Source organism: Mustela putorius, unplaced genomic scaffold (assembly GCF_011764305.1).
Source record: "Mustela putorius furo isolate JIRA1106 unplaced genomic scaffold, ASM1176430v1.1 tig00003932_pilon_pilon_pilon:0A:0A, whole genome shotgun sequence".
NCBI lineage: Eukaryota > Metazoa > Chordata > Mammalia > Carnivora > Mustelidae > Mustela > Mustela putorius.
In genome coordinates this window covers 10,886,174-10,995,000 of record NW_025422077.1, presented here as the reverse complement: position 1 = coordinate 10,995,000, position 108,827 = coordinate 10,886,174, and the positions used below count along the sequence as shown (strand labels likewise).

Genomic DNA, 108,827 nt, shown 5'->3' with positions numbered 1-108,827 from the left:
TTTTCCCGTAGTTGGCTCCCCAAATACAGGAAGTCAGGATTGGACTTCTGCTTAAAAGTTCATACTCTGTGGGATATGACCAGCTCAAGAGAGGGAGGAAGAAACAAAGGGTACGAAAATCAGGAATCTCCTCAGAGAAAACAGTGCAGCAAAATGACCCTACAAAGAAGACCACCCGTGAGCACAGAGCTGTAGCAATCAGCTGTTTCATACCTCATGCATAAACATGAGTAGAAAGTCGAGGATCACCAGACATTTGAGGAAATCATATAAAATAAAATACAAAGACTTAAACAACCTGTATTTTAAAAGAACTTGGAGGAAACAAAGATTATATAGGGGTAAGAAAAAAGTGTTTAATTAAATCAATATTCTTGGAGAGATAAGATACATTTGGATCCATAAAGCAAGAATAGATGATATAGAAAGTGAAAATTTGGGATACATAAATTGCATTTTATTCATACAATAGAGTTACCTAAGGCAATGAGACTGAATAATTATTGCCGTGTGTCATGATGAATCTCACAAACATGATACAGAAATTTAAAAAGCCAGACACACACACAAAAGTATATATTCTGTGATTCCACCTATATGACGTTACCACAAAAGGCCACAATGTTGAGATTTAGCATGATGGTTACTCTGGAGAGGGTGTGGAGAAAATCTTTTCAGTTTCCCATACAAAAATAAAAATAAAACAAGTGTTATACAAAGATCGGGAGTTGGAGTAATACTGAATTTCTCAACAGCAACTAGAAACTATAAGATAATAAAGCAATTCCTTCAAATTTCTGAAGGAAAGTGATGTCCATATCCTGGAAATCATCAATTACTTGTGAAGTTCCACTGATGATATTTCCAAACACCCAAGGTCTTTCAAGATTTACCTTCCTTTTACCTTTGTTCAGGCAAGCAACTGGAAGCTCTCAGGAGCTAGATACACCAGAAATATACCCACGGAAAGAGACAGAAGGGATCCAGGAAATAGATGCACCAGTGGAAGAAAGAAGCAATGAGAAGTCCCAAGATGATGGCCAAGGGGGAGTGAGCCCAAGGTGAAAGGTAAACAGCAAGCCTAGAGAGCCACAGTACAGTTATGTCCTTGAGATTCATTGACCCACCACACAGAAGAGACTTACACAATTAGGGAAAGTTTAAGATTAAACATATGTATATTAGATACACGTACTACTGTAAGTATGTATAATTAAATTGCATACGTGTAGTATTGTGACGAATATATTCATCACATTATGAAGCAAAATGTAAATAAGAAAGGATGAAATAAAAAATACAAATAAGAATCCTGTCATGTTCTCCCCTTACCCTGGTTAATATCAGACACCCCTCTTGCTTGTACCCCACAGTGCACCCCTCATATAAGTGATAACTTCCTTGTGGTAGGTGATCAGATTAGCCAGGGAAGATGGTGCCTTGAGGAAATGGGTCACAGAGAAGGTAAATGTGGACACCTGGGAAAGAAGACCAAACACTGGCAAGCCAGCCTCGGCTCACTCCAACATGAGGCCCTAGCACCTCAAAAGACCTGGATCAGAGAATCATAAACTCCCAGAGAAAGCAAATACTTTTAAGACCATCTCAGTTACAGTGCTCAGTTTACCAAGGAGAACAATATAATACTTCAGAATCTTGCCTAAATCTAGTTCTAAATCCATTTAACATATCTACAGTTTATGGATGCCCAAATGAATGTATGAAAAATAAGTAGAAAGAAAAAATATATATTTTTTAATTTTCAAGTAATCTCTACACCCAACATAGGGCTTGAACTTATGATCCTGAGATCAAGAGTCATGTGCTCTACCTACTAGGCCAGCCAGGCACCCTGCAAACCTAAAGAAATCTTAACGTGTGTTTAATTTCTTGTCCTCATTGTCTTCCACTGCCTAACTGGGCTGCCAACTCTCTTGTTTGCCAGGATCCAGAATATGTGCTTTCTGGATCAATGCCTCTGCAGTTCCTGTGTAGGCTCTAAGCTGGAGCTGGGCAGTTTCTTCAGAAAATACCCTCAGGGTTCCTGGATGGCTCAGTCAGTTAAGTGGCTGCCTTCTGCTTGGGTCATGATACCAGGGTCCTGGGATCGAGCCCCGCATCAGGCTCCTTTCTCTTTGGAGAGCCTGCTTCTCCCTCTCCCCTGCCTGCTGCTCTGCCTACATGACCTCTCTCCCTCTATCTCTCTGTCAAATAAATAAGTAAAATCTTTAAAAAAAGACAGAACATCCCCTGAAATATTTTGAAGAGCTTCACAGAGCCCTTGTTATCTAATAAATAGACCAAAAATCTGACTGCAGGCATGTTTTCTTTCTCTGTTCCATCAAAGGAAAGTAAAGATGAAAAGACTTTTTCTAAGTGCTTATGTCTTATTAGGACATTTTTAAAGTAAATAGCTTTAGTCATAAATGTTAGAGGCAATCTGCCTAAAACAGAAGTATATTTAATCGGCTAGATTTAATAAATTCCAATTTACAAATTGAACTCATTGGCCATAATTGCTTGCAACAGTTGGCTGTAAACAGAGAGATTAGCATAATTGTGATTGCCACTCCTATTAGCATTTATAAATATAATTAGAGCCAAGTATTGGGCTGTGCTGGAAAGATGCCACTGAAATTTCTCTTGTGAGGATGTGAGAAACCCATGTTCCTCCACCAGGAGGCAACATCTGATTAAGGGATGGATTGGTTCTTTGACCTTTCACCTCTCAGTGTCTCATTTTCCATCCGCAAAACACTGTGTTTAAATATGCATTGACTATGCATGAAAAGGGGACTGGTTGAGGAATTCCACTCAAGATGGAATAAAAAGGAGAGATTTTGCCTGCTGCCTGAGAGAAACAGACACACACACACAAAAAACAAATTTGGAGAGCTCTACTATTGCCCCAGCTTACTACCTCCAGAGAGTTTCTAAGCTGTGACATAGGAAGTGGGGCCCAGGCAGAGCCTGGTGGACTCCCCAAGGTGAGGAGATTCAGGAGGGAGGCCAGGGAGACTAGGCGACTGGAGTGCACAGATAGAGCACCAGGCCAGAGATAGTGACACCAAGAGAGCATGCTGGTGATCTGGAGGGGGTCCTCTTGAGCTTTCAGCAGAGTTCTCATCCTTACACACATGTGAACCTATTACCTAATGCCCAAGGAAGAAACAATTTGATAGGATCAGGTAAAAGCACCCAGCACTCTCACAGGGCCAAGAACATAGCCCATTCTTACAGTCAGCCTGGAAAAAATTCAGATTTAGCAGGACACTGGACAGAATACTCATGAAGGTTGTGCCTCAGCAGTGGCAAATATTTATACACAAACCAAACACTGACCCAGATCCACCTCATAAATCAGAAAATAGATCTGAAGAGCTCAAACTATTTCCAAGTAATTTAATGGCATCCCAAAGCAAAGCTCAAGAATGGCTATAGAAAAACAAAATATCTTATATCCAACAAGGTAATAACACAATGACTGGCATCCAATCAAGGATTGCCAGACATTCAAAGTATAAGGAATATGTAACCCATAGCGAGGAGAACAATTGGTCAATCAAAACTGACTCAGAACTGAAATAGATATTAGGATATTAGCTATTAGACAAGAATATTAAACTGTTGTTATAACCGTATTTCAGATATTAAGAAGGTTAACTATAAACATAAGAAGGTTTCCAGATAAGCATACCCAAATTGAACTTCTAAAGATGAAGACTGAAACATCTGAAATGAAAAATAAACAGAAGAGATCAATAGTGGATTAGACTTCGCATAAGAAGACATTCATAAATTTGAGGGGCACCTGAGTGGCTCAGTCAGGTAAACATCCAACTCTGGATCTCAACTCAGGTCTTGATCACATGGTTGTGAATTCAAGCCCTGCACTGAAAAAAGAAAGAAGGAAGAAGAGAAGGAAGGAGGGAAGGGACGTAAGGAAGGAAAGAGGCAAGGGATGGATGGAGGGAGGAAAGAAAGAAATGAAAGAAAGAAAGAAAGAATGGGGATGTCAGTAAACTTGAAAATGTGACAATAGAAACTATGCAAAATAAAACCCAAAGAGAAAAAAAAAAAATCTGGAAAAAATGGAGAGTATCACGTGGCCTAATGTATGAGTAAGTGGAGTTGCCAAAAGAGAGATGATGAAACAAATATTTGAAGAAAAATAAGCCCAAAAATATTCCTAATTTAATTAAAATTATAAACTCACAGATCCCACTTCAACCAATCCCCAAGCAAAATAAGCATGAAGAAAATTACATCAAGATCTGCCATAATCAAATTGCTGAAAAACCAATGATAAATGGAAAATTTAAAGGCATCTAGAGAAAGGGATAAGATTATTACACAAAGAGACACAAAGATAAGGGTGGGAGCCAAGTTTTATCAGAAACAATGTAGACGAGAAGATATCTTTAAAATATTGAAAGACAAAACTGCCAAAAAAAAGTTTATGCCCAGGGACACCTGGGTGGCTCAGTCAGTTAAGCGTCTGCCTTTGGCCCAGGTCATGATCCTGGGGTCCTGGGATTGAGTCCCACATTGGGCTCCCTGCTTGGTGAGGAGCCTGCTTCTCCCTCTACCTGCTGTTCCCTTTGCTTGTGCTCTCTCGCTCTCATTCTCTCTCTCTGACAAATAAATAAATAAAATGTATATTTTTTAAAGTTTATGCCCAGCAAGAGCATCTCTCAAAAATGAAGGTAAAATAAAGATGTTTTTAGACAGACAAAAACTGAAAGAATTTACCAGCAAACCCACACTACAGGAAATTGTAAAGAAAAGTCTTTTGGGCAGAAGCAAAAGAAGACCAGATGAAATCAGTACAGATCTACATAAATGAACAAAAAGCTCCAGAGATGATTAATATTTTTTTCTGATTAAATCTTTTTATATGATTATTATTTGTTTAAACAAAAATTCAAACAATGTATTATGGGGTTTATAATATATGTATAGGTAAAATATGTGAGAGCAATAGCATAATAACCAGGAGAGGGAGGTGGAAATTTTCTATTCTAAGGTTTTTACATGCATGAAGTGGTAGATAATCATTTAAAGAAAGACAGTGATAAGTCAGAGCTGTGTACTATCTTATACACTGTATACACCATATTTTAGCAGCCATTAAAATAACAAAGCAAATACTTATAGTTAAGAAGCCAACAAAGGAGGGTAGATGGAAGCACAAAGAAATCAGTTAATCCAAAAGATGGCCAAAAATAGGACAAAGTGGATGAAGAAGACATGGAACATATAAAAACAAATAAGATAATAAACTAAACTTAACTATATCAATAATCACATTAAATGTAAATTATCTAAACAACTCTAATTAAAAGACAGAGATTGATACATTGAATGAAAAAAACCAAGTTGCAAATGAATGTTATCCATAAGAAGTGTGCTTTAAGTATGAAGTATTAAGTGTGAAGACACAGGTCAAAAATGAAAGGATATGAGATGATACGCTATGCTAATACAAGTCAAATGAGATCTGGAGTGGCGCTATAAATAACAGAAGCACATAATAATAGAACTACAACTACACGAAACAAAAACTGACAGAAGTACAAAGAGAAATAAACCCAAAATTATAGTCATAAATTTCAATAATTATCTCTCAATAATTGATAGCACAAGTAAAAAGAAAACCAGTAAGCATATCGAAGACTTAAAAGTCCTTCTTAACTAATTTGATATTATTGACATTTATAAAACACTCCACCTAAGAATAGCAAGATCCACATTATTTTTAATTACCAGATCATTTACCAAAATAGACCATATTCTGAACTATAAAACAAATTACAATACATTTTTAAATGTTCAAGTTATATAAAATATATAAATGTTCCAGCTATATAAAGAATATAAAGTATTCTCCAGTCACAGTGGAATTAAATTAAAAATACCCTGTGGAAATAATTTCTGGAAAATCACAAATTTTTGCCTAATGGAAATGAAATAGTACACTAATGAATACTAAATGAATTAAAGAAGAAATAAAAAAAGATATTAGAAAATATTTTCAGTGAAATGAAATAAAAAATTTGTGAAATGCTCTTAAAGCAGTTCTTGAGGGAAACTGATGGTACTAAATGCTATATAGTTAAATCAATTACCTCAACTGCTACCTTAAAAAAACTAGAAAAAAGAAGACCAAATTAAATGCAAATTTATATGAGTCTTTGAGTTTGCTTAACACTTAAGGATTTTTTATGATAGCTTCTTTAAAGTCTTTTTCAGAAAATTCCAATATTATATCATCTTATCATTGGTGTCTGTTGATTGTCTTTTCCCAAGAGTGGAGGTTTCTGTAGTTCTTTATATGACAAGTAATTTGGGTTCATGTCCTGGACATTTTGACTATTATGCTATAAGACGATCTTATTTATATCTGCTAGTTTCATAGTACTTAGAATTCTGGGTTCCTCCCCAATCTGCCTGCTGATTCATTTTTCAGAGCTCTCAAAGCGCTGTTCTTGCATTCCGTCCAAGTTTTATAATTGAGCTCAATAGGAAATAGATGTGTGTTAATTTCACATGATCCACAGACTTCTAAGATTAGTCCCAAGATCCTTGCCCCTCGTGTAGATGCCCTTCATAATGCCTCCCATCCCCTTCAGTGTGAGCAGAATTCATAAATATGATGGAATATCACTCCCATGGTTATGTGACTTTTTTTTTTTTTTAATTTTTTTGGTATAGTCCTATAGTTCTTTGAATTTTTTTAAGTAAGCTCTAGGCCCAGCTTGGGGCTTGACCTCACAACCCCAAGATCAAGAGTTTCATGCTCTACCAACTGAACTAGGCAAGCTCCCAGATTATGTTATTTTGTATAGCACTAGGGATCTTACAAATGTAATTAAGGTCCCTAATCAGTTGACTTTGAATTAATCAAAAGAGGTGATTAGATCAAGATGTTCCTGATCTGATTCAATGAGCCCTTAAAAGCTGTCGAAGAGGTTCAAAGCCAGAAAGGCTCTCTGGCTAACCTTGAAGATGCAGCTAGAATGCAGCTGAATTTGGCAAAGCTGCAAGGAAATGAATCCTGCCGGCAGCATCTGAGCTGAAAAGAAGCCCTCAAGCCTCAGATGAGACCACAACCCCCACTGTCACTTTTTTTTTTTTTTAAGATTTTTAGTTATTTATTTGATAGACAGAGATCACAAGTAGGCAGAGAGGCAGGCTTGGCTCGGGGGGTGGGGGGTGGAATGCTCCCCACTAAGCAGAGAGCCTGATGTGGGGCTCGATCCCAGGACCCTCAGATCATGACCTGAGCAGAGGCTTAACCCACCGAGCCACCCAGGCACCCCCAGGTGTCATTTTAATTGCAGACTTGTAAGATCCTGTGAGCAGAGGGCTCAGATGAGCCCTGCCTGGGCTTCTGACTTAGAAAAAACTGGGAAATTAACCCAGTCAGCTGTGTTGCTTTGAGTCTCTGTGTCGGTGATAATCTGTTCCACTACAAGAATCTAACGTACTTTTTCCTACCTGCAGCAGTGTTGGAAACAACGTGCCTGTTCTCTATGAGCAAATGTTATTCCAAAAGCGTTGATTATTTCTCAATATGTTTTTAGCTAAGTTCTTTGTTGGGTTTTCTTCCTCTGAATTCCCAGGATAGTATTAGAGAACTATCTCAATATTTCAGATCTGCTCCTTATCAACTTTCTGGCAGAGTTCATTGTAGCAATTGATCTGTGTGTGACCGTAATCTGCTTTGTTCCTTTCCTTCCTTTTGCTCCTCTTGGCTCATCAAGCTCAATGAGTTTTAGGGAAGAAAAGCTAATCTTACTAGATTATTGTATTAATTATTATGACATGAATCACCCAATAAGGACTAATAGCAAGGTTGGTATAATTAATAAACTAGAAGTAGCCATTTCCAGTCACCCATCAGCCGAGTTATCATGCCAAGTTAAGATCACCATGAACTGACAGGTTTATTTCCCCCTAAATTTAACAGTTGTCAAAAAAAAAAAAAAAAAAAAAAAAAAAAAAAAAGCATGATCTCCTGGTGATAGACGAGAGAGGAGTCATACCCACCTAATCCACATATGGGGGGACACGAGACACATAGAAACAAGACAGCATTATCTTTTGGGACATTCCTTGAGAAAAAAATCTCTAATCAAATATTTGGGAAATACTAAATACAAACAGGCACCTCTTCTAGATCCACAACACTTAGTAAAGACAATCCAAGACCTGATTAACTTGGTTGATGCCAGCATTTCCCAAATTTATGAATAATGTATTCTGTCCAGGTTTTATAGTTGAGTTCAGTGGGAGGCAAACAGAGGTGCGCGTTTAATTCACATGCTAGGTAGGATCATTTCTTTGGCGCACCGATTATTCCCTAGAAACTCAAATGTTTTTGCATGGAAAATATTTTGGGAAATGTGGACCTACAAATTTTAATTGATTGTGTTCTTTTATCCTGTCCCCTCTTTCTGATGATATTCCTCTCTAGGTCAAGTGTTGATATGTGAATTGGTGGAAAAAATTCCTAGTGTAACTATTCTCAAATGGAAATAGCTCTCCCAACCTCACTTCAAGCTGCGGTAAAGCACTGATGCTCCAGACATAAAATGCATCCTCACAGGATGCCTGGGTGGCTCGGTCGTTAAGTGTCTGTCTTCAGCTCAGGTTATGATCCCAGGGCCCTAGGTTGAGCCCCACTTCGGGCTCCCTGCTCAGCGGGGAGCCTGCTTCTTCCTCTGCCTCTCCCCCTGCTTGTGTTCATGATCGCTCGCTCTCTCTCTGACAAATAAATAAATAAAATCTTAAATTTAAAAAAAAAAAAAGTCAGTTAAAATGCATTCTGTGAAACTCAAAACTGTCCCACCAAAGCATTCACCAGACATTTGCTAGGAACAGACTTTGTGCTCGGCTCAGTGCATTCCTAGCACGCCAGCAGGAGCCAGGTTCACAGAGGTGTGGCCCCAACTCCCAGAATCCCCAGAGGCTCGGGGTTGGGGGCGTAGGGTAGATGATGAGCAGCCCAGCTGGAAAGTGACATTCAGCTCCAGTACGGAGACCCTCACAGGAGGTGGTGGGGGTGAGAGCTTCCCTGACTCTTGGATGGGACTTGGATGGGACTGGGTTGGGTAGAGAACCAACCCCCAAAAAAGCAAAGCCAATTTACAGCACACATGAGGTTAAATCAACCCCTGAAGGAAATTTCTTCAAATTAAAAGATGCACACACACACACACACACACACACACAACTAGGAAAGAGAGGAATGTCAGGGGAAGAAGGAGTTCCTTTGCATTTTGCATTGATTCTAAGATGTGTGTGTTTGTTTCTTTGTTAACAACTCTAAACTCTGAAATCGGAATATGTCTTCTGACGCAGAGCATCTTACAATCGCGTGTCCTTGCCCGCGTGTGCCAGGTCGTTCACCACTGATGTTGTTGTCATCACTTCAGCGGGATGCGGGGTCTTGTTGGTCCTACACGTGCAGGGTTTAACTGCCATATCAATTGTCTTTAGAAAGATGGACTGGAAGGAGAACTTAGGTGTATTCAAGAAAGCAGGGAGCCGCACATCTGATATTTGTGACGTGAACCTTCATTAGAGGAGACAGGCTTGCGATTCCATTGTTTCCTGCGAAACAAACCAAGTGCTTTCCCTGAGCTGCTCAAGTTGTGGTCCCCAGCCTGGGGACTGGGGTGCTGCTGAGCGTGAGCCCTGCACGCTGCCATGGCTGTGGGTTCCAGGCTGTGGACCATCCTCCCACTAATCACAAAAATGGCATTTGACTCCTTATCCTTTCAAGTGATGTTTACATCCATTATTTTGTTTTTTTTTTTTCTTTGACAACTCTTATTGTGTCTTAAACCTTATCATCTCCTTGAGTCTGACAGCCATCCCTGGCGCGTGGCAGCGTGAGCCGGGAGTGGGAACTTTGGGTGATATTTGTCCTTTCCAGGGTAGAGGTGAAGAAAATGGGTCCAGGATGGCTCTGTTGGTGAATAGCGGAATTGCGATTAGAGCCTCAGGCTTCTGAAAGTTGTAACTGGAAAGCAGGTGTTGTTGGCATTCTGTGCAAGACAGATCGGCTCGGGAAGTTCAAGTGAGTCGCCCACGCATGAAACTGTCACCGTTGGCTATCCGGGCAGTTTCTTCTATTCCCGACTCCTTGGCATAATCTGCTTAGTTGTTCATGATTTGAAGAGCGTCCTGTTATGGCTATAAATCAAAGAGCTGAATGGTCATGTTAACTTCACCGAAGAGCATGGGTATTATTTGAAAATACTGAAATTAGTCACCAGGGAGCTGTAGCCCTTACATGTACCTTTGAGAGCACTTCAGGCAAGGAGTGTCACTGGGGCACAGCCCACACCCGCCACACCTTTGATCCACAGCTTTGATGCCAAAACCCCATCTCCTCCCGTCTGATCCCAGAGTACAGCCGAGCAAGGCAGGGTCCCTGAGCCAGGGCGTCCCCTGCCCAATGTAGGAATCCTTTGATGGTCAGGCTTTGTGCTGGGACTCCCCAACAGCCTGGCCAACACTATCTCAGGGAGGCGATGTGGACTGAGTGTCCCACCTCCTCCTCTCCTCATTTCAGAATAATTTTTGTTATCTACCAAAGTTTCACCTTACTAGGACTTTGTTAGAAATGGTGTTGAACTTGTAAATCAGTTTGAAGATAGTCACATCTTTCCCATATTTGTTCTTCCAATCTATGAATCCAGTATATCTCTCCTTTAATTTATACCTTCTTTGCTTTTTTTTTTTTAATTAGTTTGCACCCCCAGTGTGGTGCCCAACACGGGGCTTGAACTCCTGACCATGAGATCAAGAGTTGCCTGCTCAACCAGTTGAACCATCCAGGCACCCCTACTTTCTTTGCTTTTTTATTAGCACTTGTTGTTTTTAGCATACAAGTCTTGTACACGTTTTGCTAGATTTCCACCTATTTTTCTGTCTCTTCTTTTTTAGCAAACGATAAATAACATTGTGTTCTTAATATCAGTGTTCACCTGTTCATGTTTAGTACACAGTAATACTTTTATATTGTGATCTTCTATCTTGCAACCTTGCCAAATGCACTCATTAGCTGTAGGAGTATTTTGTAGATATGGGGAGATATTCTGTGCTAGGCTTTCTAGCAGTCTGTTGAATCAGGGTCATGAAAACCAACATTCTTGTTTTGTTGTCTGTTTCTTCCTGGTTTTCCAAATTTTATCATTTTACAATTTCTTTTATGTCTGGAGAACTTCTTTTAGCCATTCTTTGAGGGGAAGTCTGAATTTATTTTACAAAAATCAGAGCAGAGCGTTGGCCATTTCTTCATCGGTTGTCGGTAGCTCCCTCCCTCCTGGAACAGCAGGGCTGACTAGTTGGAGGCAATGTTCCAATCCATGAGTCTCCCCAAACTGCAGACATTTTGAAGTCCTTGATGTAAGGCTTTCTAATTCTTCACAGAAATCTTCCCTACCCCTAACACTTCTGCCCTTCCTGCAACTGCCAAGCCAGAAAATTTCTTGCAACTCCCTGAACACCTATGGTGGAATGGAGGAGAGAGAGATTACTGCAGAATCTCAGCTCAGATTACCCCACTGCGGGCGTCCTGGGTGCCAAGCCCAGCGGCAGACGGCCCCTCTCGAATCCCCTCTGAAAGCTGGTTGTTGCCCAAAGACGTCAGATCCTAATCTCTGGAGCCCACAGAATTCCCTTATATGGCAAGGCTTTGTAGATGCAGTTAAGGATCTTGAGATGGAGAGATGACCTCGGATTATCTGGGTGGGTCTTACATACAAACACACGTTTCCTTATTAGAGGCGGAGGCAGATTCCGCATGCAGAGGAGGAAAAGATAATGTGACCATGAGGCAGAGACTATAGCAATGTGGCCACAGGCCACAGAACACCCCAGAATGGAGGACAATCCTGCCAGACTTCCAGCTGTCTGAACGCAAGAGAATCAGCCTCTGTGGGAGCTTGTTGGGGGAGCTACAGGGAACTAATAAACCCTTCCTTTACTTACTGTGCCGAGGCTAGACGTCAAGTTTTTGTTTTGTTTTGTTAAGAATTTTATCTATTTATTTGAGAGAGAGAGCAGGGGGAGGGGCAGAGAGGGAGAAGCAGACTCTGTGCCCTAGCCTAGATCCCCATGCAGGGCTTGATCCCTCAACCCCGAGATCAGGACCTGAGCTGAAATCAAGAGTCAGACACCAACTGAGCCACCCAGGTGCCCCTAGAAGTCAAGTTGTGAATATAAACGGAGCTATTGTCAGCTGAAGAAGGAATGATGAGGGGAGGCATTTGGTGATGTCTCTCACCAAATTTCCCCCTAAATACTCTTAAGGTGCACTATAGCAGTAGAGAAGAAGAGAAAGCTAAGGCATTCTGGGGCACCTTATCCTGAAAAGTAAGTAGGGTTTTGTTCTCATCTTAACAGAGGAGTTAGTGGTGGCTCAGAGAGTTTAAGTCATGTAAGCACCAAGAGTTGACAAAGCCGGTGAAAGATTGGTCCTGATATTTACATTCCGCGCTCGCCCCCAGCCATTTCTCAAGGATGATACTCTGTCTCTTTTAAGGAAGCCACAGCAAACTGATAGGGACCCTACTGGTAAGTCTCTACCCATTTGCTTCATCCCTCTCTCCCTGCCCCTAATTTGGGGACAAAAGACTGCATCTCGAGTGGGTGTATTTTACTCCGTGATATTTGCTGCCACCTGCTGACCAAAAGAAGAATGGCACAGAGTAAAGAAGTTTTTGTGAAAAAGACCCCTGCGCAGCCCTGCCAAGGCACTCTGTGGCCCGGGGTGGTGGTCGGACGCCAAGTCTCAGAGTGTCTGGGCCCTGCGCAGCGTGTAATTAATACTTGCAAGGCAAGTACTGAACTCACGGAATCACCGTGGACAGATCCCCGCAATTCCTTGCCTCTGCTTTCCTGCGACAACCATATGAGACACACTCGAGTTATCCTAACTAAACTCTTACTGACAACAGGTATGTTCAGATAAATAACCACCATAAAGACGAACACACAAAGCCATCCCATTTACAACTGGGTCTAGAAACAAAGACCAGGGCTGGGCTTTTGAGAGAATAAAATACCACTAGGGGGAGCCAGAAGACCAGACGAAGCTTTTCCTGGGCCTTGACAAGTATTTCCCCAAGCCTGGGCAGTTTAATTTTGGTGGGATCTGTGAACAAGGTTCTAGGGACCCATGTCCATGCTCATTCGCATGTTCCCCGCATCAGCATCGTTTTATGCACAACTTACTCTTCCACCAAAGCCACCCCGCTGCGTGTGGATGGGACCTCCGAGTACCAGGCCTTGCCTCCCTCCTGGTCACCCTCACCTTGTACATCTCTCTCTAATTCAGACCTAAAATCAGCAGATCATGCTATCAAAACACCAGAATGGTCTACCTCACAGACGCAACTTCTTCCTCAACTCTACTGACCATAACAAACAGACAAACAAAAGCAAGGAAAGAAACTAATTTTTATTGAGGACCTGTTGTATTTCTGGCATTTCCACGTGCCGTCCACAGACGAATGGCTAAACTAAATGAGCTGTATACATACAAGAATACTATTCACAAAAAGGAATTAAATTTTAGGGGCACACCTGGGTGGCTCAGTAGGTGAAGCGTCGAACTTCAGCTCAGGTCATGATCTCAGGGTGCTGGGATCAAGTCCTGTGTCGGGCTCCCTTGTTCACAGAGGGGCCTGCTTCTCCTCTCCCTCTGCCTGCTGGTCTGTCTACTTGTGCTCTCTCTCTCTCTTCTTGAGATGACAGACTGAGTCATTGGCATATGCGTGAGATGGCCTGATGGCCTGGGCAGGGAGGGGAGAAGAGAAGTTTGTCCCTGAGCAGGGTCCTGGAGCACCCTCACACTTAGAAACCCACAAAGAGAAGGAAACTAGAAAAAAGGACTGTGCCGCGAGAGGAATTCCAGACAGCTGGAAGTCTTGGCAGCCTGGAGAAACGTGTTGTCAGAAGGACAGAGGGCTCAGCTCTGAAATGCTGCTCTGAGGATAGAAGACTGAACTGGAGATAGCAGATGGAAGTCACTAGTGAACTTCGCAGAAGCCATTCTTGTAGAATTCCAGGGACAGAGGACTGACTGGAGTGGGGTGGGGAGGACAGGGATGAGAGAGCAGGCGCAGCAGCAACTCCTTTGAGACTTACCCTGGTGGGAAGCCAAGCCCTGGGCCAGTCTCTGAAAGGACATGTAGGAATCAGAGATGAAAGACAGGGTGGTAATTGCACTACTGGGTATTTACCCCAAAGATACAGATGTAGTGAAAAGAAGGGCCATCTGTACCCCAGTGTTTATAGCAGCAATAGCCACAGTCACCAAACTGTGGAAAGAACCAAGATGCCCTTCAATGGATGAATGGATAAAGAAGATACAGTCCATATACACTACGGAGTATGATGCCTCCATCAGAAAGGACGAATACCCAACTTTTGTAGCAACATGGACGGGACTGGAAGAGATGATGCTGAGTGAAATAAGTCAAGCAGAGAGAGTCAATGATCATATGGTTTCACTTACTTGTGGAGCATAAGGAATAGCTTGGAGGACAAGGGGAGATGGAGGGAGAAGTGAGGTGGGGGAAATCAGAGGGGGAGATGAAACATGAGAGACAAACTGAGGGTTTTGGAGGGTAGGGGATGGGGGACAGGTGAGCCTGGTGGTGGGTATTGTGGAGGGCACGTACGTATTGCATGGAACACTGGGTGTGGTGCATAAACAATGAATTTTGAAACACTGAAAAGAAATTTTTAAAAATGAAAAAAAAAAAGGAAAAGAAAAGAAAGACTGCATGGTGCACTCTACTATCTCCATTCTTCTCATCAAGTTATACTACAGATATTACTGTCTTCATTTCAGGCATGAGAAAGCTGAAAGAAAAGTCCATTTCCCACCCGCCAAAATTTTAAAACTAACACACAGCAAATGCCACTGTTATAAAAGACCCGAATTATTTCCACGAACCCCTGTCACATCCCATCAAAACAGAAATAAGCAAAGGTTAAGAACCTCTGTTTTCCTGCCAAACACAAGGACCCAGTTGAATGCCAGGGAGCACAAATGGCTATATTTTTTTTAATCTTCCTGTTATTTGTTGACTTGAAATCATTCATTAAATACAGAAAGGTTTTGTCACATTTTAATCACTCTCCGGTGTTTGCCTTGATCAAGCCTGAATTTGGTTTGCAAGCTGGCAATCCTCCTCCTCACTTCACATTTCCAATCCGGTTCTGCCGAATACACGGAGGGTTCAGAAATGTCACAGTTAACGTCGTCTACAAAAGCGTAAAATGAGTTGGTGTGAGCTCAGGGTTTTGCCCCGTGCACCACAGGCCGCCAGAAAATGCAAGCCACTCTTGTTTCATCATGAAAGATACATGATCTTCATTTTATACTCAGCAGAAGAGTTGCTGAACTTGGCCAACATCTTGAAGTGTACCCATAATGCAGAATTCCACTTCCAGAATTATAAAGCTTTCATGTATCCCACCGTTTCAAGGCTCAATGAATGGGAAAGGACATGCTAGCATTCTGAGCTTCCCGATGCTTCAAGGAGACATTCAGAGAAGGACAGAGTTGATTTCTTCTCTTCGCACCGCAACCCTGCAGAGCACAGAGAGACGACCCAGTGTCTATGACTTCCCTCTATATGGGAAGATGGGAACAGAATATTGAGAAAGTGGATAAGTACGAACTATGGGTATAAAGATAAAAACAGAATGTGGAAGATAAAACTGACAGCTCTATACTCTTCAAAAAAAAAATATATATATATATAGTGATGTTAGTAACTTTTATTTTCAAATGGGTTGACTTATGTTCTATTCAATTACATGCTAAATATTAGAACAGACCATTTCAGCCTTAAAAAATGCTTAATTTTTATACAGAAAGCAACACTAAAAATCTAGGGGACTAGAAGTTGACAGCAAAAATCACCCAAACAGGGGAAAAGAGTCTGAAAATGTTGGCATACCCAAGGAGACATTGAGCTAGCTTAAACAAAAGGCATCACATTTCCCCATGGATCCCCCTGATCCCCATCAGATCTCTGAGTCATCTATGGAATCTTTTTTTTTATTCCTTTTTATTCATTTTTTACTTTTTAAATTTTAATTCTAATACAGTTAACATACAGTGTTATTAGTTTCAAGTGTACACAATAGTGATCCAACAACGCTCTACGTTACTCAGTGCTCGTCATGATAAGTGTGCTCTTAATCTCCTTCCCTTATTTAATCCACCCCCCTCACCCACGTCCCCTCTGGTAACCAGCAGTTTGCTTTCTATAGTTAAGAGTCTGTTTCTTGGTTTGTCTCTTTTTTTCTTTGTTTGGTTTCTTAAATTCCACGTATGAGGGAGAGCGTATGGTATTTGTCTTTCTCTGACTGAATTATTTCCCTTAGTATTATACTCTCTGGATCCACCCATGTCCCTGCAAATGGCACAGTTTTATTCTTTTTTATGGCTGAATAATATTCCATTGTGTATGTATCTCTTCTTCTGTAGGTGCTACATATTCACCTACCAATGGCCATGAGTTTGCATCTCCATCAAGAGTGCAAGAGGCTTCTTTTGTCTCCACATCCTCACCAACACTTGTGGTTTCTTGGTTTGGTGGGGGGGGGGTGGTTGGTTTTTTATTTTAGCCATTTTGACAAGCGTGAGGTGATAGCTCATTGTGGTTTTGGTTTGCATTTCCCTGAGATGAGAGATGTTAAGCATATAGAACCTATTTTTTTTAATTCCAAAGTATCCAAAGGCAAATTCACCCACTCACATCCACAAGCCCTAGCCCTCTTCTTTCCCCAACACCTAAGAGTTAGGAGCCCCCACCTTAACTCCTGGTTGTGGTTTTCACCATTCATCCAGACACCAGGCTAAACACCACCCCCACCCTTCCCTCCCCATGTTAATTTTGCCTTTCTCTTCTCCAGTAGGATCGCTTCTGTCCAAGTCTGCCATCTGTCACCTGACAGTCTCCCTGACTCCTACTTTTCTCTGTTCTGCTGGAGAGGTGACCCCGCAGAGCAGGGCACTGCCTTGCTTTACAACTGGGGCACTTCCTTCGTCTGCAGGTTGAGGGCGCTCCTGAGCACGGCAGGTTCTTTCAGAGCGCGCCTTAGCGGTCTCCTGGTGCTGCCGGGGCTGCTGCTGCCCATGACATCGCCCACGCACACATTTACACTAACACACATTTGCGGATTCTCAAGAACCCCTCCGTGGTTTTGCTCCTACCGGTTCCCCTGCCTGACCCCGTTTCCCCTTTATCAGCCTGGTGAAGTCGCATCTTCAAAGGACCAGTTCACCCTGCGTCCTCTAGCTGGCTTTCCTCAAACCAGCCCCTGCCCCATCCCATCCAGGCAGGGGGCTCGCCGCCCTATCTGAGAGCCGGGCATTGTTCCTCCTGAGGACTCCGCAGAATCAATGCGGGCACCTAGGTTGGTGGGGGCGGGGCGGGGGTGAAGGCACTCCAGAAAATCAAAGCAACAAGGGGACATCAGTTCTAAATAACAAATATGCAGGCACACTAAACGAAAAGGAAAGGGTCGCTGAAATGAGAAGAATGAAGGAGTGACAATGTGTCCATACTTTTAACTCACAAAATGAGACAAGATGATTTCAGGTCCTTCTTTATTTTCAAGTGGCTCAATGTGACATTTTGTCCAAGGTGTACTTTAAGCACTGGAATAGTCCAATGCGGCCTCTTAAAAAAAAAAAAAAAAAAAAAAAAAAAAAGGCCATTTATTTCCCCATTCACCAGCAAGTAATTTGTCAGGTGCTCAGAAAAGAATCTGATTTCCTTAACAGTGTCAACAGTGCAACTTGTGAATGAGGATGAGAGTAAGGCAAGATAAAAACAATGCTTGAGGGTGCCTGGGTGGCTCAGTGGGTTAAGCCGCTGCCTTCGGCTCAGGTCATGATCTCAGAGTCCTGGGATCGAGTCCTGCATCGGGCTCTCTGTTCAGCAGGGGCCTGCTTCCTTCCCTTCCCCTCTCTCTGCCTGCTGTGATCTCCCTCTGTCAAATAAATAAATAAAATCTTTAAAAAAAAAAAAAAAACAATGCTTGAAATATCTTTTCCCTTTTATCTACAGGGATAAACAGATTAGCTAGACAACAGACTAGAATTTTAAAACTCCCAGGAAACGCATTTCCTTAGTTACATAATGAGACAATGAGAAACACTTGAGTCTGGGCCACATTCCAAAAAATGATCCTCCGATACACCGCATCAGGAAGTTCAAGGGCATGGTCTGATGACAGAGGGGAGTGTGCTGAAGCAGATCGGGGTGAATTCATAAGGTCTCCTCTTCCGTCTTCTGCCCAGAAGGAAACCAACCATTCTTGTCAGAAATGCAGATTATCTCCAAAAGCCAAGAGTCACGTTGGGGATTATGTTCACCTGTCCTTGGGAATTATGTTCACCTGTCCGTTGGGATAAAACTAAGCAGTAGGGCGCCTGGGTGGCTCAGTGGTTAAGCCGCTGCCTTCGGCTCAGGTCATGATCTCAGGGTCCTGGGATCGAGTCCCGCATCGGGCTCTCTGCTCAGCAGGGAGCCTGCTTCCTCCTCTCTCTCTCTGCCTACTTGTGATCTCTCTCTGTCAAATAAATAAATAAATAATCTTAAAAAAAAAAAAAAAAAAACTAAGCAGCAGTATCATATTGAAAAGAAAACAGCAGAAAGGAGAGAAAGTGTCAATCCTGAATCCCCTCGTAAAATATTACAAGAGTTGTCCTTTTAACCTAACAGACTTTAGCTGGAGCTTCTTGTCCAAAGGATGGTGAGGAGTTAGATTGGGGGAAAGTCAGTCCGAAATGGATTGGAAGATGGGGCGCCTGGGTGGCTCCGTCGGGAAAGTGTCTGAATCTTGATCTCAGCTCAGGTCTTGATCTCAAGGTTATAAGTTCAGGCCCTGGGTTGGGCTCCATGGGGAGCCTACTTAAAATAAATGAATCAAGTAAATAAAAACAAAACAAAATGGATCAGAAGAAAGGGGTCTACCATAGGCAAAAGTCAAACCAAATCTAGTCTTACTACCTGGCTGAAGAGTGTTCACCATTTCTGAAAACAGGCTTGCGCTTAGACATTTCTGGGCTTTGGTCCCTCTGTCTCTGCCTGGAATGTTCTTTTCCAGCCTTCTCTGGCTCATCCGTCTTATTAACCCTTTATGACCCGGAGCAGAGGCACTCCTATGACCCTTCCATGCTTGCTCCGTGTCCCCAGAAATGGCACTCTTTGCAGACCTTTCTTATAGTGTTTCTCTTTCTGTCTCCATAACTGTTTGTGGGTCTCTCTGTCCCTCTAAACTGAGCCATTGTGGTCCGTTACCAGGAACGGAGGCTCCATAAGCTCAGTGTGCACTCACAAATGTGTGGTGGAAGAGAGAATAAATTAACGCACTAACAGAAACTAAATTTCTGGCCCCAAGCCTGCTGACGTCACCCCTCATTTGCCTCCCTAATCCTAGCTTCCAGGACCCCTCTGTCATAAGGAGATACAATGAAATGATTTCTAACGTGACTACCACTCTCGGATTCTATGCGCATGTCCTTTGATATCCGTGAATGATTGCTGCGTAATAAACCACCCCAAGCATGCATGATTTACCCTTTATTCTTTCTCTGCAGTTGCATTGGCTGCGCTCTCTCACGCCAGGGCATTCAGCAGGCTGGATGGAAGCATGAAGCGGGACTCACATGTCCAGGGTCCTGGTGCAAGCTGGGGGCGTTGGTTCCCTCCCAAGCCTCTCAGCCGCCATCCACTTACTTGAACCCGCTCCTCTGAACACGCGCTGATCAAGCCTCTCTTATGCCCTCCATGCGGGTGTCCATGGGCCTGGGCAAGTCACATGACCAAGCAAGTCACATGACATGAACGGGCACTTGCTCTTCCCCGTTTGTGGACAAAGTGGCAAAACTTTGTAGTCACCTTTTTTGGTTGTTTTTTTTTAGAGGCTTTATTTTTAAGTAATCTCTACACCCAATGTGGGGCTGGAATTTACAACCTGGAGATCAAGAGTCACAGGCTCCACCCACTGAGCCAGCCAGGCACCCCTGTATATTATTTTTAACCCACTACAACATCACAGAAATACTCGTAAGTTAATTTTGTTGTCCCCACTGTTGTAAATGGAGAATAGGACCTTTTTTCTTTGCTTTCCTTTCTTTTCTTTTTTTGCGGGGGGAGGTGGGTTGGGACAGCAAAGCAAGTTTTATTGAGCGATAGCAAAGTGATAGTACAAAGCTCCCAAGGACAGAGGGGACCCAAGAGGTTTGCCCCCGCAGTTTCTAAGTGTAAGGGTTTTATGGGTTTGTTGGTGGGCTGTCTTCATCGGATCAACCCTCCTCCCTGTGCCTGTCACCTAGTCAGGTTTTTGTCACCAACCTATTCTGTGGGATAGGGAGGATGGCTCCTTCCAGGGTGGTGTAAAATCTTGAGATTTTTAAAAGCTTTTTGTGACTCTGGATCCCACATTACTAGATAGGCACTGGCTGTCAGGGTGTCCTTGATCAACCGATAGAGGGTCCTTGCTCTTTCTCCAAATCCCAGGATCCACGAGCGATGGGGTCCTATTAAAACCAAAAAAACCTTTCCGACAAGGGGAAGTTGTGGGGTCCTTAAGGAGTATGGGAACAGGCACTGACCCACTTCGGCCTGATCTGCCCAGACCTGGGATTGAGTATCAGCCTCTATTAAGGGGAAGCCCTTGCTAGTCTGCCCAGGGACTACCAATAAGAGAGTGAAGAGCTCTACCCCGGAGAGGGGTGGGGTTCTCAGCATTAGGAAAGGGTAAGAGATAATTGGATCTCCCCAGGTGCATCCCAAAAGGCAAGAAGAAAAATGTGACTATTGGGTCCCCCACTGACACCCTTAAAGACAACGCTGCAGATGGACAGCTGGCCCAGGGTAGAGCAGAACAGAAAATGTGGTTCTAGTATCAAGAAGGAAATGGACCGGTTTTCCTTCAATGTCCAGAATTACCTGCCACCCCCAGTTCCCTGGGGTGAGCTGTTTCAAAGAGGCCATCACATAGAGCCCCGGACCCCATCAGTCCCAATCGGGGGCGCTGGCCACCTGAACCTTCACAGCTTGAGGTCCCCGAGGGCATTCAGATTTCCAGTGTCCCCCTCCTCAAGCGGGGCAAGGGTTACCGGGCCTTGGCTTTTGCCGTTGGGGGCATTCTCATTTTGGGTGTCCTGGGTGGCCACAGAGATGCATTTAGTGGCCAAGCCTGGGGAGGCAGAGCTGATGACGGTTTGCAAGACCACAAGTAAGCCTCAGCTTCTAGTCCTCACTCTCCTCTTGGTCCCAACTGCAGAAAACCCGCTGGCAGCTCATTAGAGCTCTTCTAGGGTCCCCTTGGGGCAAAACAGCCAACTTTTGCAGTTTTCTTCCAAATACCTGGGGCCCATTGGGTGTTAGAGAATGATCTTGACCTTGGAAGAACCGGGGAGGTAGCTGTGGGTTAATGAGAGCCTCTCTCAATCTTTCTAAGAAAACTGTTGACTTGTCTTCCTGAATTTGTGTGGACAGTTAGCATCTTTACCAACAGACCCAATATCCTTTAACAGCACAAACCAGGGGCGCCTGGGTGGCTCAGTGGGTTAAAGCCTCTGCCTTCGGCTCAGGTCATGTCCAGGGTCCTGGGATTGAGTCCCACATCGGGCTCTCTGCTCAGTGGGGAGCCTGCTTCCTCCTCTCTCTCTCTCTCTCTCCCTGCTCCTCCCCCTACTTGAGATCTCTGTCTGTCAAATAAATAAATAAGATCTTTTTAAAAATAAAAAATAAATAAATAAAAGCACAAACCTCTGTCTTGTTATCAGTGCTTTTCCCACTTATTCCTGTTTGGAAAAGACCTGAATGTAATCCCATTGACAACCAAGCAAAAGTTTCTTAACAACTACCCAAGAAAACATGGAGCTAGCCAAGATTAACTGCCATTTTTTAAAAAGATTTTATTTATTTGACACAGAGAAAGCACAAGCAGGCGGAGGGACAGGGAGAAGCAGGCTCTCCGCTGAGCAAGGAGCCCAATGCAGGGCTGGACGCCATGACCCCAGGATCATGACCTGAGCTGAAGGCCGAGGATTAACGACTGAGCCACCCAGACACCCCAGTTAACTGCCATTTTAGCTCGAGTTTATTTGACCTTCAGCTAACCTAGGTAGAATCATTCCTGGTTCGAACCCTAAACAGCTTGGACAGATGAACGGACACTTCGGTTTTTTCCACCAAAGTGTAACTATGCAGTCCGTGTTGGGCTGGAGAAGACAGGGAACTTCCCCAAAACAAAGGGAGTTTCAGGAGTTTTGTGGGGTTTTTTTGTTTTTGTTTTTGTTCTTTTTTGTTTGTTTTTGCTTTCTTCTTCCAACACATCTACCCTCAGATTTAGGTTCTTATCTCATTTCATGGCTTAACCAACATGGAAAATCAACTCTGAATTTATTGGGAATTTACCACTTTTCTGCTGGCTCCTGACTTAAGTACATATTCTTTACCACTGAGGGAAATCTCTCTTTTTTATTTCACTAAGGGTGTTTGTTGGTATTTGTTTTAGTTATCGTAATACATACTGAATGTGAACAACAAGAGTGTCTTTTAGGATGATTATTTCTTTGGGTTCATTAATACGATGGATTGTATTAGTAGATTTCTTGCTGTTGAGCGCTCATTCCTTTTTTTTTTTTCTGAAGGCCAAGCAAAGCTTTATTTCGCGCCAAGCATCAAGAATCAGACGGACCGGGACGCCTGGGTGGCTCAGTTGGTTAAGCAGCTGCCTTCGGCTCAGGTCATGATCCCAGCATCCTGGGATCGAGTCCCACATCGGGATCCTTGCTCCGCAGGGAGCCTGCTTCTCCCTCTGACTCTGCCTTCCACTGTCTGCCTGTGCTCGCTCTCGCTCACTCTCTCTCTGACAAATAAATAAATAAAATCTAAAAAAAAAAAAAAAAAAGAATCAGACGGACCATCATTCCTTTTCTTATATGGGGCCTCCCTCCGGGCCCCTCGCCCTTGACCTCCAGGGATGTGGGCAGGGCTGGGAGGGGCAACTGTTCTGCCTCTGGAGGGACTGTGGGGTAAACTCAACCTTCCTCAGCTGTTAACGGCCACATCTGTGCTGCCCCAAAGCACAGGGTACGTTCTGTGCTGCCTTGAGCCTTAACTGTAAAGCACATTAGATTTTGAATGCTTAGCACAAAACAAAGTAGACCCTCATTAATAATGTTATATTGGTAACATTATAATGTTATCATATGATCTCCCTAATATGAAGAAAGGCAAAGCGGGGTGTTTGGGGGGTAGGGAAGGAAAAAATCAAACAAGATGGGATGGGGAGGGAGACAAACCATAAGAGACTCTTAGTCTTACAAAACAAACGGAGGGTTTGGGGGGTGAGGGGGGAGGTGTAGGGAGAGGGTAGTTGGGTTATGGACATTGGGGAGGGTATGTGCTATGGTGAGTGCTGTGAAGTGTGTAAACCTGGCGATTCACAGACCTGTACCCCTGGGGCTAATAATACATTATATGCTAATAAAAAATTAAAAATTAAAAAAATAATGTTATATTGAGTACATGTTGAAATGATACTATTTTGAATATATTGGGTTAAATAAAACATGGTATTAAGATTAATTTCACTTGTTTCTGTTTACTTGTTTTTAATGTGGCTGCTAGAACATTTAAAATTACTTTAACATATTTAGATACCTTTATACATGTATAATCACATATACCTCTCTTATACCACACCAATCCAGATGAAGGCTACTCTTCGGTTACAAATATTTCTAAAAGATTTCGATAGTCTTATTCAAAGATAATTGGACATACCTGTGATAAATGGTTGCAGGAGTGGCCCCAATTTGTTCTCCTCTCCACGCCCTCGATAATCTCTTCCCACGCTCACTCTGGCCTTGGCAGTGTGACTTGGCAAGAGTGAGTAGAGCTTTGCCGAGAGCTGGTGCGTTACGGGCCACCCTCTCTTGCTGCTGGAACTCTGGAGCCGGACATGGCGTATCTCTGGGAGCCTCCCAGGGACCCAAAGACCCTAAGAAGAGGCCATGCTGGGTGGGCATCCCAGCTGTGACCGCAGAGCCTAGACCCCAGCCCCAACGTTTGCAGCAAGATGGGCAAAAGGACCACCCAGCCAAGCCACAGAATCAAAAGAAATCGTAAACTGTTGTTTCACGCACTAGAATTTTGGATATAAGTTTTATGCAGCAAAGGCCAACCGATTCAATACTTTCAGTCTTGAAGATGGAACTCATGCTGTAGGTATCAGTGTAATTATATGTAAGTGGAAACCACATTATCAGATTCTCAGAAGTATCTTATGATGGGTTTTAAAGTAGCCAAATCGGTCACCATGATGTCATCTCTTACCAGTGTCCTCCCTTATTTTTACCTGCCTTATCATGCGGTTCAAAATTCACATACTTTATGATCTCTCTCTCAAGAAACTTCCTCTTCTTCTAACCATTTATAGATAAGCACCCTTGCCTCCAGGAGGTGACTTTTATTGCCCCTGCAATAAGCGACTTTTTACAGGTGATGTGACTAACAAGTAGCCCAGCCAGGATTTCTGAATTCTAGGTCATTCCTTCTCTTGGGAGACTTCCCGCTGACTCACCCTCAGAAGCCAGACTCCTCCCACCAGGATCAGCAGGTGTTCCCCCAGCAAAAGAGAGAGTGCATTTCCCTTTAATTAAATCTGTTATTTACGGCAGAGCCAGCGCCCAAGCAACCTCAGGACTAGAATTGTTTGTGAATGGCGCTCTAGTAAAATCAATTGCCCAAGAAATTTAAAACATATTTATTAGATTTTTTAAAATACCTTACTTATTTAATTATTTATGAGAAAGACAACACAAGCCGGGGTAAGGGGCAAAGGGAAAGGGAGAAGCTCGTTCCCTACGGAACAGGGAGCCCGACATGGGGCTGGATCCCAGGACCCTAGGATTATACCTGAGCTGAAGGCAGATGCTAAACCGACTGAGCCACCCAGGCTCAGCCCCTTAAAATATATTTAGATCAAAACCACGAATAGCATGTGGCTGGGGTCTGATAATAGCATAGGGTACCCGCTGGCTATCCTTCTAGGTGTCAAGCAGAACGTTTCCAGTTCTGATGTGGTCACTTTCTTTTGATCCACTGTCTTCCTCATTATACCGATGATATTTTGTATATCCTCAGCAAAGTGTTATTCCAATCCAGAACTTACATTTGTAGAAAAAAAAAAAGAATTTACATTTGTATTGTCCAATTATACATAAGCATTCTACTTTCAGACATGTTCTGCTACATTTTCAGTGACTGAGAGAAAATATTTTTAATCCGCTTTAGAGTTTTGTATCAACACTGGCCCGAGCCAACTTCTAAGATTTTTATGCTTCTCCTTCTGCGAAACGAACTAAACTTTTAAAGTCTGTGGGTTTTCGACACTTGAATTTGCTTTACAGAATGACTGACTAAAAACTAAAGATCAATGAAGCAGGAGTTAAGGGTGATCGCTAATGGTGCCTGGGTTTGGAGATCGGATGCACTGGTTTAATGGCCTTGGTCACGTGCTGGCTCTTGATTTTACGGAACCCTGGATCTACCTAAACGTTGCCTTTTATTTCAAGTCCCACCAAAAAGTCAACCTGAGCACCTGCTCTCTGCTATGCCCTTGAGACTTATAGCTTCCCATCTTTATTATATTTTGGAAACCCTGCAAAGGCTAATTCGTTCATCTCTACATCTGGTTGAGTAGAAACTAACTGCTCTGCTTTGTAAGTTAAGATTCTGGGAACTGAACCCGCCCAGAGGCAAACAAAGCAGCAGTGTTAGTCTTACACTCACATCAATCAGTCAAAGCAGGACCCAAGTACCTTCCCTCCACAGGTCGGAAAGTCACTTCCCTCCACACCTCTGAATCCACGTGAGGACGATGAGGAGGCTGGAGCACCTTCTCACGGTCCTGCCTGCCCCCGCGTGTGTTTCCGTGCACACACCCTGCGGGGCTGGCCTGTTTCTCTGTGGCTGGTTTTTGTCTGGGTCTTTCTGGTGTGGAGCAGGGTCAGGAGCCGGAGGGCGCCTGGCCAGTCGTCAACATCATGTGCGGATATTGATCCAGTGGAACCGAAAACCTGATAAAATGCCTGACGGATGGCATCAAGCTTCGCAAACAACTGACGAGTTCTACAAGTTGAACAGGTTCCTCCTGGAATTGCTTCTACATCACGGAGGTGGAGAAGAAGGCTGGGCTGGGGAGAAAGGGGTCTTTCTCAAAAGCTTCTGCTGAGAAACGGTGCTATGGTAGGGCATTCGTCTGCTAGCTAGCAGACTAACCAAATCCCGCACCAGCCGGGCCGGAGAAATAAGACCTGTCTGCAGGTTTCCCGGTGATGTGCTTGAGAAATCACTCTCCTGTGGCAGGAAAATAAAACCCCTCTGTTTCTCATCCTCAGGTTGTTTCCGTGAAATTCCCCCCAACCTCCATCTGTTGATGGGAAACGGAACTGTGAACAGAACAAGACAGGGCAGAGAACTTTCCAGCACCGTCTACACTGCTTTCTCCTCTTAGCGATGAGGGGCAAGGGTGGAAAATCTACAACCATCCAGACAAGGGGGGTTATCCTTGCTCTGGAAATATGGAGGACAGTGTGTTTTCTTATACTCCTTTTTCATTACCACGTCCAAAGGATCCATGAGACAAAACAACTGCTTGCTACATTTATTACCCTTTAGTTTGCCCTGATAAATCCTATGGATTTAGTTCCCTTTAGTTCCCTTTAGAGGCACAATACTTTTTATCTTTAGACTAAAATTTCCCCTTTAATCTCACTTAAACTCCCTAATTGAAGCCTACGGACTCACAGCATAGCCTTTTTGCCCGTTACTGGGTTCAGTGCATTTCCCACACGTATTCGGACGTAGCACAATATGGTAAACACAACATTGGGTCATTCAGAGAATTGTATTACCTGCTTAGCAACCGCAAGAAAGTGTATTCAGAGTTCCAGGAAGAAAAAGAGAAGAAAAAAGAGAAAATGTTTCTTAATATTCATGAGTTTAAGCATTCACCACAATTATGAACATGGTATGATTTTTTTTTTTTTTAAGATTGTATTTATTTATTTGACAGACAGAGATCACAAGTTGGCCGAGAGGCAGAGAGAGAGAGGAGGAAGCAGGCTCCCCGCTGAGCAGAGAGCCCGATGTGGGGCTCCATCCCAGGACCCCGAGATCATGACCTGAGGCGAAGGCAGACGCTTTACCCACTGAGCCACCCAGGCACCCCAAGAATACTATTCTCAAGCTGAAAACTATCTCAATGACCTAGAGAAACCCACCCATGGCTGGGCAGCAGTTTTTGCTCTGCGGTAGGCAGGAATAGATGGGGCTGGAGAGAAGTGGGCTATGATGGAAGGCAGCCGGAGACTCCTCTCCCCGCCCACACTGTGCAGCCCAATGATTGCACAGCAGCAGCCTGAGGCTAAGGCAAGAAGGGTTTAAGATTTTATTTGAGAGAGAGAGAGAGAGAGAGAGAGAATGAGCCAGGGGGAGGGGCAGAAGCAGACTTCGCACTGAGCCTGACTCGGGACTCCATTTCAGGACCCTGGGATCATGACCTGAACTGAAGGCAAACGCTTAACCAACTGAGCCTCCCAGGTGCCCAGGTTTAAAGCCTTTAGAAGATAAAAGCTAAGCAAGTTTTTGGGTTTTTGTTGTTGTTGTTGTTGTCTTTGTTTGTTTGTTTATTTTAATGGCATGATCCCTTCTGATACGTCTGAGAGGGATGGCAAATAGGATCTTGTTTTGGATAGGCAACCACCATACAGAACGAGATGGAATAAATTAGAAGCCATATGCCATCGTATGCACAAAAGCCAAAAAGGTGGAAACAAACCAAGTGGCCCCTGAAAGATGACCAGATAAGCAAAATGAGGTAACACATACGATGAAATCTTTTTCAGCTTTAAAAAAAGAAAAAATTCTGACAGGTGCTACCACATAGACGAACCTGGAGGATATTACGGTAGGAGAAGTCAGCCATGAAAAGACAAATAGTGTATAATTCCACTTACATAAGTTGCACAGAGTAGTCAAATTCAGATTTTTTTTTTTTTAAGATGTATGGTGTGGGATGCCTGGGTGGCTCAGTCAGTTAAGTGTCTCACACTTGATTTCGGCTGAGGTTATGAACTCTGGGTGGTGTCAGGCTCTTCACTCTGTGAGGAGTCTCTTTCTGTCCCTCTGTCCCTCCCCACCTATAAAATAAATAAACAAATCTTTTTTTTTTTTTTAAAGATTTTATGTATCTATTTGAGAGTGAGAGAGAGTAAGCACGTGCAGGGTGAGAGGGAGCAGCAGACCCCCCACTGAGGAGGGAGCCTGATGCAGGACTTGATCCTGCTTAACTGACTGAGCCACCCAGGTGCCCCATAAATGAATCTTTTAAAAAATAAAGTGATGTATGCTGTAACTTCATTATGTGTTATTGTGTGGAAATTTTACAAAACTTCTTTAATCAACTTAGTACATATTTACATACTGCAATGATTGAGTAACTACTATGAGCTAGGAATAGTCTAGGTGCCAAAATACAGCCACAAACAGGACCAGCAAAGTCCCTAGTGCTTGGAATTTAACAATGCAGTGGGAGAAATGGACTATAAATAGGTCAATACATAATTAATAAAAAATAATTTTTGGTAGCAATAAGTTTCATAAAGGAAATAAATTAGGGGATGTGATACTGAGCTGACTGAGTGTTCCTTTAAATTAGATATCAAAAGTTTTTTTTATAATAATAAAAAAAGTTATTTTTTTAAATAATATAAAGGCTAGCAAAAGGGCTGTCAGGCTATTTGCCAATGAGGAAAGCTAATGCTATATTGAAGGGACTTAGTTCTAGCTGTTTTAATGCTATTTTAAAATAGAGAAGGAGGGCCGCCTGGGTGGCTCAGTGGGTTAAGCCTCTGCCTTTGGCTCAGGTCATGACCCCAGGGTCCTGGGATTGAGCCCCTAATCGGGCTCTCTGCTCAGCGGGGAGCCTGCCCCCCCCAACCCCCAACTGCCTGCCTCTCTGCTTACTTGTGATCTCTGTCAAATAAATAAATAAGATCTTTAAAAATAAAATAGAGAAGGAAACAAAGAATGGTCATAGTTTAATTTTTTATAATTTATTTTTTATTCCATAACCTACTGAATTTGCCATTGAAAGCCTAGCGACAGTGTTTAGGGCCTTCTCTGTGGGAAGTAAAATGTGAGGACCTTGAGGAAGGACACGGAGGTCACCTCACAAGAGCACACTGATGGGGTGGGTCCCTATGCCCCCCCCTGGAAGTTTGTCACGTGACTTCCAGGATGACATCACTGCAGAAGATTGGAACTATGTGCTCAGTGTTATCCGTGACCAGCCTGTGAGGGCTAACAGGGGACCCAGACTTCGTCCCTTTAGAATTAGTGGCTGGGAGCTCACGCTTCATCTGGAAACCCAGGGCACAGTGAATAGATTCTGGTCTTACCATAGGGCCTATCTTCAGAAAAGAAAGCTAGTCTAGGGCCCTGGGATCAGCTTTCACGGACAGGTACAATCTCAGCAACAATTCCTTCCTGCTGCACTGGGATTTGTGCTGTTTCTCACTGAACCTTACAATGAACTTGGAAGTCCGTGGAACAGGGACAGGGTGATGCAGGTCTGCGGTCAGATGCTACAGAGTGCAATCTTCTCTTTCTCTTACCACTGAGAAAGTGACATCCCCCCTCCCCAGGGCTACCCTGCTCTGTCAGAAACACCCGGAGCTGGCCTGTATTTCACTGGTTTCCATGATGAGAAAAGCAAGCGCTCCTATAACCACCAAACAAACCCGTTCACGGAGATGCCGTAACCACCTGGTTTGGCCAGGCGGTCATCTGGGAGACAAGCCAGTGTGCAAGAATGCGGGGCAGAGGAGACAGTCGGGTTGCTAAGTGGCTACTGTGGTCAGGCCCTAAGATGGATTTCGGGCCAGAGCAGAACAAGACAAACATCACCCCTGCCCTCAAAGGCTTTACAACCTCGCCGGACAAACCAGGTGGTTCAAGTAATGAGGAACTGCGGCGGCCGGTGCTGCAATGGAAGAGAGTGCGCGGCAGGACCCAGGGGGAAACAGGAGCTCAGTCCCTGAGACCGAGAAGCCTCCCAGAGTAAAGAGTATTTAAAGCAAAGATCTGAAGGGTGCCTTGGGGTCCAGAAAAGGAAGGCAGGATTCCGGAAAAAGAAACAGCATCTCAAAGATCTAGGGATGAAAGGAGGGGAAAAAAATGAGAAAAAAAATCCAGTTTTGGGGGTAATGGTGTGAAAAAGAGGCGGTGGAGGGGAGGTGGGCAGGAGTGGGTCGCTGGGGCTGGGCTGTAGGCAGCCTGAAAAGAGAGGAGTCTAAGAGCGCCTGGGTGGCTTGGTTCAGTGTCTGACTCTTGATTTCAGCTCAGGTCATGATCTCAGGGTCTTGAGATGGAGTCCCAAGTCAGGATGCACACTGGGCGTGGAGCCCGTCTCCTCTCTCTCCACCCTGCCCCCTGCACGTGCTCTCTTTCTAAAATAAATAAATAAATAAATAAATAAATAAATATATATTTTTTTTTTTTTTAAATTTTAAGGCAGAGGTTAATGTAAGCACAAGATTCAGTTGCAGTTTTACAACGTCAGTTCTGAGGGCCTGGGTGGCTAAGAGAAAGGGACAGAGAAAGTGTGGGTGTAGGAAGTCACTTCGAAACCAGTCCAGGGGGAAGATGAGAGGATGTCTTGGGTTGAGGGAGAGGCGAAAGGGAAGAAGGAGACAGTGCAAAGGCAGGAGACAGATTGAGGAGACAGAACAGAGAGGGTTCCTGTCCTCCGTCCAGGTCACACGGCCTGGGCTTCCTTCATTCCACACAGGAATCCACGTGGGGAGAGGACTCAGATCCTGTGAAGTCTTCCCCAAGTCTCCCTGGGTTCTAAACCACAGTAAATTAGAGATAATCTGTGAAACGCTGTTCGCTGTTCGAAAGCAAAAATGTCCTCTTAGAGCTGAGGGGGGTTTCAGTTGTTTTTGGCTACGCTGGCTTTGTGTCCCAGACTTCCCTAAACCTAAGAATCCCCCGAGGGCTTGCAAACCCACAGATTCCATCTCACTACCCTGGGGAATCCCGTTCAGTGGGAATCTGTGTTTTCCCTAAGTGTTGGTCCCAGGTGATCTTGAGTTCAGACAAATGAGGGGGCTGCTGGTCCCGGGGAAAGCCTGCTGATGGTCTCTTGGTGATTTATATTGTGTGATTGATTGCACTCCTACAAAGTTCTAGAAAATGCAAACCAATCTATACTGACAGAAAGCAGATCAGTGATTGCCTGGGGATGGGGGGACGGTGGCAGGGGGAGAAGAGAGTGAGCATTACCCAGGGTAGAAAGAAACTTCTGTAGGTGATGGGTGTGGTTACCATCCTGACTGTGGTGATCACTTCGCAGGTGTTATGTATATATCAAAACTTAGAATACGTGATGTGTGCACTGCGTTGTATGTCATTTATACCTCATTAAAAATGTAAAGGTAACTTCCAATATGCAGTCTTAGAGTGTCTTAGATCAAATTTCAGAACACATTCATCAACAACATATTAGCAAGCAGGGGCAAAAACAGTCTTTTGATCGGTTTCATTAGTTTGATGAAGTCTCTGTTCTCTCTGTCCATTGAGGGGCTCCAAGAGCATCTGTCAGGAAAGTTCCCTGAAGGCAATATTCTAGAGCAGGATTAGCTAACCCTCTGGCTGGGGTCAAGAGAGATGGGCTTCTCTGAGGCTGCCGCTACACACAGGGTCATTTATAAATCACGGCTGGGGCTGTATTCTTGTGGGTATCGGGTATCTGGATTCTAACACTCTGTTCCTGGAAGGCCCAGAATGCCTTGCTCCTATTTCTAGCCAATTCACAAATCTCAGACAGGAATGAAAAGCATTAGTAACCAGTACTTGTTATGCCCGAGTTTTTGCAACCAAGAGACCACCAAGGAGCCAAGCACCGATGCAATCACATGAGGGTTTATTTGACAAGCTTAAGCCTGGGCCCAAGTATACCTGACACAGCGGAGTAGGGACTTGGACCCCAAGCCAGATTATAGTCAGAGTTTTTATTTTATTTTTTTAAAGATTTTATTTATTTATTTGACAGGCAGAGATTACAAGTAGGCTGAGAGGCAGGCAGAGAGAGAGAAGGAGGAAGCAGGCTCCCTGCTGAGCAGAAGCCCTATGCGGGGCTCAATCCTAGGACCCTGGGATCATGACCTGAGCCGAAGGCAGAGGCTTTAACCCACTGAGCCACCCAGGTGCCCCTATAGTCAGAGTTTTTAAAGGCAGAGTAGGGATGGACTCTGGGTGAGGATGAAGGGGGTGTTCAGAAGGGCTATCAGGGTAAAGAAGACTGTCAGGATATTGAAGTCCTGTTTACTATCAAGTTAAGGCCGTTTTTCCCTTTAGTAAGGCACTAGCATGAAGACAATTGGGAGTTTCCTGGTAGAATGGCACATTCTTGTTATCAAGCTTCCTTGTTAGTGAGATTTGGGTTTAGAAGAAATTTAACTTTATTTAAGGCTTGAGGAACTGAGTTATTTGCCTCTGGAAATTGTGCTATTGTTAGATAGCTTCTTTGTTTGTAGATCTTTGGGTCATTTGTAAACCAAGGGAGACTCCTGCTTTGCAGGATTGTGATCTCTGCAAGTTAACTATTTGTTTTCCTTTTAGGGCAGTTAGAGGTGGCTGAGGAATGTCACACGTACTGCCGAGGGGAGGGGAGCGGGTGGAGAGGGGGTGCAAGGTGCCAGCTTTTGCTTTGCCAAGATGGCTGTACTTATGTCAGGGCTAGACTCGAGGTGGGTACAGCTCTGTTTTTCTTGGCCTCCGCATACTGTGTTCATTATCAAAGTCACTGGTACTGATTGAAGACAAAGATGGCTGAAATTTGTAGATTCTGCTGAGGGAGTGAGACTTTTTTTTTTTTTTTAAGATTTTATTTATTTATTTGACACAGAGAGAGAGATCACAAGCAGGCAGAGAGAGGAAGAAGCAGGCTCCCCACTGAGCAGAGACCCCCGACTCAGGGCTCAATCCCAAGACCTGAGACCAGGACCTGAGCCGCTGAGCCATCCAGGTGCCCCAAGGAGCATGACTTTTTGACTCAGGCTCTGACATGTCATCTACTTACGCATTCAGTAACTCAAAAGGGGGAGCAATCAAAGGGTGCATCAAAGGATGAATGGATAAACAAAGCAAGGACATTCTGATACATAGTAGAACACAGAGGAACCTTGGTAATATTATCTAAGTGAAATAAGCCTCATAAATACTATATGATTTCACTTAGATGAAGTATCTCAAGGACCCAAATTCACAGAGACAGAAAGGGGGATGGTGGTCGCCAGGGGCTGGAAGCATGAGGAGTGGTGGCAGAATGGGGAGTTATTGGTCAATGGGTTGAGTTTCAGTTTACGAAGATACAAAACTTTGAGAGCTGGACATTGGTGATGGTAGCACAACAGCATGAATGTGCTAAATGCCAATGGGCTGTATACTTAAAAGTGGCTGAGATGGTAAATTCCATGTGATGTGTATTTTACAATAATTTAAGAAAAAAGTTTTTAATGACAAAGGTATTCCTTTGATTCCTATACCTGGTTATTATTCACTCTAGAATGTTTAAAATTATTTCAAATCAACACTTAACTTTGGTTTTAGAAATATTTTTTCATTTTAACCAATTATAAAGATAATACACCTCCACTGTAAGAACTATGGAAAATGAGAAAAATATCTTTAAGAATGATTTTTAGAAAAATGTAAAATCATGACTCTCACACAAGTATAAAATGAACACATGCCAAAGATTTTATTTAACTCGTTATCAACAAGGGAAGGAATATGATGTTAGGACCAGTTCAAAGAAGAATGCACATTTACAGGTATACAGCTGAGAAATTACAAATCAATGTCGAATTGGTCAGTATCCATTGGGCAATCATCATTTCCGTTCTACTGACACAAGCTCATTTGCATTTCTTTTTTTCTTTTTAAGATTTATTTATTTCTTTTAGAGAGAAAGGGAGGAGAATGTAAGGGGTAAGGGCAGAGGAGGAGAGAGAGAGAGAGACAGACAGACCCAAGCGGACACCCCGCCGAGCGCAGAGCCCCAGGTTGGGCTTGATCCCGCAACAGGACATCAGACCCCAGCGGGACTCGTGAGTCAGAGGTCCAACCCACTAAGCCACCCAGGCGCCCCCTCATCTGTATCTTTATGAACAAAAGTCACCGGCAGTACTATAGGCTTTCAACAACTGACAGAGGTATAAAGCAGCTCAAGGACGAGAAACGGACACAGGACCCTATATGGTTAGACACAACTGAAAAGTGTGCCGCACAGGACGCCCAGTAACACTCCTCCTTTTTTTTTGGCCTCTTCAAACTTTTCCATGGGAATAATAATAATAATAATAATTAGAATCCTCTGAAACCCTTCATCCCAGAAAAATACTACCTTTGATTCTTTTGAGCGGGACTGAAACTGCAGGGTGGGGCTTTTACTCAGCACGCTGAACACGGTTTCTTAGGCCACCGAAGCGCCGCATCCCGGGACGCGCCGCCGGACGGGGACCCTCGGCGCACACCTGCCCGACGCATCCCCGGCGCCGCCCGCTCGGCCGCGGGTGGCCGAAAGTCAACAGCCCAGAACTGCGAGCGGACGTCGGACCCGCCGGGAGCGGAGCGGGGAGAGGCGGGCCCCGCCGGGCGGACGGGCGGGGGCCGCAGCGACCGCGGCGAACCCGGGTCCGCGGCGCGGGAGGGCGGTGGCGCGGCCCCCGAGCCAGGTGCGGCCGTGCGGGCGGCGCCGCCCCCTCCCTCCTCCCCCCGCCCAGGGCCGGCCGGGCCGCGGGGCCTCGCGACGAGCAGGGGCGGGGCGACCTTTGCTCGGTCCCGGAGAGCCCGGCGGCGCGGCGGGGTGTGGACGCGGCCCGGAGCCCGCCGCGCGCGAGCTGCCCCCTCCGCCTTCGGCTCGCACCCCCCTCCCCTCCCACCCGGGCGGGCTGAGCCCCGCCGGCCGCCCCCGGGCGCCCGCACCTCGGGCCGCCGTCTCGGCCAGACGCGCCAGCGAACCGGTTTCGATTGGGGCCGGCGGCCTCGCGGGCGGCGGGAGCGGCGGGGACGCGCGGAGGGCCCGCGGAGGGAGCGGCCGAGAGGGGACGGTTCGGTCGACTCGGGCGCAGGCGGCAGGTGCGCGGCCGCCGGGATGCGGACGCCGGCGGTGATGACGCTGGGCATGGTGCTGGCGCCCTGCGGGCTGCTGCTCAACCTGACGGCCACGCTGGCGCCCGGCTGGCGGCTGGTGAAGGGCTTCCTCAACCAGCCGGTGGACGTGGAGCTGTACCAGGGCCTGTGGGACATGTGCCGCGAGCAGAGCAGCCGCGAGCGCCAGTGCGGCCAGCCGGACCCGAGGGGCTACTTCAACTCCGAGCCGGTGCGCGTGGCGCGGGCCCTCATGGTCACGTCGCTGGCCACCACGGCCCTGGGGCTGCTGCTGGCGTCGCTGGGCGTGCGCTGCTGGCAGGAGGAGCCGCGCTTCGCGCTGGCCGGCCTCTCGGGCGCGGTGCTCTTCGCCGCCGGCCTGCTCAGCCTCATCCCGGTCTCCTGGTACAACCACTTCTTGGCGGACCGCAGCGCCCTGCCCGCCGACGCCAGCCCGGTCACGCTGCACGTCAGCTACAGCCTGGTGCTGGGCTACCTGGGCAGCTGCCTGCTGCTGCTGGGCGGCTTCTCGCTGGCGCTCAGCTTCGCGCCCTGGTGCGAGGAGCGCTGCCGCCGCCGCCGCAAGGAGCCCGCGGGCGGCCCGCGCCGGCCCAGCATCAGCACGGTGCACGTCGACTGGCCCGAGCCCGCGCTGCCGCCCGCCATCAAGTACTACAGCGACGGCCAGCACCGGCCGCGGCCGGCCAACCCCGGCGCCGCCCGCCAGCCCAAGGCCGGCTTCCCCATGCCGCGGCCGCAGCCCGGCGCCTACACCAACCAGATAGACGTGCTCCGCGGGGAGGACGCCCGCTCCCCCCGCGACTCCTGGGGCAGCACCGGGTTCCTGCCACGCCTCGCTGCCCTGCGACTCCGACCTGTAGACGGCGCCCCCCTCCTCTCCCAGGCCTGCTCTCGGCCGGTGCTGCGGGGACGAAGGACTCGCCCCCACCATGTCCAGCCTTGAACTTGCCCGGTACCTTAAGGCTGGAAACACCTGACTCGGCGTCCGAAACCCCGGACAGGTTCCTGGAACTGGTTTGGAAGGTGATCTTCCTTTCTTGTGACTCAAGCGATTAGGTCAGCTTGGCTTTGCTTTTCTTTCTGTAAAATTTAGTTTTCCTCCCCATTGGGATGAGGATCTTCTTACGGAGTGACGGGATTTTCATACTTGAAGCTGAAGGAGATCTGGAAAGGGCGCCTTTGCATCGTGTTGACACAGGACCATGACAAAAAGCCAAAATCAGCAAAGAGAGGCTCAAAAGCCATGTTAACACCTTGAAACAGTATCCGGAAATGCCAGTGAACCTTACATCAATATAATTTTTTTTCCCCCGTTGTATAACTTATTCTCCTGCAGACTCTCAAGAGACCAATATACTGGCTATGTTTGATTGAAGCTCTTAAAATAAACTTGGAGCCATGCAAGCACCAGGGGCTCTTGTGGCTTTTATGGAATAACTTGATTAACTCTTATTTACATTTCTTCAGGTGTACATAGCATTTGTCTTTATTACTTATTTTTGGTGTGAAAGTTGAGGTCACTGCAGTTTCTCTCCTAGAAGCCAGGTGGGATTGAACGGGACTTACTGCTCCATTCCTGGGCTACCTCACACTGGACATAGGGGACCATAAATTACATACAGAATGGAACCTGTTTTAATCACAGTAGGTAAAGAACATGGGCATATATCTCTTATTTATAAATAAAAGCTGAACACAAGCATTTCAGTAGACACACAAAAGCTTTTTTGTCTCCAATACAAACTTGTGGAGTTTGCTCATCATTACTAACGATTTCCTGGCTGCTTGGGCACTGTTTCTGAAATCTAGCATTCAGATCTTTGCCCCTCTTGGCATAAGATTACTAAAAGGAGCCAACGGGCCCCACTTAAATCCCTGATCGCTTTATTTTCAAGTTGGTGCTGTTTTCTGAGCAAAGACACTTCTATTGTTTGAAAAAACTAGAAGCACCAGTTTCCAACATGAAGGGAGACTAGAAATCCTTTCCTCTTGTAAACAGTGGTGCCTAAAATCACAGGTAGGCAGCTCTGCATTCCACGAAAGGGACTAAATCTCAGACAGGACCCACTCTAATTTCAAGTAGTTGATTTTAAGGGCGCCTTTCACTGAGTTGAATTTCATCTTTAAAACCAGACCGGTGGGGGGAACCTGGGTGGCTCAGTTGGTTAAGCCTCTGTCTTCAGCTCTGGATCATGATCCCAGGGTCCTGGGATAGAGCCCCACATCAGGCTCTCTGCTAAGCGGGGAGCCTGCTCCCCCCCCCCCCCCCGCCTGCCTCTCTGCCTACTTGTGCTCTCTCTCTGTCAAAATAAACAAATTTTAAAAATCTTAAAAAAAAAAAAGCCGGTGGCAGCCCATTCAGTTGTAGGAACGTTCAGTTCAGCAAGCACTGATAACAGCGAGCTAAAGCAGAACGAAACAGCACATTCTACTCATTAGCAGTGGAAGGGATAGTACAGATACACTTATATTTTGCATCTTTTGGGGACCAAACCTTAAAGTGCAGGCTATCTCTTTCAAATGCAAATTCTCATTGAGTAGGTGGAGCAGAGGTCAGAAAGGGACTTTTCCTACCAGCTCCCAGGAGGAAGCCACACCTGGGATGCCTGCGGTCCCCCCACTTGGGGTTGCGAGGCTTTCCTGCGAGGGTGCTTCACCCAAAATTGCAACCCCAACTGGCGGCAGAGAATCAGACCTCTGAGAGCTCGCTGCTCCAGGGACAGAGCCGGAGGGAGAAGAGGCAAGCTGCTTTCTCAGGGAACACCTCCAAAGGCAGGCATGAGGGCTCTGGGAAGTCAGGACCCAGGCGGTTAAGAACAAAGATACAGAGTTCCTACCAAGTGCCGAATCTACTCATCTTGCCTGCATAATAATTCCAGATATTTCTCAGGGAGGCCTGCGTAAAAACAAAACTAGGGCTTTGTAGTTTTCACTTTTCCTCCCCGCCCAGCTATTCTGCAGCTTATATCCAGGACACACCCCCTCTGCTGATTGAGGATTTGTTGTCAGGAATGAGGGCTCTGTTTTGGCCCTAGCAACAGAAATGAAACCGAAACTCCCTTTTTAAAAAAAAAAAAATGCAAACTGCTTTTTGCTGTGAAAAAAGTCAAGACAGCATGGAAAGGCACTCCTGAGTCAGGCTGGGATCTGTTGTGGGCACACGGGTCATTCTGTGCCACAGCAGCACCCAGAGACAATGGCTCTGACACTCAAGACCCTGGACCAGGCAGGAGCCTCCGGAGCTGCTGCTGTGGGCGTGAACTTGGCCTAAACTGAAAACCCATGAGCCAGGCAACCTCCCCACAGGGAAGACACTGCTGGGGAACAGCACTGCCCCCTTACCTCATACCCACCCCCGCCACCCCCCTTGCGCCATCACGACCTGTTCTTCATGAACCTGATCACATACGAAGTATGTGTCCCCAATTAATGGGCGAAGTCTTCTCGAGATTACTCAGCTTGTGCCTGCCTGCAGGGACCGAGGAATGTGTGAACGTAGAGCAGACACTGTTCACAAGGCTCCTGCTCTGCCTGTTGGCCAGGCTGGCTCTGACCTAGCAGCATGCCTTCTGTGAGGAGGGGTGAAGATCTCAGCACAGAAGCTGTTCAACATTTGCAGATGCTGTAGGAGGCGCTGTCAAGATGCTTCTAGACCATGCATAGACCATCCAACCAGTAGGTGCGGGGGCACCTGTCGTTTCGTCGGCACATCTGTGGGCACCTTGGAAGACCACTCCAGGCTCTGCCTTTGGGGAACTTACACAATCTAGCAAAGCCTGAGAGACACGCACTAGGAAAATGAGGAGAAACAGACCAGCCACAAGGGCTTGAGGAGAGGGTGGTATTTTAGGGAAGGTGGTCAGGAAGGAGGTGATGCTTGAGCAGAGAACGGAAAGAAGAGAGAACCGTGATGGCGCAGTGGGCGTGGCACCAGTGTGTTTTGCTTCCATTTGGCTCTAGAACTGGCTGCTAAGGACAGGAAGAAGCTGGTGGTGTCTTTGAGGGAGGCTGGGAAAATCTTGCCCTCTGCCCTTTGTCAGGCTAAGAGCTTGAGGAGGGAATGAATACAGTCTGGTCTGGCACAAACTCAGTCAATCATGTCTTTAAAAGCCCTGGGATCTTCCTTAGGTGTTATCCTTTCTCGGCTTCAACTCCATTCATGGCTTGGCCAGGGCCTATGTTATCACCAGCCCCCCACACACCCTAAATGGCAACTTTCCCACAACAGCTTCGAGGCGTCCTGTTGGACATATCACTCACATGTTCAAGCATGTCTTTTTCTTGATGTACTTTCCTGTTTTACCTCTAAATTGAAAGTAAGGGTATGATGGTTTCTATGTATATTTGTAGTCCCAGAACTGGTGTTAACACTTGTTTGGGAACTGTTAGAAATTTAATAAGTTACCTCTAAAATCTGTTTCTGTACCCTAAGTGCCTCTTTGCCTTATACACAACTTGTCTTGTACAGTCATTTGTGACCCGAGGCCACAGGCCCACAGGGTGTGGAGGGGCACGGACGCTGGCGGGGAATGGGTCACGGGACCAACTTTGCGAACTGGGTTACCATCGGCTTGCAAGGACCAGGCCAACACAACCGGTGCCTCCTCTGGTCCCAACATGTCATGGATGAGATTTTCTCAATGTGAGGGGAACAAAATAAGGGACAACATCACAACTTCAAATACAAACTTGTGTGAGGGGCCAGGGAGGGGAAAAAACCACAAACGTGTGTGCAATTCTCATCCAACCTTCCCCGTGACCCCCGCGTACATTCCCCTGTCTCTTCACTGCCCGCAGTTCAATGGCCCCTCCAGCAAATCTCCCTTACGGAGGACCGAACACTGGAAAACAAGGGCCTTTGTCGAAATCAAGGAAAACACGAGACGAGGCGTGGGGGACACAATGCTGACCAGAGGGCTTGCTTCTCCAGGGTTCCCATGTGGGGAGCAGGGCTTGAAACAAACAGTCAAGACAACTGGACCACCCTCCCTCAGGTCCCGCGGGGCTGTGGAGCACGTCCTCCCCCCCCCTCCCACACAGGCAGGTGGGCGGAGCCGTGCTCACAAACCAGCCCGAGGTCCGCACAGCCTTTCCAAATGCGCTGTCTTGAGAGTGAAGCTTAAGAATTGGGTGAGGCTGAGAGGAGAGAAGTAAATGTGAACGGTGAAGGCCGAGGAAGCAGACTGATCTGTACATCTGGTAAGTGATGGCGACCAACTCCATGTTCTAGTTCCTGGTTTCTCTGGATTTCAAAAGCCTTCCAGCGGTTAAAAGAGTAGGAACCCGCTGCATCGCTTCCAACATCAATGATCTCTCCCCCATTGGTTTCCTAAAACAAGTAAGTAGCAAGAGTTTAACTGAATTGCTAGCTAGAGACCTAAAAGGTCAAGTTTTCCACAGGGCTCTCTGAACCTATCGCATGAAACTATGAGCTTTTCTAAAGCTCCTTGTCCCTCTCCAGAAGGAAACCCAAAGCTACCACCAGGTTACAGATGTTGAGTTTCTACAAAGAAATTTAAATTTGGGGGCACCTGGGTGTCTCAGTGGGTTAAGCCTCTGCCTTCAGCTCAAGTCATGGTCCCAGGGTCCTGGGATCAAGCCCTGCATCAGGCTCTCTGCTCAGCGGGGAGCCTGCTTCCTCCTCTCTCTCTCTGCCTGCCTCTCTGCCTACTTGTGATCTCTGTCAAATAAATGAAATCTTAAAAAAAAAAAAAAAAGGAAATTTAAATTTCACATCTGCTATGGAGTTTACTACTTCATCTATTTAGGTGGAGAGAAATTAAGAAATTAACACCTAATACTGAGATCATCACAAAAGAAGTTCTTACAGTTAATATGCCTTTGCTCCAAACAGCTAAGTTTAGGTAACTGACATATGAAAGCCAGTGTCGGGCATAGCAGTGGTTAGGGATTGTTAATCCTATGAATGGGTACTTAACATTTATACTTAGTCTGTCAGTGACAAGGAGTTCAGAGGTGTCCTGTAAATTCTTGAATTGGGGATGCATAACGATGCATTAAACTGCATTCAAGCGGGATAATACTTAGGCACAGTTCATAGGAGACCAGATAGGAGGAGACATGACTAAGCCCGGGCAGGAGGTAGAGGTAAGGGATACCTGCGTGACACACACACTGGGCTGCTGTCAGCCACCCTTTCACCTGGAAAAGGAAATGGTGGAGCGGTTGGGGTCTAGACAGGAGGCGGAGCTTGTGGAATAGAAGGCGGGGCCTGTGGAGTTGAAGGCACAGCCTGCGGAAGTCCAAGGTCAAGGGAGCTGGCTAGAACTCTAGTCTTGGAAGTCTGCTGGACACTTAGGGTCTGCAGGAGGTGAGGGTGACAGCTAAAGTGTGTCCAGACAAAGTGATAATGCCGCTGCATGTCATTCATGCACGTTTTCCAGCGTTTTTTACTCACTTTTCCACAGATGGAGGCAGAGCCTTGCCAAGGGCCAACTTGGCAGGGAGACGGTTCTTGGAAGCGGTGGCAAGAGAAACCGAAGAATCACTCTGTGGCGAGGGGTCTCGTGCGCTTCAGTGCGGAAATGGTTTCTCTCAAATACAGCTAAGCACCCCCAGGAAACTGAATGCTGCTGCGGGTGTCTCCCAGCCTCAGGAAGGGTGGAACCCCCAGCTTTTGTTTTTCCTGTCAAGTTGATCTGTACTTGGAAATTTTTATACTTGACTGCAAAGCACAGTCAATTTTATATTCCATACCCACAGCTATAAGCTTAGGACCGCTCTTACGCCTTGAAGCCTACACAAACGCATGCTACAAGAAACGAACTTTATAAATAGCCTAGACAAACAGCCAAGCAAGGAAAGACTTCCAAGACAAGTCATGACTATCATTTGGACTTGGGTTCTCAGCCTCTGGTACTACGCACTAAGCAGTGCACATATTTTTATATCTTCATGTGATGATTCATTGGCTGATGTAGGTTCTCTTGTTATCATTGGAGAAACAGTTTCATGATTAAGTGATCAGCCCAAGGTTGCTACTGAATGTTGACAATGCTCCTGTTATCCATCTCCCGTCACAGATTCAGTGCCCGTGATTCCTTACATAAGAGTGTAAAGGAAGATACCATCTGGAGGGCCAAAGGGAGTCCGGGATCTAAGTAGCATCTGTGAGTTTCCCAGCAGGCTAGAGCTCATCAAGATGAGTCCCAGTCCACACCAGTAACGCTATGTTGAGGCCCCCAGTGTCTACCTACTTTACTTCAAGCCTTAGACAAATCACTGTCTGAGTTTCTACATCAGTAGAGTAAATCCACCTGCACAGCTGATCCTGGAACAGACAGGGGTTGGGACACCCACCCACTGCGGTAGAAAATCCACACACGCCTTGACTCCCCCAAAACTTAACAGCCTACTGTTGATGAGAAGCCTTACCCATAACAGTCACTTAACACATATTTTGTATATTATATGTATTATATGCTGTATTCTGACAATAAAGCTAGAGAAAAGAAAATATTACTAAGAAAATCATGAGAAAATGCATTCACAGTATACGTACTGATGGAAACCACCTGCACGTAAGTGGGCCGGTGCAGTTCAAACCTGTGTTGCTCAAGGGTCCACTGTACTTAGTTTTAGAATCAAATGAGAGCATTAAACAACATCTTCTATAAATTTTCAACAAAAGCGCGTACTAACTTTGTAGTAAAACATCTGAGAGGGACTGATAAAGAACTAATACTTGAACACTTGCTACACTGCAGAAACTTGACCTTTACCTGGGAGGTAAAGATTTAAGAGATCCTTCCCTTCTGTAAGCTGAAAAAGCCATTAAGTACCCATCAAAGTTAGTGACGGGACTAGGATTCAAATCCAGAACCTCTGACCAGCACTGGGCCACTCCCGCTGGGGATCAGACAGTCTCTGCAGACGAGCCCTCACCTAAACCACATGGAGCTTGTGCAGAAATCCGACCTGGCCTGTGACTCTGCAGTCCCCCAACCTCCGCCAACAAAACCAATCCTCCAATTTAAAAAGCAGTTATGTTAATAAGTTACCATCTTCGCACCTAGTTACAGTTCGTTACTTATAGACGTTAAAACAGTACACAGTGCAGTGTCTAAACAATTTTTACGGAGATGTTTCAGCTCCTTTTTCAGCAGGTTAGTCACTTTGTAAAGTTAACAGTTCCTGTAGGAAAAGAGACCTGAAGTTAGAGAATATACACTATGATAGTTTTTTCTTGGTTTGTTTTGTTTTTAAAGATTTTATTTTTAAGTAATCTCTACACCCAACTTGAGGCTCAAACTCACAAACTCTAGATCAAAGTCCCATGCTCCACTGACTGAGCCAGCCAGGTGACCCTTAATATATATACACATATGTATTTATTTTTTAAATTTTTATTTATTGTTTTTTTTTTTTTCTTTAAAGTAAGCTCTATGCCCAATGTGGGCCTTGAACTTATGACTCCGAGATCAGGAGTTGCACGCTTCACTGACTGATGTAGGCACCCATGAATACACACTACGTTAAAACAAAGCAAAACACAGAGGTGGCTGAGTGACTGAGAGATCGCAGAGGGACATAATTTTAGGAGTAACTCCAACTAGCACTCATAACATCCCACCCCACCATAGGACTGAGCCCCTGGTGGAAGTTCACCTAAAGCTGAATGTCTTGATTACTATTTCATGCACATTTCACTTTGGTCTGAACTAGAGACTGAACAGAGACTACAGATAAACAAGTTACTGAACACTCGTTGGAGACACATAATAGCATCATTCACAAACCACGAAAAGCGCTGGAAGTTAACACTGCCTACTCTCACCCAGCTCGGACTTTTCAGGAGGGGCATTCTTCAGCTGTATCTCACAATCTGTTCTCCGCAAAGACACTTCCCAGGCATACCTGCTCATCGTAGGCCTCGTTGACAAAAGTCTCACTGTTCATTAGATTCTCCTCTTCTTGGGCATTGTCTTTATGGCGTGTCGAATTTCTTGATGCTGCTGCACTATTTCTAAGAATCAAAAAAAAAAACAGAGTCAAAAGAGTGGTTCCTTGAGGTTGAAGCTGGGATGAGTCAATAGCTGGAAAGGGCTGGCTCATCCCCTATCAAAGGCTATCGTTATGGGGACTATGTTGTTTTGTCTTTAGAACCAATCAAATGACCCAGAATGGGTGATACTTGAGTCAATTATGATTTGTTAATAGGCATTCACTTAACTTCCAAAAGAATACAGCTTCTCAATTGGGGGACTCTACTAATTGGGGTCAAGCAGAACAGAATCCAAGGACAAGTTAGTGGTTAGTGGATATTGGAGGCAGGTACGCTAAGAAAGCAGATTCATGTGGTTAAAAAGACCTGTGGTGACCATCAAAACCCCATGGGTAGCATTTCAGTCAGTCTTAACATTAGTAATCTGTTAACCAGGGTTCCCTTGGGCAAAGATACACCATTTCTCTCTCCTGGCCTTTTCTTTAGTCTGTGAGTGCTGGACAGAGACATAACTTCCTTATCTCTGTATTTCTTGATAGATAGGCTGCTTAATGTCCCTTCCCAGCATATAAGTGGACCCTAACAAGCACATGTGACCTAATCAGTGTCTTCAGTCTGTGGTATTTGTTATAGCAGCCCCAGCAAACTAACCCATCCCTGCTTTTTTTTTTTTTTTTTTAAGTGAACCAACTGGGAGCCATGTTGAAATCTGAATTCCTGACTCATTCAGTATGTCTGGGTTTTCTTCTTCTTCTTCTTTTTTAAGATTTTATTTATTTATCTGATAGACAGAGATCACAAGTAGGCAGAGAAGCACGCAGAGAGAGAGAGAGGAAGGGAAGCAGACTCCCATCTGAGTAGAGAGCGCGATGCGGGGCTCGATCCCAGGACCCTGGGATCATGACCTCAGCTGAAGGCAGAGGCTTTAACCCGCTGAGCCACCCAGGTGCCCCCATCCCTGCCTTTTTTCTCCAGCCATTGGCATGAACTCGGCCTTGTTGGCAAAGAACCTCATCACTTCATCCCTGAGATTGTGCCTCTGGGGCTGAGGCAGATTCTAGCTGCATGAATGCCTCCCCCCCCTTACAATATCATTTGCCTCAGGTCCCAAAGAGGTGACCTCTGTTGTCTCTCCAGGTCATCTAACAAGTGAGGGCTGCCTCATCCCCCGAGATCCTTCCTCAGAAGATAAATTCTTAGGGAAGGAGCCATACCTCTAACCCCATGAGTCCTATAAGCCTTCTTTGGAATGAACTCTCCCATGAGGACATTTGAGAGCTGCTCACCTTTTGAATTTGTGTTCTCTTCTGAGACAGACAAGTGCTCCCAGAGCAACTAGTGCAACTGCTAAGACAATGGTTAAGCTGAGGGTGATGTAGCCAGGGGCAGGTCCACGTGCTGGCTCTTCACAGAACTCTCCGCCATATTCCACCGGACAGCGGCACTTTCTCAGCGGGCCTACCATTGTACAGATTCCCCTTCCGCTACAGAAATCTGTGCTACAGGGCAAATGTTTTGCTCTCTGTAAGTTCTTGGGCTGGACAAGTTCGCCTTTTTCCTTGGTTTCTGAGTTCTTGCTTTCTCTAGCAGAAACTGGAGGGATTAGTGTTTTTCTGACAGGGTAATTCATCCCCTCTGGACCCGGATATCTAGCCTTGGTGGACTTGGGAGCTTGGAAAGGTAGGGAAGCTTCTGGAGTCAACCTTTTTCCAGCCTCTGCATTTTTAGATGTTGGTGTTGAATGGGTTTTATCTGGATACGTACCTACAAAAACAGGTGTGAGTGTGGGTATATACACATATTTGTCAGAAAGGATTTCAGAAGAAGAATTCTAGAACACTTAACCAGATAAGTTTGAATCTGTGAAGTCATCAAATCATTACCATTACCTTTTGGCCAACCAAAAAACAATTAAAAACATATAAAAAACTGCATATCCTAAGGCACTTAAACTGTTTAGTTCCAGGACCAGTATATCATACCAATCTATTTTTAAAGGATGGTATGCCCAGTTTTAGTCAAGGCAGATTTCCGCAATTACAAAAAGGTTTTATTCTATAAAGAATAGTATGGTAGATCTAAGTGGTAAATATCTAGAAAGATTTTTAAGATATATGTTTATCTGTAAATACAATTTTTTTTTTTTTTGGTCCAAGTGAACTGTTGGTTTTGCAAGATCTGCAAGCTGCAAAACTTGGACCAGATTTGGTGGCAGTAGTGAGCAGGAGGGAGTAGGCAACAGGGTATTTCTAACACCAATCTGAAAGTCAGGTTTGCCTGTAAGGCATTTCACCTTATCCTCCATCATTGTTGGCACAAACATCGTTCCGTGTACAAATCAGCATGAGGTACTTGTTGAGGAGTGGAGCCAATTCCTGGTCGTCAGGTTGAGAGCAAGTGAAGGAACGTTAGGCTTCTGGTATAGTTCACAAACCAGATGGGGAAGACAATCCATTTCTTGCTCACTGACCTGCCTCCTAGAGTCGCTGTAACGTGAGGTTTTTGAGAAAACCGCCCTCATTCGTGAGACCATAGAATCAACTCTGGGAATCAAAATCTATTAACTTTTCTATTTAAGATTGAAATTGCAAGGTCAGTAAGAACTCTTCACTCTAAGATTCCTTTTCCAGTTTGTTCTCATACTAGCTAGGACAAGTTTCAGTGCTGAGCCCACTGTTGCTTCAGCTCTACAGCTGCCATGACTTGGCTACCACTGGAGTGCTGTAGAATTTGAGCATAGCAGCCACCACAGAATTAGCTACCATAGTTGCTCAGCCCACTGGACATGACAACACCTTTCCATGAAGGCCGTATTTGGCAGTAAGATTTCTGTAACAACCATCTACTAGCTAGAGTTTAAGAAGTAACCTGACAATGGTATGTACTCACATGGTAGCTTTAGTCACACACTCTTGTATTCCGTAACACTTTGAGGCAGAAAGTGCTACTTCCACATTAAAAGGGAGTACCCGAACTAAGGTTAAATCATTTACCTCACCTCCTCCTGGACCAGCTCGCAATGTGATCCATTTAAATGGACAGAATCAGATGTAGTTAAATAGTGTTCTTTCAGACAGCATACAAACTGTTGAGCCCTATGGAGCCCATCACCCATACTAAAACTTTCCAGAAGGCGTCCAACTGCCCATAGTTAGAAGTTTTACATTGTTCAGTTTAAAAGCGCCAGTGATAAAAGGCAGTGATTGAGAAGATAAAACCTTCAGGGATACTATAGAATTAGATATTAAGAATTAGGTTGAGATATTAAGGATTATTTTATTAAATATCCAAAGTATGTCACATATGGTGATGAACAGTGGGGTCCTAGATAGGAATTACTCACAGCGCATCTCATCAGATCCATCCAGACAGTCAGCACGACCATCACAAACTTGCTCCGGGGAAATGCACTCCTGACCATCCTCACAGGCCTGGGACAGCTCAGAGCACGGGACAGCTTCAACACATTTGCTTTCGTTAGCCAAGAAGTACCCACTGGGGCATTTACAAGTCGCTCCTTCAGGGTTTGGTAGACACATATGGCTGCACCCTCCGTTGTCTTTGGAGCAGCTGTTACTACCTGTGGACCCCCCCCCCCATAAACCACTTTGATTTAGATGGTTTCATAAGGGTCTTCTGCCAACATTCTACAAATACACTATCAGATGTTATAGGACCCAGATGTTTTTTCCAGAGTGGACAGCTTTTCAGTTTAACTCTGCTTGGCCAACCAGGTGCCAAGTGATCAGTGATTCTTCACCATGAATCACACTGGAGAATTCTAAGAAGGTTCTCTCTGCAAAGCCAAGACTTCAGAAGTTTAAGCTTGACTAACATTAGTTTATAGAGTTTAGCTTTCCAGAACAAAGCAATGGAGTAGCGTTCGCTTAAGACCAATGTAGTCAACATCCCTGGTAGTGGTAGGTGTGGTAAACCATTTGAGCTCACATTGTTGGTGTTCCTCTCGCCTAGGAAAAGACTGTATCTATGACTAATTTAACTAAGCCCTTCATCGCTCCACTCAAACACTGGAGAAAATCAACTGAGCACCCCCAAGTTGGACTTTCAAGGATGAGTCAACATCACAAGCAGATACACATGACAATAAGTAGAACAAAGATGAGTTCTAGTGCAGAGTTAAAGATAATTTCAATTATACCACAGTTGTAATTCCACCTACAAGAGAACATAAAATCATACTAAACCAGAGCCCAATATATATACTACTATTTTGTCTCCTAGAAAAGTAACGGGACTAGTTTTATACCAGAACTATACTATATATAACTGCATGAAGACAAGAGAGCTATGCAGATCTATGAGAACTTGCCAGAGAAGTAACTTAGTGGGAAACACAAAGCCATTTCAAGGAGATACTGCAGGGCAGAGGATCCCCTTCAAAGGGAAATTCAACAGGCTTCTGTGTTCTCATTGCTGCAAAGTTGCTTACCCTGTTGACTAAGTTTACTGTAAACTTTTAAATCCACAATCTTCTGGTCTATTTGGAACCACTGGTCTTCTGAAAGCTCTGCCTTGCCGTACCAAACTTTAGTGATTTGTGCTGAAACAAAAGCCAGTGAACAATCATTAAGAAAGGCAAATTTTAAATTCTTGCGAGAGAAGCAAATTTTAATTTTAAGACAACTTCTTGTGCAAAGATAATTGCTCACTGTGAAAACCGTCACCCATCTGCATAAACTCTAGTTGAATAACAAGAGTTTTACAGAAGAGACATGTGTTTTTCTAAATTTTTTTTTTTCTGGAAAGAAATTTCAAGACAGATAAAAATAGTTCTATGCTTTCCTCCAGAATAAACTCAAGTGTAAGTTATGTTGAGCATTCATATACGTCCAGAAATACAAAGATAGATAATTAGGATATGAGACACTTAAATGTAGTCCATGCAAATGATGGGTAATGATTTTAAACATTGTTCTAGAACATATCTGAAAATGGCTTTCTGCAATAAGTGTCACCAGTGGATCTCAAAGGAAATCCTTTGAGATCAAGAGAGCAAAGGTCTCATCACATAGCTAATAAATTAGCACCTCTGGAGGGAAAGATCTACCCAACCTGTTTTTGCGATTGTAACATGACCAGCCCAACTGGTTAATGGACCAGCATTTGGAAACACTAAAGAGATAGATTTTAAATAGAGTTTTCCAGTTTAACCAAATCTAGACTCTAGCCAGAAACAACATACTAGAACACTGTTGTTTAGGAAAAACTGCTTTAAATACCAGTAATACCCTGCAAGGACAGAATATTCTGTAGTTCACCTCGTGCTTTCCTGCGTATGAGTCAAGTGAGACACGTACTCATTTTATAGGCAAGGTATTCTAGCTACTAACTGACTGAGCAGTCATCTGATTCCAATTCCTGGCCCAGTTCTCTCTGTACTATATCAGAAGGCCCTCAAAAGTGAAGAGCCTCAGATCAAAGCCAGCAATGTCAGGCAGAACAGAATTAAGCATCTTCACATATAAAGAATGACCGAGTAAGTCAAAGCTTCCCCAAGTCATAGAATCCCTGTTACACATACATGTTCAATTAGGGAAGTTGCTAAATTAATCCTTCCAGAAGAAAGACTTTGCCAAAGATCAGTGCGAGACATTGGCAGATTTGCTTTAGAGACCCAGGAATAGATTCAGATCACAAAGACAATCAGACATTGAATAAGACATACCATCATCAGTTGTCACCCAGAACATCACGCCTTGGCCAATGGTAAAGAGGGTGAGGCCCTCAATGCCTCTGCGGTCTACTCTGTACCCAGAGCCATCTTGTTGAATACTCTCTATGAGGCCTCGCCCTGCAGAGAAAGACTCGGTTAATCTCACGTAGCCCGCCCAGCTCCACTCCATCCTGCAGCTCTTTGCGTCTTGTCTTGCCTCCCACCAGGAGGGCACTGTCCACCCTGCATTTTCTGAAGGACAGTTCTTCAATTACTCTACTCTAACAGTGATACACCAAAGATTGGCTCACGCACATTGGTTAAGTTCTCGATTTTATGCCTTCACAAAGGGACAACCGCGTGACTCTGTGGGCTTACGTCCTACTCAGAATGGGTTTGTCTGGAGGATGGTGCAGAATATGTAAACTCAGGCCTAAAACTGTTTGGAGTCATGGCTGAAGAGCAGAAAGCAGAACATCACTCTTTCTCTCTGGCTGAAGTCCTTCAGGCAGGGTGTTAGGGTGTGTTATAATTGCTTACCAGTATCAGCCCAGTAAACTCGGGTTCCCGAATCCAAGAAGGTCAGGCCCGCAGGGACCTGGGATTTCTGCCACAGCACCTTCCTCTTGCGGCCGTCCATGGAGGCACATTCAATGCTGGACCCGCGCCTGCCGTCGTCCTGGGCACCCAGGTCCACAAAGCACATGACTGCAGAGGGCGGGTGGAGCACAACCGAGGCTGGCTGGTAGAGATTTTCACGGACCAGCACAGTGGGATACTGGCCTTTTGAGGAAGCCACGTTGATGTGAGGATTCTCACTGTCAATCCAATATATGTTTCCACTCAACCAGTCCACAGCAAGGTCAGTCACTGTTCCCTCCACAGTTAGGATTTTCCTCCAAGAGAGTTTTCCAGATTCTTTGAGCCTCAGTAGCCTGATATCACCATTATCCAACTCTGAAAGGTAGAGAGCCTTTTCCTGGACTATGTAATCCAGGGATGCAAGCTGGTTCGCATTGGTAAAGGGAAGTATCCTATGTTCTGGTAAAGCTGGTTGTCCTAGTAAAGCTTCTAGATTTTTCAGATAAATCTATGGGAAAAAAATTAGGGTGGATGGTACCAGCTGAATCTAGTGTAATTCTCCGTCTTGATTTGCAATAATGTCACAATATTGAGAATCTAGGGAAATCTGAACTTATCATCTAAAAACAGATAGTCATTATTTCTCTCCCTTCCTGGAGCTTTAAGCATTTAAATGTCCTTGAATCCACGTGCTTCAAAAAGCGACCCTTTTGTTAAATGTCCTCCCCTTTATTTGGTAAATGTTTGAGCTATAATTGACATACAACATTTGTCTAAGTTTACCAGGTTTGTCTAGTTTACTAAGTTTTTCTAAGGTGTACAATGTGTTGCTTGGATACATTTGTATATGAAAGGCCCTCCCCTTTAAATGAGTCTCTGCTATTGATATCTTACTGAAACTGAAGTCAACCCTCCGTCCCAACATTTGTCCTTTTAAAGTGCTCAAGTTGTAAATGTGGTAGAAGTTATTAGAAATAACTTATTTGTTGGTGTCTCCTAGGACTTAAGAAAAGTTCCCCTGTAACTTGTACTTCCCCCTCACCAGGCTAAAACCCAGCTGAGCTGCTGGGACTAGAATTACTCTATATCATCAGCAAGATGCCCGGACAACTACGCCAGACACACCACACTCTCAGAGCCCTACCCCGTGTGCTGGTGTACTAGTTCTCAAGGAGTGTCCGCATTTCATAGCCACTTCATTTTTGGTCGTGATAGCTCCCAGGACACAGTGAATACTAAAATTTAAGTTGTATGTGCAGAATATTCCAAGGGAAAGTGGGGCTGGCTGGTTTGGTCAGTAGAATATAAAACTCTTGATCTTAGGGTCGTGAGTTTGAACCCTAAATTGGTTGTAGAGATTACTTAAAAAATAAAAATAATTTACAAAAGAGAATTCCAAGGACCAGGACCCCTACTATTACAACTGTTGCCTGGAGAATTCGAATTAGTCAGTCTGAAACAGACCACGACCCAGGCACAGACATGTGAGTGAGGCTGCAGACCAGTACCTGCATGATAGCTGTGGGCAATGCGAGGAACAGAAATGCAGAATCCTCGAGCGGAATGCAGGTGGTGCCATCGTCCGCAAGCAGGAGGCCAACTGGACAACGACAGCTTGCCTTGGATCGCGGGCTCAGAAGGCACAAGTGAGAACAGCGGGCGTCCAGACAGGGATTAGGAGCCTTGGGCTGGAGTACTTCGTGCATTATCTGTAAGAGAGTAGCTGGATGTCACCGGGCCTTGTTGAATCCTCACAAACAGCAAGTGAATAACCCTTGCTTTTTAATCACGATAGAAGGAGGTCACTACAGTCTGTACTTGGGAAGGTCATATAGGTAGCCTTTTCGGGGAGAATTGGGGGATTTTTTTTTTTAAATATTTTATTTATGTATTTGACAGAGAAAGACACAGCGAGAGAGGGAAACACAAGCAGGGGGAGTGGGAGAGGGAGAAGCAGGCTTCCCGCTGAGCAGGGAGCCCAATGTGGGGCTCGATCCCAACACCCTGGGATGCTTAAGGGCTGACACTTAAGGGTGCCCCTAGGGGAATATATCTGAAGAGTACACTGGAGACCTTGAGTCCATGAGGCTGCTGGGAACGTTTGATGAGAACAGCCCTGCTCTTGCCTGTTGTCTTCTTCACGCGCTGTACTGTTCTCGTCTTCATGTCAGACCAGAAGACTTCATCTTCAAACACAGCGACCGAAAAGGGGCTCCTGATTTGTGTTAGCTGCAACATCTAAAATGGGGGTGATGAGGTTTCTGGGAGGAGTTTTATACAAAGCATGAGACATCTCACACAGCCTGATACCAAGGAATACTTACGCTAACACCAGTACCATCCAGATTAGCAGAGCCAATACAGTGAAACTGGTCATCAGACCAGAATATCTTCCAGCTCAACCGGTCGAGAGCTATGCTGGTTGGCCAGCCGAGACCTTGACTGATGAGGACTTTCCTGCCGCTACCGTCCATCCCTGCTTGTTCTATTTGAGGTTCTCCTCCGATTTCAGACCAGTACATTAACCTGTGTGGACAAAAGTCAGCTGTAAAGTGTTACTTCACAGACAATATCAATACATTCCTTGAAACGCTGATTTCTAGCCCAATTATTTTTTCCTCAAAATTGGTCTATGCCATAAGTGAAACTGTGAAGTAAAAGAGAGTTTCCCTGGAAATCTTAGGGTGCACATTCATCATCACGTGGGGATAAAATATCATGATGGTTATAAGCAGCCAAGGAACATAGTAGCTCCTGGACCTGGAAAATAGGGAACCTGTCTTTTTCTCCTGGGCTGACTCTATGGGAAAGGTGTACCTCGGACTTCACTGGTCACAGTCAAGGCCAATAGACGCCTCAGTAACTATTGCCAGTTTCCTGAGGACCATGGTAACAGATTCCTGGTAGAAGGTATTGAAAAGGGGAGAAAGCAGATAGAGGGTACCCAGTCCGGATCACCTCTCAGTCCTAAGTTTTGCTCCATCTTGCTCTTACATTTAGGACACGCATGGCCACCGCAATGACGGCTGGGCTCTGACAGTTAGGAAATGTTGTTTCCAAGTTTCTGGACTTCTCCAGAGAGAAAGGACTCTGGATGGAAGAACCTTGATTCACCCTCACACGCAATTATTTTCCCCACTACTACCAAGCCCATTCATGTAAATTAAACACTTCTCTTGAGTGCCTGGGTGGCTCATTCAGTTAGGCATCTGACTTTTGATTTCAGCTCAGGTCATGATCCCCAGGTCCCGGGATCGAGCCCCATGTCGGGCTCTGCACTCTGTGGGGAGCCTGCTTGAGAATTCTCTCTGCCCTTCTCCCGCTTGCCCTTTCTCTCTCTCTCCCTCTCGCAAATAAATAAATAAATCTTAAAAAAAAAAATAAATAAACACCATCCCTAATTCCATTCTTTTTCCTCCTGCCATTTAAAGCCATAAAAAAAATATACCTCTGAAGGGAGAATTATGTTCACAGAAGAAAGTTTAGGTGAGCCACCAAGTGCAAACACCTATACCAAACTTCACTGAAATAAAGAACTTTTATCAGAAGCTTTTAAGATTATTATATGTATGGTTGACCCACATCACCATAAGATTTAAAGTCAAGTCAGGTATGTTTTTTAGTCCTTCTGTGTTGAGTGAACAGCTCCAAAGTAGAACTAAAGAGGAATGATGCACTTGAGCAACTTGACTGGCGTTCTGAACCCTGGACTCACCCATTTAGCGGATCTAAAGCCAAAGACCGTGGCTGAGCCAAGTCATCGCCCAGGACAATCGTGTGCTCGCATCTTCCTCTCCACACAGCCGTCAGCTGAATGGCCAAAATCTGGCCTGCCGCCCCATCCACCCAGTAGAGGTTCCTCCCAATCCAGTCGACCGCTACACATTCTGACTTCATCCCTGAAGAGAGAGTGGAAACCATGCTGCACGTGAATCCAGGCTGAGTCACGGCTCTTGCTAGGTTTCAGATTGTAGGCATCAGACTCGAAAACCATGTTAAGTCATCCTACAACTGGTGCACGCGTCTCCATCAGAGCAATTTCTATTTGCAGAGGAGGATGACCATTAGAAATAGAGGCCACTGGCTGACTCGCATGGTCTACTGAGGTGACAAAGCAGCTTTCCATCTCTAGCCCACTAGCAGGCCTCGGTCCCTTTTAGTGGAGAAGATTTCACTGAATCAACGTTTAGACTGTTAACGACCATTTCATTCTGCGTGCTATATGTAGTTCGTAAGGGCAGGATGAAGCCCGCATGGGACATACCCTTCACCACGGTCCCTTTCCTCTTTGTGTCCATACTAATCCACTTAATGCTTTCTGCACCAGGATCTATCCAGAAGACCTTCTGCCCCACTAAGTCATAGTCAATGGAGAAGATCATCACATTCTTGTCCACAGTTGTCAGAATGTCCTCCTTCAAGCTCCTCAAGCCGTAGAGGAGAAGGTTGAACTGAATCGCCACCAGCAGGATGGGTTCGGTACCTGCCAGATAAGAACTGCGTTCAGCGTGTGGCCTTATGGAGCCTGAACGCTGAGCTCAGCACTGGCTAAGGAACCAGAAAGCAAAGTAGCCTTTGCCTTCTCGCTGCCAGGGCTGGGGGTAGCCCGGTAGTTCACCCCTCGATGTGCTGCTTCTGCTAATACCCACCATTTAAAGATACTTAGAATAAAGTCATGATTAGCATAAGCTAGGAAAAAAGACATTTCTAACTAAGTATTTAGGCTCAGGTGAGCAGGAAAGAAGGGCTTGTCAAGACTTTTGACACTTATCCTAACTTGAGGTAAGGCTGACCTGTGGCTAGAGGGACCCGAGCCGTCATCACGACAGCTTATCTGTAGACACCTTCCTAGATCTAATTCCATCTGAAATACTGCATTTAAAAAGGGGATCTGGAAAATGTTCTAGGCTTGCTCGGCAGGCACAAGCAGGCAGGAGCGTTTAAGACTTGAGAAAGAAGGTCTGCCTTTGTATTCCTGGAGAGTCAGGACTTGGAAGTTCCTGACCCAGGGCTCAGGAGACATCAGGGTTCCGGCTTACCTGCTGCTTTACAGGTGTGGCCATCGGGCTCCAGTGAGTAGCCAGGGTGACAGGTGCAGCGGTAGGAGCCCTGGGTGTTGACACAGGTCTGACTGCAAGGCTGACCAGCTGGCTTCCGGCACTCGTCCACATCCTTGCAGACCTGGCCACTGCTCCCCAGCTCGAAGCCTTGCTCACAAGCACATACCTGAAGGGATTTCAAGAACACTGAGACTTCCTAAAGACACTGACACATAACCCTGATGAAAACACCTGACTTTGCTATTTAAAGCACATGGTGATGTACTTGATTTCAGCAGCTCGAAATGAAAAGTTCTGAAAACCAACTTTGCTTTAAGTTGTCATTCTTTCAGTCTTATCAGTGCCACTGCACACCTCACACCCTTGCTACCACAGTGGGTCCTGAGTTAACGTAGGGGTCCGAGTTCAGCCCAGGACACCGAGAATCCCAGCAGAACCAGTAAGAGGCATGGAGACTGAACTGAATGGGCTGCCTGCCAAGGGAGAGGTTACCATGATCAGACATCAGAACACTATATTCTTCTACTTGCCCATCAGAGTCAAGGTCACGATGTTCAGTCAGCTGATAATGTTAGACCAGAACATGGGCAGTCCTCGATTTAAGGGCAGATCACATTCCAAATACACATATGGAAGACAAGTCCATAAAAACATCAGGCTTAGTCCCAAATGTCACCCCAAGCTCAGAGCTACAGAGTTACACCCACAGCAGAGTTTCTGGAGACTGGGTGGTCAAGTTCTAGGAGACACGACCCAGGGGAGGAACCTGACAGGACTCCACAGGAGCCAGGAGGGGCTCAGCGGACACGAGAGGACAGGTCAGGACAGCTCAGCCACGGAAGACGGAGGGTTTCACGAGCAGTAAGGACCGACCGACGAGTTCCCCCCGTCCCTAGACTCAGTTTACAGCCACCGGCAAGCAGTAGTGGCGTGAACTCACAGGCCCGTGCGGGGACCGGTAGCAGGCGTGGGAACACCGCGCCCCGCTGCATGCTGACGACAGGCACATTCCACCTTCATCGGAGCCGTCTGCACAGTCCTCCTTCCCGTCACACAGCAGGCGGAGGTCGAGGCAGCCGAGGGAGCGGCACTGGAACTCAGAGCTCGGGCACTTCTCGGGGCGGCCTCGAGAGGATGATTATCTACTGTTATAGCATCTGCTCCCTGCCGCCCCGAACACCCCTTCCACGGCAAGGATGTGCAATCAAGACACCCCGTCCTGTCAGGGCCAGTGGCACCTGCCGGCTGAGCTGGCTTCTCGTGCCAAGAGGAAGCAAGCAGTCGGTGCCCCTGGAAGCCCCCGCCCTCAGGGGGAGCCCGCACACTTACACCCAGCCTCGTCGCTGCCGTCCTCACAATCTCTCTGCCCGTCACAGCGCCACACGTCAGGCACGCATTGGTCTCCGCCGGCACAGGACCACTGCCTGGAGCCACAGCGAAGCTTCTCGGGTTCACAGTCCTGAGCGGACAGTAACTCAGTCAGCGAAACCAGCACTCAGAGCCCAGGATGGGGTTCTTGGAGGGAGAAAGAGCCTGGCTTACAAGATAATGCTCGAGTCCCTTTTGCAAGGGGGCCAGAGAAGCCCCAAGACTCAGAAAAACATTTTCAGCAGGTATTTAAGGGAAGAGGTGTAGGTAAAGCGAACTTGGCCATGAAGAGAAAAGAAAGGTCTTATTTTGTCCAATCGGGGCATCTTCATATAAGAAATCTAAGAATAAGGGCGCCTGGGTGGCTCAGTGGGTTAAGCCTCTACCTTCAGCTCAGGTCATGATGTCAGGGTCCTGGGATCGAGCCCCGCATCGGGTTCTCTGCTCAGCAGGGAGCCTGCTTCCCCCTCTCCCTCTGCCTGCCTCTCTGCCTACTTGTGATCTCTCTTGCTCTCTGCCAAATAAATAAACAAAATCTTTAAAAAAAAAAAAGAAGAAGAAGAAGAAGAAGAAAGAAAGAAAGAAAAGAAATCTAGGAATAAGAATGATAAGAATGTGCTCTAGAAACTTTTCTTTAGAATTCCTTTGCCATTTGGGGTCACCTGGGTGGCTCAGCTGGTGAAGCGTCTCCCTTCAGCTCAGATCCTGATCTCAGGGTCCTGGGACCAAGGCCCGCTTCATGCTCCCTGCTCAGTGGCGAGTCTGCTTCTCCCTCTGCCTCTCCCTTTTCCCCTGCTCTCGCTCTCAAATAAATAAATAAAATCTTTAAGAAAAAAAAAAAGAAGAATTATTCCTTTGCCATTTCCAAAACCACCCCTAGCCCATTGACATTCTGGCCTCCCTTGCACCTCCCCTGACGTGGACACTGTGCTTGGGGGCAGCACATGCTAGAGAAGGGGAGGGGACACCTGTCCCCCTGCTAACAGCCCTGAACCTTCACAGGCATTCTCACCCCCTCAGGCGCCATGAGGCCTATCTCCTACCCATGTGACAGACGAGAAAGTAGAACATGAGGGAGTAAGTGTTTTCTTCGGGTCAAACGCAAGCAGCAGGATTCAAGCCAGACTGCACCTCCCACAACGTGGCAGGGTCGTGGCTGCTCAGTGACAGGGAGGCAGAGCTTTGGAGCAGGTCTCTGGGGGGACATTTATACCAGAGCCATGAAGACCCAACACTTGCAAACCTACAATAAAAAGTCACTTAAACATTTGCCTTTTGACAAGAGATCTTCTCACTCCAGACACCCTGATGTCATGATGAGTGGCTCTCTGGGCAGGAGGGATGAGAAGCCTTCCTTCTCTGTTCTTGGGTTTTCTCACACTTTCCACGGGAAGACACATGATCCGGCTGTGAGGGGAAATCGGTTTTTCTGGAGAAGGGTGCCCTCCCTACCTTCTCATCCATCCCGTCTTCACAGTCAAAGTCACGGTCACAGAGCCACGCCACGGGCACACACTCTCCGCTGCCCCGGCACTTCACCTCCCCCGACGGACACCGCAGCGGCCAGGCCACAGAGCAGCCGTCCTCATCCGAGTGGTCCAGGCAGTCTCGGTTCCCGTCGCAGCGCAGAAAGTGCGAGATGCATTGGCCGTTCTCGCACTGAAATTCAAAGGCGCTGCACTTCACCTGAACTAGAAAACAAGGCTTTGGGTAAGAAGTCAGCCAGATGTGGAAGCCATTTGAGGGCACGTGGAGGATTTGAAGACTTTCCAGTTTTCTGCTGTCACCTGGGGAACTAACCCGCAGCCCTCGAGGTGGTTAAATAGTCTTAGGATAGATAAGTCCTACTAAATAGCCCAGAAGAACCCTGTCTCGGAGAATGAGGGCTGGGGGACAGGCAGGGGGCACACATGGAAGGACACTGGGAGAGGCTGAGGAGTAGGACTCCTCTCTGGGACCTTACTGTCATCCATGAGGAGAGAAAGTCTCTCATGACATCCAACATACCCTACATGTTATGTTCTTGGGCTCAGTTCCTACAGATAGAAGTTGCTTGACTTGGCTCAAGAAAAAAGCTTAGGTCCTATGCAAAACCATAAATATGCATTGAAAAGGAAATTATACCCAGTGTTCCTTCCTGCCTCTCCTGATGTTCTTCTCGTAAACCCAAGTGCACGGATACTGTCCAGCTACTCCATGGCCTCTGCATTCAAATCTGTCATGATACCTCACCCAGCTTCCTCTTCTTCCCATTTCAATTCTCCAAATTCTCTCTCCTACCCTATTCCCACAATGTGATTAAGGGCCTTGAAACAGGCCACCGGGAAGACTAAAAAGAAAGATGGCGTATCCTAACGAAAAGAGGGGAAAGCAATCACACCTAAAGATAAGGATGGCCGACCACACGAGAAGACCTAGGATCAAAATTAAAATCTTCAAGATGGTCGATTCTTGCTCAAGCAACATTGCGAAGAGTAGACTAGTTTTCCACTAATGGGAATCTTGTCACAAAGAGAGAAGTGTTGTACCACGATCTCCAACATCCAACTCAGACCCTTTCATCCAATCTGCTAACTTTGTGGTAAGTCCTGTCCGTCTTCGCTATTTGCAGATTCTTTATTTACACATTCACCTACTTGCCAAAATTCATACCCCCACCCTCAAATCCATGCTCCCACGCTTTCACGGTCATCTGAAGATACGCCTACACAAAGCAGAAAAACACTTGTGTCCCCGAGCACGCGTTTCCAGCTGAGGTGGAACAAGGCGACGCTCTGCCTTCTAGTTTCCATCCTCACACTGGAAACAAGTGTCCTTTCCAAAGTCTCTTTAGAGCCATAGTTCCCACATGTTTGTACTCTGGGGGAATTCTGCTGTTGAAAAGCTCCCCCCAAGGGCAGAGCGGAAATGTGGTCTGGCGTTCCTAGTGCGAGACATCGAGAGCCGCCTCGCGGAGCAAACGCTGTGTCAAGCTTTGTTGGGGCAGGTGTTATCGTGCTGGGGTCGCGGCTTCAGTGTCAATGAGCTGACAATGTGCATATCAAGTAGTCTCTAAACAGCCTGCACTAAAGTAAGGTTTTATGTTGGTCAGTCGACACAAGTACTGTCACGAGAGAGTCTCAGAAATGTTGCCCTGTGTCTCTTCTATGGGCAGTGATATGAGGTCTGTGCATTCGGGATCGGTGGCAACCTCGTAGAACACAAGGCCGCCGACGTGAGCCGCACGGCACTTACCGCATCCTTGTTCATCGCTCCTGTCAGAACAGTCGGGGTGGCCATCACACAGCCAGCTCTTGGGGACACAGCGAGTCTCGTTGTCACAACGCAGAGAACAATCTTCAGCGGGCTTCCAGCAGCCCAGCTCGTCAGACCCATCGGAGCACTGCTGAGCCCCATCACAGCGGAAGGTCTCCTCAATGCACTGGTTTCCGTTCAGACACCGGAAGAGCCCTACGACGGGAAGGACCGGGGGTTTGCACCGTCTGCTCAGTCCTACTGAAGGCTGAAAGTTAGATGAACGCCCCCTCACTCTGGGGCTTAAGGGGTAGACTACATCCTATCTGATCAAGCTCTATAGCTTATCTAATCCCTAAGCAAGCTTTAATAAAGTGCTCAGGTCAGTTAAATTAACCAGCTGAACGAGGCTGTTTCAGTAATAAGGACTCCTATTGGTTTGGGTACTTGAACAACTTACAGAAAATCACTGCCAAATCTGTTCTAAGTGGTCCATTCTGGTCGGCTTATGGCTCAGCCTTTATAAAGGCAAACCCTGGAACACTTAAGCAAATTTAAGGAGGCAAGGAAGCAATAGTTAAAAATTACACCCGGTAAAACGTCCGACTTAACGTGATAAAACGGACACTGGCAGCGTCCGTATTCCAACAGACTAGGACCTTTAGCTACGACACTTTACCGAGGGGAGGCAAGGGTACCTGTGATCAACGCTGCTCACTCCTACCACGTGGCATTCCTCCTGACACAGAGACAGACCTGGTCTGCTGCAGAACCGGGCACAGTCCCCTTCGTCTGAGCCGTCCTGACAGTCCGGCTTGCCATCGCAGAGGTACTCCCGAGAAACGCATTCCTCCCCGTTCCGACAGGGGACAGAAGACAGGGTACAGAGCAATGGGGGTGCAAGAGGAAGCGCGGAAGGACCATCTGCGGCCACCCCTTCAAGCTCAGGATCTGCAATAAACAGTGGCGTCGGCAAGGCTGGCCCTGGGCTCCGGGCACCGGAGACTTGCTTCTGCGGCCACCTCCTCCCAGAGCCAGGTTGGGGCCCGGCAGCTACGTGTGCCTCCCTTGTAAGAAGAAAACAGTGAAATGGCCTCAAAGCCTAGATCCTTCGGTCAGACGTGATCCATTGGCCCATCATCATCTAACGGCTTTACATTTGGGCAAATTGTTTTCTCCTTCACGCCTAATAACTTCTTCTCCTGCCTGATACTAGCTGCTAGGATTGAAAAATAAAATTTCGGGCACCTGGGGGGCTCAGTTTTTAAGCCTCAGTCTGCTTTTGGCTCAGGTCATGATCCCGGGATCTTAGGACTAGGGCCCCCATAGGGCTCCCTGCTTGGTAAGAAGCCTGCTTCTCCCTCTCCCACTTCCCCTATTTGGGTTCCCTCTCTCGCTGTGTCTCTCTCTGTCAAATAAATAAAATCTTAAAAAAAAAAAATAAATAAAGTTTCTGTAGACAGGGCCTGGTTCTGGCTCACTCCCTGCTACAGCCCTATAACCAAGCTGCAGCCGCCCACCCCACCTCCTGTGATAGGATTTTGGCTTTGTCTGCCTCAAGGTCCAGAAACTAACTTTTTGGCTCTGGGCCAAAGGCTTATGTGAAGAGGGAAAAGCAGCCATCAGCAGGGTAATCTGAACTACCGGGGCAGCTCCAACAGCCAGGGGGACCTGCCCCGGTGTCCACAGCCCCTGGATGGTTCCTCAAAGGGTCCTCTGCAAGATGCTGCTGCTGGGGGAAGGGAGTAACTTGGTAAAATCTGTTCGGGAAAGTGCTTCTGAACAAATTAAATGGATCTCTTTACCTCCAGATGAAGAGGTTTAAGATGCTAACATATGAGAGGACTCCCCAAAGGGGTTATGGTGGGCAAACTTCTGGAAGTTTTGCTGGGGGTCATGTCAATGTAGCAACTTTGAGAAACGTGTGTGTGTGACTCTTAATCCTCCAGGATAAGGACGAGTGAGGGGGAAGGCCTGTGGCACTGTGAGTACCGACAACAGCTAATACAAAGACCCCCCCCCCCCCCAGGATTTTACCCTCCGCAAACACACAGACCAGAGGCAAAGAAAGTGATTTCAAAGAAGAACCCCACAGAGGAAGACTCGCCTGGGACTTGCTGGTTCTCAGTCAGGATGATCAGTGTCCTCACATACGGCTCTTTGGACAAGGTGAAGGGCTCCAGTGTCCTCCTGTCCCACAGCAGGAGGGCTCCCCTGTGCACGGTCACCAGGTAGGGCTCGTGAGCCGCAAGAATGCCGTCACTCCAGGTCTTGTTCAAAGTGTATGTTCTGTTTTTTAGGAGACTCAGACTTTGCAAACCTAAGGAAGAGTCAAGTGCTTATAGGCTGGCGGAGAGTAACCTGTGTCGGGGTGGGGGGTAGGGACAGACGCATGGGTAGCCCTTGATTGAGAGTCAACGAGCCCCATTGAAAAGCCCAGACTCTTCCTATTGAGTTTTGTAGGTTTTAGTTTTGCAGTTAAAGATAGTCCCGGAAAGCGTTTAAAGCTCTAGGAACTGGAGATCTGCCACCTGTGAGCGTGAGGCAAGCCCTATCCTATCCTCAGGCAGCATGCAAACACACTCAGTTGCCCACACGAAGCCACCAGCCCTCAGGGGCAGCTCCTGGTGGAGAAGACGGTCGGAGCCGGCAGCTAGGCAGAAGTTGTATCTGGTACCCAGCGGACCGAGCACCTCTGCTTCATTTGCAAGGCAGGTTTGGGTTTGTTACGTCTGCTCATGGAGGCAGAGACCCATTCCGAACCAAAAGCGACTAAGCATGTTAGCTCTGCAGTTTTCTGCCTTTCAAGTCAAAAATCTAGACTTACCAAGGAAACTGAGTCTGAGCTGAGGGACGCGTGCCCAAGCCGTAACTATGAGAACCTAATTCAAGCCCAGGTCTAGCTAGTTCTCGGAATAAGCTCATTCCTCACGCAGTAACGAGCCTTACCACCACCGCTCCCCGGCTTCTACCAACCACTGCTCTGCGTGGCACTTACCTGACCCTTTGGCCGTCCAGAGGATGCTAGACGCGCCGAGGTCCAAGGTCATGTGGGTGTCTGCCGTCCAGGTGCCCGTCCAGACTTGCCGTCTGGTTTTGCCATCGAGGGTCATACTTTGCAAGTGCTTCCCACTCTCCACCCAGTAGAGCACTCTCTCTGGCCAGTCGAGAAGAAGATGCAGTATAATGCGGCCTGTTGTGTAGAGGGTCCAGGTGTCTGGGCCAGGGAGCCCAGTCTTCTGGATAGCACGTCGGTCACATGGCAGCCAGTACAAGTTCCCCGTGGATATGTCCACCTTTGCTGAGCAGACTGTGAGGGCGGGAAAGGAACTCCCATTAGGACATTCAAATACATTCGTGCACGCCCTTAACGTTTTGGAAGGGAGACACTCAGAGGGATGCGAAGCCTGGTCCCTAACGAGCCCACATACCTCGTTCACATGAGGGGTCCCATCAGACCTACTCTGGTTCTAGGCCCTTATCTGTCATACGAGCTCATGTGATCCTCACAACCTGCTGGTAAGAGAGACAGCCACTGCCTTTTAGGAGCTGTATATCTGAGCTGCAACACTTATGTTTGAACGCAGACATGCAACTCTGCTTTTGCCTCCCTCTTCGTCGGTTACGTAGGACAATCAATCAATGACATACCAAGTGCCTGGAACTGAAATCGCTACGGGAAGGCAGAGCCTGGGGGAAGTGTCACCACAGCAGTGGTATGGAAGGTCACCCGTAGAGTGGGCGGGGAGTGAGGAGACCTAGAGCTTGAGGACAGAGATAGGACAGGGACCAAGTATATAAAAGCCACAAAGTGGTAGCTTTTAAGCATAACAGACGTGGGCACTAGCCCACCAAGCACTCCCTACTCCCATTCTGCCCACTAGACCCACGTAAGTGGATCTCAGCTAGGCAGTACCTACCCTAGGGTGAGTACAGCTTTAAAGTTAAGAGCAGTATTGGGCTGGAAGTCAGACTGCCATTTTTGAAGCACATCCCAAGATAAGGTGTCAGCTAATTACTGTGGCTCAGTTCCTGCAAATGCGTGATAGGGACAGGGCTTCTCCCAGTTTTGAGGATTCGAGTCGGTACCTATGAAAAGCATAGGAGAGCATCTGTTCTTTGCACAAGCTTGGAATGGCCAGTTGTTGAATTCAGGAACACTGCAAGCTTGCTGTCCAATATAGTCATTTTTAAAATTAAATCACATCAATTTAACTGCACTTGAAACAAAAATACTCTGGTCCTTGCATTCCTGCACTTTGCTACTCCACGCTCCTTCCAAACTCTGTGATAAGTCACCTTACATTGTGAGCCTGAAACCTGCCACTGTGGGAGTATTTTCCACCAGAGGTATTGGCAAACCCTCCAAATCAGGGCTTGATTTGTTTTCAGTTTCATTTTCTAGACCAGGAACTGACAAAGAATGGCCCTGGGGCCAATTCCAACCTTTGGCGTGTTTTTGTAAATTCCAGGGGAACATACCATGGTCCCTAACGCACACACGGTGGTCGGCTCCTTTGCAGACGGAACAGCACAGTGCCCGACCAGCCTGAAATAGTTGCTGTCTGGCCTTTTATAGAAGGAGGCTGACAACCCTGGTCTGGACTTACGTGGCAGAGGAAAGTGTTCATATTGCCAATTAAACTTACATGCGTCACACCTATGCCCACGACATTTTAGAGACCACAGAAGTTGGGAAAACATTTTCCTAGATTTTGAAAACTATTTTCCAAATCCACAAATCAGTCCCTTTGGTCAATAAAGTAATTTCAATTAGTCTTCACTGCTACACTTCCCACTAGTTTACAGAAGCAACTGTCAAATTACGTTAGAGTAGGACTGTATTTGCTCTGATGGCAGCGACTCTGTGCCAAATTGGATCGCAGTCGAGCATTTATTCATAGTTGGATTTTGTTAAATTCTGATTGAACTGCAGCTATAAACTGCTTTTTTTATTCTGAATTCTTGGATCTGTAACCAATCTGAAAATCATGTACCTACATGAAATTTACAACAAAGAATGTTGTATAGTTTGTTATTTGTAAATTGTGCTACAACATTTATATAGGCAAGCTTTATTGCAAACCTATATAATGCATCTATGTGCACATTCCCCACGCCCCCACCACCTCACAGAGCTGGGTCTTAGTAGAACACTCTGTGGTGTGCCGGAATGTTTCAGAACTCTAAGGTTGGTGCGCCTGGGTGGCTTAGTCGTGAAGCGTCTGCCTTTGGCTCAGGTCATGATCGCAGGGTCCTAGAATGAGCCCCGCTCTGGGCTCCCTGCTCAGCGGGAAGCCTGCTTTTCTCTCTCCCACTCTCCCTGCTTGTGTTCCTCCTCTCACTCTCTCTCTGTCAAATAAATAAATAAAAGCTTTAAAAAAAAAAAAAAAAAAGAGCTCAAATGTTAACTACGAGGGAGACTGACAAACAGATGAGGCACGAAGCTGGGCGTGGGTAGCAGAAGGGAGAAGCCTGTACACACAGAGTTCCGGAGTTCTAGTTCTTCCCACTTCCTGGCTGTGAGGATGGGAGGTTTTACTATTCCCCGTGTTTTCACGTGGAGGAACTTGCACAGAGTTGTCCCCCACATTCCTTAAGTCACCCCAGGAAAGAAGGGACTTAAGGCTGGCCAGTTAGTAAGAAGAGACTAGCCACACCCAGATCAACTTCTCTCTTCTCCTATGGGCTCTGCCTTCTGCACAGAAGACACGTTCTGTCTGGTATTAGCTTTAACTGGTGCTGTCTGCACGGTTGCCAGAGCCACAGAAGGTTCTTTGAGCAATTCTATACAGGTTTCTTTAGGCAGTCTTGCCTAAAACAGAATTCTGGAGCCCTCCCATTTTTTTGTTTTTCCTAAAGTAATCTCCTCTGTATTCCCTAGCCTACATTTTTCAATGAGGACAAGATTCACTCATTCAAGAGAAAACACTGGGGCACCTGGATGACAGAGTCGGTCAAGCATCTGACTCATGATTTTGGCTGGGGTCGTGATCTCAGGGTCAACAGATCAAGCCCCACATTGGGCTCGACACTCAGTATGAGTGTGTTTAAGCATCTTTCTCCCTCTGGCCCTCCCCGCCATGTGCTCTCTTTCCCATTCTCAAATAAATCTTCTAAAAAAAAGAGAGAGAGAGAGAGAGAGACAACACTGATATTAGCACGCTCTGATGCAAGGGGAAGCTGAAAGCTGCATGCTCACCGGGGTCGTAAGGAGACCCTGGGCTCTGCAAACAGGTCCCGGTAGGTAGTAACCAGCCTGATCCCCGCTCTGAAGGGTCTGCCTGGCTTTGTCATGCTTTCACTCACTTTGTAGGAAGAAACGCACCTGTGTGGCTTTACACCTCCAACACTTCTGACACCAGATGTGGGGGATCCCGGGGGGTTCCCCATACCAAGCAATTCTGCAACACTAGCCGAATATCCTACAACCCAGTGCTGACCCTGTCCTCCTGGAGTTGGCATCAAAGCCCACAGGTTAAGGGCTCTGTGCCAAGACTGCCCCTGCTTCTGAAGCTAGTCACAAGTCTCGGGTCCCACCAGCACTCTGAGCCACTGGCTCTAAATCAGGGTTCCCACAACCTCCTTGGGTTTGGTAACCTGCTGCTCACAGAACTAAGGGAAACAAATTTATTGGTTTATTTCGTAAGAGATACAGATGAACGGCTGGACAAAGAGAACCACAGAGCCACATCCAAAGGGCCCAGAAGTAGGAGCTTCTGTTCCCATGGAGATGGGCTGCACCACCCTCCCGGCACACAGACGTGTTCACCAACCCGGAAGCTCTACTGAAGCCCCCGCTTTGGGGATTTCATGGCAGCTTCATTACATAAGCGTGATGGACCCCCGATTCCATTTCCAGCCCCTAGCCCCTCTCCCCTCTCCAGAGAACAGGAAGTGGAGCTGAAAGTTCTAAGCTTCCAGTTACGGCTTGATCTTTCTGGTAAACAGCTTCCCAGGGTCGGTGGTAAGGTTTTTAAATTTTTCTGACCTTAAGTCTGGGTAATGTAGAAATGGACCTTAAATTCAATGCTACATTGCACTGCAGACCCCGCCAAACTTGGCTCATTCTAACTAAGCTCTTCCTATGACCTCAAAAATTCCAAACAGCTTAGGGGAGGGAGGTGTGTGTCTGGTGCTTTCACTCAGGAAGTTACGAAGGTCTTAAGAACTCTGTGCTAGTAAGCAGGGGACAGAGACATATATATTTTCTTTTATTTCAGAGCCACGTACCACAGGGACTCCACATTCCACACTAGAAGCCAGCTCAAATGAAACTGCCAGTCCCTTACAAACCCTCAATGTGATCATTGTAACACAGAACCCTACTAGCTAAGATTAGCCAGTGGAGTGAAAGTGGCATTTTAATTAGTGGGGAGAAATAAAAGAAATTCAAGATCACGACTTTCCTCAGATAGCCACCAGTTGTGTTTCAAGAATGCGGTCCATTCCACTCTTTCCTGAAAGTTCTCTGGGGCAGGTACCAGAAGTTCCTAGGTGCCAGGCGTTGTGCTTGCCCACAGGACTCAGCAGAACCTACTGCTCAGAAGCGTGTTGGAGGAACATGCATTTCAATATGGCGCTTCCTGTAGTAAAGCCTATCATTGGTGCTTAGACTAACAGGGGCCCAGACATTCAGAAATCAAATTGCTCACCCTAGAGCTCTAGCCCCAGATCTCTTTTACAAGGTAGATGTTTGCCTTTAGGTAGAGTACACAGCGCTAAGGATGGGCCGTGCCATTCAGCAATGTGAGAGTGGAGAGAAAGGATCTATTGCCATATTAAGAAAATATCTCTCTAGTTGTCTCAGAAATCTGCATTGCAAACCACTTCTAAATTAGTGCAAGAAAAATCTGCAATGCAAAACTGAAATATTTAAGGTCTATTTCTATCCTACCCAAACTTAAGGCCAGAAAAATAGAATTTCAAAAAACTTACTACTGACCCTAGGATTTCCCAAATCACAGTAGTCTTTTAACAGCCTGTATTCCTCTTAAAAATATAAGGTTAAGTCAGACAGTCCATGTTTAAATTACCTTAAAACCATCCTTTGGCATTAAGGTTGATTCAGATCAGGTAAGGTTTTTTTGTTGTTTTTTGGGCTTGGGTTTTGTTTTTGTTTTGTTTTGTTTTGTTTTAGTTAATTTTAAAGCCAGGAAATAAAGGGGAAAAATCCAAAATAGCCATCCAGCTTACCTGTGTGCTCTGTCCAAATCTCTTGCTTTTCTCCTGAATAGCCAGCTGAGCAGAACAGCTGTCCCCCGGCATTTGTCCAGTAGACGAGGTTTCTTTTCCAGTCAATATCCAGTAAATAGATGTTTCTCGAATGCTCTTGAACTAGGGTTCTCTCTATAGCAGTTCCCATAAAACCAACTTTCAACAAGTAGAGACGTTTGCCAGACGAAAATACTATCTTTAACTCTACCAAGAGAAAGGAGAGATTTACCATTTGGCCATTTGTTAGATAAGCCCCCTGCTCCCTTCTTGAGTAAACTCTCCAGCTGAGGAACACGTAGAAAGGGGTCTTAGCAAGTTCGCTTCTGAGGCATGAATACAGCACGAAAGCCTGAGCCTCCTTGGAGAAGGGAGTCATTTGGGCAAATGAAGTATTGCTCTGCTTTCCCAAATCACTAAAGCTTTCAAATTTCTGCTGGAAGGTTAACAGAGAGCCACAAGGATTAGGGCTGGGCAGTGCCCCATCTGTTTCATTCATGCCCTCAAACCCTTGCTCATGGTGCACAAGTCTCAGTAGAAAGAATTTTAAATTCGATTGCCTATTTAAAGAAAAGTTACTCGGGTATTTAGCTGTATATGTTATGTTCAAGATATAATTTTTAAAATTTTTTAAAAGATTTATTAATTTATTTGAGAGAGGAAGAGCGCATGAGCAGGGGGAGGGGTAGAGGGAGAAGCAAACCCCCGGCTGAGCAGGGAGCCTAACACAGGGCTGGATCCCAGGACCCCAGGATCATGACCTGAGCCGAAGGCAGATGCTGAACTCACTGAGCCACCCAGGTGCCCCTCAAGATACAAGTCAAAGTGAAGTCCTGAGTTTGGCACAACAGCGTATTACGTGCACCGTGATCGCATCCGGCATCTACCCCTGAGAATTATGTTTTTTAAAGGTGGTTAGAGCATGAAGATATTTATATCTTTATCCTTCTTAAAACCTGAGTGTTCTTCAGCAAAAACGTAATGTGGGAGGCACCTGAGTGGCTCAGTTGGTTAAGCGTTAAACTCTCAGTTTCAGTTCAGGTTATAATCTCAGGATTGTAAGATCAAGCCCTGCACTGGGTTCCGCACTCAAAGGGCTCTGCTTGAGATTCTCTCTCTCTCTCTCCTTTTACCCCTCCTCTCACTTCTGTACCTCTGTGCACGCGCTCTCTCTAAAATAAATAAATAAAATCTTTCCCCAAAAAAAGTAATTTGGATAGAGATGTTCAAAGGAGCTTGTAGGCCTTAATATTTCAAAGCAAAACAACAAGAATTTCTATTAACCATACTGCAATAGACCCTGCTTACAAACCTAGGTCAGAGTACGCAAGCATAAGACTACGGAGCATTTCTTTCTTGTACCGACTTAATTTTGGGGTAAAACTGACTGGTGTAAACCTATTATTCCTGCTTTAAAATCAAACAAGCCCTAGTATTCATTAACAGATGAATGGAGAAACCAAAATATAAATTAAATGATTATTCAAGGAAGGCAATTCTGACACATATTACAACATGAACCTTAAAGACAGTAAAGGAAACTAAGCCAGCAGCCGAAGGACAAACACTGTAGGATTCCACTCCTATGACGTTCCTAGAGTTGTCACGTTCATATAGAAAGTAGAATGGTGGTCTAGGGCCGGGGCTGGGGGAGAGGAATGGGGAGTTATTGTTTAGTGGGTACAAAATTTCAGTTTAGGAAGATGAAAACATTCTGGAGAGGGAAGCCTGAGTGACTCAGTCAGTTAGAAGGCCAACTCTTGATCTAGGCTCAGGGTGTGAGCTCAGCATCATGAGACCAAGCTCCGAGTCAGGCTCTGCGCTCAGTGTGGAACCTGCTTGGCACTCTCTCCCTCCCCCTCTTCCTCCCTCCTGCTCTTGCTCTCACTCTAAACAAAGATCTTTCTTTAAAAAAAGAAAAAGTTCTGGAGATGGATGGTAGCGATAGTTGCATAAAAACGTGGATGCACTCAATGCTACTACATGCTTGAAAGTGGTTAAAATACTAAGCTTTATGTTCTATACTTTCAACACAATAATAAAAGAACTTAAGATCTTTGGATAACAAAACTTAACAAGGTAAGGTTGTCAGTATACAAGTGATTGATCCCAAAATGGAATGAGTCTCCCTGAGCCAAGTCCATTTGCCTCAGCATACTCACCGCTACATGTACCGGAAGGCAAAAGGAACATTCCCTCTGGGCAAACACACTTATAGCCCTTGGGATGGACGGGGGACAGGAGACAGAGGTGGCTGCATGAGCCTGGAGCACATGCTGGCGGTCTGCCTGTTTTCAAATAGAAATAGGTTAGGTATGATTTCAGAAATCTCCATATCAGTTCCAAACTTAATACTCAAGGGAGTTCAGTTGGTTTTGCCTTAAGAGGAATCCCAGGATCCTCGTTACCTTCTAGGTTAAACTCTCATGATCCCCTTTCAGATAGTAGCAATTACTTATCCATATTAAGCTCAGGCCAGTAAGTCTTCAACCAACAGCATCTTCGGCCCTAGAGTTAAGGCAAAAAGACTCCCTGGCTTGCTGACAAGAAGACTCCTTTAGAAGTAAGTAGTAGTCACAGCTCTCTACTTTGGGGAGTTTCTCCGACCCACTTAAGCTGAGTTGAATCTGACATACAGTTTCTGGTTAACAAAAGCCTTTAATTCCTAGTCAATGAGTATTTGGCTTCCTCCCATAAACAGGACGTTGGGCTTTCTTCAGTTTTCTGTGAAGAGCAGAAAAATTAACATCAACCGCAATTAACAATGAACATGTCAGGGACATACCCTTGGGCTGCTGGGATTTGTGGAGGATGGAGAAAGCAGACATGGAAGCATTGAGCAACACCGCTCTCTCCTTGGGGGTGTGGGGTGAAGTATGATACAGATGTATTTTATTTGCCCAGAAGAAGGAGTTCTCGAATATAGCTAGTCCTATTGGGTTGTCGTCTTCCAAGAAGATCTCAGGAAATGTGTGCCTCCCACTGCCATCCACGTTGACCGTCTCTATGGACTGAAGGGTAGAGTCATGAGAGTTGGTCGCCATTAGCATGAGACTCTGGCATCAGGACACCTCTTGCGTGGACACTGATTAAACATCTTCAAGTGCTATCAACTTGATAAAGAGGAGAGTGCCTTAGAATTCATGGAGGCTAATGCCAAAGCCAGTGGTTGGACTGCTTCTTGCACAAACTGGGGTCAGAGGTACATTGCACAAGTAGCTACCCTAACTTACTGTCTGCTTCCAGATGTGGTACCAAGTCTTTCCCTATGTTCTCCAGCTGCTTTCTGAGGTGAATGATCCATTTCTCTTCACAGAGGGTGATGGGAGTTCAAAGAGGGGCTACAAATTGTCAAAGTCACAGCTGAAGTAACAGACTTAAAAATACGACTCCCAGGGCCCCTGGCTGGCTCAGCTGGTGGAGTAGGCAATGCCCTATCTCAGGGCTGTAAGTTTGAGCCTCACATTGGGTGTGCAAAGATGACTTTAAAAAAAGTGCCTGGCTGGCTCGGTCGGTTAAGCATCTGCCTTCAGCTCAAGTCATGATCCTAGGACCCTGGGATGGAGTAGGGCTCCCTGTGCAGCGGGGAGTCTGCATCTCCCTCTCCCCTCCTCCCATGCATGCTCACACATGGTTTTATGGTTTTATGTCTTAGGTACAACATACAGTATGACCCATACTACCAGAAAATTCCAGGGCTAGATGTGACCGCGGTGCTGGAGAAAGTCACACACGAAGCCTCTCAGCCTGTGTTGATCTGGTTGGGCTCTCCTCAAGACCCTGGCCCAGCCCAGCTCGCTCTCCTAGGTCCTCGTGGCCAGAAGACCACGTGCGGGGTTGATGCGAGATTTAGGGAGGTGTCTGCAGTTACCCATGGGCCCAGCAAGCCCCCACTCAAACGCTTTCCTTCCTGACCTCTCTCCAGTACCTCTTTATATTCGCTGATCCAGTAGAGGCGGCCGGCCACGGGGTCAAGCGTCAGTCCCACAGGCTCCTCCATGTGGACGGCTGCGAGCACCTTCCGGTCTGAGCCGTCCATCCCTGCAGCCTCGAGAGTTCTCCTGCCTTTCTTACCACGATTTACCCAATACAATGACCTGAGGGAAGCAAAAGCACAGAGTGTTAACCATCCCCCCAACCACCCTGAACACATGTTCTTCTGAACAGCCAGACCCCGGGAGCGTTCTTGTTCAGGCCCCCGGTCATTGCGCAGCTGAGAATGCAGATCTCTGCCCTCAGACTCCGTGGACTGAAAAGGGGCTCTTCCTAGGATTCAATTTATAAGATATTTTTGAAGCAAATGAAGACCTATGTTGAAAACGTGGAAAGGTCTTCTTATCAACTTAAATGTCTAAGATAACCAGTGATTTGGGATATATTCTCAAAGAAATGCTACTTACTTCTTCGGGGGAAACACGATGAGCTGCTCTGGTACCAGATCCTTCTCCAAGATTTTGACGTAGCCTCTGCCATCACTCAAGCCAGCACCGATGACCCTTGCGAAGCTGCTAGCCCAATACAGCAGCCCCGTGAGCCAGTCCAAAGAGATACTGTCCACGGCCTGAAGTTCTGGGGATACACGAGACAGTATTACTATGCTCCTGTATTCTCCTACCTTCTTCTTACCTTGAAAAAGAGATCTGGACTAAACTTTTCTACATCTTCTGATTTCAAGCTGTACGAGGCAGCCAGTGGGACACAGGGAAGGAGAGCCAGAGAGGAGCTCTGTGCAATATACTGTGGGCGGCAGGAAAAGAGAAGGACCTTAGCAGAAGCAGAACCAAGAAATCTAAGAGAATGCAGCCTCAGTCTGGGGCAGCATCTGTTACAGAAGTCTCAGGGGGGTGGCTAACAGAGGGTTTCTACGTGCCCAGGACAACTAAGCACTTCCTCCCATGGACCGTTCTTCTTGAATCTCCCCTACCTTACCCCCGCTTACCCAGTGAGACAAGGGCTATCCCTTCTGTCTTACTGAGCGCAGTTAACGACTTGCTCTAAGTCACAAACCCAGGGATGAAGCGGAGATCAGCCCTGGCCTGAGCCCACATGCCCAACTTTCTGTACCTCTTTAGAGCAACCTCGTTCGCCGGTTATGCTCCAGCAAAGCTCCTGTTGAGCCAAATTACATGGCCTTATCTCAAATCAGGGTTGCACTGGGGAGTCACAACAAGAGAGTCCCAGACGACGTCCAGATGAATACACAGGCCGCTTATACTCTGCTGAAGGCGCTTTAAGAAGCCAGGGCTCTGGACGTCAAGAAATATACCTGGATAGAGAGGAACCGGGTTTGGCTTCCCAAGGACAAACACGTGTAAGGCTTCATCCACCCAAAAGTACATGCTTCTGTCGAGATCATAGGCGACAGAAGTCGGCCTCGAGTTTACAGGAACCAGAGGCTCATAGATGCCTGTTCTCCGATCCAGGACCCCAAGTTCTCTCTCTGCCGCTATAAGAATTTTAACAGCATCATCTGCAATAAAGGGGGAAAAGGAACAGTGACACACTCCTTGGGCACTTTCTCTCATACCATTCTCTTTCACCAAAGATGCTGTCCCATCTCCCGTGCTGAAATCCGCCGACGGCTCAGGTCTGGACTGAGGCGTGTCCAGAGTCAATCTAGCCAACCACCCTAAGCCCCAATTCCTCTTCTGAACTCCAGCACATTCCAACTCATTTTTGGAACTCGCCTGTTTGATTTCAGATGCTGCCCTTCCCCTCACCTAGACAGAGCTCCTCTCCCTGCCTCATACACAGCAGCCAAATGGAATTCACCGTTCCCTTGTTAAAGCAGCACAGGCCAAGTTAACACTACGTCAGTGTGGTCTCCGGAGCACCCAGGTGTACAGCCTGCAGGACAGCTAACTCATTTTACTTAATAGGGGCGCCCGGTTGGCTCAGTCAGGAAAGCATGCAACTCTTGATCTTAGGGTTGTAATATCTAAGACCATGTTGGGTGTAGATTTAACAGATAAACTTAAAGAAACATAAAGACACCTAATAGCAACTGATACTTGATTTGGCCACGGAATGTTGTTAATAGCAGCTTCTTTAAAGGAAAGAATAATGTCACTCTCATACCAGACCCTAAAGTGAACCATGGACAACACTTCTATCTGTAATGACCACTAAGGACAGAGCAAGGGCTAGGCTTTGCTCAGGGTCGTGAATCTCACCTGTAACTCGACAACTGGTCCCATTGTAGAGCTGGTGACCTTGAACACACGCACAAGAGTAGGAGCCCGGGACATTACGGCACAGCTGGCCACAGGGACTGTAGGCCTGGGAACACTCATCTATATCTGATGACAGAGAGCCGGAAATCAGAGACGACCACGGAGCCATCTCCTGAGTATTTCTGGGTCATTGGGCCCCCCTTTCATAGTACGCTCGCTGGACACGTACTATGTGGAAATCCCTGTGCTGGTGCTGGCACAGACAGTCCCTGCCTCTGTGGAGTTGCCCTACGAGCAATTCAGCGGGAACGTCAGTGTGGAGGCCCCAGACATGCGGCTGGCACGGAATCCAGGTGGAGGTTACCCCAGCAACACTCGGGGGCATTGCTGATTTGGAATGAATGGTAAGACGTGGAGAACCAGAAACACTTGTGCCCTGCTGGGGGAATGTCAAGCGGGGCAGCCGCCGTGGAAAACAGCTTGCAAGTTTTCTCAAGTTAAACGTAGACGCTGCTGCAGGATACGACAATCCCACGTCTGGTGTACACCCCAGAGTGTGGAAAGCTGGGATTCGGGCATGTGTACACCAGTTGCTCATAGCATCGCCCATGAGAGCCAAAACGTGGAAACGACCCAAATGCCCATCCACGGATAAATAAAATGGGGCATATGTATGCAATGAGGTATTTGGCCGTAGAAAGGGAGGGAGAGTCTGACCTTGCTATGACATGGATGAAACTTAATGACAGGCTAAGTGAAAAAGCCTGGCCCAGAGGGACAGATCCCACAGGACTGCACTTAGAGGCAAGACCAGAACAGGCAAATTCAGAGAGGAAGTGGATGGGGTTTCTTGGGGACTGGGGACAGGGTTCTTGTTTAATGGGACAGAGTTTCTGTCGGGGAGGATAAGAGAGTTGTGGAGATGGATCGTGGTGATGTTCACACGCGTCGTGAATGTGGTGGAGGCCACTGAATTACATCCTTAAAGTAATTAACATGGTAAGCTGTGTGACATGTCTATCCCACTGCCGTGAAAACTTCGGAAGATGCGCCCGATGAACTCTGACCTGCACAGCTCTGGCCGTCCTGCTGTAACTGCCACCCAGCTCCACACGAACACTGGACTCCCCAGGCGGTGTCACTGCACTGTCCCTCACAGCCCCCGTTGGCCACGGAGCAGTTCCGCCCTGGTAAAGACAGGGCAGCGGTCAGGAGTTGAACAAGGTACAGATCAAACGTTTTCTAAGCCAGGTGTTACAAGCCCCTGCTTGCTGTGAGGGCTATAGAGGCTTCTGAAGAATAACCTTTGACCCTGTCCTCTGACCTAGGAATGTGGACGCTTCAGGGAAAGACCACAGAACAGGGAAAGTGAAGAATCATGGAGCAGGGGAAAGGACTTTTCTAGGCAGACAGGCTGGACAATTTCAAATGCTGGTGTATTGCTCACCCGCAGAAGGCCCAGCAACCTCTTCCCTATTTCCTCTAGAAAATTTGAGGGGCCAGGACCCTTGCCCCAGGAAGTGATATAGTAATTTCTTAATCCCAGTGAATTACCTCTACAGCACCAGAAACCTGTGTGTTGTCCTACTGTTCATGCTTCCTGTGTCTTATGTGTTCCCTCAGTAGAAAGTGGCCTTCAGGGGCACCTGGGTGGCTCAGTGGGTTAAAGCTTCTGCCTTCGGCTCAGGTCATGATCCCAGGGTCCTGGGATCGAGCCCCGCATCAGGCTCTCTGCTCAGCAGTGAGCCTGCTTCCCCCTCTCCCTCTGCGCTGCCTCTCTGCCTACTTGTGATCTCTCTCTGTCAAATAAATAAATAAAAGAAAGTGGCCTGTACAGCCCTTAGCACTAACAAAGGTCTCGTCATACACATCTAAGCCCAGATTTAAAGAGTAATCGAGACAGATGACAAAGTGACCTGGGGAGACCTGCCCCATCCCCATCCTCCACAACCAGAACCAACAGTGATTTTTAGAGTGAGAATCACAAGGTTTTAAATTTTCAGACCCTTGCTCAGGAGCTCCCTCCTCACCAGGAAATAGTCTTCCTCAGTCCTTCCTCAGTTAAATCCTTAGAGAATTCACCATACGGTCTTGAACACAGGATTCGCTTCTCAGTGCCATAGTCTGTTCTTTATTCCAGAATTTTCGGAGCAGTGTGGTTTGAGGCATTTAGTCTATTTTCTTAGAGCCACAGTGTGAGGCGAGCTCACCGAGTTTTCCAACTCAGGTAAGCTCTGCACACACTCGGGAGACCAGAGCCAAGGCTCGGAACTTGTAAGACGTGGGGGACCCACCACGGAAGGATGATTGCTGACAGAGGGGTCTGGTCTGAGCATTCTCTGAGAGTGTAGACCCCCGTGATAACTGAGGCGTTGGCTAATGTAACGGATTCTGCCCACCCCACGTGACGCCTGGCAGTTGGGTCCTCACCACACGTAGCTGGTTCATCAGCACCATCGACGCAGTCAAGTTCCCCGTCACACATCAGGGATTCCAGGATGCATTTCCCTTCCTCACATTTCACCATGCCTTCTGGACAGGAGGCTGCGTAGGAAGGAGAGCTTTCTTTTCCAACAGCACATGGGGGAAGGGGGAGTCAAAACAGACCCTTATTAATTACAATAAGGTGGCAGGGTTTCCAGAACCCAAGGCAAGTTGAGGTAGGAAAGAAAGTTTTATCATTTTAAGCAGAGTTTTCAGGGAACTGGGAGTTAAGACTTGATGATGATGAAGTCAAGCAAGCCATGTGGGCACTCGGTTGAAATAATATTGATCAAATTGAATTAGTATTAAGTAGTTCTAACTGAGATGGTGTTAAAGTCAGTGAACATGAGCCCTAAAAGAAGACCCTCTTAAGAAACTGGTTTATAGGGGCACCTAGGTGGCTCAGTGGGTTAAAGCCTCTGCCTTCAGCTCAGGTCATGATCCCAGGGTCCTCAGATCGAACCCCGCATTGGGCTCTCTGCTCAGCAGGGAGCCTGCTTCCTCTCTCTCACTCTCTGCCTGCCTCTCTGCCTGCTTGTGATCTCCGTCTGTCAGATAAATGAATAAAATCTTTAAAAAAAAAAAAAAAGAAAAGAAACCAGTTTATACATGATAATAATGTTAGAATCTGAATAGTGGAGATTTAATTCTACAAAGATCGAGTGGAATTGTGGTTTACTGACAAGCTGGAGGTTCCACTGCACTGTGTATGTGGGGTCAAGAAAAGGAACACTTTACTCAATGAGTTCGTTGCAGGGCTTGGGGGAGCGGAGCAGGGGATCCTCTTTTAATGAGGAATTTCCCCGTCAAGGACCCCACAAGGACATGAGGCACCGTTAGGAAGCTCCTTCAGATACGGACACTCCAGTGTTCTGTGCCGTGGCCACATTGCCTTGAGTGTCCAGCACAGAGTTACTATTCGAGCACTGCTAGATGTTTCCATGGGTAACTACATCTTGGTTACTGCTAGGAGACATCCTGTTTTTAGATATAGGATGGCGTCTCAGCCGTAGGAATTAAAAGGCAACCTGCAGAAAGCAGCCCACATGGTACAACCTTCCGCTTTCCAAGCCAGGCCAGGAGGGGTGGGGGAGGGGCACTCACCACAGGCGGCCTCGTCCGAGGAGTCCCCGCAGTCGTTGACCCCGTTGCACCTCCAGCTCTCTGGGACACACAGCTCGTTCCTGCACAGCCACTGGCCCGCCAGGCAGTGGTTCGGGGAGCAGCGTGCTTCATGGAGCCCATCTTCACAGTCCCGGGGGACATCACAGAGTTCCCAAGGCTCGCGACACTGAGACTGTCCCGGACACTGGATTTTCTGGCCAGGGCACACCACAGCAGTCTCTGTAAAAGGCAGGCGTTGGCCCAGTGAGGTGGAAGGCCTGACCTGCCGGCTTGTGCCCTTGGGTATTCACGGTTTGCTCACGCTTTGGTCTCCAGAATACCAAGAACTGAGCAGGAGGCCAGTCACTGGACATGTGGCCCCAATTTGGCACCCCAAAGTGTCAGCCCAAAGGAGTATAAAAAGCCAACAGAAGCGAGAATCTTTTAGGTGATTTTGCAAAATGCAGTGGTGGATAAAAGGTCACCTGTCATCCCAGCGACAACTGAACACGGGCATTTAGCCCCCGTCCAGCAGAAGGCTACCTAGGGACTTGCTGGTGTCACTTAATACCGTGGAGGTTCATTCATCAAGGCAGCTAACTTGACATGTCATGTCCGAAGAGAAAGTAGGTTGTACCTACCGCAGTTAACCTCATCGGAGCCGTCCAGGCAGTCCCCGGTACCGTCACAAAGCCAGCTACTAGAAATACACTTCCCGTCGTCACACTGCCAGGCCTGTGGATGTCCGTGACACGCTTCCTCTGCGGGCCAAGGGGAATGTTCGAGGGGCAGAGAGGAAGAGCGGTTTGCCAGAGCACTGATAACTTTTCAGCTGGGGTTTTGTATGAAGTATTTTCATTAGCAAAACAACAATGAGCTCCCCGTCTGCCACAGGGTCCGTGCCACCCTAACCACACACCATACCCTGCCTCAGGGCCAATCACCTAGCAGCCCAACATCACTTACACTCCCAGTCATGCTGCTAGAATGATGAAGTTGTCCAATAAAATATTCTGTGACAATGGAGGCATTGTCCAAAGGGGCTGTCACTAGTCACGTGGGGCTACTGAGCTCTAAAGCATGGTTAGTAGGGTAAAAGAGCTATATTTATTATTTAAATACATGTAAATCTTCACATGTGGCTAAAGGCTACTGTATGGGCCAGAACAGCCGTATAGTGTCACTTCTTGGAACCCCTTTGGCATTTGAGACCATATTGAGAGCGAAGACAGTCTGGGTGCTGTCAGTCTGGGGTCTAATGGGACCTTCGAATATTTCCACCTAAGTACGCCTCCTGGCAGATGCAAGTAAACCTGGACAGCTGGGAGGAAGTATGGGGGGAGAACAGCACAAGGCACTTCTGCAAGTATAAAATGTAATTTGAACCTGTAATAGTACAGGTTTTAATATCAAAGTTTCCATATTAAATTAGTTAAAGTAAATGGCCAGCCCAGGAGTGTGCAAACAGGGTAGAGAAAAGGAATGGGGCACTCCTCAAGGTTTTTTTGGGGGGGGGGGTTCCTCTTTTACTCAGGAATTTTCTTCTTCCATATTCACCGCTCAAGGATGTGAATCATGGGTTAAAAGGCTTTCCTCATCTCCTGGGGTCAGGTGTCCCTTCTGAGGCTGGGAGCACTCTTAGCATGGAGGTGTTTGAGCTGGATTTCAGGAAGACATCTACCAAATGGCTAACTTGGCTTCTATTGGTCTTATAGTTTTCTTTGGTCCTCCATTTGAAAAATTGTCTTCTCATTGTACAAAAGCTCGAAGTAAAGCTAAAGTAGTTGAGTGTATCTATTTACAAGTGTGTGCTGCAGTCAGTGAGGGTTGCCCATGGAGCAATCTTGTGTTAGTCCAGTTTCAGTACCCGCCACGTGTTGAAGCTAGACTTGAAGGCGAGAAGCCAGACTCGTCCTGGATTTTCTATCCCAACTAGCCTTCCACACTTGTGTTGACAACAGTGCTACCAACACCCACATCCCTAGACTTACAAGCTGAAAGCCTGCCACCAGCCAGAACACCTCCTATTTCTGAATACCCGCTATGAGTGAAAACCACAGGACCTGACGCTGTCAGCCGGGCACACAGCTGTTCGTGGATGAGGACACGAAACGGCAAGGAGTGCTCACCACACTGCTCGTCGGTCCCATCAGGGCACTCTTGCTGTCCATCACAGAGCCAGGCCACGGGAATGCACCTATCCCCACACGCAGCTTGCCTTGTCATGTTACACCTTGCTTCATCTGCATTGGATGAACAAAAAGCAAATCCATGGGAGCACCTTTTCAGGAGAAGCTGTACTGAAAAGATTATTCAGAGGGAGGTCCTTCAACTAATACCCAGGAGAACATTAGGGGGATTCAGGACCATAAGAATCCAATGGACTTCTGCACTAATGATCCTTGGATACTGTTCTTTCTGGTGGTGTGGGGTTGGGAAATCACCATTCGCCACCGTTTTCCCATTGGAATGGGACCATCGTGCACTGCGCTCCAAGAGACCCAGCGACTTCTTCTGGTTTGATTTTAAAGACTCCAAACAGTTGCACGTTTAGAAGTCTAAGCTCAATGTCTGGACTCTAGTTTACTTTTAAGCATGTGCAGACACATCTAAAAATTAGATTTGGATTTTAGATCCTACACACGATCTTCGTAAGAATGCCTCTAATAGGTTGGTTATAAATATTTAAGTGCTCAGTGATTTGCCTAAGATTGATTTACTGTGTCTTATTCAAGTCATGAACTTCTATTTATCAACCTTGAATGATTAACGGTCAAAATTAAGCCTGTTTTGGAATGTGCTCCTCAGAAGGAAGCACCAGGAAGGCCTGACTATAGCAAATTTACTATACTGTCCTAACTTTCAAAGAGAAAAAGCCAATCTTTAGTTCCTAGAAAAGATAAACCACATGGCCTGTACTGGAGTCTCTGCAAGATCCAGTAAAGACTTCCCCCCACCCCACAGTCCTACTCCCAGGAACAATCTGTACATGGAATGGAAGGCGCGATGCAAAGTTGTGTAATGGAAGTTGGTAATGGAAGGCCATTATGTAAACCACACCTGCTTTGCTAAGAGACCATTTCTTAGTCTTACTTGTATCCTTCTAAGATAATATTTTAGCTTAGCTACTCAAGGTTTGATTTTTTTTTTTGAGGCTGGTGTATAAAAAACATTTTAAATATGCAAAAAGTATTGGTGACTAATGGGTACCTAACGACTCTCCATCTACTCACATGCCATCCAAGCAGTCTCACTTAGCTTGACCAAAACCACGGAGAGCAGGTGATGTTACCAGCCACTAATACGGAAGCACAGACTTAACTGTCAGGCTGCGTAGGTTGCCATTTTATTGAGACCCCTTACTAACAATGTGACCTTGGGAGAGTTACTTCCTCTCTCGGGATCTCAGTTTTCTGTCTATAAAATGAAACTAATAAATAAGTGATCAGAAGAGAAAGATTCAAAGAATAAATGGGCACAAAGCCACCTGGTGCCCTATACCCACCATATAAATCTTCGTAAAGCATTAACTCTTTTGCTACCACTTCCAGCAGATCCTTCCAGAAGGATCCCAATTAGGGGTCCAGTCGGCCCCCAAAGACTCACACTTCCAGGTGAGTCACACCTTGAATAATATTTTGCCCTGCTGATTCTTGGTCTGGAGACCAAGTGTGCATACAGATTCTACACGTCTGCAGGTGGATCTCAAACCATTATTTTTCACTTATGTAGATGCTTGCTGTGAATAAATAAGAAATGTATTAACATATTTACTTAAATGTTAAGTATAAGGTAGCTTTCTCAGAGTCTGTTAGTATGCAAAGTAGGGTGATCACATGCTATTCTAGAAAAGGCATCCGAAAGAGGGCTACATGCCAGAAAGCTTTGGTAACCATTGCTTAATAAAAAATGCAAGCAACTGTAAAGATGCTTCAGGAGTGATGCAAAAAGACCACACAGAGCAAGGACTTCTCATCAAGGCAGAGATGCCCCACCGCCTGTGGCAAAAATCCTGTGGGTTAGAAATCCCCCTGGAAGACGAACAACTCAATTAAGCGGCACATCCTCCGACCTAGTTAACACCCCCTTGACCAAGAATCTGCTAAGTGAAAATGATTTAAAACCAGATTTCAATCTATGAGGGCCACTGACAACACCTGTGGGGACAGACTGCAGGCCAGCTTGACCAATGCTAGGCACCTCCTAGACATGGCTAAGCCGCCAACCAGCCACCCACCACTTGGGAAATGTGGATGTCTTGGTCACTCTGGGGCATCAACTCAGCTCTCCTCTGCCCTGGAGTCTGCCTAAACCTGAGTGGTATCAACAAGTGCCACAGAGAGTTGCTTCCCAACTGCACCTCTGACCCAAGCCCCATTTCCCCGTGCTGTTTCCGGAGTGAGGGCACGTCTTCCGGAGGCCCCCAGCCTCCACCCAGGGTAAATCTGCTCTCTGGGGAACCCTGAGCTGGAGGTCCCCTCGGAGACCAGGGCTAGAAAGCGAATCCCACTAGGCCAGGCCGTTGGGGGAACAAAGAGAGTGCACCTGCCCTCAGGGGTGCAGAGAGCTCCCTCCCACACGCCAGGGGAAGGATGAAGGAAAGACCCCAAGGGTGTCCGCTGAGCCCACCTACCTTTCCACCCACTGAGCAGGACGGGGAGTCAAGCGCAAAGAAGCAGGGGACCACGCGACTCATCTGGCGGCCCCCCAGAAGGCCCGATGTCACTCCCCTCTATGGAAAGTCACTCCAGAAGGCGGGGTGGGGGGCGTCGCGCTCGCCAGCCAGGATGCCCCAAGCTCCCTTCCCGCCCTGTGCAGCGCCCCCCAACCCCAGCCCGCCACCCCTGCACCTCGCGAGGCGGGCTGCGGTCCCTTCCCGGGCGCCCCGCCCGCGGCCCCACTCACCGGTCCCGGAGCCCGCGAGGCCGCCCAGCGCTGCCAGCACCCGCGGCAAGAGCAGAAGGAGCGCCCGGCGCCCCATGGCGGGGAACCGACTGTGCGCCCGCCGCCGGCGTCGCGCTGGCGGGAGGAGCGCGGGCGCTGCCGGGGGCGGGCTTTCCTCCGCTCGCGCCGCTCATTGGGTCTGGCTGGGGCCGTGGGCGGGGCGTGGGAGCACCTGCGCCTCCCGCTCCCGGGGCCGCGCTGCCCGAAACCCAGCCAGGCTGCGGGGAGCACCGCGCCCGCCCCTCCGCTGGTCTCCCCACAAGCCGTGGGACAGAACACCCTCGCCTAACTCGGGGCCTGGCCGTTGCCACGCCGAGGGGCAGAGCGGGAGCGCTCAGCCATGCTTAACCAAAGGATTCCCAAACTTAAATGAGCACAGGAATCGCCTGGAACTCTTCTTAATAGGCAGACTCTGATCCTGGAAGTCTCAAGCGGGGCCTGAGGGTCTCTAACAAAATCATCATCGGTTAATGCCTTTGTTGCTGGCCCTCAGACCTCACACGGAAACGCCAGGGCTTAACAGCTTCCAAACTAGGGCAGCACTGGGACGCCAGGTGCCCCTCTCTGCCTCTTCCCAGCGACCTTGGCAGCAGCTGGCCTTCCTGACCTGGGTCTGGGCGGATGACTCTGAGGCCTCAGTGCTCTTTGTCCGGGCCCCCATACTGTAAATACAAACAGTATGAAAAGCCCCGAGAAACACCATTCCTCTTTCGGTCTGGGTCGCAGGAATGAGATGCTCTCATAAACAAGGATGCGGAGCCCATTTGGAGGGTCTAAACCAGAGTCAGACCTAATCCCCGGAGGGTCTCAGACTTCGGGAACTGAAAGAATCTGAAGGTCATTTTATGCAAAAACTGACATTCTGGGATGAGATGATGGATAAAAATGAGAGTTGGTGACACATTACCAAGGACATAGACTACCTTCCCCTACCCTTATTTAGCTAAGCTGTGGCATTCCTTCTTTCCAGTACACTGGGAGACGTGAGTGTCAGATTCTTGGAGAGAACGCGACTGAGTTAGAATTTTAGAATGTAAAACTGGCAAGGAACATTTATAGTGTTTGGGAGTGCAAGGCAGCAATAAAACACTAGGGAAAAAAAATAGAAACAGAAAACTGAATTGCAAAGTGCCTTCTTAGAATTTATTTGCAACACAGTACTCCAACAGCTTTCTTTAAATCATACCTCCTCTTCATGTTCACTGCTGGTCCCATCAAACCACACTTTGAAGATATCAGAATGCCATATGTTCTGAAGTTTTCTTTAAATTCGTTGTATGCTCTGATTGCATAAGCCACTTAAAAGGACCCCTCCGCTTTTAACAAAAATCTCCTGGTGTATCATATTGATTTCTGCTGAAAGGTTGTTGCTTTAGAACCAGATTATTTCAGATGCTTAATGGTCTTGAGTGACATAAGAGAGCACTCAGAGTTTTAAGAATATAGACTAGTTTTCCTCCCAGAAAGGCTCTGAGGCTAGGGCTGAGTTCCTGGAATTGAAGTGTGGGAGACCTGGGTTCAGTCTCAGCTAAATGAAGTGACGTGTGGACACAAATGGCAGCTATATTGTTATGAACAGCCCATGTCAGCTCTTAATAACCTACACCAACTGAAAAAAGCCACAGATATGCGTGTTATAAGTAAGAATTTCAGTAACATTTGTATTTGCTAAATACAATACTTTGTATTCTGACTTATATCCTTATAAATCCTTATATTCTGACTCGTTCTTAGTGATGTGTTGTCCTCTCCTGGGTCTGTCCCCCCATTTTGCGTTTTTAATCGCCTGTCAGCCCGTGGTGAGCAGAATAATGTCCTACCACTACTGCCACCTGAAAAAGGTAACGTTCTAATCCCCAGAGCCTGTAAAAAAAATGTGATTTATTGTTGTTCTGGTTGCAGGAACTGAAGAAAATCTGGCCTCACCCAGGTGAGTGTTGGCTACAGAAAAAGGAACAGCCTTTCCAATTAAGCTGTAGATATTCTTTGATGCTGTTATTGGTTTGATTTTCTGCCTCCCCAAAATTATGTTGATGTCCTAACTCCCAGTACCTCAGAACGTGACCTTATTTGGACAAGGGTCTATGCAGATTTACTCAAGTTCAGGGGAGAGCATTAGAGTGGGACCATATCCAATGTGACTGGTGTCCTTAAAATATGGACGCAGATATATACAGAAGGAAGACAGTGTGAAGAGACACAGAGAGAAGGCCATGTGAAGATGGAGCAGAGATAGGAATTATGCTTCTACAAGCCGAGGAGCATCTGAAGCTCCCAGGAGATAGAAGAGGCCAGGAGGATCTTTCTGCTAGAGCTTCCAGAGAGAATATGGACACCTTGATTCCAGACGTCTGGCCTCCGGAAATGTGGGCAGTACATTTCTGTTTTAAGTCACCCGGTTGCTGGTAGTTTGTTATGTCATTCCTATGAAATTAGCATAGATACAAAGACCAAAACTGAAGAAGTGATCATTTCTTAAAAGTTAACTGCAGTGCGGAATCCAGAACCACATCAATGAGCATTTCATACTATTCTAATTAAAATCTATCACTTTAAGGGCGCATGGGTGGCTCAGTCGGTTAAACGTTTGCCTTCAGCTTAGGTCATGAACCCCACGGTCCAAGGATCAAGCCTCACATCAGGCTCCCTGCTTGGGAGGGAATCTTCTCCCTCTCCTTCTGCCCCTCCCCTGGCCCATGTAGGTGCACACGCTCTCTCTCTCTCAAATAAATAAATAAAATACTTAAAATAAAATAAAACCCATCAACTTATTTTGTACTTTGAGTGGATCTTTCACCCACACATGACTTTGTAACATCATGCCTTGATCATTTCCAAATAAAGGGTTCACTAAGTTATGCTGATATTCCAAATGTTGACGTCTCTATCCTACAATATTTTGTAGGTCAGCTTTGTGACCGACCATCCTTACTGATATCATCAGATAAGGTTTGACTGTTGGAAAGCTGGTAAGCTCATGAAGGTGGCCTCCAGTTTCCAAAAACTATAATTTTCCCTCGAAAGCTTGAATTGTATCATTGGCAACCAATACTGCCAGTTGTTTTCCTTGAAGTGATGCATATGTACCACTCATTTTTGAGGATCGAGTCTGCCAAGTACCCGAGTCTGAATAACCAGATGTCTATCAGTCATTCTTTCCTGTAAAAATGGTATTTGGTGAGAAGTGGGGCTCATTATGCTTGCAAGTCAGACGGTGGTACAGGTGGTTTCCTCCACCAACGCTGGTACGCCACGGAAGGGCTTAATGCAAATGTTCCAGTTAGTAACAGAGAACATTAAAAAGCTATATACTATCAGGCTAAAATTTAATAAAATTAACCATTTGTACTGCATTAAGTATATTCTTACTTTTTTTTTTAAGGCATATTTTAAAGCTACAAGGATATGGTAGTATAGAATATACTGATGGCTAGGACAGTTTGGTGCCACCAACTTGAGTCATGGTAAGGGGGCAACAGTTTTACCCACCATTAGTGTGTGTGTGTTTGTTTGTTTGTTTATCATCAGGGCAAATGTCAATGTAATGAAAAAGGCAAATATTATTTTGAAAATAGTTTAGGCTTTGCAGACCCGCAGGTATGCATAGACCATCTCAGAAAGGCCTCATATCCACCATATAAAAAGAACTTTTACAACTCAATAATAAGAAGCCAGCTGACCCCTTTCTTGCTCCCATCCACCGTGGCAGCTGCTCCAGGTTGGGGCTGTTAACACAGGAAGATGGTGGTTGCAAATAAAACCAAAGTCTCTGGGTTCGATCGACTCTAGGCTCCACCTCACTATGAGACATGGAAAGTATGTGCTGGGGTACGAGCAGACTCCAAAAATGACCAAGCATGACAAAGCAAAACTAGTCATCCTTGCCAACAACTGCCCATCCAACCTTGAGGAAACCTGAGGTAGAATACTATACCATGTTGGCCAGAACTGGTGTCCGCCATTAACAGTGGCAATAATATTGAATTGGGCCCAGTGTGTGGGAAATAATAGATGGTACGTGCATTGTCGCTCATTGATCCGGGTGATTCTGGTATCATTGGGGGCATGCCAGAACAGCCGGATAAAAAGCAAATCATGCAAAAGTTTTCTTTAATAAAACTGGCCAGAGCTTTTTGTTTTCAAAAAAAGAGCTAAATGACCAAAATTTTTAGCTGGTTAAAGATTAATAATAATTCATGGAGGCAAAAAGTCTAAACACAATAAAGTAAATTGTATCAAGTAGTTTAAAATATATAATACTGAATATCAAGTATGGTTTATTTTGGTAAGGCAAAGTTCATTTATCATTAGGAAATCTTTAATATAATTAATTATCTTAAAAATTAAAGGATTAGTGTTCTATTATCCATATATTTTATAAATATATGCTCAAACCCTTTGATGAAATTCAGCAGCTATTCCTATAAGACAGGGAAACAAAATAGGCAGTACGATCAAATGTATTATAAAAGAAAGAAATATTTTACTTACCAATGGTGCTATATACAGAAAACTTCACAAACCCTTAGTTAAACTAAAATTCGTAAGAGAATTTGCTAACATGGGTGGAAACAATATAACCTTCTTTGAAGCAAAAAAGCAGTGGAAATGGAAATGCAAAAAAATAATAATAATAAAAATAAAATCTATAAAATACTTGAAATATAAAAGGTATAAGACATAGATTGAAACTATAAAAACTTAGCAAATTTTATTAATATTAAATATAATATATGATAAATATAACATAATACTTCTATTAATATTAAAATAGTATATTAGAATATTTCTTATTAATATGAATACAAGGATATATATGTTTCTAGATATAAATACCTTAATTTCTTTTTTTTTTTTAAAGATTTATTTATTTGACAGAGAGAAATCACAAGTAGACAGAGAGGCAGCCAGAGAGAGAGAGGGAAGCAGGCTCCCTGCTAAGCAGAGAGCCCGATGCGGGACTCGATCCCAGGACCCTGAGATCATGACCTGAGCCGAAGGCAGCGGCTTAATCCACTGAGCCACCCAGGTGCCCCGACCTTAATTTCTTTTTTAATTTTTTTTTAAGACTTTATTTATTTGACAGAGAGAGATCACAAGTAGGCAGGGTGGCAGGCAGAGAAAGAGCGAGAAACAGGCTCCCATCTGAGCAGAAAGCCAGATGTGGGGCTCGATCCCAGGACCCTGGGATCATGACCTGAGCTGAATGCAGATGCTTAGCCAACTGAGCGGCCCAGGTGCCCTTCTTCATCATCTTTAAGCTCCACCAACCAGCCATAGCACATTTTTGGTATAAGAGAAGAATCTGTGATTGGTGCATGGGTGAATGACGTTTAAATGAGAGGACCCGGCCGTTCTGTTCCCCGCTGAGGACATGTCCTTCCATAACCACGCTCCAGAACTTGGTAGTCAAATGCTTAACTACCTTTTGATGTGACCCTACAAGACACATCCTGCAGTCATCTACAGGGGTGATCTGAACCGGTCATGATTATTAATTCCATGTGTTAACTTGAGATGCTAAGCGATGCCCAGGTCGCCGGTAAACATTATTTCTGGGCATGTCTGTGCGGATGTTTCTGGAAGAGATTAGCATTTGAATCAATACATGGAGTAAAGAAGAGTCACCCTCCCCTATGCGGACTGGCATCATCCAATTCACTGAGGACCCCGATAAGAACAAAAATATGGAGGAAGTTGAGAATTCTCTAATTCGTCTTGATCTGGGACATCCAGCTTCTCCTGCACTCCCACAGCAGAACTCCTGGTTCTCCAGCCTTTGGACTCCAGGACTTACACCAGCAGTCCCCCTGGCTTCCCAATCCCCCGCTTTCAGATGGCATATCGTGGTATATATAAACCCCTATAACCATGTGAGCCAATTCCCACAATAAATCTCCTCTTATCTATTTATCTACATCAATGTCTTTATTTATATATCCTATTGGTTCTGTTGTTTTGGAGAACCCTGATGAATCTATCAGTGTCATGAAATTTGAATGAATATCACCCTAAATTTGAACCATATATATAACCAAAATCTAGACTTCAACCCCTGGGCCTCTAGAGTTTTATTAGGTAATTTTTTGGCATGTTCAAGATTCTGTCTAGAAGAATCTTATATTGGTTCTCCTATTTTTATACATATCTTAACAGGAGATTTGCATATATGGTTATGCCCCAAAATTTCAACCCATATAAGGAAAACAAGACAGAAGAATTATGCAATATAATCTGCAATGCTGAACTCTCACAACTGGAATCTAGCACACAGGTATTCTGAAACTTCATATTTTTACTTTTTTCCAAAGTTCCACATCTAGTAAAAATGAACCGATATCCTAGTAACTAACCAGTGTCTTGCCTGCAGGATATACGTGACAAATGTTAAGTTGAACTGCTCTTAATGATTGTTCTTCTGTTAAGGTTTTTTTTTCTTATTTTTCACTTTTTATTTTAATGCCTCAGCCTTCTGATCCAATCTAGAAAATACGGGTTGTTTTATGAAAATTAAAGTGCTTCATGGATTTAGTTGATTGTTATTAATAAAATTGCCCTCCCTCTCAACTCTGGTTGATTTAAAGAAAAAAAAAATGCCAGGAAGTGAAACTCTGCGCTCCAGGCAATAGACACTTACAGAATTTTACAGAGCACCGAGAAGTGAAGATTCAAAATAATTTAGGATGTGTGTCGTACAACTTACAGCAACGGTAACACACCAGCCTACCAGCCTACCAAGGACTATAGTATAAATATATATAAATATAATATAATATAATACAAATATAGTATAAATATAACAGTGGGAACACACAGGTATGTCATGGACGCAGAGAGGACACAGGGGTTGACCTGGGAGACACACCATCAGGGCAGCTTCAGAGAGGTCATGATGCTGAGCTAATTTTTGAAAGACATGTTATCTGTATAAAGAACATTCCAGGCAGACAGAGTAGAATATATGAAGGCGCCAAGATGTGTTCTAAGAAATTCCCATTAATCCAGAATTGCTGGAGTGAAGGGTTCTCATGAGGTGGTAGCAGGCAAGGAAGCTGGACAGACAGGTGGATCCCAGAGCATGGGATGGCTGATGAGCACACCTGTAGAAAGTTCTGGACATCCACATAGGAGTACAGAGAGTCAAACTAGACCCAGGTTGAGGCTGCCAGAGGTAAAGAGGAGATCCAGTGGGGAGGGGACATGTTGGTAAAGGGATTGCAGGTACAGCCATTCTAGAAGTTCTAAGTGGAGGATGCCTGGACCAGCAACTAGAAGTAAGAAACCAGACACATACTTCTGGCTTCCCTCCCCCTGGCGCCAGGAGAAGGGTAGAGTCACCAGACATGGAATCTGCCAGGGAAGGAATGGTCTGGAGGCAAGGATGGACAACTACCTTTATTTCAAAATCCATTGGCCATAGATTCTTTTTTTTTTTTAAGATTTTATTTTATTTATTTATTTGACAGACAGAGATCACAAGTAGGCAGAGGCAGGCAGAGAGAGAGGGGGAAGCAGGCTCCCTGCAGAGCAGAAAGCACGATGCAGGGCTCGATCCCAGGACCCTGGGATCATGACCTGAGCCAAAGGCAGAGGTTTCAACCCACTGAGCCACCCAGGCGCCCCTTTAGATTCTTTAATAACATTGAAGTTCATAATTAAGATCTCAAAAAAATCTTTTTGAACTATCAAAGATATACTTAAATGTGGTGACATAGCAAAGAACTTGGAGTGAGGAGACCTGAATATTACCAAACAGCCACACTTTCCACAAAGCCAATGGAATTTGTGGAATTCCCTCCTCCCTGCTGTGAGGGCATCTCAGTGGGAGCCTTGTCCCGGCCTCCCACTAATGGCCAGAGTCAGATTCTTTCTCTGTCCTCCGCAGTAGGCTAAGGGAGCAGGTAGGTGACCCAGACGTGGCTGATTCGTCTCCCCTGGGACTGAATTTTGAGCCAGCAACATTCCCAGTCTCAAGGGAAAGCATTCAGGCTTTCTCCATTATATAAGATGTTCACTATGGGTTTTTTTTATAGATGCCCTTTAACAGGTTGAGAAAGTTCCTTCTATTCCCAGTTTGTTCAGTATTTTTATCATGAAAGGAGTTAAATTGTGTCAAGTGCTTTTTTTTTAGTCTATTGAGGTGGTCACGTGGTTTTTTTAAACTTCTATTTCCTACTAGTATGATAGATTATATTGATCTACTTGCAGATGTTAAACCAATATTTTGGGCTGGCCTCAGCCTGTCAAGTAGAAACGCCTGAGGGGTCCCTCTGCTCCCTACAGCCCCCACAGACATTGCTCAGCCAATGCTGTGGCCAGATTGGCCCTTGTGATTCTTATTATAATAATTACTGTTCTTATTTTATTAATAATAAAATGATGGGATAAGCTGCTCCAAAGCTTTATACCAATGATTCACACTAAAGTTATTAATTTAGTGTCGTACGTATTTTATCTCCTAACTGTGGGATTTGCTAATTTGTGTACGTTTAAGCATCTTGAATCTGCGTCAGTGAGCTGATTTCCCCTGCAAAGCTGGGTAGCAGAGAGTCGTGTGGGTGTCCACGTTAAGTCAAGCAGCCAAAAGGAATAAATGTTAAAGGATGACATGCCAAGAGATATTAGCCTGGAGAGATTTCATGAAAGAGGTAAAATTCAAGCAGCCCTTTGAAAGAAGAAAATACATGCTACAGAGGATCATTTATACAGGAAGTCAGATCTGTGTTCATCTCCTTGGCTGTTAATTTGGCAGCAGCGGGAAGCTGAAGCACGTTGGACGCACCCATCTGTTAGAGTATAAATATCAGAGAATCACCTTTTCCCAGCCTCCCTTGCGGGTGTCCATCTGGGCCATCCGATAAACAGATTGCTAATATAATCTGGTGTGACAAGAGACGTTTCCAAAACGGCGACCTGCTTTCCCACCAATGACTTTAACCGCGTTCCTGGGTGAGGGCTCTCCATTCTAAAGATCCTTTGATTTCACTCCTTGCCCAAATGTGTGTCATGGATTATTTCCATTTATAACGTCAGACTTCCCATTTCTAAAGAGTCCTTCAAATGCTGTTGTCCCTGGTAAAAATGAGTCTTCTTAACTCCTTTTGCTGTGTTTCTCCAAAGAGTACGTCCGGGGGGCACTCATCCTGAAACACAGAGAGTAAAAGACCTTGAAGTTATAGAGCAGAAAAAAATAGTAAGTCCCGTACTGGCATTTCATTTATTTATTTTTTTAAATAGCATTATGAGTCTTTCTCTTAAAAACAGTGGCAACTGTCAGAATGGAATCATCGCAAGCAGGGACCACAGAAGGTACAGATATAGCAAGACTTCCGAGGTGTCTGTGCCAGTGTGTTCTGTTTACATATTAAGTTTCTAACAAGAAAAGCATTCGTGGGTGCCTGGGGGGCTCAGTCCACTAAGTGTCTGCCTTTGGCTGCGATCACATTCCTGGGGTCCTAGAATCGAGCCCGCATCGGGCTCCTGCTCAGTGGGGATCCTGCTCCTCCCTCTCCCTTTACCCCTACACCCCACTTGTGCTCTCTCATGCTCTATCTCTCAAATAAATAAAATCTTTAAAAAGAAGAAGAAAAGCATTTGTTAGTGAGTTTCATCTATACCCTACTAACAGTTGACTTGCTGGTTCAATCAAGTATTCATGAAGTCAAATAATTCTACCTATTTTACCGGCTTCTCCCTCCGCCCCCCTCCCCGCCCCTGCAATGTCCCCTGGCCCCACCCCAGCTCTGGCCCCTGTGGTGTCCCTCATGTGTCCTCAGAGGCTTGTGCTCAGTGTCTGTGCTGGACACCAATGTGAGGAGACCTGAATATGAGCCGCCCCGTCGCTGCCGCAGGCTGCTCTCCAACCCGGCCATAAGCGTTTTTCCATGCAATTAAAAACAGACCCTGCTGTCTCAGAAATTTTCTTTCTCTGTTTCTTTTTTACCAAATACTGCAAGATCGTGACTAAGAGAAAGATACAGCTATCTGATTTTATTAGACTTTTGGAAGTGTGGCTTGTTTTTTAACTAACTGGATTTTTTTTTTTCTTTTCTCTCCCCCTTCTTTTTTTCTTTTCTTTTTTATCTTTTCTGGTGCTGGTGTTTTTGGCTTTTTTTTTTTTTAAGATTTTATTCATTTATTTGAGATAGAACAAGAGCAAGTAAGAGAGACAGCACGGAGAGCACAAGCAGGGAGAGCAGCAGAGGCAGAGGGAGAAGTAGGCTCCGTGCTGAGCAGGGAGCCCGACTCAGGGCTCTACCCCAGGACCCTGGGATCATGACCTGAGCTGAAGGCAGACACTTAACCTACTGAGCCACCCAGGCACCCCAAGTGGTGGTGGTTTTTGTTGTCTTGATTTGCTTCTAGTTTAGGTTTGTCCTAGTAATATTTGAAGATCATACTCATCTGTTGATAGAACATCGGTAAAAATTACCGCCCAGGACGATCTCGGTGGTGAAGTGAGGGAAGAAAGCTATGGTCTAGAAATGAAGAAACCTGAATTCTTCCCCTTGCTCTGCTGCTGATTTGCTCTATGACAGTTATTAAACATTGGGGCCTCTTTGGACTTCATGTAGAAAATCAGATGATGGAAAACCGATTCTCTTCCAGATCTTTCTAAACTTCATTATTCTACGAATTGAAAACCAAATTGTTACACACATCTAAAAACACTCTTGCAAACCTGTAAGGATGGAATTCTGAGAAAATGTCAGGGGAAGTGTACATTTCTGGACCCTCCAGCTCCCACCTCCTTTCCAAGGCCACCCAACAACCAAGATGACTTTGACGTACCAGCAGGTGTCCATGGCTGGGGGCCATGGCCCAGGGCACGGTTTTTTAATGCTTTAAAATAGAGACAGATGATCTAGGGGTCTTGTTATTTCGTACATTCCTTTTCAGGAATTCTCCTAGCGAGGCATGAGAATCTGCATTTCTAACTCCCAGGTAAGGCAGCTGCTGCTGGGCATGCGTAGGTCCCTTGAGGGATTCTTGAGCACGTCTGAGGGTTAAATTCTCCAGGAGCTGGATAGGTGCAGAGACTGACTTTGGACATGCTTGGTGGAAGGCAGAAAACTTTGTGTCTCCCATAGAGAAGCTTCAGGATCCAGACTGCAGAAGCTGAGGTGGTCTGAGAAAGCCCAACTGAGAGATTCCGATGGATCTTTCTGGCACTCTACGTGTTTGTTGCATGTGGTCCCAGGGAAGACTTCAGAACTGAGCTGAGCCGCATAAGGAGTGAACTGTTCTCCACCTGACTCCAGAAGAAACTTTCCCTCTTCCTGGAACTCTTCCACACAACATGCATGGCTTCCCTTCTCCCCAAACCACAAGCTCCCCCATCTACTATCAAACTAATCTGCCATGTCATTCAAAATGTCCTGCCGGTTCACCCCTTGCCATGGTTTTCCACAACCTGACTTCGGTGGGGGCTGAGAGATGCCCCCTGAGCCCATGAGCAGGCGGTAAGTGTGGAAGAGTGGGCAGACTGGTCGAGAACAGGGGGCTTCTGCTGAGGTAGAATCAGCACACGAGACAGAAGGACATTTCAATAAATGCATACAAATAGCCCTTTGGAGATAAAATTGGAGTAAATAGAAGATTTTCAGAAGTTTCAAAATACGATTTATGAATTTAGAAAGTCAGCAGACATGAGAAATACAATGGTCCCTGTCAAGAATCGAACTCAGATTTTGGGAGAAGAAATGGGAGAAAAAGAGCTGAGCCCACTGAACAAAACACAAAGAAATAGAAAAAAATGAAGGAAGAGATAAGAATGGGCCTCGCCTGGAGATTTATTATGTGAATAATAGAGTTTCTGAAGGAGAAAAAGCACTAGAAGGGGAGAAATTAATGCTTGTATAAATATAGAAGAAAATTTCCCTAAGCTGAAGAGAAACTGTTTTCTGTCAGAAGGTGCTTGCCAATTCCCAGGCAAACTTAATGAGAACAGACTTCTATCTAGCTATACATCACTGAAGTTTCTGAACCCGGAGAATGGAGAAAATGCAATGTTTCAGACAGAGAAAACACTGCTTGCATAATAAGAGAATCTAAGCTAAGAGCAAACGGTTCCGTGCAGACTTCTGGTAGACCAGGCCTGGGATCTGGGAGCGGAGGACAGGAACGTGCCATTCGGATGCGAGCGGAAGAAGGAGATTTGCAGACGTTCAAGAATTCAGGAATGTATCACCTTTGTTTTGTTACCAAGGAAGTCACACAATACTCAAAAAAAAAAAAAATTAATTCAATTCCAAAACTTAATGACAAAAAAAGCGAGAATACAAAAAACCATGACAAGCATATATATTCCTATAAAATGTATAAATTTAAAACGATAAGGCTAAATGCAAATGAGCACAAATGATATATAGTTGTGCCGTCTCTCCTTCCTCCCTTTCTTTTTGCTTCAAGCACGAATTTATATCAACAGGAACTGAGGGATTCTTACTTTACACCTTCTGTCCTAATCCAATACTACTTTTTATTTTTATTCTTTTTAGAATAACGAAAAGCAATTTTACTAAAACTTAAGATTTACAGACGTTTCCAGACACGCCATACAAAATGGTCCCAAGCTTTTTCTTTTTTTCTTTTTTTTTTTTGTTTGTTTTTTAAAGATTTTATTTATTTGACAGACAGAGATCACAAGTAGGCAGAGAGGCAGGCACAGAGAGGAGGAAGCCGGTTCCCCGCTAAGCAGAGAGCCCCATGTGGGGCTCGATCCCAGGACCCTGGGATCATGACCTGAGCCGAAGGCAGAGGCTTTAACCCACTGAGCCACCCAGGCACCTCCCAAGCTTTTTCTTGAGGGAAGGATTCTAGTCGCAGTGTTATTAGTGAGGGCTACGAGGTCTGTCTCGTTTCCCATTTTGGTTCAAATCAAGCTCGTCCATCTACAGCATCTAAATAAAGTTAGACTTCGCTGGAGAGCATATTCGAAAGAACTGGTTCGCTGCTTTTAACCAATGCAATTAGATTACCATAAAAAGGGGGGAAAGGAGCCCAGAAAATTAAAATAAAACTACCTCTTCCCCTAAAAAAAAAAAACAACAACAAGACACCCACACCCTGGCAACTAACCCTGACAGCTAACTACCTTCATTGAAGTGCTTTATGCTTAAACCAGGGTGGGGGACATGAATAAAAAGAGAAGGGTCACTGCCTTTAAACAGCTCACCACAGTCCAGATGGTACTTCTGGCCTCTGCTCCTGCTTTCCAGCAGTGACTCAGGACAAGAACAAGAGGTAGATTTGCTAATGGGCATTTAATCGCCAAAGGGCTGAGGATGTCCAGGCTTTTATTCTGTAATGTTTCTAAGACTGTGTCCGTTAAAAGGAAGACGTCTTGGCAGAACAGGAGAAGTGATGCCCACTTGAGGATCAGATCAATTTTAAAAATTATTGGGATGCCTGGGTGGCTCAGTTGGTTGGACGACTGCCTTCAGCTCAGGTCATGATCCTGGAGTCCTGGGATCAAGTCCCACATCGGGCTCCCAGCTCCATGGGGAGTCTGCTTCTCTCTCTGACCTTCTCCTCACTCACGCTCTCTCACTGTCTCTCTCTCTCTCTCTCAAATAAATAAATAAATAAATCTTAAAAAAAAAAAATTATTCACGGCAGACAACCTAGTCCATGCTCCAGCTCTCCGGCGGGGGCTTCGGTGGTCTCCCGCTGCTGCGCTCCATCATTTGCTAATGCATCGTCTGGATTGGGAGCGTTGAACCAAGCCTGGATGGCCAGCAGAACTGGGCGGATCTGCAGGGCCGGGGAGCACTTATCTTCCAACATAGCTAAGCATATTCTTCCCAACGTGTCTGGATGATAAGTTTTGGCCATGAAACATACTTTAGGGACTGCTATCGGGTAATTTTCTGGTAGGAATAGTTCAAGCTTAAAGGTCCCTCTTTCAAATGGGGAACCCCGGGGGTCCAACAATGACTCTATGAAAATAACAGGCATGGTTCTCATCTGGTTCTGCTTTTATGCCAGGAACTGGTTCTGCCAGCAAATGCTGTTTCCCTGCTAATCCCTTGGGGGCAACCCCGCTGTCTTGTCGGATCCTGAGTTCCGCCTCTCGTCTCGATTCTCCCAATACTATTTTTTAAACATCTCTTTGCTCAAATTGTTATTATGTATGTATGTATCGGGAGGGAGGGAGGGAAGGAAGACAGGAAGGAAGAGAGGAATCCAAGTACCTTGTGAACACGGTTATTTGCCTACATTGCCTCATTCCAGGCCATTGAGGTGAAGGCAGAATTGAAGATGAATCTTGAACTCTTTTTAGTGATCTGCTTATTTTAGCGGCATGGACAAAGTAATTCTGAAACTACTTTAGCTGGATTCGAAAATGGAGCAGACTAAACGCCCTGGTTATTGGGAGCCAAGTTCTCACTACGGAAGAAGGGACACACAGATATGACTCCCACCGCCAAATCTGACACAATGTGAGTGCCAAAATAATGAAGCACCGTACTGAATTACACTCCATTGAAAACAGAGGGATTCATCAGTCCATGCTAATAGATTAGACTGATTAGACTGATAGGTAAACAGAGAGACGAAATAAGGGCTCTAGTTTGCAGCAGAATGCCAGGAGCTGATTGGTCAGTGTGCAGGGGGTGACGGAGCTGGAAAAATCACTCTTTTGCAAGCATCAGAAGTAAGGACTGAATCAGGCAAGAGTCATCCGTGAATGATCAATCTGGAGGGGATTTTGATAAGGAGCAGGACAGTTGCATAGCAGTGAGGTAGAGCACTCCTGACTGATTATTAGTGGTGAGGGAGAGAAAGAAAACCATAATGACAGAACAGAAAATAAGACAGTGGTCTGCACTGGCGATCAAACTTCACATCAGCTCCGGAGGCCAGGTGGGAGGAGCTAAGGGAGGCCCAAGCTCCCTTGAGGAGAGCAAGATGAGGAGGTGTAATCTGAATTAATCATGACGGAAGACTCAGACAAGCACAAAATAAGCAACCTTCTATTTTTTAAAATGTCAAGGGAAACTCTGATCCTATAAAATGTGAATGTTTTCCAAGAAGACATCCAGATAGCTAGCAGACACCTAAAAAAAATGCTCGACATCACTCATCAGGGGAAATGCAAATCAAAACCCCAGTGAGAGATCAACTCATGCGGGTTAGGATGGCTGAAACCAACAACACAAGAAACACCAGGTGTTGGTGAGGATGTGGATAAAAAGGACCCCTTGTGCCCTGTCGGTGGGAATGCCAACGGGTGCAGCTGCCGTGGAAGACAGTATGGACGTTCCTCAAAAAATTAAAAATAAAATTACCATATGATCCAGTAATTCCACTACTGGGTATTCATCCAAATACAATGAAGACACTAATCCCTAAAGATATAGGCCCCCCTATGTTTATTGTAGCATTATTCATAATACCCAGATTGGAAGCAACCAAAGTGTCCATTTATATGTAAGTGGATAAGAAGAGGTGGTAAATACACACACACACACACACACACACGCACACAAGGATACTACTTAGACATAAAAAGAATGAAATCTTGCCAGATATATCTAGAGGATGTAATGTTAAGTAAAATAAATCAGAGAAAGATAAATACCATTAAATCTCACACGTATGTGGAATTTAAGAACCAAGACAAATGAACAAAGGAAAAAGAGCAAACAGAAACAAAAAAACAGACTTAAATACAGAGACTAATCTCATGGTTGCAGGGGTGGGAGGGGGCACTGAGAAATAGGTGAGGGGATTAAGAGAACACTGAGTAATGTATAGAATTGTTGAATCACTATATTGTTCACCTGAAACCTGCTATAACCCTGTGTGTTAATTACTCTTCAATTTAAAAACTGTGAATGTCATAAAATACCAAGAAAGACTATAGAAATTTCTAGACTAAAGGAGGCTAAAGAGGCACAATCAAATGTGATACTTAACCCTGCACTGGTGGGGGTGGGGAATGCCCTAGAAAACATTACTGCCGGAAGTCAACTGGCAAAACATGAATATTAACTATACATTAAATTAAAATATTTTAACAAAATGTACAAAACGGATAAGTATTGCCATGGAAATTGTAAGAGACTATCATTCTTAGTAAGGACACAAAAAGAGTAGATAGAAGGGTATTTATGTAACTTACCCTCAAAAAATAATTATATCCCTTTGTGTGTGTGTGTACAGGAAAGTAAATGATAGAGGAGATTGGGGTAAAAATGTTAATAAGAAGTCTGACAAAGGGCATTGCAGATGCTTTTTGTACTAGTTTTCTTCTTCTTCTTCTCCTTTTTTTTTTTTTTTTAAGATTTTATTTTTCAGTAATCTCTATACCCAATGTGGGGCTTGAACAACCCTGAGATCAAGAGTCACATGGGCCACCAACCAAGGCAGCCAGCCCCCCCCCCCCCGCTTTCCTAATTTTCCAATTTTTCCAATCGTAAAATTATTTTCAAAAAAAAAATTAGAAGATGGGCACCTGGGTGGTTCAGTGGGTTTCACCTCGGATCATGATCTCAGGGTCCTGGGATCAAGCCCCGCCTCCTCTCTCTCTCTTCCTGCCTCTCTGCCTGCTTGTGATCTCTCTCTGTCAAATAAATAAATAAAAATCTTAAAAAAAAATTAGAAGAAAGGATCCACAACTATGAATTCTAATTTTACAAACAAAATGTAGATGTCAGGCATGGTTGGCCGAGAAGACAAGGATGATATTAAATCTTTAGAGCGTCAAGGGGACACCGTGGTTCCAGCACACCGGTAGGGACTTCCAACTTGAAAGATGACTTAAAACGTAAGAGCTATAGAGTAACAGGTGTGTTGCCTGAGACAAAGGAGGATGGGGAAAAGAATTTGAAAAATGAATGTTCCATCAATGTCCCATTAATCTGGAAGAAATCTGAAAAGGGGAGAAGCATGAACAACAATAAATATAGTAAATGGCAAAGATACAGTAAAAAGGAAGGAATCAAACTACCACAAGAGATGGGAATGGAGGCAAGTGCAGGATCAGACAACAGGGACTTTCGGGCTGCATAAAGATACAATATGGCGCTCTTACACTCTCTAGGAAACACATACTGTACATGTTTTCACAGAAAATTTGAAAATTAAGGGAAAGGTAAATATTAATCAGACATATGCAAACCAGAGAATATCGGATGAAAGGAAATTCCAAGGCAATTGTTTTGAGATTACCTGTAGGAGAGCCACATGGGTTTATAGGCGATGAGAAATCATTGTAGACCCCCCCATCTCCTGTCTACCCCTCAGAGGGTCTCTGTTATTTCCACAAGTGAAAGCTTGTGAGGTGCCTGGCTGAGTGGGGGGGTGGGTGGCGCTCAGTTGGTTAAGTGACCAGCTCTTGGTTTCTGCTCAGATCTGATCTCAGGTTCGTGTGATCGAGCCCCGCATCAGTCTCCACGCTCAGCACGGAGTCTGCCTGAGTTCTTCTCTCTCCCTCTGCCCTTCCCCCACTAAAATAAATAAATAAATATTTTTTTTAAAAAGGGAGGACTTGTCTCACCATGAATAACATGAATGATGGCTGCCACAGGCCATAATTTGGAAGCGATCCCTCATTAAATGTTGAACCTAACCTAATAATGCTCTATTGCTGAAGGCATTCTGATTTTTAAAATTTATTTATTTATTTATAAACATATAATGTATTATTAGCCCCAGGGGTACAGGTCTGTGAATCGCCAGGTTTACACACTTCACAGCACTCACCATAGCACATACCCTCCCCAATGTCCATAACCCCACCATCCTCTTTATACCCCCCTCCCCCCGGCCACCCTCAGTTTGTTTTGTGACATTAAGAGTCTCTTATGGTTTGTCTTCCTCCTGATCCCATCTTGTTTCATTTATTCTTTTCCTATCCCCCAAATCTCCCATGTTGTATCTCCACTTCCTCATATCAGGGAGATCATATGATAGTTGTCTCTCTGATTGGCTTATTTCGCTAAGCATAATACCATCTAGTTCCATCTACGTCGATGTTAATGGCAAGATTTCATTTCTTTTGATGGCTGCATAATATATATATATATATATATATATATATATATATATACACCACCTCTTCTTTATCCATTCATCTGTGGTTGGACATCTAGGTTCTTTCCATAGTTTGGCTATTGTGGACATTGCTGCTGCAAACATTTGGGTGCACGTGGCCCTTTGGGTCACTATGTTTGTATCTTTAGGATAAATACCCAATAGTGCGATAGCTGGTTCGTAGGGTAGCTCTATTTTCAACTTTTTGAGGAACCTCCATGCTGTTTTCCAGAGTGGTTGCACCAGCTTGCATTCCCACCAACAGTGTAGGAGGGTTCCCCTTTCTCCGCATCCTCGCCAGCATCTGTCATTTCCTGATTTGTTAATTTTAGCCATTCTGACTGGTATGAGGGGGTATCTCATTGTGGTTTTGATTTGTATTTCCCTGATGCTGAGTGATGTGGAGCACTTTTTCATGTGTCTGTTGGCCATCTGGATGTCTTCTTTGCAGAAATGTCTGTTCATGTCCTCCTGATTTTCTTTTTAACATAAAGAACCGCAAATGCATGATTTGGGGGAGTTGTACTACTGATCTCAGATATCTTCATTCATGCTGAAGAAAAGATAAGATAGCTTCAAATGGTGTGTCAGATCTACTAAAGTTATGGCTGTTACAAGCTTCAGGGTCTTTTTTATAAATTACTAAAAGCAAGTAGAGAACCCCCTACAGGGCAGTTCCCAGGCAGGCTTTAGGGACTGGCTCCTTTTTTCATGTCTGAGTTTCTGCTGCCACCTACAGTCTAGTCTGGGCACAGCACTTTGCCTTCTGGTGCTGTTTCACAGTTGCCCAATGGTCCCTTAAACACCTGTATGTGCTGCATCTTGCACAGTGAATATGGTGTGTATCCAGGACTTACAGACATACATCTATGTGTCAGGGAAAAAATGGAACAATTAATTCATACCGGGAACATCTTCCCAGGCCCTGAGATGACCCCTGTGTAGACTCCCAGGGTCACCCATTCTCAGCCTGGAAATTCCACGTAGTGCACACTACCCCTCCTGAGTTAGCCAGAGGTTGAGATGAGGCCACACCCCACCCACCCCGACCCCCCCAGTGGAAATAAGAATGACAAAATTCACAGGAAACACCAGCATCTATTTCCCGCTTCCTCTGAGCCAGACCTCCCGTCCGTTCATCATCCCACCTGCTCCTCACAATCAGATGGCTACTCTTACCCCTTCTTTACAAACAAGCAGACAAACCAAGGTTCAGAAAAATCAAGTTCCCTGTCCAAAAAAAATAATACAACTAGTAAATGATAAGCCCCAGGTTCAAACTCAAATCTTGGGTTTCAGAGTCAACAGCTCTTGATAGTATGACGTGCTTGATTCGCTCACGTACCTGGGAAGATCACCCCATGGCTGAGCAACCAGGAGGACCACCCCCCCCCCACCACGAATGGTAAAAAAGCCATGAGGCTTTTCTATATTTTATTTTCCTGATGGTATCTATAGAGAAATGTCCCATTCAAAACACCTAGGGTGGGCGCCTGGGTGGCTCAGTGGGTTAAACCGCTGCCTTCGGCTCAGGTCATGATCTCAGGATCCTGGGATCGAGTCCCGCATCGGGCTCTCTGCTCAGCAAGGAGCCTGCTTCCCTCTCTCTCTCTCTCTGCCTGCCTATCTGTCTACTGTGAACTCTCTCTGGGGCGCCAGGGTGGCTCAGTGGGTTAAGTGTCTGACTCTTGGTTTCAGCTCAGGTCCTGATCTCCTGAGTGCAGAGATCAATCCCCCCAGGGCATCCTCATTCAGTGCAGAGTCTGTTTGAAAATTCTCTCCCTCTACCCCTCCCCCCTCCCCGTATAAATAAATAAATCTTAAAAAGAAACTGGAGCAACTGGGTGCATGACATTGCTAAGTTCACTCATCAGAGAAGTCAGATGAGTAAAAGGGCCATCTGAGGTGACTGCCCTAGCTGCCGGGAGCTGCCCCTCGGGTAAAGGACATTACCATTTCCCCTCCCCCTCCCTCCCTGCTTTCTTTCCTTTTTCCTTCATTTCTTCCTTCTTCCCTCCCTGCCCTTCCTTCCTTCTGTCCCCCGTTCATTCATGTCAACAGGTTCCTGGAGCTGTGTTGGCCCCAGAAAGCAAACCAGGATGCAATGCGGTGGTTGCACCGACAGGGCCGCGTGGGCTCCGGGGGCACGGTACACCATCATCCATCACCGTCCGTCTCCAGTCCATTACCGCACTTCCTTCTTCAGATGCCTTCTTCATGAAAACGGTCTGATAGCTTCCCCAAACTACAAAGGTGATACAAACCTTTCTTTTTATTGGTATGGGTTTCAGAGTTTATATTTTCTTACTTTTTTCCACTTTCACCCAGTTTTCCGCCTTTTGCTTGGCTTGGCTTCACTCTATCTTCTCCCTGCCGCACGTGCCTCAGGATGGCCCCCACTTAGCAGGATGACGCATAGTGCAAATATTACATTTATTCCTCCACGTTTCTATACTCACACGTGGACATATAAATCCTTACACCTTTGGGAGGAGAAAAGTCAAGAGAACACTTCTTTCTGCGTGTACCTATAAAGTGTGCAAAGCTATTGCTTTTCTGTTGTCTTGCACCTGCTCAGCATCTGTGCACTCCTGCAGCTGGAAGTTTGCAGAAGCCACCTGCTTCAACCCCTGCCTGTGGCAAGTGACAGACAAAGCCCCCACCTTGGGTTATTCTCCTCTTAAAGATCTTTCTGATCATGGGGCGCCTGGGTGGCTCAGAGGGTTAAGCCTCTGCCCTTGGCTCAGGTCATGATCTCAGGGTCCTGGGATCGAGCTCCACATCAGGCTTTCTGCTCAGCAGGGAGTCTGCTTCCCGCCCCCCCCCCCCCCTGCTTATAATCTCTTGCTCTCTCTGTGTCAAATAAATAAATAAAATCTTAAAAAAAAAAAAAAAAAAAAAAAAAAAAAAAAAAAAAGATCTTCCTGACCAAAGTCTTAGTGTTGACCCCAGGCAGGTGAACCCAGACAGGTCTGTGTTTTGCCTTTTAGAGCAGATACGATGTTTTCTTACATCTAAGTAACAACTCTCCAGCTTCATTTAAATCCCTTTTACAGAGTAAATATTTATTGGATCCTGTGTTTCTAAAATCCGTAAAAGTTATTTGAGAAAGTAAAGCCTATCCTCAAGGAGAAAGTACTGATAATTCCAGGGGAAATTCAAGGAATGGAAAGAGCCCAGGCTCTGAAGTCTCAAACCCAGCCCCACACCTGTAGGCTGTGTGGCTTTGGCCAAGCCAGTTCACCTCTCTGAGCCTCTATGTAGACATTATAAACTCCTTATTATCTCACAATTGAGATAATATATGCAAAGTGCTTCGCAAAAGCCAAGACGTGGACGTTAGTGATAAACTTTAAAGAATACTGCTGACCCAGTTTTCTATCCCAGAAGAGATGCTCCCGTTGGCTTGGCAGAGAGAAGCAGAAGGGAAGCAAACAGGAGAATGCAACAGGGTGACCAGGAGAAGGAGGTTCTAAGTCCACATCCCTTGTCCCCACATTAACCGTAGGACTTGAAATAACAAAAGCCCCCAGAGGAGCTGAAGATCTGAAGACTGGAAGTAGCCTCTATCTTACCTCCTGCGTGAATCCGGGGCGACAGCAGGACCAGGCATCCCTTCCCCGAAATGGAGAAGATGCCAGATGAGGCACCAGATGCCCCCACACGCACCTCGACTCTGAACCCCCTGTGGAACTTAGATGCAATGCTGTAGGGGTGAGGGGTAGCAGTGAGAACCCTGGAATTTGCAGCAGAAAACCTGATTTGGCTAACATGGCGTTTCGACTCTCCATGGAGTGTGGGCCCAACTATGAATTCAGATAGAAAAAATAACTGATAAACTTCACGGGAAGGGCTTGTGTCTGAGACCTGAGCAATCTGTTTCTCTTTTGCAAATAAAGCACTAGCTGGCTGTCATAAATGCCCCATCAAGGTTAACGATGATGGTCGCTAATGACTGTACAGGCTAAAAGAACAATGCAGTGAGGCAAGATGAGAAAGTTCTTTCAATTGGTTGTTTTTTTTTTTTTAAGATTTTATTTGTTTATTTGACAGATAGAGATCACAAGTAGGCAGAGAGGCAGGCAGAGAGAAGAGAGAGAGAGGAGGAAGCAGGCTCCCCGCTGAGCAGAGAGAATGATGCGGGTCCCAATCCCAGGACACTGGGATCATGACCCAAGCCGAAGGTGGAGGCTTTAACCCACTGAACCACCCAGGTGCCCTGTGGATGAGAAAGTTCTGAATGACAAAGGTTCCCAAGTGTGAGGGCCCTGGAGGTGCACAGCCCAGACCTCCTCCTGCAAGGAGCCAGCTGACTGGCCGCCCTGCGTCTCCTCTCCAGACTGCTCCAGGCCAAGGCCAAGGACTGGGGCTCTTCTGACCCTGCTTCAGCTCTGGAACACCACTCTGCTCCAGCCTCGCCAAGGACCGCACTCACCCAGCGGCAGAAAGGACCGAGGTGGCTTCATGAAGAGGGCAGCCTGCGGGACCCATAGGAAATAGACATGGCCCGGCTTAAATTCAGGGACTGAGCACTCAGATCCCTGGGACCTTTGGAGCAAGTGTGGGACTGGGCTCTGGACCGTCTGCTCAAGGTCTGTCCACCTGCAGACCTGGTTGAGGAGGCTGGGCTTGACGGTGCATCCTTCCAGGGAGGTATTGTCACCCAGCGAAGCAGTAAAGCATCGAGGCCCCTTCCCAGCCATGCTATCACAAAGCCCACCAGACACTGTGCTCAGAAGACACGCAACTGACAATCAGCTCAGGAAAAAGTCCCTCCCATACACAACTTTCCGAGTATTTCAGGAGAAGATCTAACATAAAAGCAAAAATGAAGTAAAAGAGACAAAAATAAACAAGTAGAAGCCAGAAATTCAGAAGAAACTGAGAGAGAATGCAGGGAGTGAAAGAAAATTCCATGGAAATGTTGAATATGGTCGGAGACATAAGCCAGCGCGGCATTTGACAAAACGAGATGAGTATAAACCTTTAAAAAGAACGAAGAACAAGGAAAGCTTTGGAAATTAAAAATCTGATGGCCTATATATTTTTAAAAATCAGGACTAGTGTTGACAATAGATCTCTCAGGGCACCTGGGTGGCTCAGTAGGTTAAGCCTCTGCCTTCGGCTCAGGTCATGGTCTCAGGGTCCTGGGATCGCGTCCCCTGTCAGGCTGCCTGCTCAGTGGGGAGTCTGTTTCTCCCTCTGCTCATGCTCTGTCTCAAATAAGTAAATACAATATTTTTTTTAAAAGAAGAAAATAGACCCCTCAGATAGTTTTTTTAGAAGACAAGGGGAGGTGAAGGGTAAATGGATCAGGGAATCATGGCAGGAAGCAGGGCAGGAACGTGCACATTCGGTGGCCAGAAGTGTCAGAAGCTCAGAAGCGAAGGGCTGTGTGGGAGTAGAGAGAGAGGCACCCAGGGAGAGAGAAACAGAGGTTTTCCTCATAGTCAGCTTCTAGTACCAGACAGTTCAGACCATTTTCCAAAATCCAAAATTAAAATCCAAAGCGCCTCACATCTTTTCAGCTCATGGTGAGGCATAATTCTGCGAATTAAGGGGTGGAGGGGGCGGCAGGACATCCCCTCTGCCAGCAGGCACTGCCCTCTTGGGTACACGTCTGAAAACCAAAAGAATTCAGAAATTGAAAAAATAAGGACATGGTCTTCAAAAAACAAAGGAAGGAGAGAGTGTGAAAAAAAATCAAAATCCCAACAACCTACTTAAGATCAGGCTTTTAAGTGAATTTCCATTTTCTATGGGGGCAGGGTAGCCCGAAGCCCAGACGAATGGTTTGGAGAACCTCAGACGGCCCATGACACCGGCGATCACCTTCCTGTGGAGGAGTGTGCAATCTCCAGCCACAATTCCTTAAACTCCAACCACACAGTTCCAATACGGGGCGGAATTCTCGATAACCAGTCAGTATCCATCAGATGACCGCAGGCAGCGGTAACTTGCTCTCGGGAGGCCCCTGCTGTAGCTCCTTCCTCCTGCTCCGAATCAGGGGGTCTACCAAGCGTTACTGAGGTCATCCCAGGAGGTGAGCGAGGGGCAGAGACGCGAGAGAAATGTTCCAGCAAAAACTATGTCTCTTACATTTTTTTTTAATATTTTTATTTATTCATTTGACAGACAGAGATCACAAGTAGGCAAGAGGCAGGCAGAGAGAGAGGAGGAAGCAGGCTCCCCGCTGAGCAGAGAGCCCGATGCGGGGCTCGATCCCAGGACCCTGGGATCATGACCTGAGCCGAAGGCAGAGGCTTTAACCCACTGAGCCACCCAGGCGCCCCCTATGTCTCTTACATTATAGTGAGAAGGCCACGAGCCCCAACAAGCATATGTTCATTTGTTGGAATGAATCAATAGAAACCTCGTGAGAAAAACTCCCATAGAGCCTCTAATTCTACAATGAAATTATTAATGCTGTTCTTAGGATATGGACAACTGATGCTTTTTTGGTGATCTGTACTATGCGACATAAAAACAAAATTCTTATGCAAATACATGCAGATTTCCACCATACCCCCCTCCTTACCCACCAGGCTCAGGCTGTAGCCAAGCCCTCCCAGGAAGAGACCTACTCTAGGGTTGCGCATGATTCGAAGAATGACCTCCAACTTTTTCACTTCTCAAACAGAATCTGGTAAAAACTAGGCACTTCCTTGCACCTGGTTAAGCTGATACAGATATCTCCTCATCCCAGTTAAGGAGCTACTAAAGATGTCATTTCTGATGTATTTGTAAATGCTGACATTTAGAGATAAAATTCTCAGTCTTCTAATATATTCAATAGAATCCAAGCACTCTAGCTATTTAATAACCACCACGACTCATTTTAAATATGCACGAGCTCCTCTCATAGTAAGACATTTGACATTACTTCTTTTTCTCCTCCACGCCGTTTCATTTCTTACAGAATTGTATCCTTTGGCAACACTTTTTAAAGCTCACACGTCTTTTTTCAACCATGCTTCATGTTTCTTGGCCATCAAAATACATGTATCTAAATAGAAAATTGCATTTTTTTTTTTTTTTGGTTGCCTGTCATCATAGAACCCTAAGCGCTACGCTTCTTTTCCTTTGGATTGATTATCTTTACAAGTAGTAGTACAATAATTTTAAACAAAGCAACATCAGTATCTTTCAAATTGTGATAGTCAACATAAGAAGTGAAGAGGCATTGGAAGGACATCATTTACTTAATTGAATGTGGCTCTTTTATCGCTAACTTTGTGTATCCATAGATCAAAATAGTTCGAACAAAATTAAGGTTCAGCATCCAATCTCTTCCTATTATTAAAGACTTCATCGAGGGGCGCCTGGGTGGCTCAGTGGGTTAAGCCGCTGCCTTCAGCTCAGGTCATGATCTCAGGGTCCTGGGATCGAGTCCCGCATTGGGCTCTCTGCTCAGTGGGGAGCCTGCTTCCCTCTCTCTCTCTCTGCCTGCCTCTCTGACTACTTGTGATTTCTTTCTGTCAAATAAATAAATAAAATCTTTAAAAAAAAAAAAAAAAAGACTTCATCAAGGGATGCCTGGCTGGCTCAGTCCATAGAGGGATAGACTCTTAATCTCTGAGTGGTGAGTCAGAGCCCACGTTGGGTATAAGATTAGTCAAAAATAAAATATTTAAAAACAGAAAAAGACTTAAGCAAAGAGGTCATTCACAT

The 108,827-nt window shown here is 45.8% G+C and overlaps 2 protein-coding genes and 1 pseudogene across 2 annotated transcripts; 2 read left to right on the top strand and 1 right to left on the bottom strand.

The window, feature by feature from the left end:
* The first annotated feature begins 34,949 nt into the window (after window positions 1-34,949).
* CLDN23 (claudin 23) lies at window positions 34,950-36,719 on the top strand. Its single transcript, XM_004757819.2, has one exon. The coding sequence runs from the start codon at window positions 35,296-35,298 to the stop codon at window positions 36,253-36,255; it is 960 nt and encodes a 319-aa protein (XP_004757876.2). The 5' UTR covers window positions 34,950-35,295; the 3' UTR covers window positions 36,256-36,719.
* Window positions 36,720-39,988: 3,269 nt separating this feature from the next.
* LOC101691783 (prolow-density lipoprotein receptor-related protein 1) lies at window positions 39,989-83,171 on the bottom strand. Its single transcript, XM_045069447.1, has 34 exons — window positions 83,076-83,171; window positions 80,300-80,413; window positions 78,812-78,931; window positions 78,171-78,410; window positions 77,013-77,126; window positions 75,650-75,769; window positions 74,583-74,708; window positions 73,676-73,879; window positions 72,810-72,978; window positions 72,338-72,506; window positions 71,195-71,420; window positions 70,572-70,697; window positions 68,392-68,616; window positions 63,194-63,505; window positions 62,303-62,515; window positions 60,952-61,146; window positions 60,196-60,411; window positions 58,414-58,652; window positions 56,923-57,052; window positions 56,534-56,718; window positions 55,573-55,759; window positions 54,798-55,016; window positions 54,249-54,432; window positions 52,858-53,059; window positions 52,607-52,771; window positions 52,042-52,242; window positions 50,492-51,041; window positions 49,964-50,089; window positions 48,728-48,838; window positions 47,621-47,857; window positions 45,564-46,041; window positions 44,190-44,298; window positions 41,731-43,466; window positions 39,989-40,641 (listed from the first exon to the last, which is right to left on the bottom strand). Exons 1-33 carry the CDS (start codon window positions 83,149-83,151, stop codon window positions 43,440-43,442), a joined length of 6,315 nt encoding a protein of 2,104 aa, XP_044925382.1. The 5' UTR covers window positions 83,152-83,171; the 3' UTR covers window positions 39,989-40,641; window positions 41,731-43,439.
* A 3,684-nt stretch (window positions 83,172-86,855) lies between these two features.
* Window positions 86,856-87,269, top strand: LOC101677212 (annotated as a pseudogene).
* Window positions 87,270-108,827: the final 21,558 nt, after the last annotated feature.

Excerpts from the sequence above, each read along its gene's own strand:
- CLDN23 (XM_004757819.2), top strand. The coding sequence starts at position 35,296 with ATGCGGACGCCGGCGGTGATGACGCTGGGCATGGTGCTGGCGCCCTGC.
- LOC101691783 (XM_045069447.1), bottom strand. The coding sequence starts at position 83,151 with ATGGGGCGCCGGGCGCTCCTTCTGCTCTTGCCGCGGGTGCTGGCAGCG. Across the intron at positions 61,147-62,302 it reads TGAGAACCAGCAAGTCCCAG|ATCCTGAGCTTGAAGGGGTG; the intron begins GCGAGTCTTCCT and ends TGTTTATTGCAG. Across the intron at positions 55,760-56,533 it reads ACCGGTCCCCGCACGGGCCT|GTATGTGCTTGTGAGCAAGG; the intron begins GTGAGTTCACGC and ends AAATCCCTTCAG.